This window comes from Hypanus sabinus, chromosome 23 (genome assembly GCF_030144855.1).
Source record: "Hypanus sabinus isolate sHypSab1 chromosome 23, sHypSab1.hap1, whole genome shotgun sequence".
Lineage (NCBI taxonomy): Eukaryota > Metazoa > Chordata > Chondrichthyes > Myliobatiformes > Dasyatidae > Hypanus > Hypanus sabinus.
Genome location: NC_082728.1, coordinates 65,341,786 through 65,465,071, shown reverse-complemented (window position 1 = coordinate 65,465,071; position 123,286 = coordinate 65,341,786). Strand labels below are relative to the sequence as shown.

At 42.9% G+C, this 123,286-nt stretch overlaps 1 protein-coding gene and 1 long non-coding RNA gene across 10 annotated transcripts; one reads left to right on the top strand and one right to left on the bottom strand.

Moving 5' to 3' along the window:
• Nucleotides 1–11,637: 11,637 nt before the first annotated feature.
• On the bottom strand, nucleotides 11,638–76,370 carry ush1ga (Usher syndrome 1Ga (autosomal recessive)). 8 transcript variants are annotated; one of them, XM_059949016.1, is made up of 5 exons: nucleotides 72,808–72,944; nucleotides 69,388–70,057; nucleotides 60,223–60,275; nucleotides 53,629–54,035; nucleotides 11,638–34,875 (listed from the first exon to the last, which is right to left on the bottom strand). In XM_059949016.1, exon 5 carries the CDS (start codon nucleotides 34,728–34,730, stop codon nucleotides 33,627–33,629), a length of 1,104 nt encoding a protein of 367 aa, XP_059804999.1. In that variant the 5' UTR covers nucleotides 34,731–34,875; nucleotides 53,629–54,035; nucleotides 60,223–60,275; nucleotides 69,388–70,057; nucleotides 72,808–72,944; the 3' UTR covers nucleotides 11,638–33,626. The 8 variants fall into 8 exon arrangements, with proteins under 8 accessions (XP_059804999.1, XP_059805001.1, XP_059805002.1 ...); XM_059949018.1 differs by lacking the exons at nucleotides 53,629–54,035; nucleotides 72,808–72,944 and adding an exon at nucleotides 73,497–76,370; XM_059949019.1 differs by lacking the exons at nucleotides 69,388–70,057; nucleotides 72,808–72,944 and adding an exon at nucleotides 73,497–76,370.
• A 2,680-nt stretch (nucleotides 76,371–79,050) lies between these two features.
• On the top strand, nucleotides 79,051–97,397 carry LOC132380267 (uncharacterized). Of its 2 annotated transcripts, none has more exons than XR_009507717.1 (3): nucleotides 79,051–79,159; nucleotides 82,216–82,263; nucleotides 97,301–97,397. It is a non-coding gene; the product is annotated as an uncharacterized LOC132380267 (long non-coding RNA). The 2 variants fall into 2 exon arrangements; XR_009507718.1 differs by lacking the exon at nucleotides 97,301–97,397 and adding an exon at nucleotides 92,388–92,611 and having other exon boundaries at nucleotides 79,066–79,159; nucleotides 82,107–82,263.
• The last annotated feature ends 25,889 nt before the right edge of the window (nucleotides 97,398–123,286 follow it).

Below are 123,286 nucleotides of genomic sequence, written 5' to 3'. Positions count from 1 at the left end.
GAAGGAAACTGGAGCACCTGGAGGAAACCCACATAGTCACAGGGAGAACATACAAACTCCTTACAGGCAGCGGTGGGAATTGAACCTTGATCACTGGTACTGTAAAGCGTTGTGCTAACCACTTCACTACCATTCTGCCCTTCTCTCTCCTCAGGAATGTATTTATACCTCAACAAAGCTTTATTCACAACAAAAAAAAAGAAAAAAATACACAAGTGTACATGACACTAAGTTTTTGAGTAGATTAATTTAATAGAAATTAGCTATTGTGGTTAAACAATCTCGTGGCTCAGTAAGAACTGTCCTGAAGGTCCTGAATTCACATTCCACTCAGGAGATTTTGCAATACTGAGACAATGCTGTGGTGTCAGTCACAGAGTTAGACAGCAGGCACAGGCCACCTCTACAGCCACCACCACCACCTCCTACCCACCTTTTCTCCCCATCCCATTTTCCCCATAAGGGTGGCATCATTCTGCTTGAAGTATCTGTGTATTTGCCTCTTAGTTGTAGTGGTATGCAAAAGTTTGGGCACCCTGGTCAAAATTTCTGTTACTGTGAATAGCTAAACAAGTAAAAGATGACCTGATTTCCAAAAGGCATAAAGTTAAAGATGACACATTTCTTTAATATTTTAAGCAAGATTACTTTTTTATTTCCATCTTTTACAGTTTGAAAATAACAAAAACGAAAAATGGCCCGAAGCAAAAGTTTGGGCATCCTGCACGGTCAGTACTTAGTAACACCCCCTTTGGCAAGTATCACAGCTTGTAAATACTTTCTGTAGCCAGCTAAGAGTCTTTCAATTCGTGTTTGGAGGATTTTTGCCCATTCTTCCTTGCAAAAGGCTTTTAGCTCTGTGAGATTCTTGGGCTGTCTTGCATGCACTGCTCTTTTGAGGTCTATCCACAGATTTTCGATGATGTTTAGGTTGGGGGAACTGTGAGGGCCATGGCAAAACCTTCAGCTCACGCCTCTTGAGGTAGTCCATTGAAGATTTTGAGGTGTGTTTAGGATCGTTATCCTGTTGTACAAGCCATCCTCTTTTCATCTTCAGCTTTTTTACATACGGTGTGATGCTTGCTTCCAGAATTTGATGGTATTTAATTGAATTCATTCCCTCTACCAGTGAAATGTTCCCCGTGCTACTGGCTGCAACACAAGCCCAAAGCATGATCGGTCCACCCCCGTGCTTAATAGTTGGAGAGGTGTTTTATTCATGAAATTCTGCACCCTTTTTTCTCCAAACATACCTTTGCTCATTGCGGGCGAAAATCTCTATTTTAACTTCATCAGTCCACATGACTTGTTTCCAAAATGTATCAGGCTTGTTTAGATGTTCCTTTGCAAACTCCTGACACTGAATTTTCTGGTGAGGATGGAGGAAAGATTTTCTTCTGATGATTCTTCCAAGAAGGTCATATTTATGCAGGTGTCACTGCCCAGTAGAACAGTGCACCACCACTCCAGAGTCTGCTATATCTTCCTGAAGGTCTTTAGCAGTCAAACGGGTTTTGCCTTTCTAGCAATCCTACGAGCAGTTCTCTCGGAAAGTTTTCTTGGTCTTCTAGACCTCAACTTGACCTCTACCATTTCTGTTAACTGCCATTTCTTAATTACATTACGAACTGAGGAAACAGCTACCTGAAAACGCTTTGCTATCTTCTTATAGCCTACTCCTGCTTTGTGGGCATCATTTATTTTAATTTTCACAATGCTAGGCAGCTGCTTAGAGGAGCCCATGGCTGCTGATTGTTGGGACAAGGTTTGTGGAATCAGGGTATTTATAAAGCTTTGAAATTTGCATCACTTGGCCTTTCCTAATGATCACTGTGAACAAGCCATAGCCCTAACAAGCTAATTAAGGTCTGAGACCTTGGTAAAAGTTATCTGAGAGTTCAAATCTCTTGGTGTGCCCAAACTTTTGCATGGTGCTCCTTTCCTTTTTTTCACTCTAAAATTGTACAAAATCAAAAAAAAAATACACTAATCTTACTTAAAATGTTGAAAAGAATGTTTCATCTTTAACTTTATGACTTTTGGAGATCAGTTCATCTACTACTCACTTAACTTCACAGTAATAGAAATTTTGACCAGGGGTGCCCAAACTTTTGCATGCCACTGTAATTCCACCAGTTACTCTGCAGGGAGTCCCAGCCAACATCCACTGTGGGGGGGAATCCTTCTCAATCACCTCTTAAAACACCTTCTTCTCAATTTACTCTTTTTACCAATTTACCAATGTTCTCTTATTTATCATACCCCTACTATAGAAAAATATTTCGACTGTCCATCCTATCCGTACCTTTCTCATTTTCTGTGCTATCTTCAAGATACAGAATCATCATGGAAATAGGCTATTGAACCTTCCATGTGACCTTGAAGCAAGGCACTTCATCAGTGAATAATAATATTCCATTCAGTGAATATCCCCTCCTTATATCTAAATTCTACCCATATGGCTGCACTAGACAATTCCCTAAAGAATATCCTCTCCTAGCACTGTTACTGTTATTTCTCATCAAAAATACAATTGCATCCCCCTCATCTATACCTTAGTCACACCTGTAACGTTTGTATCCTGGAAGACCGAGCTGCTATTTCTGTCCTCCTCTTAGTTATGTTTCTGTTATGGTCATAATATCCCAGTTCCCAGAGAGAATCCACACAAAGTTCATCCACCTCACTTGTTCAGCCTCTTGCATTGAATTTAATTGAATGTAGAACAGTACAACAAAGAATGGACCCTTTGAAATACAATGTTTTTCATAATGAATTAAAATGAATATACAAAGTGTTAAAGAGAGGATATCAGATGCTGGAGAGGTGGTAATGAGGGACAAGGAAATGACAGACAAACTGAATAAGTAATTTGCATCAGCCTTCACTGTGGAAGACACTACTAGCCCTATGCTGGAAGCTCAGGAGTGTTGGGGCAGAAGTGTATGAAGTTGGTATTAATAGAGAGCAGGTGGTTGGGAAACTGAAAGTAGGGAAGTTACCTGGATCAGATGATTTACACCCCAGGGTTCTGAAAGAGGTGGTTGGAGAGAATGTGGAGGCATAGGTTATGATCTTTAAATAATTACTGTAATTGATTCTGGCATGGTTCCAGAGGACTGGAACATCACTCCATTCTTCAAGAAGGGAGAGAAGCAGAAGAAAGGAAATCATAGGCCAGGTAGTGATTGGGAAGGTGATGAAGTCAATTGTTAAAGATGTGGCTTCAGGGCACTTGGAGGCATATGATAAAATAGGCTGTAGTCAGCATGGTTTCCTTAACGGAAATTCTTGTCTGATGAATCTGTTGGAATTCTTTGAAGAAATAACAAGCAAAAGAGATTCGGAGGATGTACTTGGACTTTCAGAAGGCCTTTGACAAGATATAACACATAAGGCTGCTTAATAAGTTAAGAGCCTGTGGTATTACAAGAAAGATACTGGCATGGATAGAGCATTGGTTGATTAGCAGAAGGCAAAGATTGGGAATAAAGGGAACCTTTTCTGGTTGGCTGCTGGGATATGTTCCATAGGGGCATGTGTAGGGATTACCACTTTTTACATAAGATGTCAATGATTTGGTTGATAAATTGGCTTTGTGGTCAGTTTTTCAGATGATACAAAGATATGTGGAGGGGCAAGTCGTTTTGAGGAAGCAGAGAGACTACAGAAGGACAGACAGATTAGGAGAATAGGCAAAGAAGTGGCAGATGGAATACAGAGTCAAGAAGTGTATGGTCATGCACATTGGTTGAAGAAGTAAAAGCATAGATTATTTTCAAAATGGAGAGGAAATTCCAAAATCTGAGATGCAAAGGGACTTCGGGTACCTCGTGCAGGATTCCCTAAAACTTAATTTACAGGTTTGAGTTGGTGGTGGTGAAGGCAAATGTGATGTTAGCATTCCTTTCAAGAGGACTAGAATATAAAAGCGAGGATGCAATATTGAAGCTTCATGAGGCACTGGTGAGGCCTCACTTGGAGTATTGTGAGGAGTTTTGGACCCCTTGTCTAGGAAATGTTGCGCTGACATTGGAGAGGGTTCAAAGGCTCCCAAAAATGATTCCAGGATTGAAAGGCATGTCATATGAGGAATGTTTGATGGCTGTGGGTCTGTACTCTCTGAAATTCAATGGGATCTCATTGAAACCTATCAAAAGGTAAAAGGCCTTGACAGAGTGAATGCTTCCTATGGTGGAGAAGTCTAAGACCAGAGGACACAGCCTTAGAATAAAGTGATGTTCATTGAGAACAGGATGTGAATCTGTGGAATTCGTTACTACAGGCGGCTGTGGAAGCCAGATCATTGGGTTTACTAAAGGCAAGAGGTTGATAGGTTCTTGATTAGTCAGAGAAGAAGGCCAAAGAATGGGGGTGAGAAGGAAGTGGAACGGCCATGATGAAATGGTGGAACAGAGTGATGGGCCAAAATTCTTCTCCTATGTCCTATGATCTTATGAATGGCAGAACTCTGGGGAGTTTGTAGAACAGAGGGATTTTGCAATTCAAGTATATGTTTCCCTGAAAATGATGCTGCAGGTAGACAGGGTGGTGAAAAAATGCTTTTGCCATGCTGGGCTTCAGCAGTTAACATTGAGTATAGGAGTTGGGAGGTCATGGTGTGGTTGTACAAGACATTGGTGAGAGCATGCTTGGAATACTGTGTTCAGATTTGGTCACCCAGCTGTAGGAAATAGGGTATTAATCTGGAAAGAATGGAGAAAAGATTTACAGTGATGCATTTCTTGGGCATGACATCAAAGTGGTTGGACCAGGACAGGCTCTAGTGATGTTCACACTTAGGAACTTGAAGCTCTCAATGCTCAACCTGAACACTTGATGTAGACAGGAGCATGTGCACCACCCCTTTTCTGAAATGAATGACTGACTCTTTTGTTCACATTAGCAAAAAAAAGGAGCTGGTCTTTTTACCTTTGACTTCCCAAAGTACACCTCACACTAGCTCAGATTGAACTCCATCTGCCAGTTCTCTGCCCATAGCTCCAAATGATCCACTGTATCTTTCATCAATCTTTGTATCATATGCAAACCACCTAAACCATACATCTTCCTAACAGGAAGTTGAGAAGCAGGATCTCAAGGGTAGTAATCGCAGGATTGCTACCTGTGCTGGGCAACAGCAAGGATAGGAATAGAATAAGGTAGCAGATCAATGCATGATTGAAGACTTGGAGCAGGGGGCAGGAATTCAGCTTTCTGGATCATTGTGACCTCTTCTGGGGCAGGTATGACCTGTACAAAAGGGACGGGTCGCAGTTGAGGGGGAGTTGAGGGGGAGCAATACCTTCACAGGCATGTTTGCTAAAGCTGTTGGGAGTGGTTTAAATTAATATGGCAAGGGGATGGGAATCAACATGCTAGAGCTGAGGATTTACAAATAGTCCATGGGTGTAATATGAAAGTAAGGAAAGACAAGCCAATGATTGGGTACAAATGCAGACAGTGCAAAGAGTTAAATCACAGAGGCAAAATTCAAAGTGGAAGAATGCAGGACTGAAAGTGCTATATTTAAATGCATGTAGTATTCAGGATATGGTGGATGAACTCATGGTGTGATTAGAGACTGGTTTGTATAACATTGTGGGCATCAGTTAACCATGGTTGAAAAAAAGGTCATAGTTGGGATTTTAATATTGAAGGATATACTTTGTATCGAAAGGACTGGCAGGAAGACATAGGCAGTGGTGTGGCTCTGTTGGTAAGAAATGGAATTGCATCTGTAGAAAGAGATGACATAGGGTCAGAGAATGTCAAATCTTTGAGGGTGGAGTTAAGAAAATGATGGGAATCATATATAAGCCTCCAAATAGAAGCCAAAATGTGGGGGGGGGGGGGGGGGGGGTTGAGATTTCAATGGGAGCTGGGAAGGGCATGTAATAGGGATAATGCCACAGTTGTATTAGGGAACTTTAATGTACAAGGGGATTGGGAAAATCAAGTTGGTGTCGGATTGCAAGAGAAGGAATTTGTTGAATGCCTACAAGATGGATTTTTAGAGTAGCTTGTGCTTGAACCTACCCGTGGAAAGCCTATCTTAGCATGTTATGCAATAATCCAGATTTTATTAAGGAGCTTAATGTAAAGGAACCCTTAGGAAGCAGTGATTACAATATGATTGAATTCATACTGCAGTTTGAGAGGGAGAAGCATAAATCACATGTATCAGCATCACAATGGAATAAAGGAAGTTATAGAGGCATGGGAGAGGAGCTTGCCCAGGTGGATGGATTGGAGGGGAATACTGGCAGGGAAGATGGCAGAACAGAGATAGCTGGTTTCTGGGAATAGTTCACAAGGCGCAGGATAAATATGTCCCACAGAAGTTGTTGTTCTCAAATGGCAGGGGTAGGCAGCTGCGGCTGAGGGACGTTAAGGACTGCATAAAAGCCAAGGAAAGGGAGTGAGTGGGAAGTGGATGATTGAGAAGCTTTTAAAATCCAACAAAAGGCAACTGAAAAAGTGTAAGTGGGAAAAGATGAAAAATGAGCCAAACTAGCCAAAATATAAAGCAAAATATGAAAAGTTTTTTCTTCAGTTATATAGAGAGTAAAAGGGAGGTGGGAGTCAATATTGGACCACTGGAAAATGATGCTGGTGAGGTAGTAATGGGGGACAAAGAAATGCCAGATGAACTTAATAAGTACTTTACATCAGTCTTCGCTGTGGAAGGTACTAGCAGTGTGCCAGAATTCCGTGTGTGTCAAGGAGCAGGAGTGAGTGCTATTGCGAATACAAAGGAAAAAGTCAACATACAAACAAGCTGGATGAACTCAGCAAGTCGGGCAGCATCCGTTGAAATGAGCAGTCAATGTTTCGGGCCGAGACCCTTCGTCAGGACTGAAGAAGGAGGGGGCAGGGGCCCCACAAAAAAGGTGGGGGGGAGGGTGGAAAACCAATCAGGAAAGATCAAGGGGTGGGGGAGGGGACAGGCAGGACAGGTGAAGAAGGAATCTAAGGGGAAAGCACTATGGGTAGTAGAAGAAGGCAGAATCATGAGAGAGGTGACAGGCAGCTGGAAGAGGAGACAGAGTGAAAGTGGGATGGAGGAAGGGAGAGGGAGGGAATTACCAGAAGTTGGAGAATTCAATGTTCATACCAAGGGGCTGGAGACTACCTAGACGGTATATGAGGTGTTGCTCCCCCAACTTAAGTTTGGCCTCATCATGGCAGTAGAGAAGGCCATGTATGGACATATCCGAATGGGAATGTGAAGCAGAGTTGAAGTGGATGGCAACCGGGAGATCCTGTCTGTTGTTGGGGACAGAGCGGAGGTGCTCGATGAAGCGGTCCCCCAATCTGCATCGGGTTTTGCTGATGTAGAGGAGGCAGCACTGGGAGCAACAGATGCAATAGATTACCCCAACAGACTCACAAGTGAAGTGTTGCCTCACCTGGAAGGACTGTTTGGGGCCCTGAATGGTGGTAAGAGAGGAGGTATAGGGACAGGTGTAGCACTTGTGCTTACAAGGATAAATACCAGGTGGGAGATCTGTGGGGAGGGATGTGTGGACCAGGCAGTTGCGGAGGGAACGATCCCTGCGAAAAGCAGAGAGGGGTAGAGAGGGAAAGATGTCCTTAGTGGTGGGGTCCTGTTGAAGGTGGCAGAAGTTGTGGAGGATAATATACCAGATCTGGAGGCTGGTGGGGTGGTAGATGAGGACAAGGGGAACACGGTCCCTGTTGTGGTGACGAGAGGATGGGGTGAGGGCTGAAGAGTAAGAAATGGAGAAGATGCGGGTAAGGGCATCGTTGATGATGGCAGAAGGGAAATCACGATTCTTAAAGAAAGAAGACATTTGGGATGTCCTGGAATGGGAAGCCTCATCCTGGGAACAGATGCAGCAGAGACGGAGGAACTGGGGATAGGGAATAGCATTTTTACATTTAGCAGGGTGGGAAGAGGTATAATCAAAGTAGTTATGGGAGTCAGTGGATTTATAGAAGATGCCTTACCACAGACTCAACCTGTAAATTAATCTTCTGGAAGTCTTGCACGAGGACTCTTAAGTCCTTTTACATGTCAGATGTTTGGAATTTCCTCCCCATTTAGATAATAGTCTGCACTATTGTTCCTTTCACTAAAATACATTGTCATACACTGTTGGGAAGTTGGAAATGAAGAAGCAAATGCAATGTTGGCATTTATATCAATGGGAATAGAATATAAAAGCAAGGAGGTAATACTGAAGCTTTATAAGACAGGCCACACTTGGAGTTTTGTCAACAGTTTTGGGCCCCATATCTCAGAAAGGATATGTTGTCCTTGAGAGAGTCCAGAGAATGTTCACAAGTATGATTCCAGGAATGAAGGGGTTAACATATGAGGAGCATTTGGCAGCTTTGGGCCTGTACTCACTGGAATTTGGAGGAATGTGGGGGGATCTCATTGAAACCTACTGAATGTTGGAAGGACGAGATAGGGTGGATATGGAGAGGATGTTTCCTGTGGTGAGGGTATCCAGAACTTGAGGGCACAGCCTCAAAATTGAGGGTCAACCCTTTAGGGTTAGGGTTAATATGCTGGATCCGGCATATTATCCTCCACAACTTCTGCCACCTTCAACAAGACCCCACCACTAACCCTAATGCGAGGGTCAACCCTTTAGAACAGAGGTAATGAGGGATTTTCTTTTTTACCCAGGAAATAGTGAACCTATGGCATGCTCTGCCACAGACAGCTGTGGAGGCCATCTTGTGGGTATATTTAAAGCGAAAATTGATAGTTTCTTGATTGGACAGGCATCAAAGGAAATGGTGAGAACTGGGATCACCCATGACGGAATGGCAGAGCAGACTCTATGTGCTGAATGGCCCAATTCTGCTCCCAATGTCTTATGGTGTACATTTTCTTCCAGGTCATTTACATACACACAGTTGCCCCTGTATTAGGTACTCTTGAACCTAATACAGTGGTCACTGAACGTAAGTTCATGGTCTTCTGCTGCTGCAGCACATTCACTTAAAAGTTTGATGTGTTGTGCGTTCAGAGATACTCTTTTGCACACCAACATTATAACCCATGATATTTGAGTTATTGGCTCTATCCTGTCAACTTGAAGCCATTTTCCTATAAATCCTTCTGTTAACAAGGCATTCTCACCCACAGAGCTGCCACTCATTTGATGGGTTTCTTTTTCGCAGCGTTTCTGTAAACTGTAGAGACTCCTGTGCATGAAAATCCCAGGAGTCAAAGCAGTGTCTGAGATACTCAAACCACCCTGTCTGACACAGTAATAATTACACAAAGTATTTTAGATCATACTTCTTCTCCATTCTGATGTTTGGTCTGTACAACAACTGAACCTTTGACCATGTCTGCATGGTTTTATGAATTGAGTTGTTGCTACAAGACTGGCTGATTCGATATTTCCTTCAAGGAACAGCTGTACCCACTAAAGTGGCCGCTGTGTATATAATCACTCAAAACATTGCTCCCAGTACAGATTCCTATGGAACACTCATTGTCAGACCTTCAGCCAGAGTAAGTCCCATTGACCACTACTCTTTGTCTTCTATGGGCAAGCCATTTCATTATGGATCCCATGCAGTTTAATCTTCCATATGAATCTCCCATCAGAGACATTGTCAAACACCTTACTAAAATCTATGTAAACAACACCACACTCTACCTTCATCACCTCCTCGAAAAATTCAATACATAAGCACAACCTGTCCTACACAAAGCTATCTTAACTGTACACTAGTTAGGCCATGGTTTCTAAATGCTCATAAATCCTATCTCTATGAATCATCTCCAATAGCTTCACTACTACTGATGTGAGACTCATTGCTCTATAGTTTTCAGGATTATCCCCATTTCACTTCTTGAATAATAAAACTTCAGCTACAACTGTATATTAGCTAACATCAGTCCTCCAAGATCTCATCTGTGGCCAGAGAGGGCAAAGACTCTTGTCTCTGTCAATAACCTTGGCTACAACACTTCAGGCCCTGAGAACTTCTCCACAATGTTCTTAAGAGACCCAACACTACCACCTTGTTTATCTCAAAATGCCCCAGAGAATTAGCATGCTCCATCCTATTCTCAATGTTTTTTTGGTAAATACTAATGCAAGGTATTCCTTTATGTCCTCGCAGAGAGTCTTTACCTCCAGGCACATGCTCCTTCCTTTATTTTGAGTGGTCCTACCCTCCTTCTCGTTATCCTTTTGCTCTTGATATTTGTATAGAATGCCTTGGGACTTTCTTCAGTCCTACTTGCCAAGGACTTTTCCTCATCACTATTGACTCTAATTTCCCTAGATTTCTTCTCTAGCTTATTTTATAATCCATTTGATTTTTAGCTCCCTAAACCTTACATATACTTCTTTTTTCTTTTTGACTAAATTCATCATCTCTCAATATCGAAAGTTCCCCTACCTTGTCATTCGTCTTTCTGGAACACAGCTGTCCTGAACTGTATTCTGTGCAGTTGATTTTCAAACACCTTCCACTTGTCAGATATGGTCATGCCCAAAAACAACCATTCCCAATTAACTCTCCCTACTTTCTGCTTAATGCTCCAGTGATTTGCCCTGCCTTGATTTAATACTCTTCTAAAAGAGTATGCACTTTGGTAGGAAATGAAATGGTTAACAATTTTCTAAACGGAGAGAAAATACAAAAATCTGAGATGCAAAGAGATTTAGGAGACCTTGTGCGGGATTCCCTAAAGGTTAATTTGTAGGTTGAGTCTGTGGTGAGGAAGGCAAATGTGATGTTAACATTCACTTCAAGAGGACGAGAATATGAAAGCACGTATGTAATGTTGAGACTGTATAAGAGGCCTCACCTGGAGTAGAGTGAGCAGTTTTGGCCCCATATCCTAGAAAGGATGTGCTGAAACTTGATTGGCCAAATGGCTTAATTCTTTTCTCCTATATCTTAAGGTATTATAAAGATCATACTTATTTACATCCATAGTCATTTTAGAACTTCTTTTTTCTGTTCTCTTGCTGAAGGAACAGTCCCCTGGCTCCTTTCACATCCCCACTTCCAATATGGTCTCTTCTTTCATTAGACTATATACATACTGATTTAATAAATTCTCTTTGATGCAACTAATAAATCCTGCCCTGTCTAAGCCACTTGCACTAAGGTCTCAGTCTATGTTTAGGAAGTTGAAGCCATCCATGACAACAACACTGTTGTTTTTAAAGAACAAACATGAGGAAATCTGCAGATGATGGGAATTCAAACAACAACACACACAAAATGCTGGTGGAACACAGCAGGCCAGGCAGCATCTATAGGGAGAAGCACTGTCGACATTTCAGTCCTGATGAAGGGTCTTGGCCCGAAACGTCGACAGTGCTTCTCCCTATAGATACTGCCTGGCCTGCTGTGTTCCACCAGCATTTTGTGTGTGACACTGTTGTTTTGCATCTTTTCCTAATCTATCTGCATATCAGTAAACAACTCTGTAAATTCAATGATTCAATGTTCATAACTGCAATATGCAGTTTAAACCAGCAATCTTTCTTCTCTCCTTATGAAACTGCTGGTTATCGTGTTTGTTATGGTTGACTGCAGACTACAGTATTTGCCACTAATTTCTCATCTGCCTCATTATTGTTTGAGATCTAGAGAGGCAAAATAAAATCAAAAAGTCAGAAGTAGTAGAGGGAAGATTTATTGCACAGTACTGATTGATTAGGAGAACAGCCCAGAAAGTTTCTGAGACTGTCCTGCCCAAGTATAGTTCCCTCTTTTATGTACTTTCAATGTATGTGGAGGTTCAAGCAAAACAGATACCTTTTGCTTTCCCATATCTTTGCACCAGAGGAGTACATTTGATAAATCTTTCTGCTCTTCTTCTTGGTCATATCAGTTGGTCCTGCCCTTGTGTCATCCTACCTTTGATGTTACAAGGGTTAGTTTGATTAATTTTACAATATTTCATCAAACCAATGGTTTTCGGAGATGTTTCACTCTTAATTGTTAGAGATTCTTGCAAGCCTCCCTCTCTTTCCCAGCACAATACCCTTCAAGGTGCAGTTATACCCAAGGACAAGGAGCAATGCTTCTGTTTCCCCACTTAACTCTTAGGTGTCCAACTATTAATTTTGCTAACAACACACACAAAATGCTGGTGGAACACAGCCGGCCAGGCAGCATCTATAGGGGGAAGCACTGTCGACGTTTCGGGCCGAGACCCTTCGTCCGGACTAACTGAAAGGAAAGATAGTAAGAGATTTGAAAGTAGTGGGGGGAGGGGAAAATGCGAAATGATAGGAGAAGACCGGAGGGGGTGGGATGAAGCTAAGAGCTGGAAAGGTGATTGGCGAAAGTGATACAGAGCTGGAGAAGGGAAAGGATCATGGGACGGGAAGCCTCAGGAGAAAGAAAGAAGGGGGGGAGAGCACCAGAGGCAGATGGAGAACAGGCAAACAACTAAATATGTCAGGGATGGGGTAAGAAGGGGAGGAGGGGCATTAATGGAAGTTAGAGAAGTCAATGTTCATGCCATCAGGTTGGAGGCTACCCAGCTGGTATATAAGGTGTTGTTCCTCCAACCTGAGTTTGGATTCATTTTGACAATAGAGGAAGCCATGGATAGACATATCAGAATGGGAATGGGACATGGAATTAAAATCTGTGGCCACTGGGAGATCCTGCTTTTTCTGGCGGACCGAGCGTAGGTGTTCAGTGAAATGGTCTCCCAGTCTGCATCGGGTCTCACCAATATATAAAAGGCCACACCGGGAGCACCGGACGCAGTATAACACAACAGCCGACTCACAGGTGAAGTGTCGCCTCACCTGGAAGGACTGTCTGGGGCCCTGAATGGTGGTGAGGGAGGAAGTGTAAGGGCAGGTGTAGCACTTGTTCTGTTTACAAGGATTAGTGCCAGGAGGGAGATCGGTGGAAAGGGATTGGGGGGACGAGTGGACAAGGGAGTCGCATAGGGAGCGATCCCTGCGAAAAGCAGAAGGGGGGGAGGGAAAGATGTGTGTGGTAGTGGGATCCCGTTGGAGGTGGCGGAAGTTACGGAGAATTATACGTTGGACCTGGAGGCTGGTGGGGTGGTAGGTGAGGACAAGGGAAACCGTATCCCGAGTGGGGTGGTGGGTGGATGGGGTAAGGGCAGATGTGCGGGAAATGGGAGAGATGCGTTTGAGAGCAGAGTTGATGGTGGACAAAGGGAAGCCCTTTTGTTTAAAAAAGGAAGACATCTCCATTGTCCTGGAATGAAAAGCCTCATCCTGTATATTAATTTTGCTAATTCTTCCTTCTCACTCCTTTCTGCAGGTTCTCACTTCCTTGCCAGATTAGGTTAAACCCTCACATGTAGAACTAGCAAATTTTCTTCCCCATATATTGTTCCCCTTCCAGCTCAGGTAAAACTCATACCTCTTCTACAGGTCACCTCTGCCCAACAAGAGATTCTCATCCTTTTCTCTACCTATGTCATTTGTAGCAAAGTCTACAACAACCTGTGGCTCATAGCAGAACATGAGAAAGTTACTGTGGGACCATCCAGTGAAGCTTTATGGGTGGAGCTGAGAAATAAGGGGAGGATGGTCACCTTGTTTGGATTGTACTTTAGCTCCCCCCCCAAAAAAAAATCAATGGGAATAGAGGAACAAATACACAGAGAGAGATTGTGTAAAGTTGTAAGAATAATACAGTTGTGATAATAGGGGATTTTAACTTTCCTAACGGACTGGGACTGTCAAAATCCAAAGGGCTTAAGTAGAATAGAATTTGTAAAGTGTGTTCAGGATAGTTTCCTCACATGATATACTGAAGGACCTACAGAGAGAGAACACATTTCAACATACTCTGGGGAACTGGGGTAGGACAAATGACAGGTGTATGGCTAGGCATAGCTCAAGTTTGATCTATGTATTTGCTGACAATACAACCATTGTTGGCAGAATCTCAGGTGGTGACGAGAAGGCATACAGGAGTTAGATATGCCAACTAGTGGAGTGGTGCTGGTGCAACAACCTGGCACTCAATTTCAGTAAGGCGAAAGAGCTGATTGTGGACTTCATGAAAGGTAAGACGAAGGAACACACACCAATCCTCATAGAAGGATCAAATGTTTTTTTTAAATTGGAGCTAGAGTCTGAAAGTGAAGGAGTAAGGAATCTCGGAAAGAAGCCATTTTTTTTACGCTGCTCGGGGAAAAAGGCTGGACTGTGCAGGTGCGTGACGTCAGCCAGCAGAGCACCAAAGGTTTTAAAATGACAACCACCATATACAGTGGGCAGCGGAGTGAGAGGAGCAGAGTGGGACGCCTTTGGCTCAACAGGCTTCGGCATGAACAGGCAGAGGGGAGGATAGATTCCAGTAAGTTTTGTCTTGTTTGTTTAGAGTAGAAAGAATGCCAGGCAGGATCTAGGAATGCTCCTCTTACCGGAGACCTCTGGTCTCCCTGACGACACCTGCAAGAAGTACATCCAGCTGGTGGCATCTAACAAACCACGTTAGGGAACTGGAGCAGGAGCAGGATGACCTCTGGATCATTCGGGAGAATGAGGAGTTTATAAATAGCAGTTTCAGGGAGGTAGTTATGCCAAAGGAGCAGCGCACGGGTTACCGTCAGGTGAGAGAAGGGGAAAGGGCAGACAGAGCAGGGCTCCCCTGTGGCCATTCCCCTCAACAACAAGTATACCAATTTGGATACTGTTGGGGGGAATCACTTACCTGGGACAAGCTGCAACAGCCGGATCTCTGGCACTGAGTCTGGTTTTGCAGTGCAGAAGGGAGGGTGGAAGGAGAGGATTGCGGTAGTGATAGGGGACTCGATAGAGGTACAGACAGGAGGTTCTGTGGTCATGACAGAGACTCCCGGATGGTTTGTTGCCTCCCAGGTGCCAGGGTCAGGGATATCTCTGGGTACACAGCATTCTGAAGTGGGAGGGTGATCAGCCAGATGTCATGGTACACATTGGTACCAATGACATAGAAAGAAAGAGTGAAGAAGTCCTGAAGAGAGAGTATAGAGAGCTTGGCAGGAAGTTAAAAAGCAGGACCTTGAGAGTGGTAATGTCAGGATTGTTACCTGTGCCACGTGCCTGTGAGTGTAAGAATAGAATGCTTTGGAGGATGAACACGTGGCTGAGGAACTGGTGTAGGGGGCAGGGTTTCAGATTTCAGGATCATTGGGACCTCTTCTGGGGCAGGTGGGACCTGTACAAGAGAGACAGGTTACACTTGAACTACAGGGGTCCAATATCCTTGCAGGAGGTTTGTTAGTGCTGTTGGGGAGGATTTATACTAGATTTGCAGGGGGATGGGAACCAGAGTGACAGAGCAGATAGTGGAGCGGGGAGTGAAAATAAATGATGTTAAAAGTTCATGCAAAGTCATAAATAGAAGGTCTATGTGTGGTGGTAATAATCTTCTGAGGGGTGTATCTATTTCAATGCAAAGAGTATTGTGGGGAAGGCAGAAGAGCTGAGGGCGTGGATTGACACATGGAATTATGACATTATAGCCATTACTGAAACTTGGCTACAAGTAGGGCAGGACTGGCAGCTCAATGTTCCAGGGTTTAGATGTTTCAGATGTGATAGAGGCAGAGGGATGAAGGGTGGTGGGGGGGGGGGGGGGGTGATGGCATTGCTAGTCAGGGAAAATGTTACAGCAGTGCTCAGGCAGGACAGATTAGAAGGCTTGTCTACTGAGGCCATATGGGTGGAGCTGGGAAACAGGAAAGGTATGACCACATTAATGGGGTTGTATTATAGACAATCTAATAGTCAGCGAGAATTGGAGGAGCAAAATCTGCAGAGAGATAGCAGACAACTGCAGGAAACATAAAATTGTGATAGTAGGGGATTTTAATTTTCCACATTTGATTGGGACCCCCATACTGTTAAAGGTCTAGACAGGTTAGTGTTTGTAAAATGTGTCCAGGAAAGTTTTCTTTATTAATATATAGAGGTACCAACTGGAGAGGATGCAGTATTACATCTCCTATTAGGAAACGAGTTAGGACAGGTGACAGAAGTGTGTGTATGGGAACACTTTGGTTCCAATGATCATAACACCATTAGTTTCAATTTGATCATGAATAAAGATTGATCTGGTCCTCGGGTTGAGGTTCTAAACTGGAAAAAGGCCAAATTTGAAGAAATAAGAAAGGATCTAAAAAGTGTAGATTGGGACAGGTTGTTGTCTGGCAAGTATTTGTTGGTAAGTGGGAGGCCTTCAAAGGAGAAATTTTGAGAGTGCAGAGTTTGTATGTTCCTGTCAGGATTAAAGGCAACGTGAATAAGAATACGGAACCTTGGTTCTCGAGGGATATTGGAACTCTGATAAAGAAGAGAGAGATATATAACATGTATAGACAACAGGGAGCTATAAGGTGCTTGAGGAGTATAAAAAGTGCAAAAAAATACTCAATAAATAAATCAGGAGGGCTAAAAGAAGACATGAGGTTGCTTTGGTAGTCAAGGTGAGGGATAATCCAAAGAGCTTCTACAGGTATATTAAGAGCAGAAGGATAGTAAGGAATAAAATTGGTCCTCCTGAAGATCAGAGTGGTCGGCTATGTATGGAACCAAAAGAAATAGGGGAGATTTTAAATGGGTTTTTTGCATCTGCATTTATTAAGGAAACTGGCATGGAGTCTATGGAAATAAGGCAAACAAGTAGTGAGGTCATGGTACCTATACAGATTGAAGAGGAGGAGGCGCTTGCTGTCTTGAGGCAAATCAGAGTAGATAAATCCCCAGGACCTGACAGGGTACTCCCTCGGACCTTGAAGGAGACTAGTGTGAAATTGCAGAGGCCCTGGCAGATATATTTAAAATGTCAGTATCTATGGGTGAGGTGCCAGAGGATTGGAGGATAGCTCATGTTGTTCCATTGTTTAAAAGAGGCTCTAAAAGTAATCTGGGAAATTATAGGCTGGTAAGTTTGACGTCAGTAGTCAATAAATTATTGGAAGGAGACTGGTCAGCGACAACCAGCAGACTGGATGGAGAGCGAGGTGTCTCCCAGTGGAAGTTGGTTGTAGGGGATTCGCAGCCCATTCCTTAGCCAGAGCCTTCAGCAATTTGGGTATCGAGGGAGAGAGGAAGAGGAGAGCCATCCGCAATGCCACCGATGTGGCAGGGAGGGCCTCAAGATGGCTGTGGCTCAAGAGAGGGGAGCCATGGAGTCATATGTAGCTAGCCATCTGGACACAAGCTGGGGTCTGATCAGTCCTGGCTGGGTCACCTGGGGAAGAGTGTCTGATGTTGAAAGACCCAAAACACCCGATGATTCCAGGAACATCACTGATGATGTGTCCAGAAGCATCAGTAGATGTCTGCACACAGAGATAGGATCTACAAGTATTTGGATAGACAGGGACTTACTAGGGAGAGTCAACATGGCTTTGTGTGTGGTAGGTCATGTTTAACCAATCTATTAGAGTTTTTCGAGGAGGTTACCAGGAAAATGGATGAAGGGAAGGCAGTGGATGTTGTCTACATGGACTTCAGTAAGGCCTCCGACAAGGTCCCACATGGGAGGTTAGTTAGGAAGATTCAGTTGCTAGGTATACATGGAGAGGTAGTAAATTGGATTAGACATTGGCTCAATGGGAGAAGCCAGAGAGTGGTAGTGGAGGATTGCTTCTCTGAATTGAGGCCTGTGACTAGTGGTGTGCCACAGAGATCACTGTTGGGTCCATTGTTATTTGTTATCTATATCAATGATCTGTATGATAATGTGGTAAATTGGATCAGTAAATTTGCTGATGATACAAAGATTGGAGGTGTATTGGATAGTGAGGAAGGTTTTCAAAGATTGCAGAGGGATTTGGACCAGCTGGAAAAATGGGCTGAAAAATGGCAGATGGAATTTAATGCAGACAAGTGTGAGGTATTGCACTTTGGAAGGACAAACCAAGGTAGAACATACAAGATAAAAAAATGGTAGGATACTGAGGAGTGCAGTAGAACTCCTCAGAACTGGGAATACAGATATATAATTCCCTAAAAGTGGCATAGTCAACATGGCTTTGAAGAGGTAACAAGAGAAATTGATGAGGGTAGGGCAGTGGATGTGGTCTACATGGACTTTAGCAAAGCATTTGACAAGGTCCCTCATGAGAGACTCATCCAGAAAGCCATGAGGCATGGGATAAGTGGAACCTTGGCTGTTTGGATAAAATATTGGCTTAAAGGAAGAAAGCAGAGGGTAGTTGTGGAAGGAAAGTATTCTGCCTGGAGATCAGTGACTAGTGGAGTGCCGCAGGGATCTGTCCTGGGACCCCTGCTATTTGTGATTTTTATAAATGACCTGGACGTAGAGGCAGAAGGATGGGTGAGTAAGTTTGCGGATGACACGAAGATTGGAGGAGTTGTGGATGGAGCTATAGGTTGTCGAAGGTTACAAGAGGATATAGACAGGCTGCAGAGTTGGGCAGAAAAGTGGCAGATGGAGTTCAATCCGGACAAGTGTGAGGTGATGCATTTTGGAAGGACAAACCAGAAGATTGAGTACAGGATTAATGGTCAGTTACTTAAGAGTGTGGATGAACAAAGGGATCTTGGGGTTCAAGTCCATACATCCCTGCATAAGGTCACTGCACAGGTTGATAGGATAGTTAAGAAGGCCTATGGGATGCTAAGCTTCATTAACAGGGGGATTGAGTTCAGGAGTAGAGAGGTCATGTTGCAACTCTACAAATCTCTGGTGAGACTGCACTTAGAGTATTGTGTTCAATTCTGGCCACCTAATTATAGGAAGGATGTGGAAGCTATGAAGAGAGTGCAGAGGAGATTTACCAGGATGTTGCCTGGTTTGGAGAACAAGTCATATGAAGCAAGGTTAGCAGAGCTGGAACTTTTCTCTTTGGAGCGTAGAAGAATGAGAGGGGACTTGATAGAGGTCTACAAGATTATGAGAGGCATAGATAGGGTGGATAGTCAGTACCTGTTTTCCAAGACACTAATAGCAAACACCAGAGGGCATATGTACAAAATTAAGGGAGGGAAGTTTAGGGGAGACATCAAGGGTAAGTTTCTTTTTTACACAGAGGGTTGTGAGTGCCTGGAATGACTTGCCAGGGATGGTGGTGGAGGCTAAAACATTAGGGGTATTTAAGAGCCTCTTGGACAGGCACATGGATGAAAGAAAAATGGAGGGTTATGGGGTAGTGTGGGTTTAGTACTTTGTTTTAAGGATTATATGGATTGGCACAACATGGAGGGCTGAAGGGCCTGTACTGTGCTGTAGTGTTCTATGGTTCTACGGCATCACAGGTAGATAGGGTCGTAAAGAGAGCTTTTGGTACATTGGCCTTTATAAATTGAAGTATTGAGTATAAGAGTTGGAATGTTATGCTGAGGTTCTATAGGACATTGGTGAGGCCGAATTTGGAGTATTGTGAGCAGTTTTGGTCACCTAATTACAGGAAGGATATTAATAAGGTTGAAAGAGTGCAGATGTTTACAAAGATGTTGACAGAACTTGAGAAACTGAGTTACAGAGAAAGGTTGAATAGGTTAGGACTTTATTCCCTGGAGTGTAGAAGAATGAGGGGAGATTTGATAGAGGTATATAAAACTTACCAAGGCGCAAATTCGTGGTCTATCGAGACTAACGGAGGCCTACCTATAAAGTTATGATGGGTATAGATAGAGTGAATGCAAGCAAGCTTTTTCCACTGATGCTAGGGGAGAAAAAAAACCAGAGGACATGGGTTAAGGGTGAAAAGGGAAAAGTTTAAAGGGAACATGGGGGGGGGGGTCTTCTTCACACAGAGAGTGGTGGGAGTGTGGAATGAGCTGCCAGATGAAGTGGTAAATGCGGGCTCACTTTTAATGTTTAAGAAAAACTTGGACAGGTACATGGATGAGAGGAGTATGGAGGGATATGGTCCAGGTGCAGGTCAGTGGGACTAGGCAGAAAAATGGTTTGGCACAGCCAAGAGGAGCCAAAGGGCCTGTTTCTGTGCTGTAATGTTCTATGCTTCTAAGTGGAGAGAGTGAGCAGCTTCAAGTTCCTGAGTGTCAAGATCTTTGAGGATCTAACCTTGTTCCAATATATTGATGTAGTTATAAAGACAAGACAGCGGCTAAACTTTATTAGGAGTTTGAAGAGATTTTGCCTGTCAACAAATACACTTAAACTTCTATAGCTGCATCACTGTATGGTAATGAGGGGCTACAGCACAGGACCGAAAGAAGCTGCAGAATGTTGTAACTCTATTCAGCTCCATCTTGGGTACTAGCCTGCAAAGTACCCAGGACATTTTTAGGGACCGATGTATCAGAAAGGCAGCATCCATTATTAAGGACCTCCAGCAACCAGGGCATGCCCTTTTCTTACTGTTACTATCAGGAAGGAGGTACAGAAGTCTGAAGGCACACACTCAGCAATTCAGGAACAGCTTCTTCCCCTCCGCCATCCGATTCCCAAATGGACATTGAATGTTTGGACGCTACCTCACTTTTTAAACAAAATATACGATTTCTGTTTTTGCACATTTTAAGCTATTCAATATATGTAACTGATTTACTTATTTATTATTACTATTATTTTTATTTAATTTATTATTTTTTTTCTCTGCTTGATTATGTATTCCATTGAATTGCTGCTGCTAAGTTAACAAATTTCACGTCATATGCTGGTGATAATAAACCTGATTCTGAGGTGTCAGAGGAGGAGCACAAATGTTGATGGTATTAGACAGGAACTTGGAAAAGTTGATTGGAGAAGGTTGTTCTAAGACAAAGGGATGCCCAATCAGTGGGAGGCTTTTACAAACCCCATTTCCAGAAAAGTTGGGATATTTTCCAAAATGCAATAAAAACGAAAATCTGTGATATGTTAATTCACGTGAACCTTTATTTAACTGACAAAAGTACAAAGAAAAGGTTTCAATCCTAACCCTAATGCGAGCAGCTGAAGTCTTATATTAAGCAAGAATGGACAAAATTTCCAATTGCAAATCTACTACAATTAGTATCTTCAGTTCCAAAACAATTAAAAAGTGTTATTAAAAGGAAAGGTGATGTAACACAATGGTAAACATGCCTCTGTCCCAACTTTTGTTGAGTGTGTTGCAGCCATCAAATTCTAAATTTGTGTATATTTACAAAATACAATTAAGTTGGTCAGTAAAACTATTGAAAATCTTTTCTTTGTACTTTTGTCAGTTAAATAAAGGGAAAGCGGCCAGTGAGTGAGTGGGCCAGTGAAGGAGTGGAGATTTGAGGCTTTGACTCGGGAGATTCTGGCAGTTTTGGCAGTTGGACTATGCAATCAAGTCAATCAAGATTTGAATAGCTCAGCAGAAGACAGCTGATTGGGCAATCGAGGTCAGGTGACCAAGCAGTTTGAAAAGCTCAAATACATAGATGGTTACCTCAAGTGGAGTGGTCTGTGGAAAGCAGCCAGTGAGTGAGTGGGCCAGTGAAAGAGTGGAGATTTGAGGCTTTGACTCGAGATGCTTCGACAAGAAGAGGTGGAGGACGAGCTTGTTCCCAGTTAGTCATTACAATGCCTCCTGAGACGGTGATGTGCCTCTCCTGTGAGATGTGGCAGTCTTGGGTGATCTCCCCTCTCCCGCAGTGTCACATCTGCCAGAAGTGCTTGCGGCTGGGCGATCTGGAAGACCATGTGAGGAATCTGGAGCAGCAGCTGGATGACCTTCGACTCATAAGGGTGAATGAGGCAGTCATAGATGAGAGCTACAGGGAGGTAGTGGCTGCCGGAAGCAGGTTGTGGGGTGACTGTCCGGGGGGGGGGGGGAACGAAGGAGAGTAGACAGGTAGTGCAGAGCACCCCTGTAGCCATTCCCCTGAATAATAAGTTTACCGTCCTGGATGCTGTTGGTGAGGACGACTGACCAGGCGTGAGCCACGGTGGCAGGGCCTCTGGCACTGAGTCTGACCCTGTGGTGCAGAAGGATGGGACGGAGAAGAGGAGAGCTGTCGTCATTGGAGACTCTATAGTCAGGGGAACAGACAGGAGATTTTATGGACGTGAGAAGGACACCCGCATGGTTTGTTGCCTCCCGGGTGCCAGGGTCCGGGATGTTTCTGACCAGGTGTGCGACATCCTGGTACAAGAGGGAAAGCAACCAGAAGTTGTGATACATGTTGGGACCAACGACATAGGCAGGAAGAGGGATGAGGTCCTGAAGTGTGAGTTTCGGGAACTAGGCAGAAGGCTGAAGAACAGGACCTCAAGGGTGGCGTTCTCAGGATTGCTGCCAGTACTACGTGATAGTGATGGTAAGAATTGGAGAAGATGGCAGTTGAATGCGTGGCTGAGGAGTTGGTGCAGGGGGCAGGGTTTTAGATTTTTGGATCATTGGGATCTCTTCTGGGGAAGGTGGGACCTGTACAGATTGGATGGGTTGCACCTGAACTCGAGGGGAGCAATATCCTTGCTGGTAGGTTTGCTAGCATGGTTCGGGAGGGTTTAAACTAATTTCCAAGGGGGATGGGACCCGGAGCGATAGAGCAGTGAAAGAAGTGCATGGAGTAAAGCCAGATCTAAAATATAGAGAGGCTTTGAGGAAAGAGCAGCAGAATAAAGGATATAAAGGTAGTAAGGCAGAAGGGCTATAGTGTGTATACGTCAATGCAAGAAGCATCAGGGACAAAGGTGATGAACTGAGAGCTTGGATACATACTTGGAATTATGATGTAGTGGCCATTACGGAGACTTGGCTGGCACCAGGGCAGGAATGGATTCTCAATATTCCTGGATTTCAGTGCTTTAAAAGGGATATTGGGGTGGGGGGAAGGGGAGGAGGTGTGGCATTACTGGTCAGGGATACTATTACAGCTGCAGAAAGGGTGGGTAATGTAGCAGGATCCTCTTTTGAGTCCGTATGGGTGGAAGTCAGGAACAGGAAGGGAGAAGTTACTCTACTGGGGGTATTCTATAGGCCCCCTGGTAGCAGCAGAGATACCAAGGAGCAGATTGGGAGGCAGATTTTGGAAAGGTGCAAAAATAACAGGGCTGTTATCACGGGTGACTTTAACTTCCCTAATATTGATTGGCACTTGATTAGTTCCAAGGGTTTAGATGGGGCAGAGTTTGTTAAGTGTGTCTGGGATGGATTCCTGTCACAGTATGTTGACAGGCCGACTAGGGGGAATGCCATACTAGATCTAGTATTAGGTAATGAACCGGGTCAGGTCACAGATCTGTCAGTGGGTGAGCATCTGGGGGACAGTGACCACCGCTCTCTGACCTTTAGCATTATCATGGAAAAGGACAGAATCAGAGAAGACAGGAAAATTTTTAATTGGGGAAGGGCAAATTATGAGGTTATAAGGCTAGAACTTGTGGGTGTGAATTGGGATGATGTTTTTGCAGGGAAATGTACTATGGACATGTGGTCGATGTTTAGGGATATCTTTCAGGATGTTAGGGATAAATTTGTCCCGGTGAAGAAGATAAAGAATGGTAGGGTGGAGGAACCATGGGTGACAAGTGGAAAATCTAGTCAAGTGGAAGAAGGCAGCATACATGAGGTTTAGGAAGCAAGGATCAGATGGGTCAATTGAGGAATATAGGGTAGCAAGAAAGGAGCTTAAGAAGGGGCTGAGAAGAGCAAGAAGGGGTCATGAGAAGGCCTTGGCAAGTAGGGTAAAGGAAAACCCCAAGGCATTCTACAATTATGTGAAGAACAGAAGGGTAACAGAAGTAAAGGTAGAGCCGATTAGAAATAAAAGTGGGAAGATGTGCCTGGAGGCTGCAGAAGTGAGCAAGGTCCTCAATAAATACTTCTCTTCGATATTCACCAATGAGAGGGAACTTGATGACGGTGAGGACAGTATGAGTGAGGTTGATGTTCTGGAGCTTGTTGATATTAAGGGAGAGGAGGTGTTGGAGGTGTTAAAATACATTAGGAAGGATAAGTCCCTGGGGCCTGACGGAATATTCCCCAGGCTGCTCCATGAGGTGGGGGAAGAGATTGCTAAGCCTCTGGCTAGGATCTTTATGTCCTTGTTGTCCACAGGAATGGTACCGGAGGATTGGAGGAAGGCGAATGTTGTCCCCTTGTTCAAAAAAGGTAGTAGGGATAGTCCGGGTAATTATAGACCAGTGAGCCTTACGTCTGTGGTAGGAAAGCTGTTGGAAAAGATTCTTTGAGATAGGATCTATGAAATTTAGAGAATCAGGGTCTGATCAGGGACAGTCAGCATGGCTTTGTGAAGGGCAGATTATGCGTAACAAGCCTGATAGAGTTCTTTGAGGAGGCGACCAGGCATATAGATGAGGGTAGTGCAGTGGATGTGATCTACATGGATTTTAGTAAGGCATTTGACAAGGTTCCACACAGTAGGCTTATTCAGAAAGTCAGAAGGCATGGGATCCAGGGAAGTTTGGCCAGGTGGATTCAGAATTGGCTTGCCTGCAGAAGGCAGAGGGTTGTGGTGGAGGAAGTACATTCAGATTGGAGGGTTGAGACTAGTGGTGTTCCACAAGGATCGGTTCTGGGACCTCTACTTTTCGTGATTTTTATTAACAACCTGGATGTGGGGGTAGAAGGGTGGGTTGGCAAGTTTGTAGATGACACAAAGGTTGGTAATGTTGTAGATAGTGTAGAGGATTGTCGAAGATTGCAGAGAGACATTGATAGGATGCAGAAGTTGGCTGAGCAGTGGCAGATGGAGTTCAACCCAGAGAAGTGTGAGATGGTACACTTTGGAAGGACAAACTCCAAGGCAGAGTACAAAGTAAATGGCAGGATAGTTGGTAGTGTGGAGGAGCAGAGGGATCTGGGGGTACATGTCTACAGATCCCTGAAAGTTGCCTCACAGGTAGATAGGGTAGTTAAGAAAACTTATGGGGTGTTAGCTTTCATAAGTCGAGGGATAGAATTTAAGAGATGCGATGTAATGATGCAGCTCTATAAAACTCTAGTTAGACCACACTTTGAGTACAGTGTCCAGTTCTGGTCACCTCACTATGGGAAGGATGTGAAAGCATTGGAAAGGGTACAGAGGAGATTTACCAGGATGCTGCCTGGTTTAGAAAGTATGGATTATGATCAGAGATTAAGGGAGCTAGGGCTTTACTCTTTGGAGAGGAGGAGGATGAGAGGAGACATGATAGAGATGTACAAGATATTAAGAGGAATAGACAGAGTGGACAGCCAGCGCCTCTTCCCCAGGGCACCACTGCTCAGTACATGGCTTTAAGTTAAGGGGAGGGAAGTTCAAGGGGGATATTAGAGGAAGGTTTTTCACTCAGAGTGGTTGGTGCATGGAATGCACTGCCTGAGTCAGTGGTGGAGGCGGATACACTAGTGAAGTTTAAGAGACTACTAGACAAGTATATGGAGGAATTTAAGGTGGGGGGTTATATGTGAGTCAGGGTTTGAGGTCAGCACAACATTGTGGGCCGAAGGGCCTGTAACGTGCTGTACTATTCTAAATAAAGGTTCACGTGAATTAACATATCATAGATTTTTGTTTTTATTGCATTTTGGAAAATATCCCAACTTTTCTGGAAAAGGGGTTTGTAAATACGATATTCCAAGAGTTCAAGATCTGCATGTTCCAGTTAAGAGTGACAGGCAAGATTGGCCGTAGAGAAATCTGGATGAACAGGGATATTGATAGTCTTTAAGGAAAAGGAGGCACAAGTCAGGTACAGGCAGGTGGGATCAAGTGAATCCCCCAAAGGAGTATAGGGTATGCAGGAAATCAGGAGAGCAGAAAAGGAGCTTTGCAGATAATAATCCAAAGAGAGAATGGGGCCCTTCAAGTGGACACCTTTGTGTGGAGCCACAAGAAATGGGCAAAGTCCTCAATGAATATTTCTTGTCTATTTTTACCATGGAGAAGAATATGAAGACTCAAAACTGTAACATTATGAATGGGGATGACTTTGAGATAGTCTCAATTCCAGCAGGAGTTTCCAGATGTCTTAAAGCATATGAAGGTAGCTAAATGTACAGGGTTTCATCAGGTATATCCCAAAACATTATGGGAAGTTGGAACTGATTAGAGATAGTATGGCTTTGTGCATGGAGATTATGTCTCACAAATGTAATTAAGTTTTTTTTTGACGAGGTTACCATAAAAGTTAAATAGGACGTGGTGGTAGATGCATGTTGTCTTTGCAGACCTTTGGCCTTTGATAAGATTCCTTATTGTAGACTGCTATGAACATTGTAATGCATGAGATGCAGGGAAAGCTGGCTAATTAAATACACAATTGGGTTCATGGTAGAAAGCAGGCTGAAGGACCATCACTAGAGGAGTTCCTGAGAGTTCAGTGCCAGTCTCTTTGCTTTTAGCCATCTATACCAATGATTTGGATGGGAATATACAAGACATAATTAATAAAGTTTCAGGTAACACATTAAAATTGGTGGTGTTTTTGACAGTAAAGATAGTTATCAAGGTTTACAGAGCAAATGAGGTGTGATCTGAAAGAGGTGTATAAAATCATGAGGGGCATAGGGTGAATGTGCACAGTGTTTTCCAAGGTTATCAAATCAAAACTAGAAGGCATAAGCTTAAGGTGAGAGGAGAGAGATTTAATAGGAACCTGAAGAACAGTTTTTCACTTAGGTAGTGGTCAGTAAATGGAATGAACAGCCTTAGGAAATGATTAAGCCAGACACATTAACAACATTTAAAAAGCATTGGACAGGGACAGGGTTAGGAAAGGAACATGAGAGGAATATGGACCTTGTGCAGGCATGAGACTAGCTTAGGTGGGAATCTTGGTTGGCCTGGACCGGTTGAGTTGAATGGCCTGTTTCCAAGCTGTGGACCTCTCCAAATCCAAAGTAACACGAAAATACACTGATTTTTACAAAATCTTTTATTACAACCAAGTCCACTGGCAGTGATATAATGTCCTCGGCATTCTAACATTAATACTTCCCAGTGATCCTCACTGCCTGGCTTGTATGCTAGGCTCCCAAGAAGGATAATCATTCCTTCCTTAACCCCAACACTCCACCACCTCACTTCCTGGGGATGAAAGGTGTCAGTATTAGAGTTTCCTGCACCTCACCTTTGTGTCCACTCTTCAATGAGCTGTAAGCACCAGATACACTTAGTACAGCAGGCTTCTTGTAGCTGGTACTGTGGACCACATCCTCAGCTCACTTCACCAGTCTTCAGTGAAGACACTAACAGTGTGCCAGAAATGCGAGAGTGTCCAGCAGATATGAATAGTTGTTATTACTGAGGAGAAGGTGCTCTGGAAGCCAATAGGTCTTAATGTACCTAAGTCACCTGGACTTACCATCCATGTGTCTATTTTAGAGTTTCTTAAATGCCTATACCACCACTCCTGGCAGGGCATTCCACACACCCATTATTCTCAGTGTAAAGACTTTACTTCTGACTTGCCCCTATACATTCCTCCAATCTCAGCTGAAAGTTCAGAAGCTAGGTAAGTCACCTGAACCACAGTTTTGATAAAGAAAGCTAAAGAGATTGTGGCAACATTAGCAGTGGCCTTTCAAGAATCACCAGATCTGGAATGGTTGCAAAGGACTGGGAAATTGTAAGAATTGTCACTCCACTTTTTAAGAAGTGAGTGAGGCAAAAGACAGGAAATTATAAGCAGTTAGCCTGACTTCAGTAGTGGGCAAGATATTAGAATCCATTATTAAGGATAAGGTTTTGGGGTGCGGACACATGATAAAATAAGCTGAAGTCAGCATGGTTTCCTTAAGGAGAAATCTTGCTCACAAGTCTGTTGGGATTCTTTGAAGAAATAAGTAACAAGCAGGACAGACAAAAACAAAAGAGTAGATGGATTTTATTTACTTGGATTTTCAGAAGGCATTTGAGAAGGTGCTGCACATGAGGCTGCTAAACAAGGTAAGAGTCCATGGCATTACAGGAAAGATCCTAGCATGGATAAAAGATTGGCTGACTAGCAGGAGGCAAGGAGAATAAAGCCACATGCACAAGATGCTGGAGGAATTCAGCAGGCAGGCAGCATCTATGGAAAGAGAGTACAGTTGATGTTTCAGGCCGAGACCCTTCATCAGGACAGGAGAAAAAAAAAGATAAGGAGTCACAGTAAGAAGGTGTGGGGAAGGGGAGGAAGAGAAATTGAAGTTAATGCCATCAGGTTGGAGGCTACCCAGATGGAATACAAGGTGTTGCTCCTCTGGTTGGAGCCCTCATCGCAAAGGAGCAGGCCATGGACTGACATGTTGGAATGGAACTTGGATGTGGAATTAGAATGGGTGGCCACCAGGAGATTCCACTTCCTGTGGCGCTCGTCAAAGCAGTCTCCCAAACAACGTTGAGTCTCACTGATATACAGGAGGACATACAGGGACCACTGGATATAGTAGATGATCCCAACAGACTCACAGGTGAAGTGTTGCCTCACCTGGAAAGACTGTTTGGGGCTCTGCATGATAGTGTAGGTGCAGGTGTAGCACTTGTTCTGCTTGCAAGGATAAGTTCCAGGAGCGAGATCAATGGGGACAGATGAATGGACAAGGGAATCGCGAATGGTGTAATCCATGTGCAAAGTGGAAAAAGTGGGGGGAGTGGGAAAGATGTGCTTGGTAGTAGGATCCTGCTGGAGATGGCAGATGTTATGGAGAATTATTTGCTGGACCTGGAAGCTGGTTGGGTGGTAGGTGAAGACCAGAGGAACCCTGGTGGCATGGCAGGAGGATGAGGTTAGGGCAGGCTTGTGTGAAATGGAAGAGATGTAGTTGAGGGCAGCATCGTTGAGAAGGAAGGGAAGCCTCTTTTGCTGGAGGACCACTCCTTAGTTCTGGAATGAAAAGGCTCAGCCTGAGAGCAGATGTGGTGGAGATGGAGGAATTGAGAGAAGGGGATGGCATTTTTACAAGTAACTGGGTGGGAAGAGTTATAGCCCAAGTAGCTATGAGAGTCAGTGGGCTTATAATAGACCTCAGTAGATAAGCTGTCCTCAGAGACAGAGACAGCGAGATTGAGAAAGGGGAGGGAGGTGTTGGAAATAGACTAGATAAATTCAAGAGCAGGTAGAAGTTGGAAGCAAAGTTGATGAAGGCAACAGGCTCTTCATGGGTGCAGGAAGCAGCACCAATTCCATCGTTGATGGAGCATAAGAAAAATGGGGTGCGGACACCAGTGTAGGCTTGGCACATTGACTGTTCCACATAGCTGACAAAAAGGCTGACACAGCTGGGACCCATGCAAGTGCCTATGGCAACACCTTTTGTTTGAAAGAAGTGGGAGGAGTCAAAGGAGAAATTATTAAGAGTGAGAATGAGTTCCGCCAGATGAAGGAGAGTGGTGGTGGAGGGAAACTGGTTGGGTCTGATGTCCAGAAAGAAATGGAGAGCTTGGAGGCCTTTCTGGTGGGGTATGGAGATGTATAGGGACTGGACATCCATAGTGAAAAAAGGTGACTGGGGCCAAAGAACTTGAAATCATTGAAAAGATTAAGAGCATGTTAAGTATCACGGATGAAGGTAGGAAGGGACCGGAGGGATAAAACTGAGTTGAGATATAGGTACAGAGAGAATAAAGGGGTCTTCTTTCTGGTTGGCTGCCAGTGACTAGGTGATCTTTCACAGGGGTCAAAGTTGGTGCCTCTTCATATTGTACGTCAATAATTTGGATGACAGAACTGATGAATTTGTGAACAATACATAGATAGGTGGAGGGACAGGCTGTGTTGAGGAAGCAGGGAGTCTGCAGAAGGACAGACAGATTAGGAGAATGGGCAAAGAAGTCAAAGATGGAATATGGTGCAGGGAAGTGTATGATCATGCACTTATATAACCATATAACAATCACAGCATGGAAACAGGCCATCTCGGCCCTCCTAGTCCGTGCAGAACTCTTAATCTCACCTAGTCCCACTTACCCGCCCTCAGCCCATAACCCTCCACTCCTTTCCTGTCCATATACCTATCCAATTTTACCTTAAATGACACAACTGAACTGGCCTCTACTACTTCTACAGGAAGCTCATTCCACACAGCTATCACTCTCTGAGTAAAGAAATACCCCCTCGTGTTTCCCTTAAACTTCTGCCCCCTAACTCTCAAATCATGTCCTCTCGTTTGAATCTCGTTTGAATGGAAACAGCCTATTCACGTCAACTCTATCTATCCCTCTCAAAATTTTAAATACCTCGATCAAATCCCCCCTCAACCTTCTACGTTCCAATGAATAGAGACCTAACTTGTTCAACCTTTCTCTGTAACTTAAGTGCTGAAACCCAGGTTACATCCTAGTAAATCGTCTCTGCACTCTCTCTAATTTATTGATATCTTTCCTATAATTCAGTGACCAGAACTGCACACAATATTCCAAATTTGGCCTTACCAATGCCTTGTACAATTTTAACATTACATCCCAACTTCTGTACTCAATGCTTTGATTTATAAAGGCCAGCGTTCCAAAAGCCTTCTTCACCACCCTATCTACATGAGACTCCACCTTCAGGGAACTATGCACTGTTATTCCTAGATCTCTCTGTTCCTCTGCAATCCTCAATGCCCTACCATTTACCCTGTATGTTCTATTTGGATTATTCCTGCCAAAATGTACAACCTCACACTTCTCAGCATTAAACTCCATCTGCCAACGTTCAGCCCATTCTTCTAACCGGCATAAATCTCCCTGCAAGCTTTGAAAACCCACCTCATTATCCACAACACCTCCTACCTTAGTATCATCGGCATACTTATTAATCCAATTTACCACCCCATCATTCAGATCATTTATGTATATTACAAACAACATTGGGCCCAAAACAGATCCCTGAGGCACCCCGCTAGTCACCGGCCTCCATCCCGATAAACAATTATCCACCACTACTCTCTGGCATCTCCCATCTAGCCACTGTTGAATCTAGCCACTTAGGTAGAAGGAATAAAGGTTTAGAAAATTCGGAAATCAAAAGGTGCAAAGGGACTTGGGAGTCCTCATCCAGGATTCCATAAAAGTTACCTTGCAGGTTGAATCAGTGGTCAGATAGGCAACTACGATGTTAGCGTTCTTTTCAAGAACACTATAATATAAAGTCAAGTATGTACTACTGGGGCTTTATAAGGCATTAGTTAGGCTACACTTGCAGTTATGAGCAGTTTTGGGCCCCTTATCTATGAAAGGATGTGCTGGAGAAGGTCCAAAGGAGGTTCGCAAGAATTATCCTGGGAATGAAAGGGTTAATGTTTTGAGGAGCTCTAGACTTGTACTCACTGGAGTTTAGAAGAATGAGGGGGATCTCATTGAAACTCTCTGATATTCTGAAAGCCTAGATAGGGTGGATGTGGAGAGGATGTTTCCTACAGTGGTGGAGTCTAGGACCGGAGGGTACAGCTTCAGAATAGAAGAACACCCCTTTAGAACAAAGATCAGGAGGAATTTCTTGAGCCAGAGTGTGGTGAACCTGTGGAATTCATTGCCACAGATTGCTGTACAGGCTTAGTCATTAGGCATTTAAAGCAAAATATAGCAGGAGGAGATTATAATACAATTTAAAATATTGGTGCAAAACAGGTCTAGCAGCATCTGTGGAGGGAAATGGACAGCCAATATTTCAGGTCAAGACCAAGACCCTTCATCTATGTTTCCACAGCTGGAGTATTGTATACAGTTCTGGTGACAGTACTGTACACCCCCCCCCCCCCACCCCCAGTGTTGTGACAGAAATGAATGTGGGTAGGATTGTGGTTCACTCTGGTGTTGCTGGGAATAGAGCAGTTAACCTATGTGGAGGGATAGCAGATACTGGGTTAGTTCTCCCTGGAAAAGAGGTGGTGGAGAAGAAACTGACAGGGCTGTACAACATGTAATAGGCAGGCTAGTTAGGAAATAATTGTTGTGCAGGATATGGACATTGCATAGCCAGAGGGGATTAGTTTAATTGGCCATTTGGTTACTGATTTCTGTGGTTTAGTGCAACTTTGTGTGCTAAAGAGTTTGTTCCTATGCTGTAATTTTCTATGTTCTAAGAATTTCTCCCCAGAGCAGAGATGTCTAAAACTATAGGGGGAAGGTCTAGGACATGGGTTGGGAGGTTCAGAGGTGATCTGAAGTGGAGTTATTCCACTCAGGGGCTGGAGGCAGACTGATAAATTTATGCAGCACATTGCCAAGGCAGAGAAAGCTAACTACCAAACAGGACTGGTATCAGTGGATACCAGAAGGGTCTTCTTCCATGCTGCCCAATTCTCTGACTTAAACTTAAACTACCAAACAGGATTGGTATCAGTGGATACCAGAAGGGTCTTCTTCCATGCTGCTAAACTTTAAACTAAACTTTGGTGTCTGACTCTGAGTGCATGTCGCAATGCAGAGAGAAAACAGTGGGTTAGTATGAGAATATACTGAGGAAGACATTGAAGTGCATACTCTCATCTCAATGACAGCAGTATGACAAAGCAATGTCTGTGTGCAAGTGAATGTGAATGTGTAAGGAATGTGTTCAAGGATGGCAAAGGCCATTTCTGGTACCTGAGAAGGGGAGTTGGATAGTGACAAAGTTTACAGGACACATTGACTCAACGTACTTAGGATGATTGAGCAACTCCATGGACAGCAGTCAGACCATGTACTGGAACAGGGGTCAGAACCTTTGAAGAGTGAATGACAGAGTGGGGAGGAATGGGGTGTGCAGAAGGAGAGAGCTGTGTGTATGTATATAAACGTGGGACACTGCAGGCTGAGGACAGGTCAGCAGAGGACTCCATGGGCCAAAGAGCCCAATTCTGTGCTGTGTGGCTCTGGTAATCCAGTTGTCCAGTCATTGAGCAAATCTATGTGGCAGCAGGGAAAAGGAAGGAGGAGGAGAGATCCAGGGAAGCAGTGGGAAGAAGGTAGTGTTGGGTGTAATATCAGTAGCTGTGATGTCCCCCAGGCATTCCACAGGTCTGGAGAGGGGCTGAGAAAGGAGGGGCAAAGGAAGAGAGAGGGAGGGGGTGATGGGGAAAGGGTGAAGGAGTGGGGGTGGAAGTAGTAAGGGAAGCTCAAACATTGAAGGGGTGTGACATGTTAATGCAAATACAACACTTCAGAAAGCTGCTGCCAACCATCGGTTCCAACAGGACATGCACCAGAACAGTTCATACCCCATCCCACACACTGTACCCTCTTCCCATTAGTCTCCATCTCACCATCACTCCCGATCACCCTCAACCCACACCTCACTCATTGCATGACCCATCTCACCTGGGACCCCTTACAGTAGTCCACCAGTTTATTACACACATAACAGTAAAACATTCTATCACCTTGCACAAGTGCCCTTTCTAAAAGAAAGGGCCATTTCTGCCAGCTCACCACCAACTCCCACACACTGCTGTATGTAACCCTCCTTCACCTCAGCTTCTGGACTGTGCCATCATTTAATAGCTAGAGATACAGTTTTCTAAATCTACCAAGATTAAAAATCAAGTCCAGCAGAGTCTCGATGTGAAGTGTCAAGAACCCTTTCTCCTCTCATAGACTCTGCTCAAACTGTTGAGTTCCTCCAGCAGACTTTCTAATGTTTCACGAGACCTGTGCCTTGACAATTATATAGATGCCGTGCATATGGAAGCCTTTTTGTTCAAGCCTTGCTGATACTTCTTGCTGTCAGTGCTGCACCTCTCCCTGGATGGGACAGGGCTCAAGGGTCCAGGAGGGAATGGGTTAATCCTGTTCTATGGTTTGGCACTTGCTGATAATGGAAGCCTTCCCACTCACCAGCACTCATAGACACGTGTCCTCGAGCCTGGCAGATTGCTGAAGAGCCTGCTGCCTCCGTTCTATACCCTCCAGGATCTTCTTTCGGGGCCCTAGAGGAATCTTTATGCTTTTCAGATCCTCATCAGAGCAAAGTGTAAGAGCCTCCAGGTCAATTTTTTCCTTTTTGAAGATTGGTACAAACTCAAATATGCAGAGGGAGGCCAGGAATGTTTCCAGGGGACTGGTCTCTGGCTCCAGGTCATCGTTCAGACTCAGATCCACATCCTCCCAGAGCAACTCGCCAGCACTCCTTTCCTGCAGACTACAGGCACTGCCAATGCTGTCGTCCATGCTGATGGACCGGTGGAGCTGGCTATGCAGCTTACCACCTGAGGTCCGAGCCCCATTCATGCCTTCTGCCTCTTCAGCACCATGCCCCAGGCCAAGCAAGCCTCCACTAACATAGTTCCTGCGGAAGACCATGGTGCCCAGGCCAGGCCTATTGAAGAGTGATTCATGGCCTGAGTCAGTGCTGACCTCAGAGCCAGCTACATCCACCTGCAAGCCTGGATCACTGGCAGCGTGCGACAGTGCATCTTCTTGTACCTCTGTTGCAAACATGTCCCGTACATTACACCGCGTCCGCTCCTTTGCCCTGCCATGGCTCCCCTGCCTTATAAACATCACATCGTTGCTGAGCTGGAGGCCAGAGAGGGACCGGATACTCTTCCGTCCATCCTCATATATCTTGAAGCTGCCATCCACCTGCTTCTTCCTTTCCAATTTCCTCTGGATCTTGGTCTTGCCCTTGGTGGTGGCATTGATGGTGGCTTGTGAGTAGGGCACAGCTGTGGTCAGAGAGAGACGCTGGAGGTGGCTGCTTACAGAGCTGCTAGAGATACTGCTGAAGCTCACGGTGTCTGCACGGTCCACCTCCTTTTTGTACCTCTTCTCCATCCTCTGCTGGTGCCTTTTCTGCAGCTTTGCGCATTCCTTGATGTGCCTTTCAGCATCTCTGAAGGCTTTCTGCTTCATCTTGCTGACCACTTTGGGGTACAGAGTGGTTTGCTTTGCCGCAATCGAGTCCAGGTAGCGGATGCACTCCATGTGGTTCTTCATGGCTGCCATGTCCAGTGGAGTGTGGTAGTCATTGTCCAGGCACCAGATGTTTGCTCCAAAGGATATCAGGAAGGAGAGAATGTCGAGGTGGCCATTGGCAGCTGCCAAATGTAGAGGGGTGTTTCCCCAGATGTCACACTTGTCAGGATCACCACTGAAAAGGCAGAAAATATACTGTTAAACTCATGTTTTCCCTGTCTTTTCATCACAGAATGAACAAAAAAGCGTATGGGAATTGTGATTTACCAGGTTAAGAGAAAATTAACAGTAGGTCCCTGGGGATTGTTAGAGAACAGAGGGACCTTGAAGTACATGGATCTCTGAAGTAGAGTTATGAGTCAACAGGATGGTGAAAATTTTTTTTTGATACATTAGCCTTCACTACAGTAGAGATGGTACCAGTTGTTTTAAAACATAAAAAGGTTAATAAACATAAGATATTCACCAAGGCTTGATTGTTTATATTCAAGAACACTGTGGGAAGCTAGAGAAGAAACTGGGTAAGCTCTGACTGAGATACAGTATATACATCATTGTTCTCCATAGGAGAAGTGGTGGAAGTCGGAGGGTAGTGAATGTTGTGTCTTTATACAAGAAGGGCGGCAAAGAAAACTCTGGGAACTACAAACCTATCACAGGTGAGTATTTAACTGGAGAGAGGTCAGTCACAACACAGGGCCATGGATAGGTAACACCACAAAATATCCCATTTTGTCACCTGTGATCCCAATTATTTCAGTGAGGTATCTATACTTCTTTAAACTAACAGTACATTCCTTAAATTTCACAATCCTCACCAAGGGATGGAGCACATAGATATGCAGGCAAATATTAGAGAAATGCAATGCACATTGGATCATCATACTGGGACACTGGTTTCCAAAATAGTAACCCGGATTGCCCTAGCTTTAAAAGGTACAATTTTTGAGGTGTGATGAGCTGAGCTTTTTGACTGAGTGAGTAGGTAGACCAACGTGGGAAGGACTTCCTGAACTTTATCTTGGGAAATGCAGCTGGTCAGTTGAAGGGATGTCACTGATGGAGCATTTTAGAGTTGCTGACCAAACTCTATATATTGTTAAACACCTATGGAGAGGGGCAGTTATGAACCAGTGCAAGATCTTAAATTGGAGAAAGATCAATATCTTTAACATGAAAGAGGATGTGACAAATGTCTATTGGGAGAATCTACTTGAAGGGAATTCTGCATCAGCACAGTGGAAAACATTGAAAAGAGAAATAGCAATGAGTCAGGGCCAGCATGTTCCCTCAAGTGTAAAAGCTAGTGGTAACAAATATAGGGAGCCTGTGATGTCGTAAGAGTGAAAAGGAAGCACATAACAGGTCAAGGGACAGGCCTGCCAAGAGTACAAGAAGTGTAATGAAAAGTAATGTGGTTAGGAAGGCATGTAGGATACTGGCTTTCATTTGCTGGGGCATTGAATGCAGAAGTACAAGCCAAACTTCAACTGAAGTACTGCTTACAGTTCTGATCACCACACTATAGGAAGGATGTGATAATGCTATGTGCAAAGGAGAATCACCAGGATTTTGCCTGGGATGAGGCAGTTCAATTCTAAGGAGAGACTGGACAGGCTATGTCTGTTCTCTCTGGATCGTTGGAGGGTTAAAATGGGATGTGATTGTGGAATATAAAATTATGATAGTTTTAGATTCCCTTAACAGGGGTAGATAAAACTGGAGGAAATAAGTTTATGGTCAGGGGAAAGATTTTGAGGGGATCAAAGGAGAATCTTCTTCACCCAGAGAGGTGAATACTGGAATGTACTGCCCGAGAGTATAGAGGAAGCAGGGTCACTGACAGTGTTGGAACTACATCCAGATGAACACTTGAATCTAGGCACAAAAGGTGCTGGGAGACATAACTAAAATGAATGGGTGTGTGCTTGTACAATTCTGTATCTCTACCACTCTACAAGTTCCTCTAAGGACCTGGTTTCATGAATCTCTACTGTTATGATCCCAGCCCCCTCCTTTGTGAGAATCGCAAGAGCACCCGTCGGGGGGGGGGGGGGGGGTCAGTAGACCCAGTAGGAGAGAGAGAGAAATGTGCCGAATTGCACGTCCCACCCGGGATGCAGAATAAGACGACAGCGACTATTGTCTCATGGAGACCACGTGAAAAGCCCTCGGGCAAGGTGGGCTGGTTGAGAGAGAGATTGCATCATCCCAACCTGATTGACACCTGCGACCCCGTGAGGAAGTATAAAGGAGAGTCTCAGGGGGACAGCCCCTTCAGACGCACCAAGAAGACACGAGCGAGTGATCCCGCAGCAGCGGGAAGCCATTCTGAAGGAAGCCACGTGCGTTAGATTCCGGGATTGGAATTTGTGGCTGGAATCACAGAAAACCGCTTTTAACTAACATCGGGGAGAGGGAACCGACGCTCCCCCGATTTCACGGAAGCTTCATCAAGACTCGGCAAGTTCTTTCTCTTCTCCCCAATCTCTCTCTCTCGGTCGTCCCACGTGAAACCCAACAATTCTCAAAAGGCTGAGGCCTGCAGACTTCTGAGTGACTTTTATATTTCCAACGGACAATCTATTATCCCCTAGACAACAGTAGAGCTCACTTCTTAATGATGATTATTACTATACCCGCGCTTTAGATTGAGTATTGACGATGTGCATTATCTGAATGTTTGTATTAACCTTACTTTTGTGTCCCTTTATAAATAAAAACGTTTGAAAATAGTGACATCAGACTTCAACGGACTTCTCTATCTTTGCTGGTAAGTTATCCAGTTACAGGATACGTAACACTACCAACCGATAACATTTAAATTATGTATTTTCAGTAAAAATAAATATTTATTTTCAGTTTTAATAACCACAATCTTAAATTCCTGCAAATATTCCCTAAATCCCTCTGCTATTCCCAGAACTGATCTAATTTCTATTTCCTTCTGTGATCATTGATTAGCAAAATGCATCAATGCATGAGAATACACATACGCCCCAAATTTAGTCTGTATTGCCTTAACATAATCCCCACCTTCTCAATATTCTTTTAGAATTCATATGACCATAAGATATAGGAGCAGAATTAGGCCATTTGGCCCATCGGATCTGCTCCGCCATTTCATCATAGCTGATCCTTTACTCCTCTCAGCCCCAATCTCCTGCCTTCTCCCCATATCCTTCATACAGTGACAATCAAAAATCTATCAACCTCTGCCTTAAATATTCGTAATGACTTGGCCTCCACGGCTGCCTAAGGCAACAAATTCCACAGATTTACCACTTTCTGGGTAAAGTATTTTTTCCTTGAAGTCTACAAAACAATGAATTGTGCTTTCTATTTTCAGACTGCAAATTAGATAGTTTGCCTTCAGGACTTGTACAAAATGTAAATCACTAAAAACCTATAAAGATTCCAGAAAAGTACTTGAAAAGCAGGGGATTCTCCCTTAGATGCAGCCAACACTCACATCTCCATCACCAACTAGGTACCATCTCACTACTAATGGTGAGCATATTGGCTGCCATATTCCATCTATTACCGATGTACTTTCAGTCACCCCAAGGTCCCCTTCTTTATATTCTAATAAAGAATAACTTCACGAAGAGGGATGTTACACTCAATGGTGCTGAGGTTGAGATGATTAGCAGCTTCAGGTTCCTAGGAGTGAACATCACTAGAAGCCTGTCCTAGTCCAAACATATTGATATCACAGCCCAAAAATGCTCACCAACACATCTACTTCCTCTGGAGGCTAAAGAAATTGCCATGTCCAATTTGACCTTCATTGATGCACAATAGAAAGCATCCTATCTGGATGCATCATGGCTTGATATGACAACTGCTCTGCTTGTGACCACAAGAAATTGCAGAGAGTTGTGGCACAGTTTGGCACGTCACAAAAAACCAGCCTCCACTCCATAGACTCTGCCTGCACTTTGCACTGCCTCAGCAAAGCAGCCATCATAATCAAAGTCCACACCCCTTCAGGACATTCTCTCTTCTCCCCTCTCCCGTCAGGCAGAAAATACAAAAGCCTGAAAGCACATACCACCAGGATTAAGAACAGCTTCTACCCCACTGCTATAAGACTACTGAACAATCCACAAATACGATAAGATGAATACTTGACCACATAATCTACTGCGCTATGATCTTGAATTGTATTGTTTACCTGCACTGCAAGTTCTCTGTAGGTGTTTCACTTTAATCTGTACTCTGTTATTGTTTTCCTTTTTACTACCTCAATACACCGTGTAATGAAATTATCTATACAGATAGCATCCAAAACAAAGTTTTCCATGGCACAAGTGACAATAATAAACTAATTTCCTTCTTATCAATTTATTCATATCAGCCTGATAAACATATAAAATTGCAAAACCTCCTCTCTTCAAGTACTTTGAGAATGTTTCTCAAATAATTTATTTAGTGCAGTTAATTTATTCATTATTAATTACTTAGCCTAATTGGAGGTCAATTAGGAAGACCCAACGTGACTAATGCAATAGATGGCAGTACTGGGCAGAGATCCGAGACACACTGCCAGCACTGCCAAATCCAACTGCTCTCTGTCTCAGGTTAACAAATGGAATCGGGGGTACGATAATCTTCATTTATTGGAAATAAACAGCTTGCAAGGAGTCAAATAACTTTTCTATGTGACTGAAATAGTTCTACAACATGGTAACAACTATGTTTTATGACATTTATGACAAATACTACTGGCTGGGGCAAACTATGATTTCTGACCACATTATTTGACTTTTGTACTATTTATTTTTGTAACTTATAGTAATTTTATCTCCTGCACTATGGTGCTGCTGCAAAACAAAAAAAAAATTCACAGCATATGCAAGTAATAATAAACCTGACTCTGAATTGAAACATGGAGTGTTTACATTTCCTAACTAACTGAACAGGAAGTAACTGGGAATTTGTCCCTTGTTGGTTCCTGTCCTGATGATCCTGCTGTCGGTGTTATCCCAGAGAACAACAGCTTTCATTGCTAGAAATTTGATACACATGCTGGTTAGAGTTTCAAACAGCCAAAAGCTTGACAAGGAATCCAATCCAAGCTGAGCCATAAGGGTGGTGTAATCTGTTCTCTGAGTGTGGATCAGACACTGCCATGCACACCAGCAGGGACACCCTCAGCTTTTTCACAGCCTAGGTACAAAAGGTCAAATGGCCTTCTACCTCTTTAATATCATGGAGCTTAGAAAAATAGAAGGCTATGGGTAACCCTAGGTAATTTCTAAAATATGTACATGTTTGGCACAGCATCATGGGCTGAGGGGCCTGTATCGTGCTGTAGGGTTTTCTATGTTTCTATGTCGCTGTCAGATCACATCTTCATTTTTAACATTTCATGGAATTGCTGGGGACAGTAGGTGGAAGTGTTCCGGGGGGGTGCCAGTCATGGGAGACATTTGGGTGTGGGGCAGGGTCAGGGTCAGGGGAAGTCAAGAATGACAGCAGGCCTTTGACAGATACAATTCCCCAAAATGCACACTCTGCTTGCAAACCTTCTGCAGACTCGATTAAGAGGCTCAGTGAACAGACAACATAAAATGGTAGAGCACAGGAAAAGGCCCTTCAGCCCATGATGTTGCACTGTACCAATTAAATTAGTAATTTAATGCCAAATTAAACAAATCCTTTCATCCTATACAATGTACTTGTTCCACCATTCCCTGCACGTGTGCCTGTCTAACAGACTTCTAAGCACCTCTGTATAATATCTGCCCCTGGCAACACATTCTAGGTACCAACCACAGTGTGTAGATAGAACATAGGAATTTACAACACATTACAGGCTCTTTGGCTCACAATGTTTTGCTGAACATGTAACCTACTCCAGAGACTGCCTAGGATTTCCCTAGTGCATAGCCCTCTATTTTTCTAAGCTCCATGTACCTATCTAACAGGCTCTTAAAAGACCCAATTATATCCACTTCCCCCACCACTGACTGTGCATTCCACGCACCCCCACTCTGTGTGAAAAACTTACCCCTAACATCCCCTCGAGACCCATTTCCAAGCACCTTAGAATTATGCCCCCTCATGTTAGCCATTTCAGCCCTGGGAAAAAGTTTCTGGCTATCCACATGATCAATAACCCTCATCCTCTTATATGCCTCTATCAGATCACCTCTCATCCTCTGTCGCTCCAAGCAGAAATGGCCAAGTACTCTCAACCTATTCTCATAAGGCACACTCTCCAAACCAGGCAACATCCTTGTAAATCTCCTCTGCACTCTCTCTACAGTATGTTAGCTGTCTTTTTTTCCCCCAGAGACAATAAGATGTGTTGATGGAGTCCATGGAGGACAGGCTTCTTTATGTGATGTACTGAGCTGTTTCCACAACTTTCCACAGTTTCTTGCAGTCTTGGGTAGACCAGTGGGTCAACTGTAAAGAGTACAGGAGATGTTCAGAGCAATAAGAGGCACACCATTGAATGAGGAAACAAGTCGTTAAACAACAAGGCAGGACAAGCCATGCCAAAGAATATAAACAGCACATAATAAACAAAACTGAGTTATAACACAACCAATGGACCCAATCTAAGCTCTGCATCCTGCAACATCCAGTCACAAATGATGGAGAACAAATAACTGGAGGAGGTTCCACAAATATTCCCATTCTCAATGATGGGTGACCCCAGCTCATCTATGCATAAGGGAAAGCTGAAGCATTTAGAAGAACTTTCAGACAGAAATACTGACTGAATAATCCATCTTATTCTCCTCCAGAAGTCCCCAGAACAATAGACACTGCTGGTCTTTAGCCATAAGCACAAAGAATATGCAGATGCAGGAAATACAGTGCAACAATACAAAATGCTGGAGCAACTCAGCAGTTCAGGCAGCATCTATGGAAAGGAATAAACAGTCGACATTTTGGGCCAAGACCCTTCATCAAGACTGGAAAGGAAGGACCAAGGGAGAAAGGGAAGGAGGAACTACATCAAGGGGAGGTAATGGCAGGTGAGAAGAAGAAGAGGTAAGAGGGAAGGAGGTGTGGGAAAAATTACCAGGAGTCAAAAAAAATTGATGTTCATGCCATCAGGTTGGAGGCTACACAGATGAGGTTTAAGACCATAGGAGCAGAATTAGGCCATTCAAGCCATTGATTCTGCTCTTCCATTCTATCATGGCTGATTCATTATCTCTCTCAAACCTATTCTCCAGCATTTTCCCTGTAATCTTTCACTCTGTGCTGCTTCTCCAACCTGCAAGAGGCCTCATCAATGCAGTAGAGGAGGGCAAAACCAAGGCTTTTGAATGGGAATGGGGATTGGAATTAAAATGATTGGCCACCAGGAAATCATAAGACCTAGGTGCAGAATTAGGCCATTCAGCCTATCGACCTACCTTTTGCAGATGGAGTGAAGGTGCTCAACAAAGCAATCTCCCAATCTCCGTTGAGTTTCATCAGTGTTAGGGAGGCAACATAAGTAGCATCAGATACAGTAGACAACCCTAACAGATTTGCAAGTGAAATGTTGCTTCACCTATAAGGACTGTTATAAGGACTATAAGGACAAAGAAAATTTACATGGATGTTGCCAGGACTTGAGGACCTGAGTTATAGAGAAACGTTGCATAGGTTAGAACTTTATTCCCTTGAGTGTAGAAGAGTAAGGGGAGATTTGATAGAGGTATACAAAATGATGAGGGGTACAGATAGGGTAAATGGAAGCAGGATTTTTCTGTTGAGTTTGGGTGAGACTAGAACTAGGGGGTCATAAATTAAGGTAAAAGGTGAAGGGGAAAATGAGGGAGAACTTCTCACTCAGAGGGTGGTGAGTGTGTGGAACAAGCTGTCAGCAGAATTGATGGACGTTGGTTTAATTTCAATGTTTAAAAGAAATTAGGATTTGGTATTTAGATGAGAAATTTGAGAGAAGGGCTATGGTTTGGCTGCGGGTTGATGGTACTAGGCAGACACACGAGGAAAAACTGCAGATGCTGGAAATTAAAGCAACACACACAAAATGCTGGTGGAACGCAGCAGGCCAGGCAGCATCTATAGGGAGAAGCGCTGTCAACGTTTTGGGCTGAAACCCTTCGTCAGGACGTGCCAAAGGGTCTCGGCCCGAAATGTCGACAGTGCTTCTCCCTATAGATGCTGCCTGGCCTGCTGCGTTCCACCAGCATTTTGTGTGTGTTGAATAAACACAAAATGCTGGAGGAGCTCAGCAGGCCAGGCAGGATCTATGGAAAAAAGTACAGTCAATGTTTCAGGTGGAAACCCTTCAGCAGGACTGGAGAAAAAAAGCTGAGGAGTAGATTTAAAAGGTTGGAGGAGGGGAGAGAGAAACACCAGGTGACAGGTGAAACCTGTATGGGGAGGGTGAAGTAAAGAGCTGGGAAGTTGATTGGTGAAAGAAACAGAAGGCCATGGAAGAAAGAAAAAGGGGGGAGGAGCACCATAAGGAGGTGATGGATGAGCAAGGAGATAAGGTGAGGGATGGAAAAGGAGATGGGAAATGGTGAAGGAGTGGGGGTGAGGGCACTACTGGAAGTTCGAGAAATCAATGTTCATGCCATCAGGCTGAAGGCTACTCAGATGGAATACAATGTGTTGATCCTCCAACCTGAGTGTGGCCTCATCATGACAGTGGATGGATATGCCAGAATGGGAATCGTAAGTGGAAGTGGAATTAAAATGTGTGGCCACTTGAGATTCTGCTTGTTCTGGCGGATGGAGCGTAGATGCTTGGCGAAGCGGTCTCCCAATCTACATCAGGTCTCACCGATATACAGGAGGCTACACCGGGAGCACTGAACACAATAAAATGACCCCAACAGACTCACAGGTGAAATGTCACCTCACCTGGAAGGACTGTTTAGGGCCCTGAATGGTAGTGAGAAAGGGGGTGTAGCACTTGTTCCGCTTGCAAGGATAAGTGCCAGGAGGGAGATCAGTCCAGCACATAATTCTCCAAAACTTCCGCTGTCTCCAACAGGGTTCCAGCACGAAGCACATCTTTCCCTTCCCTCATTATTTTCTGCTTTCTGCACTGATCGCTTCCTATGTGACTCCCTTGTCTATTCGTCCCTCCTCACTGACCTCCATCCTGGTACTTATTCTAGCAAGCAGAACAAGTGCTACACCTTCTCCCTCACTATCATTCAAGGCCCTAAACAGTCCTTCCAGGTGAGGCAACACTTCACTTGTGAATCTGTTGAGGTCATATACTGTGTTCAGTGTTCCTGGTGTAGCCTCCTGTCCATTGGTGAGACCCAACATAGAACAGGAGACCGCTTTGCTAAGCGTCTATGCTCTATCCATCAGAACAAGTGGGATCTCCCAGTGGCCACGCATTTTAATTCCACTTCCCATTCCAATATATCCATTCAATGTTTCCTCCACTGTTGTAATGAGGCCACACTTAGGTTGGAGGAATAAAACACTGTATTTAGTTTGGATAGCCTCCAGCCTGATGGCATGAACATATATTTCTCAAACTTCCAGTCAAGCCTTCACCATTTCCCATCCCCTTTCCCCTCCCCTTTCCCCTCTCTCACTTTATCTCCTTGCCCACCCATCGCCTCCCTCTGGTGCTCCTCCCCCTTTTTCTTTCTTCCACAGCCTTCTGTCTCTTTCACCAATCCACTTCCCAGCTCTTTATTTTATCCTCCTCTCTCCAGGTTTAACCTATCACCTGGTGTTTCTCTCCCCACTCTCTCCACCTTTTAAATCTACTCCTCAGCTTTTTTTCCTCCAGTTCTGCTGAAGGGTTTCGGCCCAAAACTTCCACTGTACTTTTTTCTATAGATGCTGTCTGGCCTGCTGAGTTCCTCCAGCGTTTCATGTGTGGGACTAGGTGGATTAATGTTTCTGTTCAGACTAGATGGGTCAAAGAGCCTTTTTCTGTGCTTGTCGTGCTCATTGACTCTAGAACAGGGGTGGGCAAACTTTTTGACTTGAGGGCCACAAAAGGTTCTAAAATTTGACAGGGGGGCCGGACCAGGAGCAGATGGACAGAGTGTTTTGGTAATACACCTCATAAGAGAAAATAAAATATCATGGGATATGTAGAAAACATGTGCTTTAATTTCAATTGAAAATGAACAAATGCATTACAACAAAATATCTGTCTTTGAAGTCCCATGGTATTTAGCTATTTATTGAAATGACTTTTAAAACACTGAAAATTAAATGAATAAAATACAGCTTTTTTAAATAGTAACAGTTATTATTTTAAAGCACTGAAAATTCTGTTATCCTTCAAGATATTATCATCATCACTCTCCTCCTGACTGTCTTTATTTCAAAAATGGTAGGAGATGCAGGTCTACTTGTCCTGCTCCTTCTTATTCAATTGTCCCCTGTGCCAAAACTCAACAACGACCAGCACAAGGACAGAACAGTGACAGTGCGCCAGTGTGCAGAGCGCGTTATTTGATCTGGAGCGCATTTTTTATTTTGAGAACGTACGTGCACCTGCGCACTACTCATGTCCATCACTTAACAGAAATGACATGTAACATGTAAGGCTTATTGAAAAAATATTTTCAAATGCATTTTTTACATAACACAACGAAGAAACTTATTTTTAATTTCAGTGGGAACAGTGTTGTTGGTCTCCCTTTTTAGCCAGCGCATCAAAGTCTGGATTTAGTTTTGTTGTGGCGATTCTCAGGATGGATCTGAGGTGTTGGTCAGTTAACTTGGATCTGTGGCTGGCTTTGTTGATGTTCATGATGCTGAACGCCTGTTCACACAAATAGGTGGAGCCGAACAAAGAGTAAAGCGCAAATGTGGAGTAATACGTTGCACCTCAACAAAGGTCAATGTGTAGCGGTGTGCTACATGCAGCGCTAAAATTACGACACGGAGTCGGTAACTGCAGTTAAAGAAAAAAACTTTATTCGAAATCCCCAGCCTCACTTTTAAGCCTCCCTCAACCTGCCCCCCTGCGCAGAGGCTCCAAAGCTCTGTGCTCGCAAACCCCGCAGGCTATCTCCCTTAGCCGGAACGCTGGCTAATTGTGAGCCGGTTCGGATGTGCCAGGAAATGGGTCGCCACAAATGTATATAGAGTGCGTCATCTATTGGGAAAACGCCAGAATTGCGGGGAAAAAACGTTAACAAGGTTTATTAATATAATTTCATCAAGTTCTGCGGGCCGGATTAAAAAGCTTAACGGGCCGCATATGGCCCGTGGGCCATAGTTTGCCCATGCCTGCTTTAGAATGATGTGCTGGATGCAGAGGGTGTTAGGGAAGGAGAAGAGGAACTCTATCCTTATTAACACAGCAGAAAGATGGGGTGATGGCAGATGCCCATGAAACAGAAGAGATGCATATGAGGTGAAGAAAGGAACCACACCAAGAATGATGCAGGAAATATTTAATGGACAAATAGCTTACTGAAATGTGGAGCAACACACAAGGTGCTGAAGGATCTCAGACATAAGAGATTCTGCAATCAGGCAGCATCAATAGAGGGAAACAGGCAGTTGACGTTTGGGCCAACACTCTTAATTAGGATTGGGAAAAAATGAGAAGGGAAGGTAGTATAAAAAATGTGGGGAACAGGGATAGGAATGACACCAGACACAAGGAACATTGAGGGCTTGTACAGTTGGGCTAAACTTTGCCTGTCAGGGGAGTAACCATGAAAGATTGTGATAGATGGGAACAACTGGCAGCTTGGTCTGCAGGTGGAGGTAATGGATCAAAGATAACAGAAAGGGGATTGGGATAAGTTATTCTGTGTGGTGTGCTGTTATATTGTGGAATGTACAGGCCGGATTGGGTGAAACATACAAGGGCAGCCTTGGACTGACTTGGAACTGAGGACTTTTACCCACATACCTGAGGAAAAGATAGCAAAGCCCTAAGCTTCCTTTCAAAATCAGCTGAACTTCACTTATCTGCCGGTGCTCTGGCAGGGAATGGCAGCTGAACCTGCAATAGGATGAACTGGTCCATCAGGTGCACAGTTTCCCTTTAGTGATTAATGTGTACTGCTGAATCCATGGGGAGCGGGCTTCAACATCTGAAAGTACTACAAGGCCTGTCTGCCAGTTGTGGCTGAAAACTGCACTACCTCAGAATATCAATCAGTGTTGTTCCCAACAGGAAACCATAAGCTGAGTACTGCTCCCAGTAAGATGAGAGATTGGAGTGTGGGGGAGCATGGTTGGTACGAGGTCCAGATCACAGATGTTATTCACCAACAAATGGGAAATCCTGGTAAAGATATTAATTATTCACTCGGAAGCTTGAGTGAGGTGGTGAGCTGACTGACCTCTGTCTGATTGGTCTGACTCCATTACTTAATATGTACCTGAAAGGAATAACATGATATCTAGATGGAGGAAGATGGCTGGGACTGGGGCAGATGTGCCCTGCCAAAAGAGACAAAAGTAGAGACCAGAAGTTCTGGGATCAGCCATAGTCAACTGCTCCAGTGACCATCCTTCCTTCACGTGTTCAGGAATGCAGATGGCCATTCTTTCCAACCTGAGCAAGTGAAGCAGCCCAGTATGACCACAAAGAAGCCCTGATCAACATCTGGTATAGGAGACAATTTACAGAGTCTGAAAACTTGAAATAACATCAAAAAGCTGTCGAAACACTCAGCAGCTCAGACAGTTTCTGTGGAGAGGGAAGCAAAGATAAACTTTAAAGTCCTCTCTCTCTTGATCATTAATCATATTCTATATTCTTGCATAGTGCTTCCAGAATGTTCTGGTTTTATTTCAAATTTCTATCATGATTTGCAATGACTGAATTCACTACTTCCCTTCCGAAAATGCTGGCTTTGGAGAAACCCTGTTTATCTCTCCAGTTGGATCTCTCTCTACCTCATTTACCTTTCTTGTTTGCTTTTGTTTTTGTACAATCTACACACCAGCTGATAAGGAGCCAGTAATATTGATGCCACAAACATGCAAGCAATGACCATCACTAATAGGAGAATACAACCACCTTCTATTGACATTCAATCACTCTGCCCCACTATCAATACCTCAGAGGGTCACCACTGACTGTTCAAACTCTCTAGGCCGGGGGTTGGCAACCTGCGGCTCCCGAGCCATTTGTGGCTCTTTCACCTCTGTGCTGCGGCTCCCTGTGGCTTTGGGAAATAATTGGTCAGTATTTAATTAAAATGTATTTTATGTTAGTTTGTTAGCTTTTGAAATGTAATTATGGTGATCTTGTACATTTCCTGCCACATCCGAAACGGCTCACAATTAGCCGGCATTCCGGCTAAGGGAGATAGCCTACGGGGGTTTGTGAGTACGCGTCTTTTGCAGCATCTGCGTCCATGGGGGCTGGGTTGAGGGAGGCTTAAAAGCAAGGCTGTTTAGTTCGAATAAAGCTATCTTTGACTGCAGTTTACTGACACCGCTACAACGTGTTTTTATCGCTGGCTGTCCAGACGGAAGGTGCTGAAACGCTTTGTCGCGTGTCTGGAAGAAGTGAAAACTTTCCTGGGCAGCAAAGGGCTCACCTTTCCTGAGCTGGAACAGCCAGAGTGGCTGGAAAAGCTACACTTCATGGTAGACATGACAGCGCACCTGAACACGCTGAACACAGCTCTTCAGGGGAAAGGACGTACAGCCCTGCACATGTTGGAGGATGTTTTGGCATTCGAGCGCAAGTTGACAGTGCTTGCCAGAGATTTACAGAAAGGCACTTTGTCTCACTTCCCCAATTTGAGAGAGTTCAAACAAGGTCACGACATGATAATTTCGGAGTATTTACATTCTGCAATCATAGCAATGCAAACATCGTTTGGGAAACGCTTCTGTGAGTTCAGAGAGGGAAAAAACACATTATCCTTCCCGGTCACTCCCTTAAGCATCGATCCTTCCCTACTGAATACGACTGCATTGGCAGGTGTGAGTCAACCTGATCTTGAGATGGAACTGGCCGACATAGCCGACAAAGACATATGGGTGTCCAAGTTTAGACGCTTGACAGCAGACCTTGAAGATGTTGCCCGTCAGAAGGCCGTTCTTGCTCAGAAACACAAATGGAGTGATATTGAAAACCTCACAGATGACAGCTTGCGATCCTGTGTAAAGATGAAGGTGACATCATACAGCCCTGATGTGCAGACGCTGTGCGCTGAGGTCCAGGAGCAGAAATCCCATTAACCAAGTATGATAAATATTTTAATTGCCTATTATTTTACTTATATTCATATTTTTTCATAGTTCAGTGAAATAGTCCTTTTATTTTTCAGGATGACAGCTGGCTGACGTTATTTTTGGTTTGCTGCTGGCGGGAAATTTAAGTTCGGCGTTTTTCATAAATACAAGAAGGACTCAAATAGACATTGAATATTTTACTTAAAAGTAACTTTCAACCCAACGTCTTTTTTTCGGAGTTCAAAATGTTTTTGTTGCATGCAGAAATGTAATTTCGTTTTCTCTGCAGGAGTTCATCAATTTCATAAATGCAACACATTATAGTTTGTTTATACATAGCATAAAGGCAAAACAAAACGTTGTATGCAGTGTTATTTCATTTTAAATGTCAAACGGGTTTTGCGGCTCCCAGTGTTTTCTTTTCTGTGGGAAACGGGTCCAAGTGGCTCTTTCAGTGGTAAAGGTTGCTGACCCCTGCTCTAGGCAGATAAACACTACAGCAGGTCAGAGGCTGTACCCGTGAAACCTCAGTCACGTATCTATAATGCAGTGACTGGGATCACAAAATTATACTCTCCACTGACTAGCAGACCACAGTACTAACTGCCCTCACCAAAACGAGTGGCCATCAGAATAAAGGACCTTCCTAGAGCCTCATTCAATATGCCAGACTCACCATTCACTCTCTCCACCAATGTTTCCTCTAAGGTATGTGCGTATGCATGTGAACACACCTTTTGCTACTAGCACACAAAGGAATTTAAACTACACAAAAGGTTTTCACCCCCTCATTGGCATGTCAAGTATGGAATTTGCAATCATTTGTCTAAAGATTTTAGAACTGGATTATTTATACTGTTTTTATTGTAAAAATTATTGATTTATTAGGCTGAATTCCAAAAAAAGCAAAGGGTATGAAACATGAAAGAACTGCTAGTTTACTTAAAGCAGAATGGGTTAATGAAACAGTAGAAACTACTACACTGAAAGCTCATGAGGTCAGGAACATGTAGCCATGAGAAATATTTATGTACAAACAGAAACTGGTATTACCAACATGTATTGTCGCTATATGAGAAATAAGATTTATTGATATGCATTATTTTATTTCTTTTAAAAAATGAACAACAACCTGGACTTGGTAGTTTATTATCCTTAGAATAGCTTCCAATTAAAAGTTCAGTGCACACATCATAGGGCAAAAGAAATTGCACAGCACAAGATTTTTGTGAACATTGGTTAATACAAATTAGAGGGAACATTACTCTCCACCAAGGTGTTTCATCTACAAGATGCTCTGCCTCTACCTGCTTTTCTTCTCAAAGAAGATGGGGCAGGAACATGGGAATGGGCAGGGCCAGCATTTATTGCCTATCACTGTTTTTACCCGAGAAATTGGGACAGAAACATACCTTCCCTGCAATTGGAGGTTCAAGTCTATATGCTCATCCCCACCTTCTCAAACACAATTAGGGAAAGCAATAAATGCTGCTTCTGTCCCCTCAGTTATCATGCAGCCTCAAGAGCCACTGCAGACACCACCAGAGCAGAATGGAAACATGGCACCTTCCATCCAGAGAGGCTGCTCAAACAGAAACATTTTATAAAGTCCTTTCCCAAGGATAGGGGAGTCTAAAACTAAAGTATGGTGATCTAAAGTGAGGGGATTTGGTTTAGAGGTGACCAAAAGGGCAACCTTTTCCATACAGAGGGTGGTGGGTCCATAGAATGAGCTGCCAAAGATGCTTACTCCAGATCCGGTGTAGCAAAAAAAAGAAATATAATGATAAAAGAAGCAATAATGGAAAAAAACACTTATGGACAAAACACAGTTATGGACATCTTATAACCATATAACAATCACAGCACGGAAACAGGCCATCTCGGCCCTCCTAGTCCATGCCAAACTCTTAATATACATAGATTGATTGTATGCCCATGAATACACATAAATGGCTGTACATAAGGTGATTCTGTAAGGAAATTATAAAGTTGTCGTGGTGGGGGGTGTGGATGGGTGATGAGGTGTTGGCCAGCCTCGCTGCTCAGGCAAAGTAACTGAGTATAGTGATCCCGGTGTGTTAGACAATAGACAATAGACAATAGGTGCAGAAGTAGACCATTCGGCCCCTCGAGTCTGCACCGCCATTCTGTGATCATGGCTGATCATTCACTATCAATACCCAGTCCCTGCCTTGTCCCCATATCCCTTGATTCCCCTATCCGTCAGATATCTATCTAGCTCCTTCTTGAAAGCATCCAGAGAATTGGCCTCCACCGTCTTCCGAGGCAGTGCATTCCACACCTCTACAACTCTCTGGGAGAAGAAGTTCTTCCTCAACTCTGTTTTAAATAACTGACCTCTTATTCTCAATCCATGCCCTCTGGTACTGGACTCTCCCAACATCTGGAACATATTTCCTGCCTCAATCCTATCAAATCCTTTAATTATCTTAAACGTTTCAATCAGATCCCCTCTCAATCTCCTCAATTCCAGTGTGTACAAGTCCAATCTCTCCAATCTCTCTGTGTAAGACAGCCCTGCTATCCCAGGAATCAACCTAGTGAATCTACGCTGCACTTCCTCAATTGCCAGAATGTCCTTCCTTAAACCTGGAGACCAAAACTGTACACAATATTCCAGGTGTGGTCTCACCAGGGCCCTGTACAAATGCAAAAGGACATCCTTGCTCTTGTACTTAATTCCCCTTGTAATCAAGGCCAACATTCCATTTGCCCTCTTCACTGCCTGTTGCACTTGCTCATTCACCTTCATTGACTGATGAACTAGGACTACTAGGTCTCTTTGCATTTCTCCCTTACCTAACTCTACACCGTTCAGACAATTCTCTGCCCTCTTGTTCCTGCTTCCAAAGCGGATAACTTCACATTTATTCACATTGAATGACATCTGCCAAGTATCTGCCCACTCACCCAGCCTATCCAAGTCTCCCTGTATTCTCCTAACGTCCTCTTCGCATGTCACACTGCCACCCAGTTTAGTATCGTCAGCAAACTTACTGATATAGTTTTCAATGCCCTCATCTAAATCGTTGACATAAATTGTAAAGAGCTGTGGTCCCAATACAGAGCCCTGTGGTACCCCACTAGTCACCTCCAGCCAGTCCGAGAAACACCCATTCACTGCTACCCTTTGCTTTCTATCTGCCAACCAGTTTTCTATCCATGTTGAAACCCTGCCCCAAATGCCATGAGCTCTGATTTTACTCACCAATCTCCTATGTGGCACCTTATCGAATGCCTTCTGAAAATCTAGGTACACAACATCCACTGGCTTACCCTCGTCTAACATCCTTGTTACACCCTCAAAAAACTCCAACAGATTAGTCAAGCATGATTTGCCCTTGGTAAATCCATGCTGGCTCGGCCTAATCCTATTACTGCCATCAAGATATGCCACTATTTCGTCCTTAATAATGGACTCAAGCATCTTCCCCACGACTGACGTTAGGCTAACAGGGCGATAGTTCTCCGTTTTCTCCTTCCCTCCCTTCTTGAAAAGTGGGATAACATTAGCCACTCTCCAATCTTCAGGAACTGATCCTGAATCTAAGGAACATTGGAAAATGATTACCAATGCATCCGCAATTTCCTGAGCCACCTCCTTTAGAACCCTCGGATGCAGACCATCTGGACCCGGGGATTTATTAGCCTTCAGTCCTACCAGTCTACTCATCACAGTTTCTTTCCTAATGTCAATCTGTCTCAATTCCTCTGATATCTTATGACCCTGGCCCATCCATACATCTGGGAGATTGCTTGTGTCCTCCCTGGTGAAGACAGATCTAAAGTACGCATTAAATTCTGTTGCCATTTCCCTGTTTCCCATAACAATTTCTCCCAATTCAGTCTTCAAGGGGCCAACATTGTTCTTAACTATCTTCTTTCTCGTCACATAGCTAAAGAAGCTTTTGCTATCCCCTTTTATATTCCTGGCTAGACTGAGCTCATACCTGATTTTTTCTCTCCGTAATGCTTTTTTAGTTAAGATCTGCTGTTCCTTAAAACTTTCTCAATCATCTGTATTCCCACCCATCTTAGCCCTGTCATACTTCTTTTTCTTTAATGCTATACAATCTCTGACTTCCTTTGTCAACCACTGTGGCCCCTTTCCCCTCTTTGAATCCTTCCTTCTCATTGGAATGAACTGCTTTTGCATCTTTTGTATTATCCCCAAGAATATCTGCCACTGCTGATCCACTGTCTTTCCTGCCAGGGCATCCGCCTGGCAGACTCCCGATCTGCCCCACAAAATCTCCCATCTGCCCCCCTGACTATAGAATCCCCTAAAACTATTGCTCTCTTCTCTTCCCTCCTCCCCTTTTAGTTGAGTGTTCAACCTCTGTGCCAGAGGCAGGACCACTACAACTCATTCCTGGTAGGCCATCCCCATCAACAGTATCCAGTACGGTATACTTATTGTTAATGGGAATGGTCGCAGGGGTGCTCTGCTCTCTCTGCCTGCTCCCCCTGCCTCTCTGGACCGTCACCCATCTGTCTACTTCTTGGATTTTTGGTGTGACTACCTCCTGATAACTCCTATCTATCTCTGCCTCTGCCTCCCGAATGATCCGTAGTTCATCCAGCTCCCGCTCCAACTCCCTAACTCGGGCTGATAGGAGCTGCAGCTGGACGCACCTTTTGCAGGTGTGGTCATCAGGGACAACTGTGTTGACCCTGACCTCCCACATACTGCATATGGAGCACACCACTGCTCTGACTGTCTCCCCCATACCTGAACTGGATTGATAGAATAAGTCTAAAAAGCACCGAGCGACCTTACCTTCTTCCCCTCAGCGAGCAATCACACAGGCTTACCGAAGTCCCCTTACGCCGAAGCCCACTTAGCCAAAGCCCAGGACTCTGCTTCCACGGACTCCACTGCCCGCTCGACGCTGCCTGCTCTGAAAAGAAGTCCTGCCTTTTAAAGTGCGCGCTCAAATCCGAGGGAAGATCACCCTCATGTTCCCCTTAAACTGTTGCTATGTAGCCTCCTCCCTGATGGGAGAGGAACAAATAGTGTATGAGCAGGGTGGGTGAGATCCTTTATGATGTTACTGGTCTTTGTCCTTCATGGCGGGTAGGCTGGTGGCAGAGATATACTGGGCAGTTTTGACTAACTGTTGTAGAGCCTTCCTGTTTCTGTATCATGCAGTGATGCAGCATATTAGGATGTTCTTTACTGCATATCTGTAAAAGGACATGAGTATAAATATTCATAGTTCATCTCTCCTCAGAAAGTAGAGGCATTGGTGAGTTTTCCTGATTATCCAGAATATTTTATAGAGTTATAGAATCAGAAAACTACAGCACAGAAACAGACCCTTTGGCCCTACTAGCCCATGCCAAACCACTTAAACTGCCTAATGCCTTCATTCCCCCACCATCCATGTACCTATCCAAACTTCTTTTAAGCGTTGAAATCAAACTTGCATGCATCACTTGCACTGGCAGTTCATTTCACACTCAAATCTGAGGGAAGATCACCCTCATGTTCCCCTTAAACTTTTCACCTCTCACCCTCAACCCATGACTCCTAGTTGTAGTCCCACCCAACCTCAGCAGCAAAAGTGTACTTGCATTTATTCTATCTACACCCCTTAGGATTTTGAATACCTGTATCAAATCTCCTCACAGTTTCTTATGTTCCAAGGAAAAAGACCTAATGTATTCAATCTTTGCTTTGGGAGGTTGGTCATGACTAAAGTGAACTCCTGCCTCAGCATGGACCTGGACCCCTCCCCTCACTGTATTTTGCCTATCGCTACAATAGGTCAACAGCAGATGCAATCTCTTTTTTTTTTACTAATTTTTTATGAGTTTCTACAATAAAACAACAAAAAAACCATTAACAAAATGGAGATTTATAGTGCAAAACAAATGTGTCTAATATATAATTCAGAACAATAAGGAAAAAGCACCCAAAATAAAATCATATAAAGTTAGTGTCCTCCCCACCCTCCAACTACAAAACTCCAGGCCAACCATTTCAATGTGTAAAAGAAAAATCAATCGGAGCGTTCAACCCCACAGAGCTGTAAATATATATAAAAGAAGAAAATATAATGCCTACTACCAAAACTATAATGTAATTCACATAAAAAAAACTAAAACATACAGAAAAAAAACTGGAAGTAAATCTAAAGAGTTATGGAAGTATTCAAGAAAAGGTCCCCTCACCTTATGAAACTTTATGTCTGAATTGAGAAGTGAATAATGAATCTTTTCAAGGTCTAAACAGGACATAATATCACTAAGCCATTGAGCATGAGTGGATGGGGCAACATCTCTCCACCTAAGAACAACTAACTGTCTAGCCAAAAGAGAGGCAAAGATAATGTTCAACGTTTAGTCGGACTCAAATACCTGTCTATTTCACCCAAGGTGCTAAAAAGAGCAACAGAGGGTTAGGTTCTAAGTGGCAATTAAGAATATGGGATAAAGTTAAAAAACTTCTCTCCAGAATTTCTCTAGACTAGGACAAGTCCAGTACATATGAATAAGAGAAGCCTCGTCTCCTTTACACTTGTCACAAATGGGGCTAATGTCAGGATAAAACTGCAATAAGTTAGTTTTAGACGTATGAGCCCTATGTACAACCTTAAACTGCAAAAGGCAGTCGCGAGCACATAAAGAATTGAATCCCAAACTGCATCAGATAAAGAAATATTTAAATCATGCTCCCAGGCAGTTCTAATTTTATCGAAGGGGGCACGCCTCAAGATGACTAACTTATCACGAATAGTAGATATTAAACCTTTACCCAATGGATTAATACAAAGAAACAGGTCCACGTTTTTCACGTGCATCTCAGGAAAGTTTGATATTAAAGGGTTAATGAAATGTCTGATTTGAAGATATCTAAGGAAATAAGTATTAGGTAGGTTAAACTTTACAGACAGTTGTTGAAAAGTTACAAAATGATTATCTATGAAAAGATCTTCAAAGCGCCTAATGCCCTTTCTGTACCAATCATAGAAGGTAGGAAAAGATGATTATGTAAAACGGGACAGGAGAGAGAAACTGAAGGCCATTATATTTTCTGAACTGAGCCCATATTCTCAGAGTACATCTAATAAGAGGATTAACAATTAGTTTAGGCATGTGACAAGGAAGTGTGGATCTAGAAGTGCAGAAATGGAGAGATCCTTACTAGAGTTCAACTCCATTGCCACCCATTTTGGGCAGTCAGGCTGATTATGAAAGAAGGACCAAAGAGTAAGACAATGAATATCGGTTGCCTAATAATATAAATGAAAATTAGGCAAGGCCATAACCACCTTTTCAGATTTTTGAAGGTGAGCTTTATTAAATCTGGAACATTTGCCCTTCCATAGATAGTATGAAATAATAGAATCTAATGAATCAAAAAAGGCTTTAGAAATAAAAATTGGTAAAGATTGAAATAAGTATAAAAATTTAGGAAGGATATACATTTTAATAACATTAATTCAACCTACCAAAGACATGGGCAAGGTTGACCACTGTGTCAAACTCTGTTTTGTAGAATTTAAAAGATTAGCAAAATTTTCTCGAAAAGATTCTTTAAGTTCCTTGTTATTGTAATACCAAGGTAAGTGAATTGATTATTAACTACTTTAAAAGGGAGGTTTTGAAATACTAAAGCTTGTGCTTCTCTAGTGGTCGGGAAGAGTTCGCTCTTGTGTAAATTAAGTTTGTAACCGGAAAGCTGACTAAATTTATTAAGAAGTAAAAACATTGGGGGTAAGGAAGTAGTCGGATTTGATATAAAAAGTAAAAGATCATCGGCATAAAGAGAAACTTTATGCTCAACACCTCCCCTCCAAATCCCCATCAATTTAGCACAGCTACGAAATGCAATCGCCAGTGGCTCTATGGCCAAATCAAAAAGTAAGGGACTTAAAGGGGATCCTTGTCAGGTGCCACATTTAAGGCCAAAAGACTGGGATTGCTGAGAGTTGGTCAAAACAGAAGCAGTGGGACATGAATATAGCAATTTAATCCATGTAATAAAACTGTGTCCAAAATCAAATTTTTCTAAAACGGCAAAAAGATAATTCCATTCCGCAGGATCGAACGTTTCCTCTGCATCAAAAGAAATTACACATTCAGGAGTCCCAACTGAGGATGAATATAAGATATTAAATAAGCACCATATATTTAAAAAGGGAAGGCATATTTTAAATAAAACCAGTTTGATCTTCAGAAATAATACAAGGTACAATGTTCTCAAATCTACAAGCCAAAACTTTAGCCAAAATTTTAACATCGACATTTAACAAAGAAATCGGCCTATATGAAGAACACTCAGTTGGATCTTTACCTTTTTTGGCTAAATGAATGCTACTTGCCTTGTTAAATGATGCTGGAAATTTATCATGTTTAAACAAATCAGACAGAACTAAGAATAATTGAGACGAAAGCAATGAGGAAAATGATTTATAAAATTCTGCAGAAAACCCATCAGGTTCAGGAGATTTACCTGACTGCAGTGCAGAAATGGCAGAGGATATTTCCTCTAGTGATAATGGCTCATTGAGTTTTGCTTTAAGACTGGAAGAAAGCGAAGGAACATTTAAACTGTTTAACAATGCTCAAAGATACTATCATTTAAAGATTCAGAGGTATAAAATCAAGAATAATAATTATTAAATGTGTCATTAATTTCAGAATGATTCTAAGTAAAGTTCCCATTTGGATTTTTGTAATTTGTTTACAAATTTACAAAGCTTTAGAGCTTCTTAGTTGGTTGACTAAAAACTTGCTGGATTTATCACGATGAATATAAAATCGGTTCTTACTTTCAAGAAGTTGATGTTCAACTGGTTGAGTGGAAATAAGGTCAAACTTAGTTTGAAGTTCTACTTGCTTCTTGTACAGTTCGGGATTTTTGGTCTGGGCATACAGTAGGTCTGTTGCTTTAATCTAACTGATCAAATCTAATTGCTCTAAATAGGTCTTTCTTTTCAGATTTGCAGTATATGAAATTATTTTGCCTCTCAAATATGCTTTCATGGCATCCCAGACAACCTGGGATGAGATTTCAGATGACATGTTAGTGTTTAAAAAAAAGTTATCTGGTCCTTCATAAATTTTACAAAATCATTATCTGACAGCAAGGTCAGGTTAAAACACTAATGTTTATTCATTTGAGGGAAACCAGGAAAATTTATAGACAGGGTAACTGGGGCATGATCCAAAATCAATATACTCTGATAATTACAAGAGCGAACAGATTAAATCAGCTGGTTATCCATTAAAAATAAATTCTAGTAGAAGTATGATGGACATGTGAAAAAAAGGAATAATCTCTCTCAACAGAATGGAAAAACGCCACACATCAGATATACCATAAACAGAAAAAGAGTGAATAGATAAAGCAGATTTACTAGGTAGTCTAGGAACAGAGGACAATCGATCCAAAACTGGATGTAATTGACAATTAAAATCACCACCCACTATAAGAGAATATAAACTCAAGTCAGGCAATAAAGAGAAAAAACGATCAAAAAAGTCCACATCATCCGAATTGGGAGCATACAGGTTAGCCAAGATTATCCTAGTATTATACGATTTCCCAGAGACAATAATAAAATGACCATTTGTATCGGATAACAACAGACACAAAATGCTGGTGGAACACAGCAGGCCAGGCAGCATCTATATCAGGTCTTGGCCCGAACCGTCAACAGCACTTCTCCCTATAGATGCTGCCTGGCCTGCTGTGTTCCATCAGCATTTTGTGTATGGTGTTGTTTGAATTTCCAGCATCTGCAGATTTCCTCATATTTGTATCAGATACTTTGTTGTGAAGGGAACATTTTGATTAAAAAGGATTGAGGATCCACCCCCCCCCTCCCTGGCTTTAGCCGGGAAGACAAAATGGAAATGCTGTCCTGCCCACCTTGACATAAGATGAGAGTTATCAAAACTATGAATGTGTTTCTTGCAAAAAAGCAATGTCAGCTTTGAGCTGCTTAAAATGTGAAAACACCTTCCTTCTTTTAACAGGATGGTTCAATCCCTTAACAATCCAGCTTATAAGATTCAATGAGCTAAGCATTGTCATTTAAAAAAAAACATAAAGGGTAGTAGGCATAAACAAGACCAAACATTCAAATAACAGCTCTGGGGCAGAAGTATAAGACAAGAGAATCAGGACAAAAAAAAATGTCCTGAGTAACACCCCAAAAACCAACTTCCAGTTTCTTAACATCATCGTAAGCTCCATTTAACTAACAATTCAAAAACCAGAGAACTTACGCACTATGAATAAAAATTATACATAAAGGGAAACAGTTCCATCAAAAAGTATTAAACCTAACAAAGTAATAATCCAGAGTAGCCTACCTGCCAGAAACAATGAAAAAATTCAGCGATTTAAAAAGAAAACAGAAAAAAGAGAGAATAAGAAAGTACTTATCAGCCATTTAAAATAATCAGACCAAGTCTGAAGGAGTCGAAATGTCAGGGAGACTTTCGATAAATTTCTGAGCTTCTGTAACCAAGTTGAGCCATTTTTTGTCTCCAGTACTAAGAGTTATTCGGAGATGGGCTGGATAACGCAGAGGGGGCCTGAATCCACGATTGTAAAACTCTTTCACAACTTCTTTATTCTTGGCGTGCAGCCTCAGAACTTGAGGAGCATAATCCTCAATAATACGGATAGAAAGACCCTTGTAATCCAATTTTCCTCTCCGACATGCTTCCATGATCAAAAGGTTTTTCACCTGATGTCGATGAAAACAGAGAATAGCTGGATGTGGCCTAGAGCCCAACTCAGGCTTGGCGAGGAATGTATGGTGAACCATCTAACTCGGGTGGGGTCAGAATATCCTTCCCAAAATCTCACAGAGTAAATAAGAAAAAACTTCAACAGGAGATCCACTTTCGATTGCCTCTGGCAGACTGAGGATTTGTAGATTATGATGTCTGCTCCAACCTTTAAGATCAGTTATTTTGGATGTTAACTTGGTGTTATGCTGTCTCAAATTGGAACAAACGGCTTCCAGCTGTTGAACACGATATTTTAAATCTTCGGTAGCTGACTTGAGAGAGACGTTCTGCATGATCCTCCAGTTTGGAATTAATTTGATCCAATTCTGAACTGAAAGAAGACTTATATTCAGACTTAAATTCATATATAATCTCTTGTCGGTGCTGTTCCAAAATGGAAATTTTGTCTCTGAGGAACCAGAGACAGTCGCAGTCACAGAGATTTCTTTTTTCCCAGATTTAGGGAGCTTTGAGGCTATTGTAGGACAGACGTATTTGCAGGCAGGTAGGAGAACAAAAAAATTTACAGTTTGGAGTAGGAAAAAAGGTGATAAGGAGTGCGGAGATAAGAAATTAAATGGAGTGACAGTTTTAAGTGACTAAACTATCGCCATCTTACCAGAAGTCCCAGCAGTTGCAATCTCAATGGCTCTTTACACGACCTTAGACCACCTGGACAATACAAATGCCCATGTCAGGATGCTGTTTATCAACTACAGCTCAGTATTTAACATCATTCCCATAATCCTGATCGATAAATCGCTGAACCTGGGCCTCTGTACCTCCCTCTGCAATGGATTTGCAACTTCCTAACCGGAAGACCATAATCTTCTCCTCTCTGACAATCAACACTGGCATATCTCAGGGGTGTGGGGTATGTGCTAGCACACTGCTCTGGTCTGTGTGGCTAGGCATAGCTCAAATACCATTAATAAATTTGCTGATGATACAACCACTGTTGGTAGAATCTCAGATGGAGATGAGAGGGCGTACAGCAGTGAGATATACCAACTAGTGCAGTGGTATCACAGGAACAACCTAGCACTCAACATCAGTAAGACGAAAGAGCTGATTTTGGACTTTAGGAAGGGTAAGATGAAGGAACACATACTAATCCTCATAGAGGATCCGAAGTGGAGGGAGTGAGCAGTTTCAAGTTCCTGGGTGTCAAGATCTCTGGGGACCTAACCTGGTCCCAACATATCGATGCAGCTATAAAGAAGGCAAGACAGCGACTATACTTCATTAGCAGTTTGAAGAGATTTGGTATGTCAACGAATACACTCAAAAACTTCTATAGATGTAATGTGGAGAGCATCCTGACAGGCTGCATCACTGTCTGGTATGGGGGGGGGGGGAGGGGGTGGTCCACTGCATAGGATTAAAAGAAGCTGCATGGAGTCAGCTCCATCTGGGGTACTAGCCTACAAAGTACCCAGGACATCTTCAAGGAGCGGTATCTCAGAAAGGCAGTGTCCATTATTAAGGACCCCTAGCACCCAGGGCATGCCCTTTTCTCACTGTTACCATCAGGTAGGAGGTACAGAAGCCTGAAGGCACACACTCAGCAATTCAGGAACAGCTTCTTCCCCTCTGCCATCCGATTCCTAAATGGATGTTGAACCCGTGAACACTGCCTCACTTTAATATATTATTTCTATTTTTGCACAATTTTAATCTGTTCCATATACATATACTGTAATTGATTTACTTATTCTTTTCTAGATTATGTATTGCATTGAACTGCTGCTGCTAATTTAACAAATTTCACATCACATGCCGGTGATAATAAACCTGATTCTGATTCTTTCCATATAACTCAGGTCCTCCAGACTCAGCAACATCCCTATAAATTTTCTTTGTACTCTTTCAACCCTATTTCCATCTTTCTTGTAGGTATTTGACTAAAACTGCACACAATACTCCAAATTAGGCCTCACCAACATTTTATACAACTTCAACATCCCATTTCTGGTACTCAGTACTTTGATTTATGAAGACCAGTGTGCCAAAAGATTTCTTTACAACCCTATCAACCTGTGATGCCACTTTTAATGAATTATGGCTCTGTATTCCTAGATCCCCTTGTTTTACTGTACTCCTCAGTGCCTTATCATTCACTGTGTTGGTTCTACCAAAGTGCAACATATCACATCCGCTATTTTTCAGCCCATTTTTCTAGCTGGTCAAGATCCCACTGAAAGCCATGATAGTCCTCTTCGCTGTCTACTACACCCCTAATCACAGTGTTATCCACAAATTTGTTGATCCAGTAAACCACAACAATCAAGATTGTTGAGACAGATGACAAACATGATTGATGGCAGAAATTCCCACTTGCTTCAAAAAGGCAACAATTATACTAGTGCCTAAAAACAGTAATGTGGGTTGCCTTAATGACTATCGCCCAGTAGCACTCACATCGACAGTGATGAAATGCTTTGAGGGGTTGGAACTCCTGCCTCAGCAAGGACCTGGACCCATTGCAATTTGCCTATTGCCACAATAGGTCAACTGCAGATGCAATCTCAATGGCTCTCCACACGGCTTTAGACCACCTGGACAACACAAGCACCTCTGTCAGGATGCTGTTCATCAACTACAGCTCAGCACTTAACACCATTGTTCCCACAATCCTGATTGATAAATTATAGAACCTGGGCCTCTGTATCTCCCTCTGCAAATGGATCCTCAACTTCCTAACCGGAAGACCACAGTCTGTGTGGATTGGTGATAACATATCCTCCTCGCTGACGATGAACACTGGTGCACCTCAGGGGTGAGTGCTTAGCCCACTACTCTACTCTCTATATACACACGACTGTGTGGCTAGGCATAGCACAAATACCATTTATAAATTTGCTGACAATACAACCGTTGTTTGTAAAATCTCAGGTGGTGATGAGAGGGCGTACAGAAGTGAGATATGTCAACTAGTGGAATGGTGCCGCAGCAACTACCTGTAAGATGAAAGAGCTGATTGTGGACTTCAGGAAGGGTAAGATGAAGGAACACATACCAATCGTCATAGAGGGATCAGAAGTGGAGAGAGTGAGCAGCTTCAAATTCCTGGGTGTCAAGATCACGGAGGATCTAAACTGGTCCCAACATATTGATGTAGTTATAAAGAAGGCAAGACAACAGCTATACTTTATTAGGAGTTTGAAGAGATTTGGCATGTCAACAAATACATTCAAAAACTTCCACAGTTGTACCATGGAGAGCATTCTGACAGGCTGCATCACTGTCTGGTATGCAGGGGTTACTGCACAGGACAAAAGTACCCAGGACATCTTTAGGGAGCGGTGTCTCAGACAGGCAGCGTCATTATTAAGGACCTCCAGCACCCAGGACATGCCCTTTTCTCACTGTTACCATCAGGTATGAGGTACAGAAGCCTGAAGGCACACACTCAGTGATTCAGGAACAGCTTCTTCCTCTCTGCCATCCAATTCCTAAATGGACATTGAAGCTTTGGACATTACTTCACTTTTTAATATACAGTATTTCTGTTTTTGTACATTTTTAAAATATATTCTATTTACATAAATGATTTACTTGTTTATTTATTATTATGATGTTTTATTTATTTTCCTCATGTTTTATTTATTTTCTTTCTGCTAGATTATGTATTGCATTGAACTGCTGCTAAGTTAACAAATTTCACATCACATGCCAGTGATAATAAATCTGATTCTGATTCTGAACAACAACAGACCCAGCACTGATCCCTGTGTTGCTCTACTGGTCACAGGCCTCCAGTCAGAGGAGCAACTATCTACTACTACTCTCTGACTTCTCCCACAAAGCCAATGTCTAATCCAATTTACTAATTCATCTTGAAAGCCAAACAAATGAACCTTCTTGACCAACCTCCCATGCTAGACCTTGTCAAATAACTTGTGAACATCCATGAAGACAACATCTACTGCCTTGCCTTCATCAACTTTTGGGACAACTTACTCGAAAAATTCCGTAAGATTGTTTAGACATGACCTACCACACACCAAGTCATGCTGACTATCCTTAAATCAGTCATGTCTATCCAAATACTCAACCCCAGTCCCATAACTTCCCCACCTTCCAGTGTTCCCACTACTGACGTCAGGCTGCTCACTACCCTATAACTACCTGGCCTATATTTAGACTCTTTCTTAAACAGTGGAACAACATTGGCTATCCTCAAATCCCTGGTACCTTAGCTATCATTAAGGATTATTTAAATATATCTGCTAGGGCCCCTGCAATTTCTGCACTTGTCTCTCACAGCATCTGACGGAACACCTTGTTAGGCACTGGGGATTTATCCACCCCGATTTGCCTCAAGACAGCAAACACATCCTCCTCTGTAATCTGTATCAAGTCCTTGAAGTCGATGTTGTTGTGCCTTACTTCTATATATTCTATAGATGTTTTCTGAGTAAATACAGATGCAAAAGATCTCCCACCTCCTTTGACACCACACATGGATTACTATTCTGATCTTCTAGAGGACCTTACAATCCTTTTGGGCTTAACATATTTGTAGAAGCCCTTAGGATTCTCCTTTACCTTGTCTGCTAGAGCAACCTCATGCCTTCTTTTAGCCTTCCTGATTTCTTTCTTAAGTGTTCTCTTGTGTTTCTTGTACTCCATAAGCGACTCATTTGTACCTACCTGCCTATATGCATCTCCATTTTTTTCTTAATCAGGGCTTCAATATCTCTTAATATATCTCTTGAAAACCATGGTTCCGTATACCTGTTATCTTTATATTTTATTCTGACAGGCACATACAAGCTTTGTACTCTCAAAATTTCACTTCTGAAGGCCTCCCACCTACAAAATACACCTTTGCCAGAAAACAGCCTATCCCAAACCACACTTGCCAAGTCCTTTCTGATACCATCAAAATTGGCCTTCTCCAATTAAAAGTCTCAACCTGCAGATCAGACCTATCACTTTGCATATTTACTTTGAATCTAGTGACAATGTGATCACCAGATGCAAAGTGTTCTCCTACACAAATTTCTGTCACCTGCCCTGTCTCAATCCCTAATAGCAGATCAAGTATTGCACAAGTCTCATGTTGTACTTGGTTGTACTGATTAAGAAAATGTTACTGAACACATTTGACAAACTATTCTATCTAGTCCTTTTACAATATGGAAAGGGAAAATTACCTACTATAACAATCTTGCGTTTCTTGCAAGAATCTGTGATATCTCTACAAATTTGCTCTTCTAACACTTTGGACTGTTGGGTGATCTGTAATATAGCCTCATTAATGTGGTCATACCTTTCTTATTACTCAAGTTCCACCTGTAATGCCTCACTTGACAAGTTCTCCAGTGTCTGCCTTGGCCGAGTACTGCCGTGACATTTTCCCAGACTTGTAACACCACCTCTCCTCCTTTAATCCTTCCTGTTCTGTGCATCTAAAACAATGGAACCCCAGAATATTGAGCTGCCAGTCCTGCCCCTCTTGCTACCAAGTCTTAATAATGGCTACATTATCATAATTTCAGGTGTTGATCCATGTCCTAAGCTCATCTGCCTTTCCTAGAACACTTCTTGCATTGAAATATATGCAGCTTAGGATTTTAGTCACACCATGCTTAACCTTTTGATTCATGGCTTTGACTGAGGTTCCCATTCCCTTGCAAATCTAGCTTACTGCACCCCCCCCACCCCCCCCCCCCACTTTGTGCAGCCCTAGCAAACCTTCCCACTACGATATTAGTCCCCTTCCAGTACAGATGCAAAGTGTTTCTTCTTTACAGGTCCCGCCTTCCCTGGAAGATAGCCCAACGAACCAAACCTCTTATGCCCTCCCTCTTACACAAATTCCTTAGTCACAAATTAAACTGTATAATCTTCCTCTTTCTGGCCTCACTATCATATGGCAAGGTAGTAATCTTGAGATCACAACCCTGAAGGTCCTGCCCTTTAACTTAGTACCCAAGTCCCTCAACTCACTTTCCAGAACTTTATCACTCTTCTTACCTCTGTCATTGGTACCTACATGGACCATGGCCTCTGGCTGTTCATCTTCCCAGTTAAGAATGCTGAGGACTCAATTTGAGATGTCCCAGACCCTGGCACCTGGGAGGCAATGTACCATCTGGGAATCTCATTTTCATCTACAGACCACCCTTTCTGTTCCTTTAACAAATTCTCTGTCACCACATCTAACCTCTTCTGTCCCCTTCCTTTCTGTGTCACAGAGCCAGACTAATTGCCAGATACATGACCACGACGACTTTCCTCTGTTAGATCATCACCCCTCCCAAAAGTAGCCACAGGGGTACTCTGCACTGGCTGTTTAACCCCTTTCTCCTTCCTGACTGTCACCCAGTTTTCTGGCTTCTGAATCCTGGGTGTAACTACCTCTCTCTATGTCCTAATTATCACCCCTCAGCCACCAATGAAAACTGGTGAAGTCCCTAAGGACTGGATATGGGCTAACATTGTCCCAGAATACAGAAAGGGTGACTGCACTGACCCTGGTAACTATAGACCGGTAAGCTTAACATGTATCTTAGGTAAGATAATGGAAACTTTAATAATGAGCTGGAAAATCAGCTGATAAGAACAGGCATGTTAGCAGAAAGTCAGTTTGGGTTCAGAAGGGAGAAATCGTGTTTTACTAATACACTGGAGTTTTATGAAGAGGCAACTAAATATTTGATAATAATAGAGTGGTTGATATCATTTACTTGGACTTTCAGAAGGCTTTTGACAATCAATCAATTAATAATCAAATTACAGGAGGTAGGGATTCAGTGTAAGGTGTGAGAATGGGTGCAGAATTGGCTCAAAACCAGAAAACAATCATTTATGGTGAGAGGATCATTTTCACACCTAGATGATGTTAAAAGTGGAGTTCCACAGGGATCAGTTTTGGGGCTGCTGCTCTTTTTAATTTACATTAATGATTTTGATAAGCACAAAACAAGTAAACTAGTAAAGTTTGTTGATGACACAAAATTAGTGGGATGGGCTGATAACATTCAGGCAGCAGAATTAATATGTTTATCTCTAAAAAATCCAGATGTGGGCAGATAAATGGCAAATGAAATTTAGTGTAAGTATATGTATAATATTACATATAGGAAGTCAAAATATTAGATATAGATATACAATGGGAGGTCTTGTGTTAGAAAGTGCACTGTATGAGAAGTATTTAGGCATTCTGGTAGACTTGTCAATATCAACATCTAGACAATGCACAGAAGTGATTAGGAAGGCTAATAGAATGTTGGGCTGTATAATGTGCTCAGTGGAGTTCAAGTCTAGAGACATTTTCCTTGAGCTGTATAATGCACTTGTGAGGCCACACCTTGAGTACTGTGTACAATTTCGGTCTCCATATTTTGTAAGGGACGTGAAGGCACTGGATAAAGTTTAGAGAAGAGCAATGAGATTCATTCCAGGTCTGCAGGGTTATGAGCTATGAAGAAAGACTGAAAGAATTAAATCTTCTTGTAGAATGAGTGGAGCCACAATACAAGTGTTTTAAATCATTAAAGGTACAAGTGGATGCCAACTGTTAGTTCAAAGTTAATCCATCATAAAGGACACAGGGCCAGAGGTGGAGACTGATTAACGGGATCCTTCAGCCTAGCATCAGGAAGCATTTCTTTACACAGCAACGTGTGGACACATGGAACAAACTACCTTGTTGTGAAGTAACTTAGAGACTTATAAATCTAAGCTTGATAGTTATTTCAACACACTATGTGAATAGGAATTTGGCAAGCTTTGTTAGGCCGAATGGCCTGTTCTTGTTAAAAACTTTCTAAAGTTATAATGTTGCCAAATGATTTGGAGTTCAACCATTTCTGGCTCCAACTCCTTATTGTGGAGTGTTAGAAGGTGCAGCTAGATGCACTTCTCACAGGTGTAGACATCAGCGACACTGGAGGTCTCCTGGTCTTCCCACAACAGCAGCATTCCATATAATACCTGGCATCTCTACTGTTCCTACCTGAGGAATTATAAAGGAGGAGAACAATAAATTGTTGGGGGGGCGGTGGAACTCTGGCTACAGTTTTTTTGCCTTTTCTCACTCAAGCCTCTCCTTGTTGAAGCCTCAAAAACCCCACTCTTAAGTAACCACTCCAAAGATAACTGCTGAGACCACGAGAGGTTGTGTGAGATGTGTACTCCCAGGAGTATGAAACTACTTGCAGTTTCAACTGCTCTGCTGCCAATGTAAAGAGGGGTGTGAATGGTGTGAATTCCCCTTAAGTCAATAACCATCTCCTTGGTCTTGTTGACAATGACAGGTTATTTGCCTATTATCCATAAGACAAAGGAGCAGAAGTTGGCCATTCAGCCCATCGAGTCTGCTCCGCCATTTTATCATGAGCTGATCCATGCTCCCATTTAATCCCACTCCCCTGCCTTCTCACCATAAACTTTGAAGCCCTGGCTACTCAGATACCTATCAATCTCTGCTTTAAATACACCCGGTGACTTGACCTCTACTGCCACCCGTGGCAACAAATTCCACGGATTCACCACCCTCTGGCTAAAAAAAAAATTCTTCGCATCTCTGGTCTGAATGGGCACCCTTCAATCCTTAAGTCATGCCTTCTCATACTAGACTCCCCCACCATGGGAAACAACTTTGCCACATCCACTTTGTCCATGCCTTTCAACCTTCGAAATGTTTCTATGAGGTCCCCCCTCATTCTAATAAACTCCAAGGCATACAGTCCAAGAGCAGTCAAACTCATATGTTAACTCTCTCATTCCCAGAATCATTCTAGTGAATCTTCTCTGAACCCTCTCCAGCATCAGCACATCCTTTCTTAAATAAGGATCCCAGAACTGCACACAGTACTCCAAGTGAGGTCTTACCAGTGCCTTATAGAGCCTCAACATCACATCCCTGCTCTTATATTCTATTCCTCTAGAAATGAATAGCAACATTGCATTCGCCTTCTTCACCACCGACTCAGCCTGGAGGTTAACCCTTAGGGTATCCTGCACGAGGACTCCCAAATCCCGTTGCATCTCAGAACTTTGAATTCTCTTCCTATTTAAATAATAGCCTGCCAGTTTATTTCTTCTACCAAAGTGCATGACCATACACTTTCCAACATTGTATTTCATTTGCAATTAACGTGTCATCAGCAAACTTGACAGTGTGATTACTTGGGTATTTGGCTGTGTAGTCATGTGTGAGGACAGTGTACAGCAATGGGCTCAGCACAGTACTGGAGGGCACAATTTTACAATGTTGAGGAGGGAGAAGCAGTTGTTCATCTTGACTATCTGAGGTCTGTTGGTTAAGAAGTCCAAAACCCAGTTGCACAGTGGGGTGTTTAGAGGGGAGTAGGAGTGTGATCACCAAAATCTATGGGACAATAGTGTTGAATGCTAAACTGAAATCCAGAAACAGTATTCTGATATCAGTATCTTTGTTTTCTAGGTGTGAAAGTGCCAGGTGCATTACTGATGCCAGAGCTGTTCTGTCAGTAAGCATATTGGTGAATGTCCAGAGTGGCAGGAATGGAGATTTTGATATGTACCATTACCAGCCATTCAAAGCACTTCATGGTGATTAGCATCAGTGCCACCAGTGTCAATTCATTTTGAAGGTATAGAATCCTTTGGTACAGGAATGGTGGTGACTGATTTGAAGCATGTGGGGTGAGTAGCCTGGATGAGTGGAGTGTTGAAGATGTCAATGAGTTAGTCGATTATTTGGCCTGGGATGTCATCTGGCCTGGCAACCTTATAGGGGTTGACTGTCTGCAGAATCCTTATGCTATCATCGGCAATAGTTGTTCACCTTTCATGGCTGGCATTATACTGCATGCCTCGAAGCATGCAGGGAGGTACTGTAGACGCTGTTATTCTCTGTGTAATGCCCTTGCTGTCCAGCCACATACACCAGGGATCGTTATTGGACAGATGTTCCTGAATTTGTTGTACATAGCTGGTCTTTACCCTCAAGGTCCCGGAGGACTGGTGAGTGGCTATTGTTATACCTCTATTTAAGATGAGAACAAGGGAAAATCCTGGGAACTATAGACCAACGAGTCTCACGCCAGTTGTAGGGAAATTGCTGGAGCAGGTTCTTAGGGATAGGACATATAAGCATCTGGAAACCCATGGCCAAATTAGGGAGAGCCAGCATGGCTTTGTGCATGGCAGGATGTGCCTTACCCAACTTGATTGAGTTTTTTTTAAACAAGGTGACAAGAGAGATTGATGAGGGTAGGGCAGTTGATGTTGTCTGCGTGGATCATTTGACAAAGTCCTTCATGGGAAGCTAGTCCAGAAAATAAAGATGCACGGGGTCCACAGTGAATTGGCAGTTTGTCTTCTATGTGCAAGCCAGTTTCTAAATCCAGAGAGTAGTGGTTGAAGAGACTTATTCAAGCTGGAGGTCTGAAATTAATGGAGTTCCATGGGGATCTGTGCTGGGACCTCTGCTGTTTGCGATGTATATAAATAACCTGGATGAAAAAGATGGAGGGGGTTAGTAAATTTATGGATGATACAAAGATTAGTGGAGCTGTGGATAGCGTAGAAGAGTAGCAAAGAATACAGCATGGTATAGACCAGTTGCAGGTACAGACTGAGAAGTGTCATGCAAGATCCTTAACAATGCTGCTGAGTAGAGAGATCTTGAGTTCACAGACTGATAAGGTGGTTAAGACGACTTATGGAATGCTTGCTTTAATTAGTTGAGACATTAAGTTCAAAAGTCATGAGGTTATGTTTCAACTTTATAAAACTGTGGATAGGTCGTATCTGGAGTATTACATACATTTCTGATCACCCCAGAAAAGGAAGGATGTTGTGGCTTTGGAGAGGGTACAGAAGAGGTTTTCCAGGATGCTACCTGGTTTAGAGGGTGTGTACTATCACGAGAGGCTGGATAAAAGATTATTTCCTCTGGAGCATTGAAGGTTAAGGGAGATCTGCTAGAGGTTTACAAGATTATGAAAGGCATAGAGTGGACGGGGAGTACCTGTTTCCCAGGGTTGAAATATCCAATACTAAAGCATATGCATTGAAGGTTTGATGGGGATGTGAGAGGCAAGTGGTTTTAAAAAAAAAATCAGAGTCATGAATACCTGGAAAGTGCTGCCTGGTATGCTGGTAGAGGCTAACACATTAGGGGCTTTTGAGAGATGTTTGGATAGGCACATCAATGTCAGGAAGATGAAGGGATTGGGGCATTGTGTAGGTAGGAGGGATTCATGTTGGGGTGTTTCCAGTTTGCTTTTTAACTGGTTTGGCACACATTGAGGTCTAAAGGCCTGTCACTGTGTTGTCCTGTTCTGTGATAAATAAGAGGATATTTTTCCAGGCTGCTTCAAGAGCTGTTCTGTCTCCAGACAAAGGCAGCATCCTGAGATTTTAGTCGGATGCACACCTCTGCATTCTGCCAGGGCTTCTGGTTGGTCTGTGAGATGACCATTCTTGAGGTAGCACCAGAGCTTACACACTTAACAGATGTAGCAGGTGATACATGAGGCAAATTCCTCCCGGTCTATATCACCTCCATTTGTGGCACCCTCCTTGAACATCTGCCAGTTAGTCAGTTCAAAGTAGTCCTGAAGCATAAAGACTGCCTCTTTAATAGATACAGTGATGGTCCTCTTGACTGGTTTCTCCACTTTCAGCAGCAGTTGGTATGCTGAGATTAACATTATGGAGATATGGTCAAAGAGGTCAAGATGAAGGTATGGCTTTGTAAGTACAGTACCATGTCTATTTGTATAAACATGGTCCTGTCTGTTTATTCCTGTACTGGCCTGGGTGACCTGTTAGTGGAATTGAGTAAAATGTCCTGTCCGTTAACATGATTGAATTCTCCTGCAATTATGAAGGTGACCATCACATGTTAACTTTGTGGAGAGCTAATGATACTGCAATGCTGTCCCAGTGTGTCCTAGCTGATCGCACAGGTGGGGTGGGGGGGGGGGGGGTGGAAAGAGAAAACAGATAGTGATGACAAACACAACAGTAAACTCCCGGAGCCGGTATTGTGGCCGCCAATTAATTCTAAGATGTACAATTGCCCTAGTACAGAAACTGCTAACTACACAGGAGTTGCCAACCAACTTTTGTTAATATACACACAGATTCCACCTCCTTTGGTTTTTCCCGATGGGGAGCTTCTATCCACGTAAAACAGACTCATTCCGTCGAACTGAAAAACCGAGTTGGGTTTGTTTAGCCAAATTTCGACGAAAACCAGAATGCAGTAGAGTCTCATCTCTTTGTATGCGTTCGTTCTATTTCGTTCCATTTTACTTTCTAGCAAACGAACAATGGTCAGGAAAAGTTACGGTACCCCCAAAGGTCGGGTTAGCTCTCAGCCTAACCAATGCTCCGACTCTCTTGCCGTGTTTTTGCGCTGCTTACATCTCGGCTTCCTCGGCTGAGCGCCTAGGCAAGCTTGCTGTTGCCTGCTCTGGAATCCATAGAATCCCTGGTCCGTTGATCTCTACTACTAACTTTGCTACGGCAGATTAAATATTATTTTGGCTAAGTGTTCAGTGGTGTGTATGTGGATCTTTGGTTAACTGAAATCCCCGACTAGAAACTTTGAAACATTATCTCATTATTTTAAACTAGGACCGTTTTTTGGGAGCCGGAGAAGTGGCTGTGTATTGCTGCGCCGCCATTTTATTTACGACGATTAAAAGACATTTAGACAGGCATACGGATGCGAAAAGTTTAAAGACCAAACACAGGTGAATGAGACTAGTTAAGTTAAACAACTTGATCAGCTGAGTAAACGTTACAATATCATTTTATACATGACCTGAATACAACATTGAAGTTATAAGGGAAATTGTTAGGCAGTGCCTCCGCCCTGAGAACTGGTGCCCACTTTGGGAACGTCAGATTCACCAGGTGTCGCCATGACAAGAGGCTACAGAGCTGGTCCGGGGGGGCTGGGGGGCAGGGATAGGCATGGAGCCGGGAAGGGGAGGGGAGGGGAAGGGCGTGACCGGAGCAGAGGGACCTCTGTTTGAGGCTCCACTCATCCAAGCCGAACAAAGTAACAAAAGGCATCAGTGTCAAAAGTAAATATTTTACCAGCAACACGGGAAGAACTGACGGAGTCGTGGGGTGATGGTGGTAGGGATTAACCTGTTCTTTGTTAGTACTCCCACGATGATTTTACAACTCCTTCCCACCACCCACAAAACCCAACACAAACCCAGTCTCGCTCTCTACCCCCTACCCTCTGCCGACGATCACCCGTAGCGCCGCCAGATTTCCGTGATACGCCGCCCACAGAGCGGGGGTCATCCCATCCTCATCAGCCGCATTCAGCTGTCGGCGGGTCGCCTCCCGCAGCGCATCCAGCCGCCCGTCCCGAGCCGCCCCTCGCAGCCCACCGCTCATGGTACGCTGCCGGCCGGCCGGCCTCCGGGCTCTGGTTCGGCGGGGGGTGGGGGAGAGGCGGCGCTCAGTGCGGAGCCCGGCGGGTCCTAGCGCCCTGGAGTCAGCTCTATCCACTGCGGCACCGCCAACTTGCGAGTCAGTCTACCTACCCCATACCGTGGCTTCGGCCTCGGTAACACAGCGGTTAACTGTACCTTATTAACACCATATAGATGAGCTTTCCAAACTGTTCACCGCTTTAAAATATATGACGCATAGACTTACCAGGATTTTCTGCTTTTAGCCCTACTGATCTCTCTCGCAAGTGTTTTCTTTCATTTCTTACACTCGTCAAGCGTTTTATTTGTTATTTGTTGATACCTGCCATGCATCTCCTCCTTAATCCGGGTCTCAGTACCTCTTGAAAACCAAGGTTTCCTAACTCTGTTAGTCTTGCCCCTGTTCTCAATATTTCACTTTTGAAGCCCTCACACTTATCAAGCATATACCGTTCACCGTAACAAACCCATCCGTATCCACACTTACCAGATACCTTCTGATGCTATTAAAATCGGCCTTTCTGCAGTTTTGTCAGTACGTCCAGCTGAAATTTGTCTTTTGTGTGTTCTCCCCTTAACAGTCAGTCTGTGGTTTGGTTTTGCTTGTGCTCTTGTTTGTTTTGGTGTTCCTCTCCCTCTGCCCCTGTATTACTGAGCGCTCTGCCTCTCACCTGTTTTGCTGCCACTTCTGTTTCATTATGCTCCACCTATTATTTGCCTCTCTGTTTATTGCTCAGTGTATTTCAGTCCTGTGTTTTCACCTGTTTGTTGTCAGATTGTGCCAGTGAATTTTCCTCAGCCTTTCCAGCATTTGTACCTGTACTCTGTCTGAATATCAACCCTGCCTATTGTCTGATTCAGGTTTTTGGATTTTTCTGGATGTTTTGATCTCTGCCTGACCTTTGATGCTGAATTTGTTTACACCTCTGGATTTGTTACTCAGTTAGTATCACTGTTTACACAGTACTGGGTCTGCTTTATCCTGACAGTACAATCTGGCCAGAATGGATCCAGCAGACCCTGGTTGTCTGAGAGCTGCCCTGGAACAACAGGGAGTAATGCTGGGAGACTCCAGAGCCAGCTGGACTCTGTGTTCAGAGCAGTAGAATTGCTTTTTGCTAATGTAGCCCCCCCCCCTCCAATCTTGTAGCCCAGTCTCAGTCACTCCAGCTGTCCCAGAGCGCCCATCAACACTCTGCAACTGCACCTTCTGCCCTGCTCTCTGCAACCTCGCATGCTCCTTCTGTCCAAGAGCTCTGTCGGCCTCCTCCAGAAAAGTACTCAGGTGAGCCTGGTATGTGCCGCTCTTTTCCAGTGCACACTCATTTTTGAGTTGCAACCAACATTTCCAACTGATCGAACCAAGGTAGCCTACATCATCGCCCAATTGTCCGGTCGGGCGAGAGAATGGGGAACAGCTGTCTGGGAGGCAGAGGGAGGGGTTCCAGAGGGTCCCTGGGGGCACTGGGTGAGTACCAAGTTCCTCGTCAGTCCACATTGCCATGCTGTTTGCCCGCATCTACAATTCCTGTTCCAGAGCCTGAAGCTATGAAGGTTGACTGTACCCGCCTGATGCCAACTGAAAGACATAGGAGAATCAGCACCTGTTCCTGTCTGTGCTGTGGCCAACCAGGCCACTTCATCTCCACCTGCCCAGTAAAAACCAAGCACTCACCAGTAGGACGAGGAGTACTGGTGAGTGTGACCCCTGTCTGGCCCTCCTCGACACCACTCACTCTCATACCTGCTTCTCTGGAGTGGGGTGTCCAATGGAGAGCAGTCTCCATCTTGGTTGATTCTGGTGTGGAGGGGTGTTTTATCGATTCTGGCTTGGCTGCCAAATGGGGATTACCCAGGTCTGCTCTCTAGTCACCATTAATGGCCAATGCCTTGAACGGTCAGAGATTGGCTAACATCACCCATATCACAGCCCCAGTGAGTCTCAGTTTATCCAGCAACCATCATGAACATTTAACTCTTTGTTATTGACATTCCTCAAGCTCCCATTGTCCTGGGCCATCCCTGGTTAGTTAAACACAACCCCCACATTGACTGACTCAGTCGCAAGGTTATAGGTTGGAGCCCATTCTGTCACTCCCACTGCCTTCGCCATGCTCAGATCCCCCCCGAGGAATTTCTGGACCTTGGTGCCATCCATCATGAATACATGGACCTCAAGGCTGTGTTCAGCAAGTCCCGGGCCACTTCCCTACTGCATCATCATCCATATGATTGCACCATTGACCTCTTGCCTGGCACATCTCCCCCAGGGGGCTGCCTGTATTCCTGTCTGTACCTGAAACAGAAGCCATGAGTAAGTACATTCAAGAGTCTCTGGCTACAGGCATCATCTGGCTGTCTTCCTCGCCTGCTGGTGCCGGTTTTTCCTTTGTTGAAAAGAAGGACAGCACCTTGTGTCTATGCATTGATTACCGGGGACTGAGTGAACTGATAAGAACCGTTACCCTCTTCTGCTAATGACCTCAGCATTTGAATTACTGCAAGAAGCCTCAGTTTTTGCCAAGCTTGATCTCCGTAATGCCTACCATCTTGTCCGCATCCATGAAGGGGATGAGTGGAAGACAGCTTTCAACAACACCTCAGGCCATTACGAGTATCTGGTCATGCCATTCGGTCTCACCAATGCCCGCAACCCTAATGCCATATCCTTTGATGCCCAAACCAATCAGGAAATTAGCAACTTCCACTTCCACTTCCACCACAGTCTGTGGCAGAGCATTTCAGGTTCACTACTCTCTGGCTAAAAAGAATCCTCCTTACCTCTGTTCTGAAAGGTTGTGTCCACTCATTCTGGATAACCCCATCACAGGAAACATCCTCTTCACACCTACCCTATCTCGTCCTTTTGACATTCAGTAGTTTTCACTGAGATCCCCACATATTCTTCTAAATAACAGTGAGTACAGGCCCAAAGTTGTCAAACATTCCTCATGTTAACTCCTTCATTCCCGGAATCATCTTCATGAACCTCGACTGGACTCTCTCCAGTGATACCACATCCTCTCTGAGATACGAGACCCAAAACTGTTGATGATTAGGGTTAGAAAACCCTAATTAGAAACCCTAAATCACCAAGTGCAACCTGACTGGTGTCTTACAAAGCCTCAGCATTATCTCATCACAAACAAGAGAAAATCTGCAGATGCTGGAAATCCGAGCAACACACACAAAATGCTGGAGGAACTCACCAGGCCAGACAGCATTTAGGAAAAGAGTACAGTCAATTTTTTGGGCAGAAACCCTTTGGTAGGACTGGAGAGAAAAGCTGAGGAGTAGATTTAAAAGGTGGAGGGAGGGGAGAGAGAAACATAAGGTGATAGGTGAAACCTGGAGGGGGAAAGATGAAATAAAGAGCTGTGAAGTTGATTGGTGAAATCAATCACCAATTGATTGATGATTCAATCAATCATCAAGGCCATGGAAGAAAGAAAAAGTGGGGGGAGCACCAGAGGGAGGTGTGGGTGGGCAAGGTGATAAGGTGAGAGAAGGAAAATGGGATGGGAAATGATGAAGGGAGTGGAGGGGCATTACTGAAGTTAGAGAAATTGATGTTCATGCTATCAGATTGGAGGCTATCCAAATGGAATATAAGGTGTTGTTCTTCCAGTCTAAGTGTAGCCTCATCTCGACAGTGGAGGAGGCCATGGATGGACATATGGGAAATGAAATTAAAATGGTTGGCCCTTTTTTTTGTTTTAGGTTAGTTTAGCGGGTTTTTTTCTCCTTATTAATAACATTTCCTATCTTTTTTTTTCTCTTTATGATTTGTCAAGAGGAGTTGTGGTTTCTTGTTTACATACTATATACAACAGCTTAACATTGTATTTAATTGACCTTGACAGTATATATTTTTTTGTTGTTTCTACATTTTTTGTATTATGTGTTTGCTAAAACTTCCCTGATTTGTATTTTTTTCTCTGTTGGAAAATTAATAAAAGATTGAAAATGAAAAAAAAATGGTTGGCCATTGGGAGATCTTGCTTTTTCTGGTGTGTCGATGAAGGTGCTCTGCGTAGCGGTCTCACAATCTATGTCAGGTCTCACCAATATACAGGAGGCCACACTGGGAGCAACAGACACAGTATATGACCCAAAGAGACTCACAGGTGAAGTGACTCTTTGGGGTCCTGGGTGGTAGCGATGGAGGAAGGTTTAGCACTTGTTCTGCTTGCAAGGTTAAGTGCCAGGAGGGAGATTGGTGGGGAGGGATGAATGTGCAAGGGAATCGCGTAGGGAGTGATCCCTGTGGAAGGCAGAAAGTGAGGGAGTGAGATGCGCTTGGTGGTGGGATCCCATTGGAGGTGGCAGTAGTTTCAGAGAATTATGTGCAGAGTCTAGTGAGAATGAGGAACTCTATCCCTGGAAAGGTGGCGGGGGATGGGGTGAGGGCAGATGAGCATGAAGTGGAAGAGATGCAGTTGAGGGCAGCGTTGATGGTGGAGGAAGGGAAGTCCCTTTCTTTGAAAAAGGAGGACATCTTCATTCTAGAATGAAAAGCCTCATCCTGAGAGTAGATGTGGCAGAGATGGAGTTTCTACCTCCTACCCAAAATCCACAAACCGGCTTGCCAGGAAGATCCATTGTCTCAGCTTATTCCAGTCCCACTGGGCTCATATCATCGAAGCATAGAAAACCTGCAGCAGAATGCAGGCCCTTCAGCCCACAAAGTTGTGCTGAACACTTCCTTACCTTAGAAATTAACTAGGGTTATCCATGACCCACTATTTTTCTGAATGAACAAGGGGTTTGGAATGCCCTGGACCCTATATCTCCTCCCTCACTACCATTCAGGGCCTAAACAGTCCCTTTAGGTGAGGTGACACTTCAGAATAAATGGGACTCCCCAGTGGCCACCCATTTTAATTCCGCTTCCCAGTCCCATTCCGTTATATCCATCCACTATTTTCCACTATTGTGATGAGGCCACACTTAGGTTGGAGGAACAACACCTTATATTCTGTTTGGGTAGCCTCCAACCTGATGGCATGAACATCAATTTCTCCAATTTCTGGTAATGCCCCCCTTTCATCATTTCCCATCCCCATTTCCCTCTCTCACATATCTTCTTGCCTGCCCAATACCTCCCTCTGCTGCTCCTCCTCCTTTTCTTCCTTCCATGGTCTTCTGTCTCTTTCACCAATTAACTTCCCAGCTCTTTATTTCATCTCTTCTGTCCAGGTTTCACCTGTTACATACCCCGTGGGTATCTTGTGACTGTCTTATGACTATGATGTATTTGAGTATCTGGTGAGCATGACATAATGGTCTTGTGATGGTGGGGTGATGTAATTTCCCACCAGTGTGAGGTCACTTGATGACATGTTTTCAACAGGTATAAAACGGGAAAGCCTGCTGTGATACGGGAGTTTTGTGTTGAGTCGTTGTTCAATTCATCAGTTACTCTGTTATGCTGCGTATTTGTCTCATGACGCAGTTTCGTTTTAAAGTGGTGTTTTACTTTCTACTGTAAGGAACAGAATCGCTGAGCTGGCAGTTTTGCTAATCGCTGCCAGTTATGTTTGATGTATCCTTGATTTAATTTTAAGGTCTAAGTATTGGAGACTTTACTGAAGTACGGGAACCCAAAGGATCAAGCGAAGTTGGTGTCATTTGGTGATTTAATACAGGATCGACCTTATTGGATCTTCATTCAGGAAATAGTGACCTGCATCTGAGATAACCCCTACCTGTAAGAGTAGAAAGGGTTGTGCAGTGTTCATTTGCCAAGAAAAAGGTCAGTTCCTTTAAACCGTTTTCATTTCCTTCGTTGTGAATCCTTTGGACAAGTTATTTTGGCTGGGATTAGCAGTAACGTCATGTTGTCGAGGAATTCGTTACTTCAGGAAAGTCTCTCCTAATTGACTGTATAAATCATTTGGACTTGCCATATAGCAGTTAACTTCCAGTTAAGTAAGTTGTTTGTTTGTTTCTCATTTTTGTTAAGCAGTGTTTAATAAAATGTTAATTTGTTTATAAAAAACCTGACTCAATTCTATGTTTATTGTTGCCAGACACATATTGTAACACACTATCAACTTGTATTTCTCTCTCTCCTGCCCCCAATTTTTTTCCAATATTTTTATTAGTTTCTACATAGAAGAATACGGAGTACAAGAAAGTATATAAAAGGTGAAACAATATTTTAAAAAACTATCAGTTACATTATATCTGTTCATAATAACGATCTCATTACCCCATATTCATGTAAGTTAATCAAGAGTTATATTGAGATATACTAATTTATTACAAAAAAAGAACCTAATCCCTACCAAGACCAAAGCTGTTTATTAAGGAGAAAAAAGGTAAAATACCTTCTCATATAAGAAAAGTTAATAATAGCCAAAATCTGAGTTTAAACAACAAATCATGAGGAAATCTGCAGATGCTGGAAATTCAAACAACACATACAAATTGCTGGTGGAACGCAGCAGGCCGGGTAACATCTATAGGAAGAAACACTGTTGATGTCTTGGCCTGAAACATCCACAGTGCTTCTTTCTATAGATGCTGCCTGGCCTGCTGCATTCCACCAGCATTTTGTGTGTGTTGCTTAAACATCGAATTGAAGGTTTTGAAAATAATTCAGAAAAGGTCCCCACAATGTTTGAAAGTCTTGATGAGATTCAGAAATTGAACAACGAATCTTCTCTATATCTAAACATGATATAACGTTGCATAACCATTGAGCATGAGTAGGAGGAAAAACATCTTTCCATTTAAACAAAAGTACCCTCCTAGCTATAAGAGAGCTAAAGGCCAAAATATGTAAATCGGATGCCTTCAGCTCAATATCCTGTCCTGCAACAACACCAAATGGGGCCATCAGAGGGTTAGGCTTAAAATTGACTTTAAAAAGTAAGGAAAAAGTTTGAAAAACTTCCTTCCAATATTTTTCAAGATCCGGACAAGTCCAAAACATATGAATTAATGAAGATTCTCCATTATTACATCTGTCACAGCAGGGAGATATATACAAATAAAATGAGAAAGCTTATCCTTAGTCATATGAGCTCTGTGTACCACCTTAAATTGTATGAGGGAATGACGAGCTCATAGTGATGAAGTATTAACCAGTTTAAAATTTCATTGCAAGTTTCCTCAGATATTGATGTCTGTAAATCTTGTTCCCAGAGATTCTTAATTTTGTCTAAAGGAACATTCCTCGTCTCCAGCAACATACCATAAATATTAGATATTGAACAATTATGGAGAGGTCTCAAGATGGTGCTTATGGAGTAAACCGCTGTTAGGCTTTGCTCCAAACCTTTTACGTCTTTTTAACCTACAAACACCCCTTAAATGATCTTTTTATACTTATTATAAAGGGGTCTAAACATACAGAATTTTTCTTTTTAACTATTTGAACTATTTTCAACTCGCTAAAATGTCTAAAGCAAAAGAATCGAAACAGACGAAAGAACCGATAGCTTTAGAAACAATTGCAAAGCTTATAGAAGATAAATTTGAAGGACTGGAGAGAAAAATAACCGTAAAGCTCTCTGCGTTTGATGAGCGTTTAAAGTCATTCGAAGAAAAACTTCAAACACTTACACTGGAATTACAAAAACAACAAGCAAGTATTTTGGCTCTTGAAGAAGCCGCTTGCAAGAAAGATCGTATAATTGAAACTTTGCAACAAGAGCAAAACTCGACTTCTCAACAGATGGATCGTTATAAACCTAATATTACTGATCTTGAAAATTGCTCTCGAAGACAAAATCTTCGGTTAATTAGGATTCCGGAAAAATTTGAGAGCGGTGATCTTACCGTTTTCTTTTCTAAATTTCTAATGGATATCTTTGGTTCAGAAGTACTGGACTCTCTTCCAATAATCGACCGTGCACACCTTGTCTCTCATTTTCGTTCTGATTCAAATTTGAAACCATGACATGTAATTCTCCGGATCCATTACCCTCATACCAAAGAGCGTCTGATTCGGGCGGCCCGATAAAAGGGTATGATTAGCTTTCAAGAATTTAAATTTCATATTTTGGAAGATTATAGCCCTGACGTTTTAAGGGCAAGAATGGCTTTTAGACTGGTTATGTCAAAAATTCACCAGAAAGGCTACAAGCAAGCGCTGTTATTTCCAGCACACTTGAGAGTTACTTTTGAAGATGGAACTTTTCAGCTGTTTAAATCTCCAGCGGATGCTCAAAGCTTTTTGGAACAATGACACTCTATCGGGTTGACTAATGTAATAATTAGTTTATAGATTTGGATCTTTTACAGAATGATGTTTTTTTTGGGGTATGGCTTACATATATTTTTTATATTCGGTAAAAGTTCTTTTTTTATTTATTCTGACTTTATTATTTCTTTTTATATTATTAATCTATTAGCTTTGAAAATAACTTACTAGGGTTTTTTATGTTTGTATATGCTTTTTTATATTTTTAACATTTAAATATTAAGATAAAAAAATAAAATGGCGTTTCTTCTTCCCGACAGACTTTAGTTCTTGGAACGCCATATCCGTTTTGATGTGTTTGAAAGTTTTAAACTCTCATTTAAAATACCAATTTAGTATTATTCATTTATGGGGTTTATCAATTTAATTATTTTTTTACCCTTTTGTTATATATGTAATACTAATTTTATATTACCCTAATACTAACCCTTTCTTATATTATGGGTTGTTTGTATTTTTTTTCCAATTTTTTTTTGTCTGAGTTGCCGTCTTGAGACACAGGGGTAATTTTAGTGTTAGATTGCCTGCTTGCCTCTTTTTGGCTTTTCTCCTGGGGTTTTGAGGGTGGAGGGAGGGGGATTTTTCCTTTTCTTTTTTTTCTTTTTGCTTGCTTTTTGCTTAGTTTTATTTCATGGGCTTATATGAAACTACAAAAATGGTTGCAGTGCCGTGACTTCTGGTTTCTCCTTGAACTCACTTCCTTCTTCTGGGTTCATGAGTTCACTTTTTTTTTAAACTTATGTGTTAAATGTAATAAATATTGTCAATATGGATAGGATTATTAATTTTGTTTCTTGGAATACTAATGGTTTAAATCATCTGATGAAATGGAAAAAAATATCCAAAGTATTCCATAGAATGAATGCCAATGTTATTTTTGTGCAGGAGACTCATGTAAGGAAGGTGGATAGTCAACGTTTTTTTAGGTTTTGGGAGGGACAACAGTATCACTCAAATTCGCAAGCCAAAGTAAGAGGTGTTTCCATTTTTATAGACTCATCGACTTCTTTTATACATCATGAAACAATTTCGGATCCACAAGGTAGATTTTTGCTTATTACTGGTCTACTTTTTAATCAAAAAGTTGTTTTAGTTAATGTTTATGCTCCAAATACTGATTGTCCTGAATTTTTTAAATGCTTATTTACATCCTTTCCTAATCTGAATCAATATAGATTGATAATGGGTGGGGATTTTAACTGTTGTTTAAACCCTTTGATGGATAGATCTAAGCCCACCCAAATTCTTCCGAATAAGTCGGCTTCTCTTATTAACTCTTTTATGATTGATTCAGCTATTTGTGAAATTTGGGGTTCTCTACACCCTAATGACAAAGAGTTCTCATATTTTTCCCATGTTTATCATAATTACTCAAGAATTGATTACTTTTTCATTGATCACCATTTACTTACAGATGTTACTGATTGTAAATATGACTCTATTACCATATCTGATCATGCACCTCTGAAGTTATCTATTAAAATAACAGATTCATATATCAATGCTAAATTTTGGAGGTTTAATCCTATTTTATTGCAGGATTTAGACTTTGTTAACTTTATTAAACAACAAATTGATTTGTTTTTCTCAACAAATTCTACAGCAGAGATCTCTAGTGGAATTTTTATGGGATACTTTTAAAGCATATATTCGTGGACAGATTATTTCATACTTTGCTGGAGTTAAGAAACAAACTAATTCTAAAATATTAACATTAGTTGATAAAATCAAGGCAATTGATAAGATTTATTCAATGACCCCTAGTAAAGAACTTTATAAAGAAAGAGTGGAACTTCAAATGGAGCATAGTTTATTATTATCCTCTTCGATTGAAAGTCAGTTAATTAAATCAAAAACCCAATTCTATATATATGGAGATAAGTCTGGTAAATTATTGGCTAATCAATTGAAAATTGTTTCGGATAAATGACAGATTACTGGGATTCGTAAACAACATGGTACTCTGACGATTGACCACAAAGAGATAAATAAAGCCTTTCAAGATTTTTATAATTCCTTATATCAATCAGAATTCACTAAGGATTTTTCTATAGTAAATGAATTTTTAAGGAAATTGAATATTCCAAAAGTAACTGTTGAGGATAACATATTTTTAGATACACCTATTACGGAGTCTGAAATAGAAAAGGCTATTTTTTCAATGAATTCTGGTAAAGCTTCTGGTCCAGATGGTTTTTCCACAGAATTTTTAAAATCTTTTTCTTCTATACTTTCTCCTTGGCTTTGTAAAATTTTTAAAGATGCATTAAGTATAGGCAAATTACCACAATCTTTTTATGAAGCTTCTATTTCTTTAATTCTTAAAAAAGATAAAGACCCTACTGAATGCGCATCCTATCGGCCTATATCTTTGTTGAATACGGAGTTTAAGATTTTTAGTAAAATTTTGGCCATTAGATTAGAAAATATATTACCTTGAATTATTTTTGAAGATCAGACTGGATTTATTAAAAATCGCTATTCATCTTTTAACATTAGAAAATTAATTAATATTATTTATACTTCTTCATCTAAAATCCAGAATGTGTCATTTCTTTAGATGCTGAAAAAACATTTGATAGAGTTGAATGGCCATATTTATTTAATACAATGCAACAATTTTAATTTTAGTTCAAAATTTATATCATGGATTAAATTAATATACCATAAACCCTTAGCTTCGGTTTTTACCAATAATCAAAGATCTCCTTTTTTTCAGTTCTTTCCTGGTACAAGGCAAGGTTGCCCTTTAAATCCTTTACTATTTGACATCACTTTAGAACCTTTGGCTATAGCTATTCGTGAATCACCCAATATTCTGGGTATTACCCGTGGGGAGAGGACGTATAAAGTATCATTATATGCCGATGATTTGTTATTATATATATCTGACCCTGAAAGATCTATTCCTGCTATTTTGTCTTTGCTTGCTCAATTTAGTAACTTTTCTGGTTATAAATTGAATTTTAACAAGAGTGAACAATTTCTATTAAATATGCAAGTTCCAATTTATAAACATTTACCATATAAAATTGTTACAGATTATTTTATTTACTTAGGTATTAAAATTACTAAAAACATAAAGATTTATTTAAGGTTAATTTTTTACCTTTAATTGATCAAATTAAGCAACTTGCTATTAGGTGGTCTCCACTATCTTTGTCATTGGTTGGCAGATTTAATGCTATTAAGATGATGATACTACCTAAATTTTAATATTTATTTCAAGCATTACCAATTTTTATTCCTAAATCTTTCTTTGATACTATTGACTCCAAAATATCTTCTTACTTGTGGCAGAATAAAAATCCTAGATTAGGCAAAAAATATTTACAGAAGCCTAAGAAGGAGGGCGGCTTGGCTCTACCAAACTTAAGATTTTACTATTGGGCAGTTAATATACGGTATTTAATATTCTGGACACAAGAATTGACTATAGCTACTTGCCCACAATGGGTAAATTTGGAATGTAAATCTGTGCAAGATTTTTCACTGATTTCAATCTTAGGATCTTCACTTCCTTTTTCTTTATTCAAATTGAATAAACAGATAACTAATCCCATAGTCAGATATACATTACAAATTTGGTTTCAATTTCGTAAATTTTTTGGTTTGAATAAATTTATTTTATCATGTCCTATAATATCTAACTATTTTTTTCGGCCTTCATCTATGGATCAAGCTTTTCTTTTATGGAAAACAAAAGGTATAACATGTTTTCGTGATCTGTTTCTGGATGATAACGTTATGTCCTTTGAACAGCTATCTAATAAATATAATTTACCTAAAACCCATTTTTTTAGATATTTACAAGTTAGAAATTTTTTGTATAATGAGTTACAGTCTTTTTCGAAAGAACGTCCATTGGACATTACAGAAAGAATTTTAGCCCTTAATCCTTATCAAAAGGGTTTAGTAACCATCATTTATAAGATGATCATGAATTTACAGCCAGATGTATCAGAAAAATTAAGAAGGAATAGCAAGAAGAGTTGCATTGTCCTATATCCACTGAGCAATGGGAAAAAATTTTTATTATTAGTAAATTCATCCTCTATTTGTGCTAAACATGCCCTAATACAATTTAAGGTTGTACATAGAGCTCATATGTCTAAGGATAAACTGGCTCGATTTTATTCTCATGTTAATTCAACCTGCGACAGATGTCATTCTGATGTTGCTTCATTGACTCATATGTTCTGGTCTTGTCCTTGTTTACAAAATTATTGGAAAGATATTTTCAGTATTATTTCAAGAGTTTTAAATATCAATTTTCAACCGCATCCTTTTACTGCAATTTTCGGTTTACCAATGATGGATAATAACCATTAATCCGCTTCATCTCAATGATTGCATTTGTTACATTAATGGCTAGAAGATCTATTTTATTGAATTGGAAAGAAATTAATCCTCCAACTGTATTTCAGTGGTTTTCTCAAACTATCTCTTGTTTGAGTTTAGAAAAAATTAGAAGCGTGGTTTTTGATTCTTCAGTTAAATTTGAAGAAACTTGGAGACCATTTATTCAACATTTTCATATGTTAAATTGTCTTTTCCTAAACCTTACTTTTATTATCCTTAATTATTTGGATGGAGGTTCGGAGTTATTGGCACTACTCTATGTATTTAACATTATATATTGGCCCATGTTGGTTAGTGTTTTTTCTCTTTTTTTGGGTTTTTTTTCTTTTTTTTGTCTCTTTTACATAAATACTGTGAGTTTGGGAGGCCTTATATATTGATTATTATATATCTGTCTATTTAAACTATTAATTATGTATTCTCAAACGCTTTGTATTCATATTTCATCTATGTTTTTCTTAAAATTAATAAAAAGATATAAAAAAAGAAAGAACAATTATGAAAAGGTGTCAAACTAAAAATTACATCTAGTAAGTTCTTATCTGAGCTTATAGGAAATGTGCATAATTGAGATCTTAAGAAGTCTCTGATTTGTAAATATCTAAAAAAAGTGAGTTTTGGGTAAGCTATATTTGGCTGACAATTGCTCAAATGAAAAAAGGTTTCCTCCAACAAACAGATCCCCAAAACATTTAATAATCAACCTGTCCCATTCTTTAAAAACTAAATCAGTCATGGAGGGTTTGAAAAAAAATTAGAATAAATGGGACTTGAAAGGGAAAATCTCAATAAACCAAAGTGTTTCCTAAATTGTATCCAGATCATCAGAGTATGTTTAACTATTAAATTATCGGTTAGTTTACTTACAAATAAAGGAAGTGAGGATCCAAGAAGAGAAATAATGGAAAATTTATTAACAGAGTTAGTTTCTAAAGAGACCCATACCTGACAATCTACACAATTAATATAATATAGCCAAAAAGTAAGATATTGCATATTAACTGCCCAATAATAAAACCTAAAATTAGGTAAGGCTAAACCTCCAGAATTCTTAGATTTTTGAAGATGAACTTTATTTAAACGAGGATGTTTATTTTTCCATATCTAAAAGGATAAAATAGAATCAAGAGAGTCAAAAAAGGATTTAGGAATAAAAACAGGTAAAGCCTGAAAAAGATATATAAATTTAGGTAGAATATTCATTTTGATAGAATTAATTTGTCCAATCAATGATATTGAAAGAGGTGACAATTTAATGATATCCTTTTTACGTGATTCAATAAAGTAAGAAAGTTTTCTTTAAACAGGTGTTTGCAATTCTTAGTGACTGTTACACTCAAATAAGTAAATTGATTCCTTACAACTTTAAAAGGGAGATTTGTATTAATTGATACCAAATTATTTAAAGGAAATAATTCACTCTTATGTAGGTTCAATTTATATCCTGAAAACTGGCTAAAACGGGAGAGTAAAGAAAGTACACAAAGTAATAAGGTCTCAACATTAGACATAAACAGCAATATATCATCAGCGTAAAGCAAAATTTTGTGAGTAATGCCTCTCCTTAAAATATCATTAGATTCTTGAAAAGCAATGGCAAGGGGTTCTAAAGCTAGATCAAAGAACAAAGGGCTCAATGCACAGCCTTGTCTGGTTCTGCAATGAAGTTTAACTGGTTTGGAATTTTGAAGATTAGTAAGAACCTGAGCAGGAGGAGATAGATAAAGTAATTTAATCCATTGAATAAAATCTGGTACAAAATTAAATTTTTCTAAGGTTTTAACTAAATAGTTCCATTCAACCTGATGGAAGGCCTTCTCAGCATCTAAGGATATCACACATTCAATATCTCCTGGGAGGGAGAGTAAGTAACATTTAATACACAGCATATATTAAAATGGGAATGTTGGTTTTTAATGAATCCAGTCTGATCATCAGAAATAATAGAAGGTAGAATATTTTCAATCCTATGAGCCAGAACTTTAGAAAGGATTTTAGTTTCAAAATTGAGTAATGAAATTGGCCTATATGAAGATCATTCAGTTGGGTCCTTGTTCTTCTTTAGGATAAGTGAAATAGAGGCTTCATAGAAAGATTGAGACAAGCTACCCAATTTGAAAGAATCCAAACTGCTGTATAATTGCAGTACAACTGTTGTTACGTACCCCGTAACTGGGTCACTTACCAGCAAAGATAGAGAGGTCCGTTGAAGTCTGATGGTACTATTTTTAACAGTATTTATTGATAAAAATACACAAAAATAATATCAATGCAAACATACAGCTAATATAAGTCATCAATACTAAATCTAAAAGCGCGGGTATAATAATTATCAATAAGAAATAGCTCTATTGTTGCCTAGGGGATAATGTATTGTCCAACGGAAATATAAAAGTCACTTTAGTTCATTCAGGCTGCAGCCTTTGGTTGGAGTCAAGAGAGACAGCTTTTGGAACTTGCCAGAGTTTTTCCTTTTAATGATGTTGATCCTTCGAAATGTCGTTGGTGTCCTTTTCCTTTTAGCTAAGCCATCTTCTGTGGTCAGTCCCGCCAATCCCGGGCAACGGGAATGGACGCACGCGGGCCCCACCGGCTGTCGCTGGATTTCTAGCGTTTCTCCTGGTGCGTCTAAAGGGGTTGTTCCCCAGACCCTCTTTTATCCTTACTCACAGGGTCTCAGATGTCAATCAGGTTGGAATGATGCCATCCCTCAACCAGCCCACTTTATTCATTCCCTGAGGGCTTCAAATAAATAGTACGGTACTCAATACACAATTCCGTCTCCAAGAGACAATGGCCATTTTCCGTGGCTTTCTGTGGCTGAGGGTCCAGGGCATTCCAAACCCCTTGTGGATTCTTTGTGTCTCTCTCTCATTTCCTGGGTCCCTGACCCGCATTAATATCAATCTTGCGATTCTCAAAAAGGAGGGGGCTACTTTGTACCCTTTGGCCCCTCAGAGTTGGGGCACAGTCGTAACACCCCCTTTCTTCAACGCTTTTTTTTCCATCGGTAAAAGACGAAGTAATACAGAGTCTTACAGGATTTTAGAATCTTAACACAATACAAAAGCTTTTTTTTCACTACAGAGTGATACAGTTATACATTCAATTCGGCATCTAAACAGTTAACGATTACATTGTCACTTCCTTTAATACCTTAACATCTTGTACCTTACTAAAGTCTTGTAGCATCAGACTTCAATTTAATAACCACCTATTTTTATTTCTTTCCTTCAGCAAACAACAACTAAAGAGTTGTGATCTTAGCTTACGTGTATACTACAAAAGTTCATGCAAAATACTAATCTTTATGTTACTTTCAAACTTAACAGTCAAGCTTCCATGGGGGTTGTCTTTATTATTCACATGCTTTGTCGAAATCCCTTAAAACTGGCTTCTGCTATTTAAAAATGATGTCCCATTAACCCTCGCCTCTTTTCCGGTAAATTCCCATGTGGTGAGCTTGTGCACCCTGGCGAAATAGGCTTTCGCCCGCTCCTTTCATAGGGGTTATTTTATCAACAATGTATTCCAAACTTAGACCATCTTTCGAATTTCCACACAATTCTTTAATTTTTCGCAAGTTGCTAGTTTTCTCTTCAGGACCCTTCAGGCTATTAGTTCTCAATGCCAGCGATCCCTCTTTATTCAAACAGCATTTTGAATTCTGCGGATTCACACCACACTCTGGAATAATAGTGTGTGGGGCCCCTTTACCTTCCAACTCAACCTGTAATTGATTCACAGGCTTTGGGGTACCAAGCCATTGTCTCTGTAGCCTGGTTGCTGCTTCTGACATCAGTCCAGACTTCAAATTCTCTTCATTCGATTTGGAAACTACACTTTTCCCTTTTCCTTCAATAATAATATTCACCTCACCACCCATTATCTCCTCACTAACTTTTAACACACATTCGAGCACAAACACTTGGGAACTCTCACTTCCCACTATTACCAAGGTTAACCCTTTCTTCACTGAACCAAGTCCATCTGACCCACAAGGACTGCATTCCTTTTGAATTGAATCAAATACCTCAGACTTTTTCTGAGCTCCATTACTAGGTTCAGTACCACGTGTATCCACATCTTGGACACACTCAAACGGGACATTTGCCTCTTCCAGGCTTTCAACACCCGTACCCTGTTCAAATTCTAAATTCCCCTGATCCTCCCAGCTACTCTCTGGGTAACTCCCTCCTGGAGTAAACTCAACCTCGCGGGCTGAAACAACCTCATCTGCCACCCCAGCCGACTTCTTCAAGGCAAGGGCACCCTTTTCATCTAGGACTGCCCTCATTTCATTATCGGGAACACCTTTAGAATTTTCAACTTCTACAAACAGTTCTGCCAAACCAGACAGATCATCCATGTCCAACTCTGGACCTTTTAACAGCTTTATCTGTTTCTCATCTTTATTTCATGCCTCTAGAACTTTTCTCCTTGCTAAGGGCAGGTCTACCTCCTCTCCCTTACTCTCTTTCACTTTACTACTCTTCGTTTTACCATCCTCTAAACCCTCGTGGTACAGGGTCGGTAAAAACATCTCGGCCAAATCAATACTGGCCGGATTTAAACTGCTCTTGTTCTCAGCTGCCTTTCTCGACATGCTGCGAGTGATCGCGCATGCGGGATAGATCTTGGAATCTAGGGGTGGGACCTCCACCGGCTGTCTCGTCAGCTTCATTACTGAGCAAACCTTACCACCGGCTAAATCATTACCCAGAAGGACGTCCGCGTCAGTTCTCTGGAATAATGATCGCACCCCCATTTCAACTGGTCCAGATACCAGCTCACAATTCATAATGATCCTATGCAAGGGCGCCATTTCTGTCCCTTTTCCTATACCTTTCACAGCTACCATTCCCATCTTGTGACCAAAATCCAGTACCTTACTGCTAATCAATGACAGTTCAGCCCCCGTGTCTCTCCAGATCTGCACGGGAACTGGTGGGTCTCCCTCTCTCACAGACATGGTTCCGTGTGACAGACAAGTCTCAGACCCTTCTCGTACTCTGTCTACCTGGGGCTCGCTTGTCGATTTACTGATTACCGCGGCACATCCTATAGGGACTGCGGCTTTCCATTTTCCTGTCTCCTTCCTCGGAGCAAAGCACCGAGATGCAATATGTCCCCCCTTTCCACAATTAAAACAGGTCAAGCCCGGAAATCTCTGGCCGTCCTGCTTCTCCTCCTCAATCTTACCACTAGCTCCTGGCGGGACCTCTGCCTCGGCCGGCGGACTTTCTTGATCGTTCCCACGGTCTCTCTGGGAACTTTTATTCGAGGAGAACTTTGTCTTGTGAGTTAGAGCATATTCATCTGCGAACCTAGCAAATTCTGAGATGGACTTATTCGGCTTCTCATCCGGATATCCTCCGAAACTTTTAAATTCCTCAATCAGAATTAACTTCCTGAGACGCCAAAAATTCTCTTCCACTATTTCTGCGGTACACCAACGGTCCAAGAGCACACCCTTCTCATAGGCAAACTCGGTGTACGTCTGATTCCACCCTTTCTTTAAATTTCTGAACTTTTGTCTATACACTTCAGGTACCAATTCGTAAGTTCAAAGCATGGCCTCCTTTACTTTGCCATAATTCTCCACCTCTTCCTCCTCCAGGGACAACGCCGCATATGCCCGTTGTGCTTTCCCTTTTAACACACTTTGTAACAATGCCACCCACTGCTCTTTGGGCCACTTCTGATTCACTGCCACCTTTTCAAAAAGCAAGAAATAACTATCAACATCCGTCTCCTTGAACAGAGGTACTAACATCAACTCCTGACTAACATTAAACTGCTCCTCTCGGTCTGACCCTTGAACTCTTTGCTCTTGCCTTAACTTCTCCATATCCAAGTCATGTTGCCTCTGTTTCTCTTTCTCAGCTGCTTCCAGCTGTTTTACCTGAATTTCATGCTCCCTTTGCTTCTCAGCTTTGTCCTGCCCTTTTTTTGCCTCTAATTCCTTTAGCTGGAGCGCATGCTCCCTTTGTTTGTTCGCCCTTTCTTTCTCTCTCTCAGCTGCGTCCAGCTGCTTTAACTTAATTGCATTTTCCAATTTTAATTTCTCCAACTCTAACTGAGCCATCCCACTAGCTGGTACCTGTTCAGGGATATTTTCCAATACCTCAGCTGCAAGCACATTCTTCCCAATATAATACTGAGTTATGGCCCTTCGCACCTCCCGCTTTTTCATTGACAACCTCACCTCTGCGAGGTTTAGTCCCTTCGCCATATTTATCAAGTCCGATTTGGTGGCCGTCTCTAGCGTCCAGACTCTAACACCTCAGAGTCGGGTTTTCTATAAATTCATCCACGTCCATCTTTGCTGGTTTCCCATCTGGCTACCCACGTACCAGATCCAATTTTGGACTTACAAGCCTGATTCACTGGCCTCCCAATTTGGTATCAAATCCCGAGACGAGACCCCCAAGTTGTTACGTACCCCGTAACAGGGTCACTTACCAGCAAAGATAGAGAGGTCCATTGAAGTCTGATGGTACTATTTTTAACAGTATTTATTGATAAAAATACACAAAAATAATATCAATGCAAACATACAGCTAATATACGTCGTCAATACTAAATTTAAAAGCACGGGTATAATAATAATCAATAAGAAATAGCTCTATCGTTGTCTAAGGGATAATGTATTGTCTGATGGAAATATAAAAGTCACTTTAGTTCATTCAGGCTGCAGCCTTTGGTTGGAGTCAAGAGAGACAGCTTTTGGAACTTGCCAGAGTTTTTTCCTTTTAATGATGTCGATCCTTCGAAATGTCGTTGGTGTCCTTTTCCTTTTAGGTAAGCCATCTTCTGTGGTCAGTCCCGCCAATCCTGGGCAATGGGAATGGACGGACGCGGGCCCCACCGGCTGTCGCTATTAAACGCTGTCATGGGATTTCTAGCGTTTCTCCTGGTGCGTCTAAAGGGGTTGTCCCCCAGACCTTCTTTTATCCTTACTCACAGGGTCTCAGATGTCAATCAGGTTGGAATGATGCCATCCCTCAACCAGCCCACTTTGTTCATTCCCTGAGGGCTTCAAATAAATAGTACAGTACTCAATACACAATTCCGTCTCCAAGAAACAATGGCTGTTTTCCGTGGCTTTGTATCGCTGAGGGTCCAGGGCATTCCAAACCCCTTGTGGATTCTGTGTGTCTCTCTCTCATTTCCTGGATCCCAGACCTGCATTAATAGCGATCTTGCGATTCTCAAAAAGGAGGGGGCTACTTTGTACCCTTTGGCCCCTCAGAGTTGGGGCACAGTTGTAACACTGTGGTATAATTAATGAAGAAAAAGCCTTATAAAATTCTCCAGAAAACCTATCTGGATTCGGAGCCTTCCCCGAGTGTAATGAATGTATAGCCTCGGCAATTTCCTCATAAGGAATGGGTTGATCCATCTGTTTACAATCATCAGCAGAAAGTGCAGCAGGCAGTGAAGAAGGCTAATGGAATGTTGGTCTTTATTACAAAGGGAATTGAGTACAAGAGCAAGGAAATCCTCTTGTATTTGTACAGAGCCCTGGTGAGACCACACCTGGAGTATTGTGTACAGTTTTGGTCTCCAGGGTTAAGGAAGGACATCCTGGCTGTAGAGGAAATGCAGCGTAGATTCACAACGTTAATTCCTGGGATGTCAGGACTGTCTTACACAGAGAGGTTAGACAGACTGGGCTTGTAAACACGGGAATTAAGGAGAATGAGAGGGGATCTGATTGAAACATATAAGATTATTAAGGGATTGGACAAGATAGAGGCAGGAAATATGTTTCAGATGCTGGGAGAGTCCAGTACCAGAGGGCATGGTTTGAGAATAAGGGGTAGGTCATTTAGGACAGAGTTAAGGAAAAATTTCTTCTCCCAGAGAGTTGTGGGGGTCTGGAATGCACTGTCTCGGAAGGTAGTGGAGGCCAATTCTCTGGATGCTTTCAAGAAGGAGCTAGATAGGTATCTTATGGATAGGGGAATCAAGGAATATGGGGACAAGGCAGGAACCAGGTATTGATAGAAGATGATCAGCCATGATCTCAGAATGGCAGTGCAGGCTCGAAGGGCTGAACGGTCTACTTCGGCACCTATTGTCTATTGTCTATTGAAAGTGCAGGGATATTTAATTGATCTAGAAAATTATTCATTACAGCACCATCTTTAGGGGAATCAGAACTATAAAGTTTAGAATTCTCTAAAGGTATCATTTATTTCTGAGTGATCAGTTGTCCTATCACGATTAGTTTTGCAAATTTCTTTAATTTGTCATTTAACTATAGAAGTTTTTAATTGGTTGGCCAATACTTTGCCTGATTTATCTCTGTGAATGTAAAATTGAGTTTTATCTTTAGGAAGTTGAGTTTCAATTGGATATATTAACAGAAGATCATATTTCGTTTTAACTTCAACACGTCTTATATAAAACAGGATCTGGAGCTATAGCATATTTTTGATCTAATTGTTTCAATTGATTGGCTAATTCAATTCTTTCTTTATTAGCTTTATTCTTAACACTCGCAGTATAAGAAACAATTTGTCCTCTAATATAGGCCTTGAAAGTATTCCATACAATAAGATTGGAATTTTTTTCCTTTATATTCTCTTCAAAAAACAAAATAATATGCCTCGCATTAGGGTTAGGGTTTAATGCCTCACTAGAAATTTTAAAAATTCCTTATCAGATAACAAAGTTGTATTAAAACAGCAAAATCTGTTTGTTTGAGGAAGACCAGGGAGATTTAAAGATAGAAACACAGGAACATGATCGGAAACAGCAATTTATTTATATTCACAGGAATGAACTGATGAAATCATTTGATTATCAATAAAAAATACTTAATCCTGGAATATGTATGATGAACATGGGAAAAAACAAGTACTCCCTATCTAAAGGATGTAAGAAACGCCAAATATCAACAATGCCACATTTCAATAAAAAAGATTGAATAAACAAAGTTGATTTATTAAGAGATGCTGGTTTAGAAGATGATCAGTCTAAAATTGGGTCTAGCCAGCAGTTAAAATCTCCTCCCATCACTAAGGAATAAAGACTCAGATCTGGTGAAAACGAAAAGAGAACACTCAAAGAATCCCGGTTCATCTACATGTGGGGCATACACATTGGCAAATACTATTAATTTATTATCTAGTTTTGCTGAAACTATAACAAAACATCCATTAGTATTAGACACTACTTTATGTTGGACAAAGGAAAGTCTATTATTTATAAGAATCGAAGCTCCTCTAGATTTGACCTGAAAAGATGAATGAAAACAAAGTCCGTTCCAACGGCTAAAAAAATGTAGCTTATCCCCAGGACCTTGAGGGAAGTTTGTGTAGAAATAGCAGGAGCTCTGACGGAGATCTTTAAGCTGTCATTAGAAACAGGGATTGCGCCGGAGGATTGGCGTATTGCTCATGTGGTTCCATTGTTTAAAAAGAGTTCTAGAAGTAAGCCTAGCAATTATAAACCTGTCAGTTTGACATCAGTGGTGGGTAAATTAATGGAAAGTATTCTTAGACATAGTATTAATAATTATCTGGATAGACAGGATCTGATTAGGAATAGCCAGCATGGATTTGTGCGTGGAAGGTCACGTTTGACAAACCTTATTGAATTTTTTGAAGAAGTTACGAGGAATGTTGATGAGGGTAAGGCAGAGGATGTAGTCTATATGGACTTCAGCAAAGCCTTTGACAAAGTTCCACATGGAAGGTTAGTTAAGAAGGTTCAGTCGTTAGGTATTAATGCTGCAGTAATAAAATAGATTCAACAGTGGCTAGATGGGAGATGCCAGAGAGTAGTGGTGGATAATTGTTTATCGGGATGGAGGCCGGTGACTAGCGGGGTGCCTCAGGGATCTGTTTTGGGCCCAATGTTGTTTGTAATATACATAAATGATCTGGATGATGGGGTGGTAAATTGGATTAGTAAGTATGCCGATGATACTAAGGTAGGAGGTGTTGTGGATAATGAAGTGGATTTTCAAAGCCTGCAGGGAGATTTATGCCGGTTAGAAGAATGGGCTGAACGTTGGCAGATGGAGTTTAATGCTGAGAAGTGTGAGGTTGTACATTTTGGCAGAAATAATCCAAATAGAACATACAGGGTAAATGGTAGGGCATTGAGGAATGCAGAGGAACAGAGAGATCTAGGAATGACAGTGCATAGTTCCCTGAAGGTGGAGTCTCATGTAGATAGGGTGGTGAAGAAGGCTTTTGGAAAGCTGGCCTTTATAAATCAAAGCATTGAGTACAGAAGTTGGAATGTAATGTTAAAATTGTACAAGGCATGGGTAAGGCCAAATTTAGAATATTGTGTGCAGTTCTGGTCATCGAATTATAGGAAAGATATCAATAAATTAGAGAGAGTGCAGAGACGATTTACTAGGATGTTACCTGGGTTTCAGCACTTAAGTTACAGAGAAAGGTTGAACAAGTTATGTCTCTATTCATTGGAGCGTAGAAGGTTGAGGGGGGATTTGATCGAGGTATTTAAAATTTTGAGAGGAATAGATAGAGTTGACGTGAATAGGCTGTTTCCATTGAGAGTAGGGGAGATTCAAACGAGAGGACATGATTTGAGAGTTAGGGGGCAGAAGTTTAAGGGAAACACGAGGGTGTATTTCTTTACTCAGAGAGTGATAGCTGTGTGGAATGAGCTTCCTGTAGAAGTAGTAGAGGCCAGTTCAGTTGTGTCATTTAAGGTAAAATTGGATAGGTATATGGACAGGAAAGGAGTGGAGGGTTATGAGCTGAGTGCGGGTAGGTGGGACTAGGTGAGATTAAGAGTTCGGCACGGACTAGGAGGGCTGAGATGGCCTGTTTCCATGCTGTGATTGTTATATGGTTATATATGGTTATCATCTTTGCATTTGTGAGTTTATTGTAAAAAATAATAAGCAAAAATCTTATTATGTTTAACGGTGATTTAACCCTTCCATGTTAAAACTGAGTAAATTAATAGTTTGGTCCACTTTTAATATTATTTAAAGGAAGGGTTAAAATGTAAGTTAAAACCAATCCATAAACCTTGAGAAATGGTAACCCGGCAACAAGTTGGCTAAAAAAATTCGATAATAGCTTCTGAGAAAAAAAACATACCCCCGCCCACCTCCCAAAGAAGGAAGACCGACCAATAGAAAGCCGGCATCTACAACTATGGACAACCCTCAAAAAACCTGGTGATTGCTCCAATTAGTTTCAAGGTTATTTATATTCCAACCTAGACTAATCAATATCCAAACAAGGAATTCAATTCTTGTATATCAAAAATACAGTATTAAAAAAGAAACAGAAGGAAATTAGTTACAAAGGTTTACCAAATGTAAAAGATACAGAAAGACATTAAACATTTAATCTTATATCTTCATGAAAAAACAGGCTAAGCAGTTAGCTTTCAAATTAAATAAAGCTTTATGCTTCAGCATTCAAACAAAACCATTTGAAGGATGCATATTTAATGAGATTCTCAGTCAAACTGGGTAGCCAAGGGACAGGTTAAAGCCCTTGTTAAAAAAATTCCAACAAAGCTTGTTTAAACTTAGCACATTCCTGCAAAACCTCAAGTGAACAGTCTTTGAGAATCTTAATATTCCACCCTATAACGAATCATGCCCCTTTGATGGGATTTACAAATTAAAAGTTTCTTATTTAATCTTGTGTCTTCATGTAAGGACAAACTAAGCAGCTAGCCTTTGGATTTTAAAAACCTTTGTGCTTCAGCAGTCGAATGAAACCATTCAAAAGATCCATTTTTAAGTCTGATTCTGAGTCGAGCTGGGTAGCGAAGAGAGGGCTTGAAACCCTTGTTAAAAACCTCGGACATAACTTCTTTGAAATTAGCAAGTTCCTGCATAACCTCAGGTGAGTAATCTTCAACAATTCTAATCTTGCAACCATGATAGTCAATCATGCCTCTTCAACGAGATTTGCGTATTAACAGTTCCCGTATTAATAATTTATGAAAACAAATTATTACTGATCTTGGTCTATCTCTGGTAGGAGGTCTAAACATGGGAGACCTGTGTACTCGATCAATCATAGGCAAAGACACCAAAATTTCTTGAAATAATTCTTGCAGAAAGTTTGCAAAGAATTCCATAGGGTGATTACCTTTGGTTAATTCTTCGAGACCCAGAACCCATAGGTTGTTTCTTCTACTTCTATGTTCTATGTTGAATCTTCTGTCTTAACTTTTCGTTGGACTTAGATTGTTTTTCACAAAGCTTTTGCAATTCATCCATTTCCATTTCCAGAGATGACAAAGTTGCTTCATTATTTTTTATACGTTTATCGTGTTCATTAAGAGTTTGCTGAATAGAATCCAATTTACATCTATTTGTTTAAATTCAGAGCTGAATTTTTGAAACTTCTCAGAGGCTTCTCGTGTATGACTTTTCAGCAAATCCATAATAGAATCCAAAGAAGCAGGGGGATCATCCTTTTTAGTACCTCTGCCACCCCTTAATGTAGCCATAATGAAAAAATATCACACTTAAAAAAGAAGTTTCAAGACAGGTTGGAAATAGTAAGATAATTAGAGTTGGAGCAACGGCAGATTGCTGTTTCTCCATCAGCCACCACCAGGAAATCTCTCAACCTTAAAATCTACTCCTCAGCTTTTTTCTCCAGTCCTGCTGAAGGATTTCAGTCCAAAACATCGACTGTACTCTTTTCCTAGATGCTGCTGAGTTCCTCCACAATTCTCTGTGTTGCTCAGCACTATCTCCATGCTTTTATATTCTATTTCCCTTGAAATAAATGCCAACATTGCATTTGCCTTCTTTACCACAAACTCAACCTGTATAAATGAACCTTTTGGGAATCTTGCGTGAGAATGCCCAAGTCCCTCTGCACCTCTGACATTTGAACATTTTCCCATTTAGATAATAGTCTGCACTATTGTTCCTTTTACCAAAATGCATTATCATACGTTTCCTAACACTATATTCCATCTGGCACTTTTTTGCCCATTCTTCCAATTTGTCTAAGTCCTGCTGCAATCACATTGCTTCCATAGCACTATCTACCTCTCCACCTATCTTTGTATTATCCACAAACTTATCAATTCCATTATCTAAATCAATGACAAACAGTGCAAAGTAGTGGTCCCGATACTGACCCCTGAGGAACACCACTAGTCACTGGCTGCCAACCAGAAAGGTCCCAGTCACCCCTTCATTCCCACTCACTGACTCCTGCCTGTCAACCATTCCTCTATCCATGCCAGTATCTTCCCTGTAATGCCATAGGATTTTATCTTGTTATGCAGCCTCATGAGCAGCACCTTATTAAATGACTTCTAAAAATCCAAGTAAATGACATCCACTGCCTCTCCTTTGTCTACCCTGCCTGTTAATTCCTCAAAGAACTCTAATAGATTTGTCAGACAAGATTTCCCTTCTCAGAAGCAATGCTGACTTTGACTTACTTTATCATTAGTCTCCAACTCCCTTGAAACCTCATCCTTATTCTTGGTCCAGGCAGGATGGTTTGAGCGTCTTAGAAACTGCTTGGATTTTCACTCACAAAGTCTCCAGAATCTATAGAGAATGGTACAAAAAACAAATAGAAACATCCCATGTGCATCAGTTCTGTGGGTGAAACTGCCTTGTTTATGGGAAATTCAGAGGTAAATGGCCAGACTGTTTCAAGCTGACAGGAAAGTGACCACATGTCACAACAGTGGTGTTCAGATGAGCATCTCTGAACACAGCATGTCGAACCTTGAAGTGGATGAGCCACAGCAGCAGAAGGCCATGAGCATACACTTGGTGGCCACTTTATTAAGTACAGGAGGTACCGAGTAAAGTGGCGAAGTGCATATCAATTAAGGAACGTTTCCCGAACACACTTGATGAAGTCTATCATATCCATTCATTTTACAGTATGGGAGTCCCAGTCAAGAGATGAAAAGTTAAATTCACCTACTAACACAACTTTATTTTTCTTGCAACAATCTGCTATCTCTACAAATCTGCTCACTGACCCTATCCTGCTGACCTCTGGGTGATCTGTAATATAATCCCATTAACATGGTTATCCCTTTCTTAAAGATTCACTAGATTGTATTCTCCGATCTGTCCTGTCTGAGCAATGCTATGAAATTTTCCCTGATTGGTAATTCCATCCCTCCCACATTAATCCCTCTCACTCTATCATGTCTAAGACAACAGAACCCTGGAACTTTGAGCTGCTAATCCTGCCCCTCCTGCAACCATGTTTCACTAATGGCTACAATGTCTTAAATCTGCATTCCCCAGATCCATGTTCTAAACTTATCTGCAATACCACTTGCGCTGAAGTAGAAGCAACTCAGAACATAATTCCCACCATGCTCAACCTTTTGATTCCTTTCTCTGTGTGTAAGCTTAACATCTTTCCCCTCAACTACTCCACTATCTGCCTTTGGCACATTGGTTCTCACCCCCCTGAAACACTAGTTTAAACCTCCCAGAACAGCATGAGCGAACCTGTCCTCATGGACCCCCTTCTAGTTCTGGTGCCATCTTCACTGGAAGAGAGCCCAATGATCCAAAACTCTAATCTGAAGCCCTCTCTCCTGCAGCATCTCCTTAACCATATGTTAAATTGTATTACCTTCCTTTTTCTGACCTCACTAGCATGTGGTTCGGGTAGCGATCCTGAAGTCCTGTCCTTTAACTTACTTTGCAGGACTTCATCACCTTTGCTACTGGTATGGACCACAACCTCTGGCTGCTCACCCTGGCCCTTAAGAATGCTATGGACTTGATCCAAGTTGTCCCTGACCCTGGCAACTGGAAGGTGACATACCATCTGGGAATCCTGTACTCTTGCACAAACCTCCAGTCTGTTCCCCTAACCAATGAATCTCTTCGAGTGGCATGATAGCATAATGATTAGCACAACACTTTACAGTACCCATTTTCAAGTCCCGCCACTGTCTGTAAGGAGGTTGTACAATCTCCCCATGGCTCTTCCGGGTGCTCCAGTTTTTTCCCACAGTCCAAAGATGTACTGGTTGGTGGGTTAATTAGTCATTGTAAATTGTCCCATGATTAGGCTAGGATTCACTTGGGAAATGCTGAGCTGCATGGCTTGAAGGGCTGGTTCTGTGCAATGTCCCAATAAATAAATAAAAATAAATATTACTGCTTGCTTCTTCTTGCCTCTTTCTCAGAGACACAGAGACAGAGATCAGTACCAAAGCTGTGGTTTTGTTCTGCTGGATCACCCCAACAGCATCCAGAACAATATACATGTTGTTGAGAGGAACTGCTTCAGGAGTACATAGAACATAGAACAATACAGCACAGTACAGGCCCTTCGGCCCACAATGCTGTGCCGACCCTTAAACCCTGCCTCCCGTATAACCCTCCACTTTAAATTCCTCCATATACCTGTCTAGTAGTCTCTTAAATTTCACTGGTGTATCTGCCTCCACCGCTGACTCAGGCAGTGCATTCCACATACCAACCATTCTTTGAGTAAAAAACCTTCCTCTAAAATCCCCATTGAACTTCTCAACACTCCCCTTGAAGCCATACCCTCTTGTATTGAGTAGTGGCGCCCTGGGGAAGGGGCGCTGGCTGTCCACTCTATCTAGTCCTCAATATCTTGTATACCTCTATCATGTCTCCTCTCATTCTCCTTCTCTCCAGAGAGCAAAGTCCTAGCTCCCTTAATCTCTCATCATAATGCATACTCTCTAGACCAGGCAGCATCCTGGTAAATCTCCTCTGTACCTTTTCCAAAGCTTCCACATCCTTCCTATAGTGAGGCGACCAGAACTGGACACAGTACTCCAAGTGTGGCCTAACCAGAGTTTTATAGAGCTGCCTCATTACCCCACGATGCTTAAACTCTATCCCTCGACTTATGAAAGCTAACACTCCATAAGCTTTCTTAACTACCCTGTCTACATCTGTCACTTCTAAGCCCATATCTGCATCCTATCAATGTCTCTCTGCTATCTTAGACAATCCTCTACACTATCCACAACACCACCAATCTTTGTGTTGTCTGCGAACTTGCCAACCCACCCTTCCACCCCCACACCCAGGTCGTTAATAAAAATCACGAAAAGTAGGGGTCCCAGAACCGATTCTTGTGGGACACCACTAGTCACAACCCTCCAATTTGAATGTACTCCCTCCACCACGACCCTCTGCCTTCTGCAGGCAAGCCCAGTTCTGAATCTACCTGGCCAAACTTCTCTGGATCCCATGTCTTCTGACTTTTTGAATAAGCCTACCATGTGGAACCTTGTCAAATGCCTTACTAAAATCCATGTAGATCACATCCACTGCACTACCCTCATCTATATGCCTGGTCACCTCCTCAAAGAACTCTATCAGGCTTGTTAGGCGTGATCTTCCCTTCGCAAAGCCATGCTGACTGTCCCTGATTAGACCATAATTCTCTAAATGCCCATAGATCCTATCTCTAAGAATCTTTTCCAACAGCTTTCCCACCACAGATGTAAGGCTCGCTGGTCTATAATTACCCGGACTATCCCTACTACCTTTTTTGAACAAGGGGACAACATTTGCCTCCCTCCAATCCCGTGGACAACAAGGACATAAAGATCCTAGCTAGAGGCTCAGCAATCTCTTTCCTCGCCTCGTGGAGCAGCTTGGAGGCCCTGGGGACTTAACTGTCCTAATGTATTTTAACAACTCCAACACCTCCTCTCCCTTAATATCAACATGTTGCAGAACATCAACCTCACTCATATTGTCCTCACTGTCATCAAGTTCCCTCTTGTCGTGGTTTTTTGTGCCTCACAAATGATCAGGAGACGCAGATGATTCTTCAAGAAGGATTAAACTTTAATTTGCAAATCAAAGCTGAGACAGTCATTGAGCTAGTCGCTGATTGCCCACCGATCTATGGACACAGCATTTTTTATAGCAATCTCCTGGTCCAGTTGCTATAGTTGCGTATCACACGAACATCTTGTCCCTATTGTTTCTACCCATTGACTTAATCATGTTCTAATCTACATCTCTTAGCTACCTTTCATTAACATTCTTAATATTTCATTCTCCTGCTAAATCGGGTACATGCATAGCAAATAGCAAGTTTCAAAGCTGACTACATCTCTTAAGCTACCTTTCATTAACACATTAACACACCATTGTCTTCTACGTTCCTAGGATTTCATCTTGGATACATGCACAGCAAACTGACTACATAGTTTTGGTTACACAGCAAATAATACAACTTTTATACTCCAATACTCTCAGTGGTGAATACCGAAGAGAAGTATTCATTGAGGAACTCGCTCACTTCCACAGCCTCCAGGCACATCTTCCCAATTTTATTTCTAATTAGTCCTATCTTCACTCCTATCATCCTTTTGTTCTTTACATAATTGAAGAATGCCTTGGGGTTTTCCTTTACCCTACTCGCCAAGGTCTTCTCATGCCCCCTTCTTAAGCTCCTTTCTTGCTACCCTATATTCCTCAATTGACCCATCTGATCCTTGCTTCCTAAACCTCATGTATGCTGTCTTCTTCCACCTGACTAGATTTTCCACTTCACTTGTCACCCATGGTTCCTTCACCCTACCATTCTTTATCTTCCTCACCGGGACAAATTTTTCCCTAACATCCTGCAAGAGATCCTTAAACATCGACCACATGTCCATAGTACATTTCCCCACAAAAACATCATCCCAATTCACACCCACAAGTTCTAGCCTTATAGCCTCATAATTTGCCCTTCCCCAATTAAAAATTTTCCTGTCCTGTCTGATTCTATCCTTTTCCATGATAATGCTAAAGGTCAGAGAGCGGTGGTCACTGTCCCCCAGATGCTCACCCACTGACAGATCTGTGACCTGACCCGGTTCATTACCTAATACTAGATCTAGTATGGCATTCCCCCTAGTCGGCCTGTCAGCATACTGTGACAGGAATCCATCCCAGACACACTTAACAAACTCTGCCCCATCTAAACCCTTGGAACTAATCAAGTGCCAATCAATATTAGGGAAGTTAAAGTCACCCATGATAACAGCCCTGTTATTTTTGCACCTTTCCAAAATCTGCCTCCGAATCTGCTCCTCGGTATCTCTGCTGCTACCAGGGGCCTATAGAATACCCCCAGTAGAGTAGCTTCTCCCTTCCTGTTCCTGACTTCCACCCATACGGACTCAAAACAGGATCCTGCTACATTACCCACCGTTTCTGCAACTGTAATAGTATCCCTGACCAGTAATGCCACACCTCCTCCCCTTTCCCCCTGCCCCCCATCCCTTTTAAAGCACTGAAATCCAGGAATATTGAGAATCCATTCCTGCCCTGGTGCCAGCCAAGTCTCCGTAATGGCCACTACATCATAATTCCAAGTATGTATCCAAGCTCTCAGTTCATCACCTTTGTCCCTGATGCTTCTTGCATTGATGAACACGCACTTTAGCCCTTCTACCTTACTACCTTTATATCCTTTATTCTGCTGCTCTTTCCTCAAAGCCTCTCTATATTTTAGATCTGGCTTTACTCCATGCACTTCTTTCACTGCTCTATCGTTCCGGGTCCTATCCCCCTTGGAAATTAGTTTAAGCCCTCCCGAACCATGCTAGCAAACCTACCAGCAAGGATATTGCTCCCCTCAAGTTCAGGTGCAACCAATCCAATCTGCACAGGTCCCACGTTCCCCAGAAGAGATCCCAATGGTCCAATAATCTAAAACCCTGCCCCCTGCACCAACTCCTCAGCCACGCATTCAACTGCCATCTCCTCCAATTCTTACCATCACTATCACGTAGTACTGGCAGCAATCCTGAGAACGCCACCCTTGAGGTCCTGTTCTTCAGCCTTCTGCCTAGTTCCCGAAACTCACACTTCAGGACCTCATCCCTCTTCCTGCCTATGTCGCTGGTCCCAACATGTATCACCACTTCTGGTTGCTTTCCCTCTTGTACCAGGATGTCGCACACCTGGTCAGAAACATCCCGGACCCTGGCACCCGGGAGGCAACAAACCATGCGGGTGTCCTTCTCACGTCCATAAAATCTCCTGTCTGTTCCCCTGACTATAGAGTCTCCAATGACAACAGCTCTCCTCTTCTCCGTCCCATCCTTCTGCACCACAGGGTCAGACTCAGTGCCAGAGGCCCTGCCACCGTGGCTCACGCCTGGTCAGTCGTCCTCACCAACAGCATCCAGGACGGTAAACTTATTATTCAGGGGAATGGCTACAGGGGTGCTCTGCACTACCTGTCTACTCTCCTTCGTTTTCCCCCCTCAGACTGTCACCCAACGACCTGCTTCCGGCAGCCTAGGTGTGACTACCTCCCTGTAGCTCTCATCTATGACTGCCTCATTCACCCTTATGAGTCGAAGGTCATCCAGCTGCTGCTCCAGATTCCTCACACGGTCTTCCAGATCGCCCAGACGCAAGCACTTCTGGCAGATGTGACTCTGCGAGGGGGGGGGGGTCCCCCAAGACTGCCACATCTCACAGGAGAGGCACATCACCATCTCAGGAGTTAATGTAAAGAGTGACTGGGAACAAGCTCGTCCTCCACCTCTTCTCATCGAAGCCTCTCGAGTCAAAGCCTCAAATCTCCACTGCTTCACTGGCCCACTCACTCATTGGCCGCTTTCCTTTTTTTGGGGGTTTTCCTTTACCCTATTGCTCAAGGCCTTCTCATGACCCCTTCTTGCTCTCCTCAGCCCCTTCTTAAGCTCCTTTCTTGCTACCCTATATTCCTCAATAGACCCATCTGATCCTTGCTTCCTAAACCTCATGTATGTTGCCTTCTTCCACCTGACTAGATTTTCCACTTCACTTGTCACCCATGGTTTCTTCACCCTACCATTCTTTATCTTCCTCACCGGGACAAATTTATCCCTAACGTCCTGCAAGAGATCCTTAAACATCGATCACATGTCCATAGTACATTTCCCCACAAAAACATCATCCCAATTCACACCAACAAGTTCTAGCCTTATAACCTCATGATTTGCTCTTCCTTTATTAAAAATTTTCCTGTCCTCTCTGATTCTATCCTTTTCCATGATAATGTTAAAGATCAGGGAGCGGTGGTCACTGTCCCCCAGATGCTCACCCACTAACAGATCTGTGACCTGACCTGGTTTGTTACCTAATACTAGATCTAGTATGGCATTCCCCCTAGTCGGCCTGTCAACATACTGTGACAGGAATCCATCCTGGACACACTTAACGAATTCTGCCCCATCTAAACCCTTGGAACTAATCAAGTGCCAATCAATATTAGGGAAGTTAAAGTCACCCATGATAACAGCCCTGTTATTTTTGCACCTTTCCAAAATCTGCCTCCCAATCTGCTCCTCGGTATCTCTGCTACTACCAGGGGGCCTATAAAATACCCCCAGTAGAGTAACTTCTCCCTTCCTGTTCCTGACTTCCACCCATACGGACTCAAAAGAGGATTCTGCTACATTACCCACCCTTTCTGTAGCTGTAATAGTATCCCTGACCAGTAATGCCACCCCTCCTCCCCTTCCCCCCCCCCTCTCTATCCCTTTTAAAGCACTGAAATCCAGCAATTTCCCTCAGGATCAATAAAGTATGTCTGTCTGTCTGAATATTGAGAATCCATTCCTGCCCTGGTGCCAGCCAAGTCTCCGTAATGGCCACTACATCATAATTCCATGTATGTATCCAAGCTCTCAGTTCATCACCTTTGTCCCTGATGCTTCTTGCATTGATGAACATGCACTTTAGCCCTTCAACCTTACTACTCTTATGCCTATTCTGTTTCTCTTTCCTCAAAGCCTCTTTATATCTTAGATCTGGCTTTACTCCATGCACTATACTTGCAGCTCTCGCATGACCTTTATCCTCCTCCACCTCCCTATCTGCTCTAACACTCTGGTTGCCCTCCCCCTGCAAATCTAGTTTAAACCCCCCGGAGCAGCACTAGCAAACCTTCCTGCAAGGATGTTAGTCCCCCTCCAGTTCAGGTGCAACCCATCCCGTCGGAACAGGTCCCACCTTCCCTGGAACAAGGTCCCATTGTCCAGAAACATGAAGCCCTCCCTCCTGCACCAACTCCTTAGCCACCTATTTAGCTGCATTATCTTCCTATTTCCAGCCTCACTAGTACGTGGCATGGGTAGCAATCCTGAGATTGCAACCCTGGAGGTTCTGTCCTTCAACTTTGCACCTAACTCCCTAAACTCTCTTTACAGGACCTCCTCACTCTTCCTACCCAAGTCATTGGTCCCTACATGGACCACGACATCCGGCTGCTCACCCTCCCTCTTGAGAATACTGAGTACTCGATCTGAGATATCGCGGACCCTGGCACCAGGGAGGCAACAGGCCATCCGAGATTCTCGATCTCTTCCAAAGAGCCTCTTATCTGTCCCCCTAACTATCGAATCCCCTATCACTACTGCTCTCCACTTTTCCCTCCTTCCCTTCTGAGCTGAGGGTCCAGTCTCAGTGCCAGAAACACAACCACTGCAACTTGTCCCTGGTAGGTCATCCCCACCAACAGTATCCAAAACGGTATACTTATTGTTGATGGGAACGGCCATGGGGTGCTCTGCTCTTTCTGTCTATTCCCCTTCCTTCCCCTGACAGTCACCCAGCTACCTGTCTCCTGACTCTTAGGGGTGACTATCTCCCTGTAACTCCTGTCTATTTCTGCCTCTGCCTCACGAATGATCCAAAGTTCATCCAGCTCCAGTTCCCTAACTCGGTTTGTCAGGAGCTGCAGCTGGATGCACCTTTTACAGGTGTACTCGCCCTGACTTCCCACATACTGCAAACGGAGCACTTGACTGCCCTAACTGCTGCCTCCATTACCTACTAATCTAATCAGATTAATTAAAGGAGCTTACCTGGCCTTACCTGACTGGGAGCAAGTTCGTCCTCAGCTTCTAATTGCCGAAGCCTCTCGAGCCATAACCTTCCTACTCTGTCTCCCAATACTCCTTCACACAGTACTACATCGCCCACTCTGTTAATCTGTTTGCTTTTTAACTCTCCTGCTTCCTCATGGGCCGACTTTCACGTGCTTGTGCAGTCATGCCCCGTTCAAACTGCCGAAAAGTTATGCCGAAGTACACTGTACTGGCAGCTTATCCCCTTTCTTTTTCCTGACAGTCACCCAGTTACCTCTGTCTGGCACCTTCGGTGTGGCTACCACCTTTGTCTCCTGAAAATCAACCCCTAACTCTCCCAAATGATCCAGTTCCCTAATGTGGTCCGTATGAAGTTGCAGCTGGATGCACTTCCTGCAGTTTTTCAAGAGACTGACTTCCTTCACCCACAGGATCAAGGATCAAAGAACAACAATCAACTTTATTTCCCAGATTATATATGCATGAATGAGGAATTTCCTGTGGTGTGTTGGTCAGGGCATGCCAGAAAAATCAACAACGTTCAAAGAATGAAGAATTATACAGTATAAAAAATGGATAGAGAGGGGTAGGAGTGGGCTAACTCAAATGGTTGGTTGATCAGATTAACTGCAGGGGGAAGAACCATAGAACCAGAGAACATTACAGCACAGAAACAGGCCTTTTGGCCCTTCTTGGCTGTGCCGAACCATTTTTCTGCCTAGTCCCACTGACCTGCACCTAGACCTTATCCCTCCATACACCTCTCATCCATGTACCTGTCCACGTTTTTCTTAAATGTTAAAAGTGAGCCTGCATTCACCACTTCAACTGGCAGCTCATTCCACACTCAGACTACTCTCTTTGTGAAGAAACTCCCCCGAATGTTCCCTTGAAACTTTTCCCTTTTCACCCAGAGCTGATGAGGGAAGTAAAGGACAGTATAAGAATAAAAGAGAAGAAGTATAACATAGCAAAGATGAGTGGGAAACCAGAGGACTGGGAAGCTTTTAAAGAGCAACAGAAGATAACAAAAAAGGCAATACACGGAGAAAAATTGAGGTATGAAGGTAAACTAGCCAAGAATATAAAGGAGGATAGTAAAAGCTTCTTTAGGTTTGTGAAAAGCAAAAAAAATAGTTAAGACCAAAATTGGGTCATTGAAGACAGAAACGGGTGAATTTATTATGGGGAACAAGGAAATGGCAGATGAGTTGAACAGGTACTTTGGATCTGTCTTCACTAGGGAAGACACCAACAATCTCCCAGATGTAATAGTGGCCAAAGGAACTAGAGTAATGGATGAACTGAAGGAAATGTATATTAGGCAAGAAACGGTGTTGGGTCTGAAGGCTGATAAATCCCCGGGACCTGATGGTCTGCATCCCAGGGTACTTAAGGAGGTGGCTCTAGAAATTGTGGATGTATTGGTAATCATTTTCCAATGTTCTACAGATTCAGGATCAGTTCCTGCGGATTGGAGGGTGGCTAATGTTATCCCACTTTTCAAAAAAGGAGGAAGAGAGAAAACGGAATTATAGACCGGTTAGCCTGACGTCAGTAGTGGGAAAGATGCTGGAGTCAATTATAAAAGAGGAAATCATGACACATTTGGATAGCAGTAAAAGGATCAGTCTGAGTCAGCATGGATTTATGAAGGGAAAATCATGCTTGACTAATCTTCTGGAGTTTTTTGAGGATGTAACTATGAAAATGGACAAGGGAGAGCCAGTGGATGTAGTGTACCTGGATTTTAAGAAAGCTTTTGATAAAGTCCCACTTAGGAGATTAGTGGGCAAAATTAGGGCACATGGTATTGGGGGCAAAGTACTGACATGGATTGAAAATTGGCTGGCTGACAGGAAACAAAGAGTAGCGATTAACGGGTCCCTTTCGGAATGGCAGGCTGTGACCAGTGGGGTACCGCAAGGTTCAGTGCTGGGACAGCAGCTGTTTACAATATACATTCATGATTTAGATGAAGGGATTAAAAGTAACATTAGCAAATTTGCCGATGACACAAAGCTGGGTGGCAGTGTGAAATGTCAGGAGGATATTATGAGAATGCAGGGTGACTTGGTCGGGGTGACTAGGTGAGTGGGCAAATGTATGGCAGATGCAGTTTAATGTGGATAAATGTGAGGTTATCCACTTTGGTGGCAAGGACAGGAAGGTAGATTACTGCCTAAGTGAAGTCAAGTTAGGTAAAGGGGAAGTACAATGAGATCTAGGTGTGCTTGTACATCAATGAAAGCAAGCATGCAGGTACAGCAGGCAGTGAAGAAAGCTAAAGGCATGCTGGCCTTTATAACAAGAGGGGTTGAGTACAGGAGCAAAGAGGTCCTTCTGCAGCTGTACAGGGCCCTGGTGAGACCCCACCTGGAGTATTGTGTCCAGTTTTAGTCTCCAAATTTGAGGAAGGACATTCTTGCTATTGAGGGAGTGCAGCGTAGGTTCACAAGGTTAATTCCCAGAATGGCGGGACTGACATATGTTGAAAGATTGGAGTGACTGGGCATGTATACACTGGAATTTAGAAGGATGAGAGGGGGATCTGATTGAAACATATAAGATTATTAAGGGATTGGACACACTGCAGGCAGGAAGCATGTTCCTGCTGATGGGTGAGTCCAGAACTAGAGGCCACAGTTTAAAAATAAGGGGTAGGCCATTTAGAACAGAGATGCGGAAAAACTTTTTCACCCAGAGAGTGGTGGATATGTGGAATGCTCTGTACCAGAAGGCAGCGAAGGCCAAGTCTCTGGATGCTTTCAAGAGAGAGTTAGATAGAGCTCTTACAAATAGCGGGGTCGAGAGTTATGGGTAGAGGGCAGGAACGGGGTACTGATTGTGTATGATCGGCCATGATCACAGTGAATGGCGGTGCTGGCTAGAAGGGCCGAATGGCCTACTCCTGCACCTACTGTCTATTGTCTATTGGGAACAGCTAAACAGTAGAACAAGATATGGAGACCGTGGCGTGCGTGAGGGTCGTGGCGTTCAAGGTGATCTTGGGGTTCAGAGAGGATCTGGAAATTCAGAGAGGATCCCAGAGTTCAGAGATGGTCTTGGAGTTCAGAATGGTCATGAGGCTAGGCTAGAGGATTTTTGGGACTAGGAATGCTGGGAGGATAGCCCCCTGGGCGGGCCGCAGAACTCCTGGGCAGGGCCCGGACCTCCCAGGCAAGACACAGGGACCTGGGCAGGTCGCGGGGCACAACCCATTGGCGGCGAGGGGTAGGAAGGGGCAGAGTACCCCGCCAGGCAACAGCAGTCTGTCCTGACTTACCCAACAGAGGCAAGGGATAGGAAGGGAGCTTGGTCCAGAGTGACTTCCAGACTCACTCGCAGACCTCATCTATAACAGTGGGTACTCCAAGCCAGGATGAACAGGACAACCCCCACCCCCCACCCCAGCTATACTCAGTCCCAGAGTCCCTTATATACACCGCCAACTGATAGGCATCAGGTACGCCGCCTTGAGCCCAAACAAGCCAAGATGATACTCAGGTGTGACTATTTGAGTTCAAGGTGAAACGAGGGGCAGTTGGACCTGGAGTCTGGAGACGGCAGACCGGATCAAGAACTGGAATCCAGGCTCAGACTGGACAATAACAGTGCAAAACCTCACACTTGTCTGCATTAAACTCCATCTGCCATTTTTCAGCCCATTATTCCAGCTGGTCCAGATCCCTCTGTAAGCTTTGAAAAACTTTCTCACTGCCCACTACACCTCCAATCTTTGTATCATCAGCAAATTTACTGATCCAATTTACCACATCATCATCCAGATCATTGATATAGATGACAAATAACAATGGATCCAGCACTGATCCCTGTGGCACACCACTAGTCACAGGCCTCCACTCAGAGAAGCAATCCTCCACTACCACTCTCTGACTTCTCCCATTGAGCCAATGTCTAATCCAATTTACTACCTCACCGTGTATACCATGTGACTGAATCTTCCTAACTAACCTCCCATGTGGGACCTTGTCAAAGGCCTTAATGAAGTCCACGTAGATAATATCCACTTTTCTGGTAACTTCCTTGAAAAACTAATAGATTGATAAAACGTGACCTACCACACACAAAGCCATGTTGACTCTCCCTAGTAAGTCCCTGTCTATCCAAATACTTGTAGATCCTATCTCTGTGTGCAGACATCTACTGATGCTTCTGGACACATCATCAGTGATGTTCCTGGAATCATCGGGTGTTTTGGGTCTTTCAACATCAGACACTCTTCCCCAGGTGACCCAGCCAGGACTGAACAGACCCCAGCTTGTGTCCAGATGGCTAGCTACATATGACTCCATGGCTCCCCTCTCTTGAGCCACAGCCATCTTGAGGCCCTCCCTGCCACATCGGCGGTATTGCGGATGGCTCTTCTCTTCCTCTCTCCCTCAATACACAAATTGCTGAAGGCTCAGGCTAAGGAATGAGCTGTGAATCCCCTACAACTAACTTCCACTGGGAGACACCTTGCTCTCCATCCAGGCTGTTGGCTGTCGCTGAGCAGTCTCCTTCCAATAATTTAGCAACTACTGATGTGCTGCCTTTATGGCAGTTGTTTAGTTTATAATATCTTCGCTTAGTAATTCATTTGTTAGCATTCTAGTTAAAGTTAGGATTGTTTAAGTTGTCTGTGAGATATCGCGGCATGTGATGATGTCACATCCGGTTTCGCCGCGTCTTGTGGAAAAATACCGGTTTGGAAAGACAGAAAGGTGGGGGCCGACATGTGCGAGCAAGCAGCAGCAACGTTTTCTCTCTACGCACGAGAAACATTGTGAAAGCAACGCTGTGAGTTATGAGATAATCGATATGTTGAATTAAAATGTTAACGCTGATCCCGTTAAAAGTAACGACGGCCGATAATGTTTATGTTTTCGTTAGTTAAAGAGTTGCGGATAGCTTGCGTTGAAGTGTATTTAAAGCAGTCAATGGCGTAGGTAAAGTCTGACTGTATGCTGCACTTTAATGTAATGTAGTTGTTGTAGTTTTACCTTGCAAGTATTTATGATGTAAATGTAATATCAAGAAGGAAACAAATGCTGTACAAATCTTGTATTGTTTTATCAACAGGTTTCACCATATGTCAATGTGGAAGAGTGAACAGTAAGTGGTTAATCTTACTGTGATCCTGTCGTAATTGACAAAGGTTTATCTCGGTGTTTAGTTCCGCGTTATCTTACACGCCGAGCGAGAACACTACAGTGAAAAGGCGGCATTATCAGGTGTTTCAAGTGCTGCAATGACAACGCGATCCAGCGTCAAGTCATTGCCACCCAGCGAGGGGGGCAGTAGGATATCATCAAGTAAGTCCACCTATGCAAGAGCTAAGGCAGAAGCCGCCAGGGTGCGACTGTGCTATGCCAGACACGAAGCAGATTTGAAAATGGAAGCGACTGCCAGAGAAGCCGAAAACCAGAAGGAAGCGGCCGCCAAAGAAATGAAAAAAGCCACCAGAGAAATGGAAGCGGCTGCCAGAGAAGCTGAAAACCAGTTGGAAAGGGCAAGGATAGCGGCAGAGTTAGAAGTGCTGACACTGGAATGAGAAGCAGAAGCTGCCAGGGTGGAAGCAGCGTTCATAGAAGATGCTGAAGAAATGCAAGATCTGGTTGACGTAAAATCTACTTCAGAAAGGACCAGATTGGATCGCACAAGCGACTATGTCCGATCTCAAACAGTCTGGAAGATTCGTTCTTCCACTCCATACTTATACGATAACGCCCCACGTCATGAGGAGTCTCAGAGAGACCCAATTGCATCACATCCATCCGAGGCAGGCAATGTACCCTTGCAACTCCGCGATGAAGTCAAGAATGAAAGGGCTGATGACAAATACTTCTCCACACCAAACTTACCAGATTTGGCGAGAAGAGAGGCAAAGGCTGAATTCAGAACAGCAAAGTCCATAACAGAAGTACGCCCTCAGTCATATACCCGCCGACATACTTCCCCAGGCCGCATGCCACTTGCAATTGAACCCCTGGCACAGTATTTAGCACGACGAGATCTTGCCACTTCAGGACTGTACCAGTTCGACGACAAACCTGAAAATTACCGTGCATGGTACTCCACATTCACCAATGCTATCCATGGAGTCCAGCTCAGAGCAACCCAAGAGTTGAATCTTATGGCGAAATGGCTGGGAAAAGAATCATGCGAACAGGTGAGATGCATATGTTCAGTGTACATCAACAAACCTGAGTTAGCCTTAAGCAAAGCATGGGAGAGACTTCGGGAGGGCTATGCGGCCCCCGAAATTATTGAATCGGCACTGTTCCGACGTCTGGAAAACTTTCCTAAGGTGTCAGCCAAGGACCACATTAAGTTAAGGGAGCTCGGAGATTTACTCATGGAGACTCAAAGCGCCAAAGAAGATGGCTACTCAACTGGTCTAATATACCTAGATACTCCATTCGGGATTAGACAAATCATGGACAAACTTCCATTTGGGCTGCAGGACAGGTGGGTGTCTGTTGCCTCAGAGTACAAAGAAGACCACAATGGTCGATTTCCTCCCTTTGGGTATTTCACTAGGTTTGTGTGCAGGGAGGCGAAGAAGCGAAATGACCCTAGCCTCATGGGTCAAGGAAGCAGTACAGTTTACACCAAGCCAGATAAATCCTCTTCGAATAATTTCAACATTGATAAACCCGTCTCAGTGCTTAAGACTGAAGTCTTTACAACTATCCACAACCCTAGCAAGAATTGCCCCCTTGCATAACAAACCCCACCCCCTCAGAAAATGCAGAAGGTTTAGGGAAAAACCCCTTGAAGAGAGGATGGCCCTAAGGAGAAAAGAATATGTTTTAAATGCTGTTCCTCTACCTCTCACCTTGCCAGAGAGTGTACGATCACTGTGAAGTGTCCGGAATGTGATAGCACTAATCACGATGGGTCCATGCATCCCAGCCCATTACCGCAAACCGACAACGCTCCTTCACCCCCACAACAGGACAGCGGGGAGGGAGAGACTCACTCCAGGACAACTGTTGTCAGCTCGAGCTGTACAGAAGTTTGTGGTCAAGCTCAGTCAAGCCGTTCTTGTTCAAAGATCTGCCTCACTAAGGTGTACCCTAAAGGAGCCAAAGACAAGGCCATCAAAGCCTATGTGATTCTGGATGATCAGAGCAATTACTCACTAGTCAGTCCAGAGTTCTTTAAATTGTTCAACATTGAGAGTGAGCAGTTCCCATACTACCTTAGAACTTGCTCAGGCAGCGTGGAAACATATGGAAGGAAGGCAGAAGGCTTCCAGCTCGAGTCCCTGGATGGTAAAGTCGTCATCTGTCTCCCTCCACTCTTAGAGTACAATGAAATTTTGAATAACCGCACTGTGATCCCGACGCCAAGTGCGGTGCTACACCAGCCACATCTCCGCCACATCGCCAAACACATCCCAGAACTGGATCCAAAAGCAGAAATACTCCTGCTATTAGGAAGAGATGTTATCCGGGTGCACAAGGTTAGGCAGCAGGTCAATGGACCACACGATGCCCCCTTTGCACAACGCCTGGATCTAGGCTGGGTGGTGATAGGAGAGGTGTGCCCTGGCAATGTACACAAACTGACGGTTAGCACACTCAAGAACAATGTGCTAGAGAGTGGCCGCCATTCAATTTTTCAACCCCGCACAAGTGTCACGTGTATTAAGGAAGCACGACAAGGCTTTAACAAATGTAAAGTAACTGACGAGACGCTGGGTCAGTCAGTCTTCGCTCAAACTGAGCATGATAATAAACTCAAGATGCCATTTTCTTAAAAACAAAGGACACCAAGGTCTTCAGAGATGAAGCAAATAATGGGGTCGCCCCACTGCCTTTCAGAGAACCACGCCAGTGCAAAGAGCACAAAGAGCAGGCAGTCAAGCGGTTCACGCCCTTGCAAAAAGCCCTGAAAAGGAAACCTGAGATGCAGCAACGCACCCGATTGACCCACGAGGTACTGTGCACACTAATGGCAGAGGTCACAGCCATTATAAATGCACGACCACTCCTACCTGTGTCTTCTGACCCGGAAAACCCCTTCATACTCTCGCCATCAACGCTCCTTACGCAGAAGGCAGGAGCCCCCCCCCTCCACCAGGGGACTTCTCTGATAAGGATTTGTACACAAAGCAATGGAGACTGGTCCAGGCTCTGGCAAATCGGTTCTGGTCTCACTACATTCCCTAGCAGGGACGGACATGTCAGGAAGGTTGAGCTGAAAACTGCCGACCAAGGCGATGTGAAAATATACCAAAGGCCAGTTACAGAAGTCATTCTACTTCTACTTAAGGACTGATTTAGAGACTAAAGTTTTGTATTATGTTCATTGTGACCTTACGAAGGTCAAGTGGGGAGTGTGTTGCCTTTATGGCAGTTGTTTAGTTTATAATATTTTCGCTTTAGTAATTCGTTTGTTAGCATTCTAGTTAAAGTTAGGATTGTTTAAGTTGTCTGTGAGATATCGCGGTATGCGATGACGTCACGTCCGGTTTCGCCGTGTCCTGTGGGAAAATACCGGTTTGGAAAAACGGAAAGGTGGGGGCCGACATGTGCGAGCAAGCAGCAGCAACGTTTTCTCTCTACGCACCAGAAACATTGTGAAAGCAGTGCTGTGAGTTGTGAGATAATCGATATGTGAATTAAAATGTTAACATCGATCCCGTTAAAAGTAACGACGGTCGATAATGTTTATGTTTTCGTTAGTTAAAGAGTTGTGGATAGTTTGCGTTGAAGTGTATTTAAAGCAGTCAATGGCGTAGGTAGATTCTGACTGTATGCTGCACTTTAATGTAATGTAGTTGTTGTAGTTTTACCTTGCAAGTATTTATGATGTCAATGTAATATCAAGAAGGAAACAAATGCTGTACAAATCTTGTATTGTTTTATCAACAGTTTTCACCATACGTCAATGTGGAAGAGTGAACAGTAAATGGTTAATCTTACTGTGATCCTGTCGTTATTGACCAAGGTTTATCTCGGTGTTTAGTTCCGCGTTATCTTACACGCCGAGCGAGAACACTACAACTGACGTCAAATTTACCGGCCTATAATTTCCCAGATTACTTTTAGAGCCTCTTTTAAACAACGGAACAACATGAGCTATCCTCCAATCCTCTGGCACCTCACCCATAGATACTGACATTTTAAATATATCTGCCAGGGCCTCTGCAATTTCACACTAGTCTTCTTCAAGGTCCGAGGGAGTACCCTGTCAGGTCCTGTGGATTTATCTACTCTGATTTGCCTCAAGACAGCAAGCACCTCCTCCTCTTCAATCTGTATAAGTTCCATGACCTCACTACTTGTTTACCTTATTTCCATTGACTCCATGCCAGTTTCCTCAGTAAATACAGACGCAAAAAATCCATTTAAGATCTCCCCCATTTCTTTTGGTTCCATACATAGCCGACCACTCTGATCTTCAAGAGGACCAATTTTATCCCTTACTATCCTTTTGCTGTTAACATACCTGTAGAAGCTCTTAGGATTATCCCTCACCCTGACTACCAAAGCAGCCTCATGTCTTCTTTTAGCCCTCCTGATTTATTTATTGAGTATTTTTTTGCACTTCTTATACTCCTCAAGCACCTTATAGCTCCCTGTTGTCTATACGTGTTATATCTCTCTCTTCTTCTTTATCAGAGTTCCAATATCCCTTGAGAACCAAGGTTCTTTATTCTTATTCATTTTGCCTTTAATCCTGACATGAACATAAAAATTCTGCACTCTCGATATTTCTCGTTTGAAGGCCTCCCACTTACCAATCACATCCTTGCCAGAGAACAACCTGTCCCAATCCATGATTTTTAGATCCTTTCTAATTTCTTCAAATTTGGCTTTTTTCCAGTTTAGAACCTCAACCTGAGGACCAGAACTATCTTTATTCATGAACAAGTTGAAACTAATGGCGTTATGATCACTGGATGCAAAGTGTTCCCCGACACACACTTCCATCCTTGTCCTAACTCATTTCCTAATCGGAGATCTAATATTGCATCCTCTCTAGTTGGTACCTCTATATATTGATTTAGAAAACTTTCCTGAACACATTTTACAAACACTAACCTGTCCAGATCTTTAACAGTATGGGAGTCCCAATCAAATGTGGAAAATTAAAATCCCCTACTATCACAACTTTATGTTTCCTGCAGTTGTCTGCTATCTCTCTGCAGATTTGCTCCTCCAATTCTCGCTGACTTTTGGGTGGTCTATAATACAACCCTATTAATTTGGTCATACCTTTCCTGTTTCCCAGCTCCACCCATATGGCCTCAGTAGACAAGCCCGCTAATCTGTCCTGCCTGAGTACTGCTGTAGCATTTTCCTTGACTAGCAATGCAACCCCACCCCCCATGCTTCATCCCTCTGTCTCTATCACGTCTGAAACATCGGAACCCTGGAGCATTGAGCTGCCAGTCCTGCCCCTCCTGTAGCCAAGTTTCTCTAATGGCTATGATGTCATAATTCCACGTGTCAATCCAGGCCCTCAGCTCTTCTGCCTTCCCCACAATACTCCTCACATTGAAATAGACACACCTCAGAAGATTATTACCACCACACACAACCCTTCTATTTGTGACTTTGCATGAACTTTTAACATCATTTATTTTCACTCCCCGCTCCACTATCTGCTCTGTCACTCAGGCTCCCCATCCCCCTGCAAATCTAGTTTAAACCCTCCCCAATAGGACTAACAAACCTCCTGCAAGGATATTGGACCCCTGTAGTTCAGGTGTAACCCGTCTCTCTTGTACAGGTCCCACCTGCCCCAGAAGAGGTCCCAATGATCCTGAAATCTGAAACCCTGCCTCCTACACCAGTTCCTCAGCCACGTGTTCATCCTCCAAAGCATTCTATTCTTACACTCACAGGCACGTGGCACAGGTAACAATCCTGACATTACCACCCTCGAGTTCCTGCTTTTTAACTTCCTGCCAAGCTCTCTATACTCTCTCTTCAGGACCTCCTCACTCTTTCTTCCTACATCATTGGTACCGAAGTGTACCATGACATCTGGCTGCTCACCCTCCCACTTCAGAATGCTGTGTACCCAATCAGAGATATCCCTGACCCTGGCACCCGAGAGGCAACAAACCATCCGGGAGTCTCTGTCATGACCACAGAACCTCCTGTCTGTACCTCTATCGAGTCCCCTATCACTACCGCAATCCTCTCCTTCCACCCTCCCTTCTGCACTGCAAAACCAGACTCAGTGCCAGAGATCCGGCTGTTGCAGCTTGTCCCAGGTAAGTGATTCCCCCCAACAGTATCCAAATTGGTATACTTGTTGTTGAGGGGAATGGCCACAGGGGAGCCCTGCTCTGTCTGCCCTTTCCCCTTCTCTCACCTGACGGTAAACCAATTACCTGTGCCCTGCTCCTTTGGTGTAGCTACCTCCCTGAAACTACTATCTATAAACTCCTCATTCTCCCGAATGATCCGGAGGTCATCCAGCTCCTGCTCCAGTTCCCTAACGTGGTTTGTTAGGAGCTGCAGCTGGATGTACTTCTTGCAGGTGTCGTTGTCAGGGACGCTGGAGGTCTCACTGACTTCCCACATCCTGAAAGAGGAGCATTCTCTCTAAACTTAATAATTAAAGAAGAAATCGAATGAGAAAAAACAACAACTTACCGGAACCTACCCTCACCTCTGCCTGTTCACGCCAAAGCCTGTTGAGCCAAAGCCTGTTCACGCCAAAGCCTGTTGAGCCAAAGCCTGTTCACGCCAAAGCCTGTTGAGCCAAAGCCTGTTCACGCCAAAGCCTGTTGAGCCAAAGCCTGTTCACGCCAAAGCCTGTTCACGCCAAAGCCTGTTGAGCCAAAGCCTGTTGAGCCAAAGCCTGTTCACGCCAAAGCCTGTTCACGCCAAAGCCTGTTCACGCCAAAGCCTGTTGAGCCAAAGCCTGTTGAGCCAAAGCCTGTTCACGCCAAAGCCTGTTGAGCCAAAGCCTGTTGAGCCAAAGCCTGTTGAGCCAAAGCCTGTTGAGCCAAAGCCTGTTGAGCCAAAGCCTGTTCACGCCAAAGCCTGTTGAGCCAAAGCCTGTTCACGCCAAAGCCTGTTGAGCCAAAGCCTGTTGAGCCAAAGCCTGTTCACGCCAAAGCCTGTTGAGCCAAAGCCTGTTGAGCCAAAGCCTGTTCACGCCAAAGCCTGTTGAGCCAAAGCCTGTTGAGCCAAAGCCTGTTCACGCCAAAGCCTGTTGAGCCAAAGCCTGTTGAGCCAAAGCCTGTTCACGCCAAAGCCTGTTGAGCCAAAGCCTGTTGAGCCAAAGCCTGTTGAGCCAAAGCCTGTTGAGCCAAAGCCTGTTCACGCCAAAGCCTGTTGAGCCAAAGCCTGTTCACGCCAAAGCCTGTTGAGCCAAAGCCTGTTGAGCCAAAGCCTGTTGAGCCAAAGCCTGTTCACGCCAAAGCCTGTTGAGCCAAAGCCTGTTCACGCCAAAGCCTGTTCACGCCAAAGCCTGTTGAGCCAAAGCCTGTTGAGCCAAAGCCTGTTGAGCCAAAGCCTGTTCACGCCAAAGCCTGTTGAGCCAAAGCCTGTTCACGCCAAAGCCTGTTGAGCCAAAGCCTGTTGAGCCAAAGCCTGTTCACGCCAAAGCCTGTTGAGCCAAAGCCTGTTGAGCCAAAGCCTGTTCACGCCAAAGCCTGTTGAGCCAAAGCCTGTTGAGCCAAAGCCTGTTCACGCCAAAGCCTGTTGAGCCAAAGCCTGTTGAGCCAAAGCCTGTTCACGCCAAAGCCTGTTGAGCCAAAGCCTGTTGAGCCAAAGCCTGTTGAGCCAAAGCCTGTTGAGCCAAAGCCTGTTGAGCCAAAGCCTGTTCACGCCAAAGCCTGTTGAGCCAAAGCCTGTTCACGCCAAAGCCTGTTGAGCCAAAGCCTGTTGAGCCAAAGCCTGTTGAGCCAAAGCCTGTTCACGCCAAAGCCTGTTGAGCCAAAGCCTGTTCACGCCAAAGCCTGTTCACGCCAAAGCCTGTTGAGCCAAAGCCTGTTGAGCCAAAGCCTGTTGAGCCAAAGCCTGTTGAGCCAAAGCCTGTTCACGCCAAAGCCTGTTCACGCCAAAGCCTGTTGAGCCAAAGCCTGTTCACGCCAAAGCCTGTTCACGCCAAAGCCTGTTGAGCCAAAGCCTGTTCACGCCAAAGCCTGTTCACGCCAAAGCCTGTTGAGCCAAAGCCTGTTGAGCCAAAGCCTGTTGAGCCAAAGCCTGTTGAGCCAAAGCCTGTTCACGCCAAAGCCTGTTCACGCCAAAGCCTGTTGAGCCAAAGCCTGTTGAGCCAAAGCCTGTTCACGCCAAAGCCTGTTGAGCCAAAGCCTGTTCACGCCAAAGCCTGTTGAGCCAAAGCCTGTTCACGCCAAAGCCTGTTCACGCCAAAGCCTGTTCACGCCAAAGCCTGTTCACGCCAAAGCCTGTTGAGCCAAAGCCGTTCCATGTCTGCTACAATGATGGTCGCTTCACTAGTCGAAACTTCTTTTTTAGTGCACTAGCTGACCGGCTGTCTTCAGTTCCTCTGCTCCCAATTGCTTGGCCGTTTAAAAAACTGAAAAAGTCCGCGAATCCTCTCCTTCTTCCTTCTCAACCTTTTCAGACAGCGTGTAGTTATTTTAAATTAATTAGCCTTAGCCTTTTCTGGAAGGGAGCTTTTGGAAAAGACAGTTTGGAGGGTAGGTAGTGCCCACAATGAATTTTTCTGCCCTGGACACATTGTACAGTACATGTCCTGCAGTGATGGTATATTGTAGAGGATGCTGCACCAATCTAGACAGATGTGAGGATGCTGGCTATGATTGCAGTGTAGGATTGCACCAGTATGTTCACAGGAGGATGGAACTTTACTAACTGCCACAAGAAGTATATCCCCTGCTGAACTTTATAATTAATGAAGGAGATACAGTTCAGCCACATGGGGTACTGCAAAATAATAATGCCCAAGAAAAAAGTAGGTAAATTTATTATTATTGTTACGTATCCCATAACTGGATAACTTACCAGCAAAGATAGAGAGGTCCGTTGAAGTCTGATGGCACTATTTTCAAACGTTTTTATTTATAAAGGGGCACAAAAGTAAGGTTAATACAAACATTCAGATAATGCACATCGTCAATACTCAATCTAAAGCGCGGGTATAGTGATAATCATCATTAAGAAATCGTTCTATCGTTTGTCTAGTGCAGGGGTCAGCAACCTTTATCACTGAAAGAGCCACTTGGACCCGTTTCCCACAGAAAAGAAAACACTGGGAGCCGCAAAACCCGTTTGACATTTAAAATGAAATAACACTGCATACAACGTTTTGTTTTGCCTTTATGCTATGTATAAACAAACTATAATGTGTTGCATTTATGAAATTGATGAACTCCTGCAGAGAAAATGAAATTACATTTCTGCATGCAACAAAAACATTTTGAACTCCGAAAAAAAGACGTTGGGTTGAAGGTTACTTTTAAGTAAAATACTCAACGTCTATTTGAGTCCTTCTTGTATTTATGAAAAACGCCAAACTTAAATTTGCCGCCAGCAGCAAACCAAAAATAACGTCAGCCAGCTGTCAACCTGAAAAATAAAAGGACTATTTCACTGAACAATGAAAACATATGAATATACGTAAAATAATAGGCAATTAAAATATTTATCATACTTGTTCAGGTTGACTCACACCTGACAATGCAGTCGTATTTAGTAGGGATGGATCGATGCTTAGGGGAGTGACCGGGAAGGATAATGTGTTTTTTTCCTCTCTGAACTCACAGAAGCGTTTCCCAAACGATGTTTGCATTGCGATGATTGCAGAATGTAAATACTCCGAATTTATCATGTCGTGACCTTGTTTGAACTCTCTCAAATTGGGGAAGTGAGACAATGTGCCTTTCTGTAAATCTCTGGCAAGCAACGTCAACTTGCGCTCGAATGCCAAAACATCCTCCAACATGTGCAGGGCTGTACGTCCTTACCCCGTTGAAGAGCTGTGTTCAGCGTGTTCAGGTGCGCTGTCATGTCTACCATGAAGTGTAGCTTTTCCAGCCACTCTGGCTGTTCCAGCTCAGGAAAGTTGAGCCCTTTGCTGCCCAGGAAAGTTTTCACTTCTTCCAGACACGCGACAAAGCGTTTCAGCACCTCCCCCCTGGACAACCATCAGACTTTGTTGTGCAGCAGGAGATCAGAATATGCAATTTCCAGCTCGTCCAGTAACAAACGGAATTGACGGTGATTTAAACTTTTTGCCATTATTTTATTGACAATCTGAATGACAACATCCATTACTTCTGTGCATTCCGGAGGAAATGTTTGAGCGCACAGTGCCTCTTGGTGCAAGATGCAGTGAAAAGTCAGCAGCTTTCTGTCCAGCGACTTCTGCAGTAAAGCCACAATTCCCTTGTGCGTTCCCGTCATATTCGGTGCCCCCATCAGTAGCTACTGACACCAGATGGGTGGTCTTTATTCCTTTGGCTCTTAAACAATTCAAGACAGCCTCACAGATGTCCTCCCCCTGTGTTTGGTCTTTTAGAGGTATCAACTCAATCAGTTCTTCCTGTGGCCCGGCAGAGTTTACATACCGGCAGAACAACGCTATTTGTTCAATATCACCTTTGTCTTTAGACTCGTCACAGGCAATCGAGTAGGCCACAGCTGAATTGATGTCTTTAATTTGCTGTCTTGTGATGTCTTCTGCCATTTTTATGGTTCTGTCTTTGACAGTCTTTGCAGAGAGGGGCATATCCCTGATTTTCTGCACAATTTCACTCTTGTTTTTAAAGTCCGTGAATAGATGTTCTGAAATCTTAATGAAAGATTCTTTTATATATTCACCATCTGTAAACTGCTTCCCGTGCCTGACTATTTCCTGAGCGGCAATATAACTGGCGTATGTCGTTGATTTTCCAGACTTCATCCATTTCTGGA

What these genes read in the sequence shown, in the direction of transcription:
- ush1ga (XM_059949015.1), bottom strand. Translation starts at nt 72,971, where the DNA reads ATGAGCGGTGGGCTGCGAGGGGCGGCTCGGGACGGGCGGCTGGATGCG. An exon ending in CGGGTGATCGTCGGCAGAGG is followed by an intron (nt 34,876 to 72,807) that starts GTAGGGGGTAGA and finishes CTGCCTTTTCAG; the next exon opens with TGGTGATCCTGACAAGTGTG.